Below are 144,179 nucleotides of genomic sequence, written 5' to 3' on the forward strand. Positions count from 1 at the left end.
AAATGTGCTATATAAATAAATATTGTTGTTATCAGATAATGGGAATTGGATGATTGTGAAAATGAGGCAGATGTAAAGCATGCTTCCTCTGTCTGCTCGGATTATAACAGATAACACAGAGGCAAGGTAGCATAGGTAAAACAGAATCAAAGCCATGTGGGAATTGGCCAGACATAAGACAGCTGCTTACTCACTGGTGAGCAACACTACAGTAACAGTCATCTCACACTTAAGCGAGATGGCTACTTTGACAAAACAGATATTGCTTTGCTGGACAACCAGTTTACAATACAGTAGAGTAAAGAGTTAGTAGGATTCTGCATAAAAACCTTCTTTAATAGTCAGTGAATATTTACATGACAGCTATGTTTTGTTTCTCATTCTAACATAATTCTCAAAAAAGGTGACTATGCTCTTTTCTGCCAAGAATCCTTATTGGTTTTTATTGATAGTCTGAACATGTGGCTCTGACCATGGTAAGTCCCTCTAATGTTTCATACCATTCTTGGCTACTGCCTAGGAACTTGAAATCTGTCACTTTATATATATATATACTGTATATATATATATATATATATATATATATATATATATATATATATATATATATATATATATATGTATACTAGCAAAACTGCTTTAAAATTTTTATTAAGAAGAAAAGAAAACCTTTTTAAACTGAGGGAAAATATACCAATAACTATCTGTTAAGGATCTCTTTGTATACAACGTTGTCAGTTCAGCAGTCCGGTTGTAATATGACCAAGCTGTGCACTGAGATTACTTTTGAGAATGCATCGTATAGTTTTGTCCAGGAGGAAAGCAATGTTGCCTCAAATCAATGGCAACCTTTTGTAGGGTCTGTCAATGAGACTTATTAATTGTCATTGCGAAGCAGAGCCTTACTGGAAATTTGAGGCATTTGAATTGAAATGGGAGATCAGAGGGTATAATGGGGATGCGTGGAATACATTCAGAGTGTGGCGCTCTGCTGTTTTTTTGTGTAGCTGCCTTCACACAGCTTCTCCGCTGCTTTATAAACGAACGCCATATAAGGCCATCGTTTCTCCTTGCTTCGCGGTTCTGTACTGTTTTATTGCTCGTTTATTACGATTCTTATAGTTATTGTGTAGCTATTCGAGACTTACTTACTTTACTGTTCAGGTACCCATTTCCTTTATTTAATCCGCGGCTTGTACGTTATTTTTTGTTCGTTTATTACGATTATAGATATTTATTGATTCCCTTCTTTAGCTGACTGCCTGCTCATATAAGACGCTTCGCTGTTTTTGTGAAACAGCCTTTACACAGCTTCTCCGCTGTTTTATAAACGAACGACATATAAAGCCATCATCTTGTCAATTGTGTAATGCATTTTTTGAACAGGTTTAATGCATGGAAGTGATCACTCGTACTGCGTTCAGTCAGTTCACTTGAGCTGCTCTCGTGTGTGATGTTGCAATGTCCATGGCTTTATTTAATGTTAGCTAAGACCTGGCACTTAAAAGTTCCTGGCTGCACTCCGGTTGTAATATGACGAAGCTGCGCGAGGTCACTCTTGAGAATGCAACGTATAGTTGTCCAGGAGAAAAGCAATCTTGCCTGAAATCAATTACATCCTTTTGTAGGTTCTGTCCCTTAGATTTATTACTTGTCATCGCGCAGCAGAACCTTACTGGAAATTGGAGGCATCTGAATTGAAATGGGAGATCAGCGGGTATAAAGGGGATGCGAGGAATACATTGAGTGTGGAGAAACTCTAGAGACAGCGTGTGTATTAACTTGTGTATTTTTCTGTGAGTGTTTGGTGGCAGCGTGACGAAGTTGCTTCTGCAAGACCACGCTAGCTGTAGAGCTCAACTTGGAGCATATTCTTTTCCTACCTTGTCAATTGTGTAATGCGTTTTTTGAGCAAGTTTGATGCATGGAAGTGATCACTCGTACTGCGTTCAGTCAGTTCACGTGAGCTGCTCTCTTGTGTGATGTGGCGATGTCCACGGCTTTATTTAATGTTAGCTAAGACCGGGCACTTAAAAGTTTCTCACTACAGCAATTTTAACTCCATTACAAAGTGATTCAAAGTCTCGTTTATACCTCGTATCTTCTCATTAAACTTGTATCTCGCGAATAAAGTATTTGGCGTTTTTCTTCAGCGCTCTTTGGGAGCTCTTCCTTCTTTTCTATGTACTGCGGTCACAGTCAGTTCACATGATTATGTGGGAGGCGTGATGATGTCACATGCAGCTCCACCCCCCACGGCCATCGAGCTAACGTCCATTACAGTATATGGAGAAAAATAGGTTCCAGTTATGACCATTACGCGTAGAATTTCGAAATGAAACCTGCCCAACTTTTGTAAGTAAGCTGTAAGGAATGAGCCTGCCAAATTTCAGCCTTCTACCTACACGGGAAGTGGGAGAATTAGTGATGAGTGAGTGAGTGAGTGAGTCAGTGAGAGCTTTGCCTTTCATTAGTATATATATATATATATATATATATATATATATATATATATATATATATATATATATATAGCAATACTGTACCTTTAAAGGAAAAATTAATTATTTTTGTTTTGGACGATGATAGATATATCACTTATTTATAGTTAGATTAACATGTCACATTTAACATGTGTGCACAGCGGACAGCTTAAGGGCTCTGATGATTGTAATTACTCGCTGCTCCAGGGCTTGGCACTGTGTTCTAATGCCTTTTCCCATCCTCCCTCTGCAGACTGGATGATTGACAGACATCTCCAACGTCACTTCCTGTGTCTGTCCTCCTGGATCATCCATCCATCCATCCATCCATCCATCCTCTTCCGCTTATCCGAGGTCGGGTCGCAGGGGCAGCAGCTTAAGCAGAGAGGCCCAGACTACCCTATCCCTGGCTACTTCTTCCAGCTCTTCCGGGAGAATCCCAAGGAGTTCCCAGGCTAGCCAGGAGACATAGTCCCTCCAACGTGTCCTGGGTCTTCCCCGGGGCCTCCTCCTGGTTGGACGTGCCTGGAACACCTCACCAGGGAGGCATCCAGGAGGCATCCTGATCAGATGCCCGAGCCACCTCATCTGACTCCTCTCGATGCGGAGGAGCAGCGGCTCTACTCTGAGCCCCTCCCAGATGACTGAGCTTCTCACCCTATCTTTAAGGGAAAGCCCAGACACCCTGCGGAGGAAACTCATTTCAGCTGCTTGTATTTGCGATCTCGTTGTTTCGGTCACTACCCATAACTCATGACCATAGGTGAGGGTAGGAACGTAGATCAACTGGTAAATTGAGAGCTTCGCCTTATGGCTCAGCTCCTTTTTCACCACGACAGACCGATGCAGAGCCCGCATCACTGCGGATGACGCACCGATCCGACTGTCGGTCTCACGCTCCATTCTTTCCTCACTTGTGAACAAATATATATATATAACTCCTGGATCAGCTATTTTGAAATCAGTTCACTGTGGAACTCCTGTATGAAAAGATATTTTTTGCAACTACTGTTTGTTTTCTTTGCATTCCAATTATACAGGGTCACTGGGTGGTGCCCCAACACTTTATCATGGTCTGTCTAATTTCTTACACACTGTTTAAGCACATAGAAGCAAGACAAAATTGACATGGAAAAAGACAAAATTGACAAGACTGGGAGTCTGAACAAAAACAAGGCAGCTGCACCAATCTGGAAAGTCAATATTCAAATGTTCCAACACATACAAAATAAATAAATGAAAGAAACTAAGTAAATATTATAAGTGAGGAAAAGATACATAATTTTTTAAAGCAGGAACAGCAAAATTGCATTAGGAAATAGCAAAAATACACTATTTTATATATATATATATATATATATATATATATATATATATATATATATATATATATATATATATATATATATATATATATATGAATAATAAATAACAAAAATATATTTATACGTGTGATTTCTCATTATAAAAAAGAGAAAGTATATACAATGCAAACCAAACATCACATAAGTCTGGAAGTTGAGCAAAACTAAACAGCAGGGTGTTAGATATTGATATACAGCAGGGCTCCTCAATCACGGTCCTGGAGGGCCACAGTGGCTACAGGTTTTTGCTCCAACCCAATTGCTTAATAAGCAGCACTTCTTGCTCAAGTAACACTTCTGCTTCACTTTAGTTGTCTCACTCATTAAGATTTTGGACCCTTATTGCTTATTTTAGTCTTAAACAGCTGCATTCTTGATTTTTAATTGCTCCTAATTAGCAATAACATGAAAATGACAAAAAAGACCAGCATTTCTCCATTTAGCTTGTTACCATTTACGCCTGTGTGTATTTATCATGCACTATTGGTTTAATTAAATACTTGGATGGAAAATGAAGAGACAAAGTGAAGGACTGAGAATTACTCATCCATTTTAGCCTTCAAATCATTGGGATGATATGCTTAGAAAGGGGAAGAAAATCAAGGATATGAGAATTACCTGACATCGAGTTAAAGCACTAACAAGCCATAAAATTTAATTATTGGCAAGAATTGCTTTCTAATTAAGCAACCGGGTTAGAACAAAAACCTGCAGCCATTGCGGCCCTCCACCACTGTGATTGAGGACCCCTGATATACAGCATATTCAAGTGTACCAAGTGAAATCAATGGCAAAAATTGTATTGCAAACAACTTTACAGGCACCATTTATGTTGAAACATGATGAGAGGACTGCTGGCTTGAAAAATCTGTGTACATAGTATTTATCTACTTAGAAGTATTCCAGCCGTATTGATGGTTTTTTTTTTTTACAGATTGTACTGAAACAAACCAGATAATCACTTTTGTCAGGGTTGTGTTATTGGCCGTTGTGAGATTAATGCTTTTATTAGTATATGGAGGAATCATTTGCTGAATAATAACACTTACTGAAGGGTAATATTTAATGGCCAAGTCAAGTTAATTTCAATGTCAAATGTTACACCTCTCCCCTTTTTTAACATTTGGTCCAACTTCTTGGCTACTTGAGAATTTAAAATTAAAGTGAATGTTTCTCTAAAATAGCCTTTCCTGTGTTGCTGTCAAGGTGCAACACATAAGTGGTAAGACTGTTATTGATTACCCTGTGTACTAATCCAGAATTAGCCATTAAACTGAACTAACCATATCTGGAGACACCATGAAATTCTCTCCCTAACCAACTACATATGTTGTTTGCTTTCACTAAGTATGTCATATTTTAGTTGTTATAATAATGAAAATTAATTTGCCTTCAAAAACCCAACAGCAGACGCCAATTGCTGTTTGCCAATTGAAGTATGCTATTTTAACAGAACCCACTAACTATGAATGTCCATGATTATGCTTCAAAGCATTACAAGCTGAATGCCATGCATATTTGGCAATGTGGATATTTTAAACCACTAAATAAATAAATGTAATTTTGTAAAGAAAATATGGAGAAGCACATTTCATCGCATTTGTAGAATAACCACAATGGACTGGTGTAGTCATGTTCATCCCTTTCACATGGATGTACAGTGTCCATCCCTTTATTGTGACTATGTATGGGGCTGCATAAATTCATTATTACTTTATTAAGTTCATTATGAATCCTCTCCTATGCCTCGTGTGTCTTATTAACCTGAATCAAGCACTTTCAGACTCATTGCCTGATTTTATAGATACCTGACATTTAATTTTAATATACTCTAACTTAAAAAAATGGGTTAGAGGAAGATGACATTGGGCCAGATATTACTTGCACACTTGGACCACCAATTGATACTTGAAGCACTAGAGTAACTTCTAGCCTAGAGTTCCTGTAGCCAAAATAAGACCACGCTAACTGTTGAAGTATTTTTGAAACTTGGCTGAAACAAACACATGGAGCCCTGGTCACAGCTCACTTAGGCCTGAGGACCAAATTGACTCTAGCATCAGGAATAGAGTTTGGGGTGAAAGAGAGAGATACAGATCAAAAGAAAGCCTGACAAGACCGACTGACAACCAAATGGAGGATTAGAAGGGAGCATTTTTATGTTGTTCATGAGCATGTAATACCACTATGACAACTCGCAGCGCAGTGTGTGATTGAGAAATAAATAGATTAAAATGAGGCCAAAAAGAAAAAAATTCAAAAGTTGTGCTAAAGATCAAAAGGATCATAACATCTAACTTAGAACACAAAAGTTGAAATGCCTTTGCCAAAGTATAAAAACTCTTCCTAAAAAACAAAGAGGGCCCTAAAAAAAGAGAATCACAAGATCACTTTTTAAAAATGAATTTGCTTTAACCAGGATGGCTCCTCCAATATCATTACTATAATGGCTGCAGCCATAATAACAATATTAAATGGCAGAAAATGTTATGAAAATTTCAAAAATGTGAAAATAATACAAAACAACACTACGTTAATTACAAAGAAGAGTTGTCACATCTATAGGAATGTAAAAATGAAATGTTAAACAAATTTGCACAAGACATACAATTAAGTAATCATAACATAAGCTTATGAAAGTAATCCCTATTTTTTATTGAGTAAAATTAATAAATAAAAAAATAAGTAGAAAAAGAATAAGCAATTTTAGCTGCACAAAGAAAGGTGGTAATATACAAGTAAAAACACAGGCAAATATGACCATGTTTATTACACCACAACAATGTGCCTCCTTGATAGAAAAATGTTGTGATTATCTAGAGTTACTGAAATGCAAAAAGCAAATCAAAGAAATAAACAATTACACTAAAATAGTGGAAATTTGTTTATCTGGCTGAAAATACCAAAACTAAACCAGTGGGCAACACACCTCACCTTCTCTGTGAAGATTTACCTACCACTGTAAGTATGAAAAGAATGGCTCACAATATTTTTGGCTCTTGGTTTCTTTACAAATCTTGTCTACCCTCTTGATTCAGCAGTATTGTGTTTTATATTAATTGTGCTATTTTAATATCTTTGGCTTCCTTGGTATTGTTTCTGCATGTGGAAAGGCAAATTAAATAAAAAATATTGTTACATGCAGTAAACATTAAAGTGAGAAGCCAATAAAGGCAGAGCCTCCAGCCAGAAGTCTTAATGTTAGGCTTGGTCTCTCCTTAGTGAAATTATCCTGTAAAAGGTGCTTCAGACTTTGGATCAAACAACCTGATGGTTGTTAAAGTGGTTAAGAAAGCAGAAAGATATGAGAAAAACAGACAAAAAAGAACTAACTAACTAACTCCTTAGTACTAACTAAGGAAAGGTCATAAAGGACCAGCCTGCCTCATTGGATCCACAATTCCCTTTCTAGAAAATTTGCCCATATGGGATAAGACTTTTGATAGTTTGAGTATGTTTCTGCAACAAAATTCATTATTTATCTTAAAACATGTGGCAGAAGTTAGGCATAGACACAGCCATACTCAAAAACACAATGTCACCAACGAATGCTGAATGCTTCTACAAATGAGAGCAGCTAAATATTTATGCCTATCCTAAAAGTGTTTTCAAACAAATCTATGAAATGTACATACTTATTTATATATTAGGACAATACTATATTTAATTCACTTTGAACAAAAAGGAGTGTTTCAGTTGTAATGGCTGTAATCAATTCTAAAAAAATGTAAATTAGCCATTTGAGTATATTCACATTATTTCTGTGCTGAAAAGTAGGCACATTATGACTGTGTTCCTAAATTTGTACTTACTCATGGTTAAACATTGTGTGCCTGCCTACAATCCTACATTTAATTTCTTCTGTGTGAAAAAGACTAGTCATAAAGAAAAACTACCAATGGCTCCCATGGGCTTGGCTCTGTGTGAATTCATTTGCTTCCTGCAGGATATAATAATAATACCGGCAAATGGTGGCAGAAGAAATAAGTGTAATCAGAGAGATGAGTGAGTAGGGGCTCTAGAGACCAAGTAAAGAAAAGTGACATGTTTCTTCAGAGAGACTTAGGACACATCTTTTGGAAGGCAAAATTAAATTCTAAATTGTTCTTCAATGCCATTTTTATGAGGGAACAAAAATAATTTAATGGTGGTTGATTAAAAAATAGAAAATGTTATCTTTTCTTGTCTGTTAGTTGATGAAGAGGTAAACATGTTCACTCTGCCTATAATCATTGATTAATTCTTTAAATTAAAAAGCAATAATAAGAACAATGTAGATCCAAGTAAACAGCACAAATGTAATGTAAACTATATTACAGCATGAGCTGAGTAAGAGCTTGCACTTATATATGTGATCTGTGCAGTTTCACTCCTTAAGAAGAATGTATATACTAGAAGTTAAAAAACCTTAATTAGTTAAGTTTTTAAAATGCTGCTTAAATAGTGTTGCACTAATGAGACATACTCAGATAAAGGTTTGGGGCAGCTGCCCGTATAACCTGATATCCTGGCTGCAAAGTCGTTTTTTCAGAAAATAAATAGCACTGATGTGCATACAAACGAGTCCAAAACAAGACTGAGGATTTATGGAAGAGGGACAGGCTTTTAAAGGGGAAGACAGGAAGTGAGGTCATAATGATCAGGCCCATGTTCTTTAGCCATTGGTTTGAGACGTGACATCACAGGGGCCGGAGCCGGTAAGGTCTCCTTCCATTGGCTCGGTCCCGGAAGTGACGTCAAAAGAGCCAGATGGAATCTCCCGGGAATGGACTACAGGAAAGAGATAAAAAGAGTCTGTGCACTCTTCCAGCTCCCGGCATGCTTCAGAACTGCCGTCACTCAAGTCCTTTAGCTGCCTCCCATGCGCACGTGTGTGACTAGGCCCCACCCCTTAGCCCAGACCCGTCGGGTCGGGCGGCCCTAACCGAGAGGTAGTGAACCCAAGAAAGAGCATCAGCGTTGGCATGGAGAGCGCCTCAGTGATGAATGGGCGAAAACTTATACAGCTGTAGGTCAAGAAACCACCGGGTGACCCGCGGATTCAAATCCCTTGTGCAGGGCCATCCACTGTAGAGGTGCATGATCCGTGACAAGGGTGAATTCCCGGCCCAACAGGTAGTGCCTAAGCTGAGTAATTTCCCATTTAATCGCCAAAGCCTTCCTTTCCACCGGTGCATACCTGGTCTCCCGGTCCAACAGTTTCCAGCTCAGGAACATGATGGGGTGTTCCACACCATCGACACTTTGGCTCAGCACGGCCCCCAGGCCTGTGTCCGAAGCGTCTGTCTGGAAGATGAAAAGCAAAGAAAAGTTAGGTGCCATCAAAATAGGTGCGGACGTAAGGGCCTGTTTTAAGTCACCAAATGCAGTGCCTGTCTTCTCAGTCCATACCACAATGTTCGGGGCCCTCTTCTTTGTTAAATCAGTCAAGGGCGCCGATCTCTCCGAGAACCGGGGTACAAACCGGTGGTAGTACCCCTCTAACCCGAGAAAGGCTTGGACCTGCCGCTTGGTTCGCGGACGGGGCCATTTCAAAATGGCATCAACTTTGGAGCACTGTGGCTTTACGGTACCCGGACCCACCAGGTAGCCTAAATATTTGGCCTTGCTCAATCCAAACCAAGTGTCACCAAGTGTCCAATACTGCTCGGACATGCTCTAGGTGTTCCCTCCATTTGCTGGAATAGATGACTGTATGAGTTATGAAGCCAGAGCACTTTGTCCACCAGATGCTGGAAGGTTGCTGGAGCCCTGTGTAACCCAAATGGAAGGACACGATACTGCCAGTGTCAGCTAGGGGTACTAAACGTGTTTTTTTCCTTCGCGGAGTCAATTAAAGGAACCTGCCAGTACCCTTTTGTCATGTCCAGTGTGGTCAAATATTGAGCCTGTCCAAGCCTCTTGAGGAGGTCGTCCACTTGTGGCATTGGATAGGCATCAAATTGGGAGACTTGATTAAGCCGACGGAAGTCATTGCAAAACCTCCAACTCCCGTCAGGCTTACCGACGAGCACAATGGGACTGGACCAGGGACTATAACTTTCCTCAATCACACCTAGTTCCAGCATGAGCTTGATCTCGAGCTCCACTTCAGCCCTTTTTGCCTCGGGAAGATGATACGGGCGGTCTTGGACAATAACCCCGGGCTCTGTCACAATGTTGTGCTCAAACAGAGAGGTCCTTCCAGGGTTCTTACTGACTACCTCCCAAATGGCCCGGGTAACTGTTTCCAGCTCCTGAAGTTGTCTAGGACTTAAGTCCGTACCGAAGTTAAGGCTGTGTGTGTGAGTGAAGAGTGAGCAGGGCTGCCGGGAGGAGAGATCGGTATCCCTGTCCTTCCACGTTTTCAGCAGGTTCACATGATAAACCCGCTCCTTCGGCCGACGATTGGGTTGACTCACCAAATAGTCAACAAGTCCCTTCCTCTCCTTAACTTCATAGGGGCCTTGCCAATGGGCAAGCAACTTAGAGTGGGAGTTAGGCACTAGGACCATGACCCGATCTCCCTGGTGGAACTCCCGGAGACACGTGCCGCGGTTGTAGTAACGGACCTGTGTTGCTTGGGCCTCTTCCATGTAACTTTTAAGGAGGGGCCGAATCTTTCCAAATCTATTGTGTAATTGCGAGATATATTCTAATATGTTTGTAGAGAGAAGAGCCTCTTCTTCCAATTCTTCTTTTAGAATATCTAATTTTTCCCTGGGGTTGTCGCCCATACAGTAATTCAAAAGGGGAGAACCCTGTGGAGGCTTATGGGACTTCCTGATAGGCAAAAAGGACGAGGGGGAGGAGCTGATCCCAGTTCCTTCCATCCTCTCTGACCACCTTACGCAGCATTTGTTTGAGAGTCTGATTAAACTTCTCCACAAAACCGTCGGTTTGAGGATGATACACTGCGGTCTTTAAAAGCTTTATTTTCAGTAATCTGGCAGTCTTCTTGAACATCTACGAGGTGAAAGGTGTCCCCTGGTCCATCAAGACTTCCTTGTGGATACCCATGCGCGCAAAGACCCCTAGTAATTCCCATGCAATGGCTTTAGAAGTGGCTGAGCGCAACAGAACAGCTTCGGGGTATTTGGTAACATAATCCACAAGGACTAGGATGTAATTTGTGTCCTCGGGCTGAGGGCTCCAGAGGTTCGACTATATCAACCCCAATTCGATGGAACGGAATGTCAATCGGGGTAATAGGAAAAAGAGGAGCGCGGTCCTTTCTTGGAATTTGTCACAGTTGACACTGCGGGCAGGAAGCACAAAAGCGATGAACCTCCTCATTGATTCCCGGCCAGTAGAAATGGAGCTTGATCTGCTCCAGGGTTTTTTCGGTGCCCAAGTGGCCACCTAGGAGGTGCTAACTCACAGACCTGCTGCCGGAAGGTCCGCGGGATTAGCAGCAGCCTTCTCTCTTTCCCGTCATGCATTGCTACGCAATAGAGAAGGTCGTTGTCTAACACAAAGTAAGGACCCTGTGGCATCGACTGGTTTGTGAGCTGGCCGTTGACTAGGACCACTGCATTTTTTGCAAATTTCAGGGAGTCATCACTCCACTGCTCCCTTTTAAAAGAAGCCGGCGTCTCTCTAAATTGGAACCGTAAAAGGGAGAGAGGGTCTGGACTGACCTCAATGGGCGTGGTTTCCTCCCTCTCTGCCATGGTGCTGGTGGATGATGTGTCAGCACGCGACGACCCGGGAGTTACCACGTCACCCAGGTCGGACGCTTCTTCTCTCTCTGCCGACTGATTACACGGCATGGAGGCAACTTGAGATGGCTCATCTCCATCCATAACTAGGCCCCAGGAGTGGTATGTGTCTCACCGCTTTTGATATTAGGCCAGTCCCACCCCAGTATCACTGGGTATGGAGGATCAGAAAGGATTGCCACGGTTAATTTCTGAACTGATCCTCTGTAGCTGATGATACAAACGGCAGTTCTGTACCAGCGGGTTTCCCCATGGACACAGGTTATACTGGCCTTAAAGTTCAACCACTGTTGCGGTAGCACAAATCGGCGGGCAACAATAGAAATGTTGCTGCCGGTATCGAACAGAGCAGAAGTTTTAAACCCGTTAACGATCACCACGCCTGTGTGTGGGACCGCCAACGGGTTTGTCAGACCACCCCAACCCCTCTTCCCCCTCCACCTGCATTCCACCTCATACCCAAGTGGTTTGCACGCCCGCGGCCTCGGGGACGTCGGCACAAGCTCTGGGTTTACTGGGGGAGGGGGGGACTAGGTTTTGGGACGTACTCCGGTTGAGTTCGGCCAAGGGACGGTTCAGCTCCCCCAGATTGTGAGGTCATCCTTTGTCTTTCTACGAGCTCTATGAGCTCTGCCATGTTTCTGAATTGTCTACCCCAGACTGGCTGGGTGAAGCCCCGGGGTAGTATGACCAGAAGCAGATAGCAAGCCACCTGCTCTATTATTTGGAAGGGCTTGAGTTCCTGTGGCCGTAGCCATTGCCCTACCTTTGCTCATAGGGACCAAGCTTGTTGAGGGGTCGGCCGCTCTGGGTCGAACCTCCAGTTTTCAGGCTACTCACCTGCCAGTCTGGGGCACCCCTAGGTGGAAATCAGGGCTCTGGCTTCACAGGGAGGTGGGCACTCTCCTCCGAGAGAGCATAAACCCCTCTTTGCCTCCCCCTTCCGAAGCAGCCCAATTCTGTGAGCCTCTCCCAAACACTCCCTGGCCTGCCTAGGTTGCCTAGTGGAGCACGCTGGGAGTAGAGCCTGTACCGGGCCACTCCAAAACACGGGACACCATCCCCACCTGGAAACTCGGCCCCGGCACACTCCCACTTGGATGTGTTGCAGGTCCTGTCCCCTTCTCTTCCAGGTCTTCTCAATCCTGCCGGCTACGTCAATGTCACAATAATGAGACATGCTCAGATAAAGGTTTGGGGCAGCCACCCGTATAATCTGGTATCCTGGCTGCAAAGTCGTTTTTTATGAAAATAAACAGCACTGATGTTCATACAAATGACTCCAAAACAAGACTGAGGATTTAGGGAAGAGGGACAGGCTTTTAAAGGGGAAGACAGGAAGTGAGGTCATAATGATCAGGCCCATGTTCTTTAGCCATTAGTTTGAGCCCGGATGTTACATCACAGGGGCCGGAGCCGGTAAGTTCTCCTTCCATTGGCTCGGTCTCGGAAGTGACGTCAAGAGAGCCAGATGGAATATCCCGGGAATGGAATACAGGAAAGAGAGCTACCTCCCATGCCCACATGTGTGACAATAGTCATGTTGCAATTTATCAAAAACCTTACAGTATGAAACTGGAAGCATTCTGATTGATTTATGCAGTAGAGGAAACAATGAATGCATGAAAATAACCCTGCAAATATGCCAGATGATACATTTTATAACTTACTGAATAAAATAATTATATTTCATCTTCCCCCTTTTTACAACGTGGAAACAAATGGTTTTCTTTTCTTATATATTGAAGACAAACATTCCTGATCAGAATGGTGGTTCATATTGAAATAAAACATTCCTTCTAAGGACGGCCTTGGCGTGAGAAAAGCATTTTCTTTTTGAGTGTTGATTACTGTTAAGCAATATAATTTCAATGGTCTGCAATTTTATTTCACTCCCATTAAAAAGTTTAAGTGTTCTTTATAGATTTTAGGGTGCTGAATCCAAATCACACAACAGAATTGCTTTATCACATCTATTATTTAAATGAGGGAGGTTTAAAATGAAAATAAACCCACTATTTTAGAGAAAAAATGTAATAAATTGTAAAATTAATTATTTTGGCTTGAAAAAATTATATATTATGCACATAACTGTTTTAAATATTATTATTACTTACAAAAATCAGGAGTGTGCTGCCCTCGACTTTCTCATATACTGAGATAGAGGAAAAGGTCATCAGAACCACTTCTTGTTGGGTAATATTTCTCAAAAATCATATCTCTTTGTTTGTCATCATAATTAATTTATAATATGAATGTACAATCATTTATATCTATTTATAATCAATCTTTATATTAAAATGATATTTTTGCACTTAGGGAAGTTGAAAACAGTGATGGAATTTTTTCATGATTACATATGCATTACCTAGATTATGTTCAAAGTAAAAAGAGTTATAGTCATTTAAAAACATAAAAAAAGTGTTAGTATTATATAATATTTGTTGCAATAAATTGCTATATTTAAAACTGCATTTAGCTACATTTAATTATGATAATGATGGCAGAAATAAAAAAAAAAATCATAAAATGAAATGTATTACCAGGATCATGACGGGGATGTAGCAGTGTATTGTTCCCATTACATCTTTATATTTACATGACATGTTCAATGTTTACACATTATTGCTAAACTGATGATATATAAATTTAAAAAATTAATAAAAGTTATTCAAAAAATATGTGTTATAATGAATACAGTTTATAATATTGTGTACACATTTATATTTCCATGATACAAAAAGTTAAGATGGTTGTTTAAATAGAATACTACTTACAGTTGAGTAATTTTTCTCAAATTTTATATCTGTTTGCTTTTTATTATTACAAATATCTATACAAAATTTAATGAATCCATCTGTAAATATAACCATAGTTTACTTTAAAATTCATGAAAGTATTCAGTTAAAGTACCCAAAAGTTGATAGGATTTTAAAATGGTATTTTTGAGCTCAGCAAGGTGTAAAACATCAAGATTAATGAATATCTGGAGGTTGACTTTTTTCACAATTCCTATACTTTCTCTATACTATGTATATGAGAAAGTAAAAATTACATGGGGAACTTGACCATGTACCATTTTTTACATAATGTATTACATATGACTAGATTACTAAAAATCATTGAAAGTTGATTTCAAATTGCTACAATTCACAGCTCTGTGCTGGCATTAGAATCTAAAAACTGAGTTGAAGTGAAACTGAACTTAATTTATCAGCTGCTTTTCCTTGTGTACTTAAATGTTATCATGCCCTTGGAAGAACTTTTTGTTACGTCTTATTCTGAAAAGCCACTCTTTTTCTTACCTAGTCTCACTAGGTTTCAGGAGACATTTAATAAAATCTGGATATTCTCAGGGGAATGAATGGTTTTACATGCTGTCCACGCCTGACCTGATGTCTTTTTTGCTTTTCCAATCCAAAATGCTTCCTTGATGTTTAGTAAAGTTTCATGAATGCCACTCCATAGCACCACCTCTCCCAAGACTGTCCCTGCCTGTTTCCTCACAGATCCACAGATTAAAGTTGCTGCCCTGGCAGCACACTTGGCATCACACGCTGCAGACTCTCACTTGCATATTTCCCCCACACTGTGCCTGGACAATGTTTACAAGGACTGAGCATAAGACAAACTAATTGGGTCACTTTATTGTCAATTTTTAAAGGATTTGCCTATAGACTGTGCTGGGTGGGGGATTTTTTTTACTTCCTTTGCTTTGTGTGCTACTGTAAAATCTTGTGCACTGAAGCATAAAAAGTTGTCTGTGATTGCACACAGGCACACCTCAGAGACAAATTTACTGGGTAGATCATTTGACAACATCCAATTAAGATTTCACCATGGATCAAATATAAGTTTATATATACATTAATTATATCCCATTAATAATTAATAACCTTTACTCAGTATTTACAGAGTCAAGTAATACCTTGATTGTTATTGTATAACTTGTTTTTTCGTAATGCATCATGATTTTTGGTGCATGAAATATTTTTCCCTTCGTTGGTTTCTACAGAGAGGGTATTAATACACATTTATTTTGAAAAATTAAAAGCAGCTGTATGTTTACAATAAAGCACCCTTGGAAAGCCTACAGCATCTCTGCACCAAGCCTGCCATTAACTGTTGTTGAAAGATTTAAATTCTAGCCAACTGTCAAATAATGTCAGCTCTGTTTATGTGCTTTAGTAATGACTAATATGAACTGGTCATGCTTTTAGTAGACTCTAAGTATTTAGGGCATTCTGGTAAGCTTAACATTTAATGCACAACAGGACAGATCCTCCAGATTGGAGGATGCAGCATGGTTTCAGGGCTCTGTCTTTAGATTTAGCACAGTTTTCTCTTCCTAATGTGACACCAAGTAACAACATTTTCTTTTTTTCTTGTTCTTTCAGAGATAGCTGGTAACATATATTTAAAAACAGAAGTAGAATTGTGCCTCTGGCTTACTTCTACCAGGAACAGAGCTCCTGTAATAATGAATTGCAACCAGCCCAGTGAAAAAAAGCATACAGTGCATATTCTTGTATGTGATATAAGCATAAGTCGTACATATTAAACTGCAAGTACTTAGAACCCTCTGTAAGTGACTCCATAAATATTCATCTTTAAGTTTCGCCCTAACCCCCAAACCCCCAATAAAAAAATTGCTAATTAAAGAAGCTTAAAGTTACAACGGATATGTTTCTCTATGTATATATTTTGTAGAACGTATCCCAAATATTTTAACTAACAGGTCTGAGTTTTAATGACATTGAGGTTAAGGATTCTACCGTATTAAATTGTACTTCAAATAAAATTACATAATTTCAGCAATATCCTACACTGTTATGTACAGTGTAAAAGCTAAATCTGTGTCTTTAGCCTTCATCTGGCTGCACTGTTGATTTTTAAAGAAAAGTAATTATAATACAACTGAATAACAACACAAGTCACTAACTAATCCATTATTGTAAAAATTGTTTTAATTGTAAAAAGTTTTATTTTTGTTTGTCAAGAATTAAAATGATGAGTAAAATCCAAAGCTAGCTCTTTATAAGCCCTTCACTATGTAAAAATATTAAATAAAATGCTTAATTTCATTAAATATTGCTGGCTGATCACATTCGACTTTAACAAAGCAAACAATGTTAAGGTGTAAGTCACACTTTATAACTATGGATATGGTGGTAGATTATAGCTTATGTAATTCCTTATTAAAAGTATAGTTTACAAATAACCAAAAGGATCAAAGTGTTTGCGACAGGTGTGGAACAATTTATCAAAATAGTTCAATTTTAAGCAGATGCATAGTTGAAGTTTTAGGCCTTGAATTAAAGAGGAAGGTAAAACCACTCTATGTGAACATGAGACGGTCATTGACAGCGCAATATTAAATGGAATTACTTTCAATAGCCAATAGAACACATTAATTATGATTTCTCACAATGTTGTCATGGTTCCTTAGTACAGTGGTACCTTGAGATACGAGTGTCCCAACAAACAAGTTTTTTGAGATACAAGCCGTCACTAGGTCAATTTTTTGCCTTGAGTTACGAGCCAAAATTCAAAATCAAAGATCTTGCCGCCACACATTCTGAGGAACTGACAACAGAGGAGTTGACGGAACTACAGACGCAGCAACATACGGAGGTTCTGCAGGAGATCGGTATCGTGGAGGAGGTTATCTCTTAAAGTGAAAAAAAGGAAGTGTTTGCAATGTGGGAAAAAGTTTCGAGCTTCGAAAAGAAACACCCTGAAAAAGTTACAACTGATTGTGCAGTGGCGCTATTTAATGACACTCACCTCACACTTGACTTTATTGAAAAGAAAGACCCTGAAGTAGTTACAACTGATCGTGCAGCGGCGCTATTTAATGACACTTGCCCAACTCATTTCAGAAACATTCTAAAGGGGAGGACTAAACAAAGCTCCTTGGACAGGTTTCTATTGAAACGCCCTGCGAATGAAAGTGACGAAAGCGTGGCAAAAAAGAAAAAAACTAGTAATGTTTTTTTCTTTCACTTCACTTTCTTCTTCACAATACGCTCAATTGGCTTTGCCAATATCTGTTTATTTCTTTAGATTCTCTTTTATGTGTTAGGTTTTATTTTGTTTGTATACAATATTTGTTCATTATAAATGTTGAAAACATTTAACAAAAAATTGGGGTGGTTTTTTGGGGACTGGCACAAATTGATCTCATTTCAATTAATTTCAATGGGGAAAATTGTTTTGAGATACGAGCATTTTCACCTACGAGATCAGTCATGGAACGAATTAAACTTGTATCTCAAGGTATCACTGTAAGCCCAAGTCTCACCTTGTAAAGATTCAGATATGACAGAGATGGAGAAAGGAAAATCAATCAAAAATCCAGTAATCAATTACTTTCAACTTGTGCTGTATCCTGTTATATAAAATAGTCTTTCTTCATTTTTACACTTTTTTCAATCTACTATATACATACAAACTGCACAGTAATATAGAATTATTTATTACTAGTAACAGTGTAGGTTTATTCTGAATTCTCACCTGAGCACCGAGCTTTAAAGTTAAGGTAAACCTTCAATTAAAGTGGGATAATGATACAAGATTAGTTTGGCAAGAACTGCAGCGCTTATTGCTTTTCAAGCATGCATAGTGTAGGGTGAGGGAGAGTTTAAGAAGCACAGACATCCAGGTGAGGCTCAGTGTACAGCCGCTGACCCTCTGCATTGAGAGGAGACAATTGAGGTGGCTTGAGCATCTGATAAGGGTGCCTCCTGGATGCCTCCCTTTGTAGGTTTTATGGGCATGACCAGCTAGGAGGGGACCTCGGGAAAGACCCAAGGTTCACTAGGAGGGTTTTATCTCCTAGACGGCCTGGGAATACCTTGGGATCCCACAATATGAGTTGGAAAGTGTAGCTGGGGAAAGGGACATATGGGCCTCACTGCTAAGGTTTCAGATAAGCAGTTGAAAATAAACGAAAATGTGCATTGTCTTTTTATCCTGTTTTAAAACTATACTTTCTGTTACTTTTTGTAATTAAATTGCAATGTAGGATGGCAGTGATTTAAACTATTTTCTCCTGCATTCTTGATTCAAATCCAACATCATTGCTTATGTGTTGTGAGTTATGTGTTATGAGTTTTTCTAGTGTATTCCAGGTACTTTAGTTTTCAAACATCAAACTTGTTAGGTGTATAAGATTTTCAGAATTGGCTCTGAGTAAGTACAGGTATGTGTGTGTATGGGATCTACAATAGACTGATGCTATGTCCATAGCTAGTTCCAGCTTCATTCCCAGTTTTACCTGGATAGGCTCCAGTCTCAGACAAACCTGTGTTAGACTAAGTGGGTGTGAAAATGTCATGTTAAATTATAATGTATTAGACAAACTGAATTTCCTCTTCATTGATAATAAAGTTCAAGTTCACCTTGAACCTTAAAAGCCAATAATCAGCATTACTGTTTAACCAAGTTAAATTAGTAACTACAGTCCAACATGACTGTCTGTTCTTGTATTACCTATCTTGCAGAACTGTGCTGTAATTATTTTTGCTTCTGCTCTCTTTGTCATAAGATTCACCTCTAAATTATCACAATGCACTGTACCTATGAGCAGCTTTAGTCCTTCTCTCAGTTCCCATCCATTTCATAAGTTAAGGTGGTTTGTCACCTCTTACTGTATAAATCTCTCTCGCTCTATCTTTGTCCTTCAGATCCTCCTATTTACGAATAGCTCTGCATGCCAGCCAACCCATCCTCTTATTTGAAGGGTGAAAGGAAAGAGTTTCCTGAAGACACTAACCCACTTGTCTGTGTTGCACAGCTGCTGCCAGACATTACACTATATTGACACTGTTGTTGCCATTCCCATTTTCTGTTTGTTGTCAAATGGCCTTTTTGGCACTAGTAATGCAAATCTTTTGGCTTTGCCAGTGCATATATTTTCAGGTTAAAATTTACAAACCTAACCCAAGACTTGCCACATGTAGAAACTGTAAGTTCAAGAATGAAAGTAGACAATTTGTGGATTTTAGTGTACTTGTGGAAATTAAAATAAAACTACAAGTTAAACTAAAATGCCAACATTTTTCTATACATAGCAGGTATGAAAGACTGAAAAATTAACAAATGCACTTCTTATAAGTTTATATCTACAGTATATGGATTTTGTAGTTACATGGAGGCAAAGAATGGCACTAGTTTGATAAAAGAGGTAATACTGAAGGCTTTATGGTTAACACTAGAATTAACAGAGCCTACGAAAAAAGCCCACAACGCCTTGCTTAACTCACCTGATTTTGCATGGTCAGTGTGAGTATTTACCTAATATAACTTCCTCCCAATGAGTGTCAAAAAAACATAGCGTTCACCGAAATAAAGTGAGAAAACAAAATGTGCAAAAGCACAAGCAAAAATTATTTTATAGATGCAAAAACCTATATAAAAGATTTCAGGCCATGCAACCATTGTAAAGAAGAAAAGATTGATCCACCCACAGTCAGAGCACTAATTATTTTCCATGTATGGTATGCATTTCCATTTGTAATTTTTATTTTCAGTACACCAAAGGACTCCCAGATCAGCTGATCAAGATAAGCGCCTGGAATTTAAATTAATGAGGTGGTCCTTCAAAGAGACTTTGATTTTGCTACTGACCTCATTCTGCGTTATGTGTGTGTTTTACAATTCCTTAATGTGATTTGTTGAAATCAGAAATTAAATGTTTGATATTTTTATTTAATCTTATTGTATTTTATTTTAGTTTACAACCCTGGTAAAGTCCTTTACCACCTTCCATAGATATGTATTTTGTGCAGTTTTAGTTTTGATCAATAAATTTCCATTCCTCAATATATTCTACAAGGGCTAACTTAAATAACCAAAGTTTACCATTACACGTTTTACACTTATCCTTAACACTCCTCCCTTGTCACTGATGCATGAGGTGTTCAGAAAATGTGGAAATGATCTACAGTGTAGAATAATATATATCATACAAAGACAATAAAACGTATGGACAGTGTAAACTAATAAAAAATAAAGCAAGCCACAATTCATCATTCAGTCTAAACTAAAGAGTCTCTGAAAATAATGTGGTGCTGCTATAATATCTATCCATCTTATCATCCTCTCTTTGGTTGTCAATCTGCAATGAAAATTAAGTCTCAAGTAAATTGAAAAATAGTCAAGGCATCAGGGTGCATGATCTTTGGATAGAAATGCATGATATTCTGGGTTGTTTTTGCTAAGACACCAAATCAGTAATAACTTCCACCCAAGGACAGCTTGCTGAGTGTTACAGACTGGTGGTGTGCTCTCCTTTTTAAAAAGAGGGGACAAGAGGATGTGTTTCAGTTACTGAAAGATCACCCTCCTTAGCCTTCTTGGGAAAGCCTATGCCAGAGGACTGAAACAGAGACGTCATTAGTGAAATTCATATCAAGACAGTCAATCTGTCTTTACACAGAGCAGTGTGATGAGAGTTGGCCAATCTTGTCTGGACGTGTATTGTGGAAATGAAGACTAAGACTGCAATAAGGGTGTTACCCACTCTCCTTTCCTGCTGCTGATTTTAATGAACTAGACATAAAGGCATAGCCCAAGCTTAGAGAATATCCAGTTTAAGGACATAAGGGTTTTGTATGTTCTGTTTAAAAATAATACTAGCTGCTTGATCTCATTTGTCTGATGAGCTCAGACAATGGAGTTGTTCACAACTGAGTGTAATGTGATCAGCATGGTAATAAACATCTCTAAATCTTAAATAATAGCAAACAACTTACTCACTGTATGTTAGAGGGCAGTGGCTGCGATGAGTACAATTTAAATACCTCATAGGCATATTAATGATAGAGGGTAGAGGTGATCGTAAAATTGACCAACAAATAAGTGCAGCGTAATTTTGTAAGTGTTGTCAATAAACTGAAGTAGCAAAGCATAAGCTAAGTGATTTTGATTTATTGGAAGCTCTTCATGCTCATCCTCACCTATGGTCACATGTGCTGTGCTACTGTATGTTCCAAAGAATGTTATAATGATTCCAGGTACTCAGAATGAGTTTTTGTGTGTGGCTCCTGGGCTCATCATCCACAAAAGGATAAGGTACTCAACAGTGTGCTGGGAGACAGTGGTTTGGATAAAGTAAGAACGCTCTTAGGTACACTGAGTACATGCCAGAAGGATTATATTTCTAGGTTGCCCTGGATTTACCTGGAAATTCCCCTTAAGCAAATGGAGACTACTGTAAGAGACAGGGTGGCCCAGTATGTCCAGCTCAGTTTGTTGCCACCTTAGCCAACACCAGGATAAAAAGTAGAAAATGAAGATGGATGAATGACCACATTTTTTTACATTTATTGTTACAGTATGTATATCTTAACTGAAGTAAGTAAAAAACTACTCCTCTAATAGCATATTCCAATATAACTTGAAACAAAAATTAACCCAGAAGCAATTTTCTTATCCAAGTTAGATTCAAAATTGGATGCTTAGTAATAGGATGCTGCAAATGCAGCAGCTTGTCAATACACCATTATCCTACTAAACTGTGTCATCTTAATAGAAAAATTGAAATATTTTGATATGGTGGATTTCTACATTTTTTTTCATAAAAAGTTGTAGGTTTATTATTTTTATATAAGAATCTTCTTCTGTTTTTTTATTTTCTGTCTGGTCACTTTTCACAACTCACTTTTTAGTCAACATGGATAATTATCTGACATGCTTTGGTGAGTGCCATATGACTGAAGCTTGATGGGCAAACTAAGTGGTATTTGAACTCGCATAAACTGTGTCTGATTCAAGATGTATAGTTTCCATGGTAATAAGAACGTGACAATTGAAGGCTATAGATCAGGTAATATGGGGTGCAAAATCAGACTTTGTTGCAAAACATAAAAGGCCAAGTAAATTTATAGGCAGGGTTTTGATGATGAACAACATTTTCCCTTCAAAGAATCAGAAATCACATTTAGTTAAAACCAGAAGCATATACTGTAACATAACATTTCCTGAAAGAACTCAATACTGTATGGTGAAATAGATGTTGTAGGTTTTTAACTACAAGGAGAATGTGGAGGCTTTTTTCTGACACCTGTGCTAATCAGCAGTGCTGCCAAAAAGGGTGCATTTTATAAAATATTATTTTAGTTTAAAATAACATTTGTGCGGCCTGTGTTTTCAAGCTTTCTTATCACAAAATACTAGGATAACAAGTTTTCAATGTGCAGGATGTAATTTCTTACCAAAACCAGATTTGGAAGATTTGTGAGTTCTCAAAAATCCCACAATAACTGAAAAACAGAGCTAGAAACTCTCCTAGATATTGGCCTGCTGGCCTATCACTTGGTTGAAGTGGTGTTATGCAGTGTGTGATTCATGATGATATTGCAGTTTGCTTAGCAGAGTATATATATATATATATATATATATATATATATATATATATATATATATATATATATATATATATATATATATATATATATATATATATATATATATATATATATATATATATAATGATTGTGCAGGGGCGGAACACTGCTACCTCGCAGTTAGGAGACCTGGATTTGTTTCCCAGGTCCTCCCTGAGTGGAGTTTGCATGTTCTCCCTGTGTCTGCATGGGTTTTCTCCGGGTACTCTGATTTCCTCCCAGTCCAAAGACATGCAGGTTAGGTGCATTTTCAATCCAAAATTGAGTCCCTAGTGTGTGCTTGGTGTGTGTATGTGTGTGCACAAACTGCAGTGGGCTGGCGCCCTGCCTGGGGTTTGTTTCCTGCCTTGCGCCCTGTGTTGGCTGGGATTGGCTCCAGCAGACCCACGTGACCCTGTAGTTAGGATATAGCGGGTTATATATCGAGCACATCTGTCTCGACTAAAACTCTCCAAAATGTTTCCAGGGCATGATCCAACCTGCAAACGTTGCAACCAAGCCCATGTCACATGTTCTGGGCCTTCACCAAATTAACATTATTCTGGACAAAAATTTTTAATTACCTTTCAGACAGCCTTGGACTCACAATCCCTCCTAACTCATTAACAGCTATGTTTGGTGTTCTTCCAGATGGGTTTAAAGCGGAGAAGGACAAACAAATTGTGATTGCATTCACTACACTCTTGGCACGCAGACTCATTCTGATAAACTGGAAGAACCCAAACTCTCCTCTTTTAAGTCAGTGGGAAACTGATGTGCTATATTATTTGAAATTGGAAAAAAGCAAATACTCAGAGGATCCGTACAGACTTTTTTCAAAACCTGGCAGGATCTAATCAGTAATATTTTAAAATAAGTTCATAAAGTACAGAGAATTTATTAATTTAGGTATGTTTACAAGCCTTAAATTTTACACCGTTTGGCTTGCTCTCTCTCTCAGGGGTGGGGATCGATCTGTTCTTAACTCAATTTTTCTTTTTGTAAAAACTTGATTGCTTTGTATGGATTGTAATAAAATTAATAAAAATAATTTAAAAAAAAAAAAGGATATAGCGGGTTGGATAATGGATGGATGGATGGATAATTGTGCAGTATGTATACAGCATATACAGTAGGTCACAATCTAAGTATAAATGTTTTTGTATTGTATTTCGTCAGCTGTTATGAAGAGTGATGAAAGTATAAATTTCATTGAACTGTGTAAACATGACAATAAACTTGATTTGACATAACATTCTTAAACATGCATAATCTGTCTCAGGGTCATGGGGGACCAGAGCCTATTCTAGCAGCTTTGGGTACAAACTGGGAAACAGCTGTGAATAGGGCAGCAGTTCACCACAAGAAAAAAAATGAATTAGAAAAATAACATAACAAGCATATCTTTTAAGATGTGGGAAAAAAAGAACAATACTGGGTGGAAAACACACAGAGACAGATGAAAAATGTACTTATGAACAATGACTAGCTATCAAACTCAGGACACTGGATCAGTGAGAGGATGGCTTTACCCACTGTGCCAACTTGCTACTAAAAGCGTACATGTTTTTAGGACTTATTTTAAAAGGGCACTTTAAATCTTTTTGAAGACTTGTGAAATTAATTTTTTTAAAAAGATCACAATACTAATAGTGTTAAACATACCGGACTAATAAAGGTTATACATATGACTGAAATGTTTGTTACTGACACCTAAGTGCTTCATTATTTGAGCACTACTAGGCACAGTAGGGCTAATTAAGTCTGACAAAAAAACCCACTATACTGTGTACTTTTGGTACTTTAAATATTTCTGGTTTAGCATTTTAAAAAAAGGAACTATCATTTAAACTAACTTTTATAGTTGCCTGATTAGAAAATTTGATGTTTTTAAAAATGATGGTGAATACTACAAAATATTAAAATTGCATCACCAAAAAAAAAGCAAGCAATGGTTCATTAAGACAATTATAGCTTATAAGCCCCAAAGCAGAAGTGGAAAATTCAGGCTACATGTGTGCCCACATGAGAAAAGGTGTGCTTAGAACTAGAACTTGAAGTGGGCCAATAGGCTCGGTTGTTTGAAGCAGCGTACCAGCAGTGATCTAATGTAGGTATATCTCTGTGATCAAAACTCCAAGAGGAGCACACCCTCACCCTCGTACTCTTAACAAATCAAAATTAAACAGAGAATGCCAGCACTTATGTGTCTGCACTTCAGACACTACCTAGAACCCTGTAGCCAGCCTAGCACACCAGTGAAAGAAATGTTCACATATTCAAAAAAGAAAATATTTTACTATGTAAGAAAATGCTTATCTTAGAAATATGGAAAAACCTGTTCACAACAACAAAGTTTAGTTTATTATAAACATTTTAACAATATATTACATTTTTCAAGTGAGTTTTAATTTTTGTAAGACATCACCATCTGCTACAGTATGGGGTGCGGTGCCCTGCTTACCTTTAATGGAGTAATGCCAGTTAATTAGAAGCCAATTACCCCTACTAACTTTATTTCCTTGATTGTAACTGACTCACTTTTTAAAATTCTGAATTCTAAATTGTTTATTTTTTTCTTTACCAGCTCCTTCAGTTCCAATAGGTACTGAACTGTTCCAGTTAGTAGACATTTGGGTGATATGCTCAGAAAAAAAAATAACCAATGTTAGATATGTCTAATGTGTCAAAGTGAGAACACTACCAATCTGTATAATTTAATAATGTACAGTAATATGTATCATAAAGAGCCAGAATGGTCTTCTAATGTTACTTGTAGTGAAACTCAGTTTCTGGAGGGCCCTTCTGGCTTCAAGTTTTCAACTGTAAGTAATTCTTATAATTAGAAGCCAGTCCTTGCTATTAACGATACATGTTACTTTATCTAATTATATGGTTAATGTTACTCTCCCTCTGACAAACTGCTTAAAATATTACTTAAAATTAGAAAAAAATGTAATTCACATTACGAGGAGCTGTTCAAAACCTCCTTAGATTGTGGCAGGCACTTATTAATCTTTAATTAATTAAGTATGCTGAACCTCTGCTAACCTTTGAAATGGCTCAAATTTTTTAAACCTCACATTGAATCTCCTGAATTCTTGCTCTCTACATTGCTTCAGTAAGAGATGCGTAGTATCTGATTTAAACAAGATGTAGCATTGTATATCTTGTGCTTCATTAAAATGTGTAATGCAGTTTATACTATCAATAAAATATATTTATGAAAAATGGAAACCCCTCCATCAGAATACGTATTAAAGCATATGCAGCTTTAGGCTACAAAATTAAAATTTAAATAAATTGGAAGTTAACATTAAGTAAAAAATGCACTGAGAATATTAATATAGTAAATACAATTAACTGATTTTTCATTAGTTTAGGAATTCATAATAATAATAATAATAAAAAATCATAATATATTTTACAAGTAAACAATTTTGCATATCACCTCCTAAGTTGGATAAATATAAATGTAATTTGTTTCTGTTTCTTTTTGTAAAGGCATTGCTTTGGTCATGTGAAACCACTAAATCTTTCTCTTGACAAAGCCTCTATACAAAGTTGTATAATTCTGACCACAGGATGCAGTCCTAAAACCTCTTAAGTAAACTTAATTTTAGTTTATTTGATATTTAACTTTTAACATACAAACTGCTTCACTAAAGTGCTTTTCTGTCGGGGAACATGTTGAGTATCAAGTCGGAGAAGCAACACGCTTTGGTGTTGGGTTGTGAGTCCTTGAGAAAATAAAAATACATTATCTTTAAAAAACCCTGGTCAAGATAACACAATGAAAATGAAAAAGCAGTGGGGTGTTAACTAGCATCTTAGTGGTTTAATGTCTAATGCCTTTAATGACACTAAGCCAGACTCAGTATTGAAGATGAACATGAAAATACTCTGATCATACAAATATGAAAGTTGTGCTATCTCACTGTGCATCTGCAAAAGAAAAAAAATACAAATTTTACTTCTCATTAATATTAGTTAGAAAGCTTGTGAATTTTTGCAAATAGATGCTCCCTGGGTTACAATGCACACTAAGGACATCCTGACATTTCTATTAAAATATATCACATTGTTCAGCAAAGACATTTGTCAGTATGCAGAGAGTAAGTTTCTAATGCTTTTATTTCATGTACTTAGTACAGAGCTTTTTGTCATCCTTTTCTTATAAGTATAAAATGATATGGAAAGTCATCCTAAACCTTTTGGCAACATTTATTTAAGTTAACTTTAATTCAATTAGTTTGCTGTTAATTATATTCTAATTTGAGTCAGCTGAAATACACATTCATTTTCTTTAAATACCTACTTTCCACAGTTTCCTCTACATAATGAACTGCACCTGAAAGGCAGCTTTTTCGAGAGATCACCATTCAAAATCAGCTAGAGATACATGTGGGCTTTACCACAGGGTAGGATGCAAAAAAAGGAACTAAAATAACTGATTTTTGCTCTCCATAATGTGTGACTGCTTAACGTGGTGAAAGACCATTGAGTAGTGCAGCACTGGTTGCATGAAGACATTTTTATTTTTCCACTGCATCTGAATTTGTAATAATAAGAGAAATAAAAAATAAGAATTGACATTTTGTGACTCATGGAAACAAAATAACATTCTTCATTATCTGCAAAATTGGGAGAGTTGGTTGGTTAGAATTGAAAGAATTATTTATGTTGTTTTTCTTCAATTAAACCCATGCCTAGGCTGCGTGTCTTTAAAATTTAACTAAAGAAAGGTTATTTTGTACAGAATGCGATATTCCTTCCACTATTTCAAAATTCTTACATTACTTTAAGCGGTCTGTAAAATTTAAGCGCAACACATATTCTGCACGTAGTTGTCATGTTTAACTGTAATTGCCACCACTCTCAAAAGAAACCTTGTACTATTTTACATGTAAGTAACAGCTCACAGTGTGTTCAGCTAGGCCACCCAAAAAGCAGACTTCCTGCTGTATTTTTAATTACCTACTTACTGTACCATAAGTAGAGTGCAAAGTACACTATAAAACAACACTAATTATAAACAAATTACTATAATCTTCTACCATTTTATTATTCAGAAAAAATAAAAGTACTTTTATGACCCTTAACAAATATTGACAGTAGTATTTTTCTTTATTTGTCATCTGTTGACCTATACAAATCAAAAAAATATTTTTCAAAATGAAAACCTGTTAAAATCAATGTTCATTACATAGGAACTAATTATCTACTGTAGAGCATTATGCAGTCAGCACTGCTAAATTAAATTTTAAGTTAATAGGTAGTTAACCAGAGCAATTCTTATTTTGAAAAGCATTGAAATGCCAGAGGTAAAATAACTGTTTAATTTGCCACTCTTTAATTATGAGGCCTTTCCACTGTTACTTTAAAATAGTATTAATTATCTTCCCATAATATTACCATACTATACATTAATACATAAAGAAACTAAAAATACAGTATATTAATGTCTACAATAAATATGCAGCATTTTTCATTTGCAAAAAAGACTTCAGATCTGAATTATGAACAATTTTAAGTTGATATTTAAGGATAGATTCTTTGGCAGTAGATAGCATTCTTTCTCTAAAGTCTCCCCATGAAAACTAGTTACAGTATATGAAGATGAATTATATTATTTTGTTTGAAAACTATGGAAACATTATGGTGAAGTCAGTAATTGACACCTCTGGGATTATAAAAACCATTAATCCTCAGTAAATGACTTTATCTCTTTAAAAATGGATGACTACTTACAGAGCACTCCATGAAACAATGTGAAATTGTGATGTAACACAAAGCAACATTGGTGGGCATTGGCTGGGTGTAGACACATCCACTTTAGAAATTTAAAAACCTGAAAATAAAAGACTGAACATCTCTAAATGGTCACTAATTAGAAGAAATACAAGTACCTATTAACTTCTGCCACATTTGCTTTAAGTTAACGTAATATATTGCATGAACTAGATGCTTTATTATAAAATTCTTGTTTTGTTCTTCTTATTTACCCATAATACTGTGCATAAGCATGCATTTTTTATTTTTGTGATTTGAGATGATAATGTATATTTTAAAACTACAGAAATTAATCTCCGTGAAGTATATATGATTCATAAATTTAATATGTTTTACCTTAATAGAGGCTTCTATTTAGGCTTATTAAATGTTGTAATTATTACACAGCTGTTGTCTGTTGTGTATACAGTGTCATACTGAGACTTGAATTATTTTTGTTTTGTCTGCCTATTTGATGGACAGCATGGTGGTGTAGTATTTCTGTTGCTTCCACATACCACCTGGGTGTGATTTTCATCATTCATTGTTTTCATTATGTGAAATTTGCTTCTTTTCTGTGTATTTGTGTGAGTTATCTGTAGTAACTTCCCAGGTAAATCCCAAAGACACAGTGTTAAGATGACTGGCAATTGAAGGTGGATGGATGTCAGAGAAAGTGAGTGCATATGATGCAATAAACTAGCCTCTGATTTTTTTTTTCTTTTTTTATTTAAATTTGTTTCGGAAAAGTAGCACAGTGTACAATCAAGCAGAAACAACTTGCAGAACGTATATAACAAATAGCCATAAAATCAATCTCAAGAAAAAAAAAATCTGTGACAAACGCAAAAAAGGGAAAAACAGTAAAAACAAAAGCTTACAGAACAAGAACAATTTAAATAAGAATTTAACCAAGAAAAAGAGAGGAGAGCCAAGTGCAGGGAGATAAAAGAACACACACACACACATTCTTCCACACATCAACCGGTAGATCACAAAGATATTGCAGGTAGAGCGTGTTACATTCAAAAAAATTTTTTTTAAACATTAGTCTATCATATATCCTCCCTATGGCAGTTGCCACTTGATTGACATACAGGGCGGCCAGTCTGAGATCTCTTTTCTTCTAACACACTGGTCATCCCCCACGCACAATCAAACGTGCGAGGTACTGCAAAACTTTGGCTGTGATCTAGTTAGTCAATTTTTATTGACTAAAGAAGGGATTTTAAAAAAAATGTTTGGGGAGGGTATGGGCTGGATGTGGAATTGGAAGAGGATTTTTTTCTCACAATGTCAAAATCGGCGCGTTTGTCTGATCTGTCAATCTGTCATTGCTATTCCAAAGAAGGAAAATTTGGAAAGGCACTTTCGAACTGTTCATAAAAACTACGAAACTGACTTCCTTCTGAAAAGCAATCTGAGAAAGAGAAAAGGGAGGGAACTAAAATCACAGTTAATCGGGCAGCCGTCATTTTTCACTTAGCTGAATTTGGCTGAAAAAGCTCCATGACTGCATTATATGGCTCAATTTATTTATGCGAGTCAGCCTTTTCCCATATGAAGATTATTAAATCCAAATACTGTAGTAAACATAAATGTATTGAATTGTTATTGTGCCATAAAGGTTATTCAGTTCAGGTAAGACAACATACAGTGTATTTTATGTATAAAGTATACTCAGTATATATATATATATATATATATATATATATATATATATATATATATATATATATATATAGCATTTTTAATGTAGGGAGATCATTTCGACCTGATCATTTTAAAAGTAGCTTGCAAGCCGTGTGGGCACCCCTGATATATAATATAAAAGACAGTTTCATGTGTATACACATACACAATGGTCTGAACAATCTAAGAAAGTTGGTCTGTTCTCCTAAAAACATGCCCAAACCACCTCAAGTGGTTCTTCTCTATCTGGGGAAGCTTGAACTCTACTCCAAGGTGCTTCTACTGTACAAAGTATATTGCAGAGTTCCTCAGTCTGTGATCGGCACTGAGCCTAACAATCCTCGGCAAGAATCAATTATAATTGCAGTCTCACTCTTTCAGTCAGTATAAATAGCTCATGACCATACAGTAGGTAAAAGCATTGTTAGGTTATCTGCTAAATCAACAGGTTTGATTGCAGGCACAGCTCCCACTTCACCAGTGCCTCTGAAAAAATGGGCACATCATTTGGGTTTAAAGAGTTCCTCAAAGTGTTCTTTCTATCTCTTGGCAATACCTTCAGTTGAGATTGACATTTCCCTGACCTTGCTGAGAACAGCCTGGTTGATATCCAGTCAACCCTTCCTGAGTTGTCACATGGAAAGCTTGAACCTCTTTGAGGGTATCAGAAAGACTTCCTTCATGGTCTTACTACATTCCTCCAACACACAGGCCCTTGCTTTGGCCACTTACTCAACTACCATATTTTTAGCCTACCACTATCTCACAGTAAAATCTGGAGAACCTCCTATTAACAATTCAAAAAAATAATTTTTCTTCAACTTGACCATTTCCATCATCAATGGTGTTAACAAACAGGTCAAAAGTTTTACCACTGCTCATTCCAAGTGCCTCCAGCTGTGAGGTTTTCACCACAGTTAATTTCTTCCCTACATCCCTGATCCTGAGACACAAGAGTGTTTTTTTTGCCGATCAAAGTTAACCTCATTGTGAGGCATCTGCTACTTGTTCCTAGCACACCCTCACTTAGCCATTTGGTTCTGTCAGATCGGCCCAGCAGGTGCTCTATCTGTTTATTGACAAATAACCACCTCCATTTACCATAGTGTCCAAAACATATGGCCTCAAGTTAGATTACACAACTACAAGATCAATCACTGCTGTTTAGCATAAGGTACTCTGGTCCCAGGTACATTAACTACAAACCTTGTGCTCAAACATGGTTTTCACTCTGGACAATCTATTACTAGCAGATATTACATCATAACAATTGATTACTCAGATTCAAATATGATGCTGATACTGATGCCCCCAATCATACATCTCTAGATATTTCTGTCATTAACAATTGGAAGGGCACACACTCCTTTTAGAAACAGAGTCAGAAGAGAGTACTTTACGAGTACTTATTCCTATGCTTCTTAAAAGGCAGAATACTCTGAATAGTTGTTCAGTACATACATATAAAATCAGTCAGTCTTTTACTCTCTACAACTGAAAGTCACACTGAGGTGTCTAAGTTATCCATCAGAGCAAACTGACTGCACAGTCCGTAGCCAGGAACTTCTGAATATTCTTACACTTACGCTGTGCCTCAAACATGGATCACCTACTACGTAGAAGAAGATAACCATTGATCAAGAAATTTAGTTGCAGAGCCAGTGGTGGGCACTTTGGTGAATCTGACTATTTCAAATGGGTATTTTCCAACTTCCAGTATGATTTTTTTTTCCTTCACCATCTGCAAAATTACTGCTCACCTCCCGTGTGCCAGTTTTCAATGGCAAAGTCTAGTTTTCCTGGATTAATCCCACTCTTGCCTGTCACTTCACTGCCATGGCACACTATATTCACTCTTTGACTTTTGGGTGTTGAGTCCATATATCGCCTCAAAGCAGCTTTTTGGACTGAACTTGACTGGGCTATATGGGTCACCAGACCACCAGGTGCACCAGTTGTGGACGTAAGTCCTAGTTTCTGTATTCCATACAAGATCCTCTATAATCTATTCAGAACAATCATTTTATTTATGGATTGTTATGTTGCTGGCACCTCTCCTTAAACTAGATTGTGGTGGACTATTTATCTTCAACCAAGAAGGTGGTCTTCAATTAAAAAGGGTCATTGTGATACACAAGTTCCCCCACTACATCAAGGTCACAATTTTAGGAGGGGTGCAGCTGTATAGTTTGGGGCTATCTGTAGAACTAATTTAACATTATATTTAGTACTGGTAAATAAAACACATTAATTATCGGGTGGCCTTGGGTTCAAATTTTGGTCACTCCTGAGTTTGTATATTCTCTTTATAAGCCTGAGTAAGTTTTTCTCTGGATACCCTGATCTTACTCTTAGACTTCTAAAATGTGGTCTGCTCTACTAGTGTAAAGAAAGATTTTCAAATTCATGACACTATAGTTTCTTTAAAAGAAAACAATTTTTTAAATTGACACATATTACAGTAATCCCTCCTCGATCGCGGAGGTTGCGTTCCAGAACCCCCCGCGATAGATGAAAATCTGCGAAGTAGAAACCATGTGTTTGTATGGTTATTTGTTATATATTTTAAGCCCTTATAAACTCTCCCACACTGTTAACATTATTAGAGCCCTCTAGACATGAAATAACTCCCTTTAGTCAAAAGTTTAAACTGTGCTCCATGACAAGACAGGGATGACAGTTCTTTCTCACAATTAAAAGAATGCAAACATCCTCCTCTTCAAGAATGCGTGTCAGGAGCAGAGAATGTCAGAGAGAGAGCGCGAGAGAAAAGCAAACAATCAAAAAATCAATACGTGCTTTTAAGTATGCTGAAGCACCGCGATAAAGCGCCATTTTTTAGAGGAGCATCCGTATCCCCTAGGCAAACAGCCTCTGTGCAAACAGCCCCTCTGTTCACACCCCCTCCGTCAGGCAGAGAGAGTGAGAGAGACAGAGAAAAGCAAACAATCAAGCACCGCGGGAAGCACATCGTATATCATTGAGGAGTTTTATTTAATATGTAATACGTGCTCTGATTGGGTAGCTTCTCAACCATCTGCCAATAGTGTCCCTTGTATGAAATCAACTGGGCAAACCAACTGAGGAAGCATGTAGCATAAATTAAAAGACCCATTGTCTGCAGAAATCCGCGAACCAGCGAAAAATCCGTGATATATATTTAGATATGCTTACATTTAAAATCCGAGATGGAGTGAAGCCGCGAAAGTCGATGTGTGATATAGTGAGGGATCACTGTATACTATTTTGCCTTATCTTCTTTGTATCATTATATAGGAACTGTTCCATGTACTCACAAATAATCTTTTACAATGCTTATGTGAAGTAAGCTTAATTTGTGTTATGCTATACTGTATTAAAATAATTTCATAGTTTACCTTTTATACTAAAGGTATATGCTGTTGTAGATGGTAGTTACCAATTTCACTGTCATGGTTTGATTTCTTTTTAACTAGGTATGTGTAACCTTTCAAACATTAGTTTTTATCATCAAAATTTTTTAATTTAGTATAGTAAAATTACTAATGATAAAGCATTCTCACTGCGGAGGGCTGGCACCCCGCCTAGGGTTTGTTTCCTGCCTTGTGCCCTATGTTGGCTGGGATTGGCTCCAGCAGACCCCCGTGACCCTGTAAGTAGGGTATAGCGGGTTGGATACTGGATGGATGGATGGAAAGCATTCTCAATATTGGCTGGTAGTAAAACTGTAGGTTGTTGCCATGTCTCCTTATCATGCCTACAGATTGTATTGTTTACTTTTTTTGATGGAGGAATAAAGGGAAAATATTTTTGAGGATTTTGGATCAAAGTGGAAGGTTGCAGTTTACTCTGCATTTTGTTGGAAGTTGCCTGATGTGAGCTTCCCTCCTTGGAATCAATCTAGAGTCCAAGCACTATGTGAAGGTAATACTACAGCTAAAAAATCATAAAATATGATTTGCAAGCTTTAATAGAGTCAGCATTACAAACATTTATTTCTTCCAATAAACTGAATTAGATTTAATTTAGGTTTGCAATGTTTAGTTGGAAAAGAGCTTCAGTAACCTGTGATTTTTATAATTTTATTGAAATATCTAAATATCAGACTTAAATCCATTAATTTTGCACATCACATTCGGGCCCATGGCAGCATCTATCTCAAACAGTACTGTGGGTACCACCTTTGGATGAGGAGCCAGTCCATCACAAGACACACACACACTCTCTCATTTTGGGCAAATGTACAGTTTGCAGTCAATTTGCAGCTACAAAAAAATTTGAGAATTTTGAGGACAAAACACCAAAATGGGGAGAATTGGTGAACTCCACACGAGTAGTCGCTAGGCTAGGATTCAGTATCACTTCATTGTCCATGTTACACAAATCTGCTATAATATTCTTTATTAGGCAAATAAGTAAATATCAGATTGAAGTATGCAACATGACAACTAAATGGATTCCCTGGTAGCTGCTGACATTTTTCTTGGCAAAGCACTTTGGTGAAAACAGACACAAATGTCAGGTTCCACTTTCTAGTTTAAAATATTCTGTCTTATTTATGAAAAATGTAAATGGCATTAACTGACGTAATAGAAAAATGGATAGACATTAACAGGCTTAAAACAGTGAAACATAACCTTCCCTGTCTGAACCCATGCTGACTATTTGCTAATACAAATATTCTTGACATGTGTTACTCATGGCACTCTTTTTTCTTAAAATCATCATTAACACCTTTAACGTTGCAACATACTAAATGTATTGACTGATCGTAATTATACCAAATTTATTTATATAAAAATTTGAGGCATCTGAAGACACACACATGAGAAATGTGGCACTACCAGAAACACTAGAGTCCAGCAGTCCAGTGAAATCCCAGAAAATTACATCCATTTCAATAAACTCTGGATTAAAGAAAATGTGCTACTCCATATCCAAGGTTTTGTTTGAAAACAGTCGAGTCCATATATATCAGGTTTTCTCTGCTACACAGGCTGGAAAGAAAGCTGCATTTTACAACATTAAGCAACTTTTCACAAAGCTTACATCAAATATTGTATTATGTTTGCAGCCATTCTCAAAGTAGTTGTGGACAATCATAACCAAAAGCATAACTCTCCATTGCTGAAGTAAAGTTAAAAATAACTATATTTTATACTTTTTAAAACATGCTGTAAATAGGCCCTATTAAGATCTAGACCAATTGGATGTCTAAAATCAGTATTAGACAATAACTTCCAGTAAGGGAAATGCAAAGGAACAATGTCAGTAATGTGAGGGAGTCTAACTAAACTCCGTAAATATCTATTGTGATTAATATAAAAATGTTCTCCTTTTCCCATTTTTCATCCCTTGTGAAAAAGGAAGGAAAGAGAAAAAAGTAAAAATCTTAAAAATAAAAACATACACTAGCAAACCTATCCATAATAAAAGGAACATAAATTAATACTTTAGGAGTTTTAAGATGGTAATGCATATTTTAAAAATGTGACAAAAATATATTTCAAGAAATTCTGTAATTGTGAAATGATATTAAATATTTTAGGTACACACTTACCTAAATTGAAAAATTAATGAAAACATTAATATATTTTCATGGCATAATATATAATGCCTGGATACATATATATGAGTGATGGTGCTACATGATAGTATGTCTGACTACATCTGGTGAACTAATACCTCAAATTTTGAATGACTGTTACCTTCTTTTCAGGTTGTCTATTTTTTGAACATGTCCCGTTGAAGACAGTTTCACTGTCTTTCGTCTTAATTTTTTTCACAATGTCAGGAATAAGAATATAATTTGCTGTTATAATACTTCCCACAGCAGTAGGTTATTTGTTTTACTGGTACCGTACATCTTGTGCTGATGAAGGCTTTGATAAACATGTCCCTAAGCTTATAATGATAATAACCAATACTGTACAGCAGAGTTCAGTGAGTGAGTATGCTTTTTTTAGCCATATGGGCAATTTGCTGAATATTTTCTTGTAGTGTATGCTTTAAAGCGAAAAAAATACTGATTTGCACTAGTTATGAAATTATATGCTGAATATCATTAACAATTATTGATATCTTAGCATGCCTCTGAAGCTAATCATTGGCTTTTTTATTAATAAAAAAATCTAACTTGCATAATAAATGGAATCAATACATGAATCAATTACTTTCTGCCATTCTGCTGTAACTAATCAGTCATCTTCAGTGGAATGAAAGCACAGAGAGCTGATTGTGTGAGCTGTTCCTCTGTCTCCAAGTGTGAATGTTCCTGTCTCTTCTCCTTAACAGCCTTGCACTTGAACTGCATTGCCCTGAGGAAACAGTTCCATTACCACAGAGCTAATCTTGTTACAACCACCATCATGCAAAAATGCTTCGTTTCTTCCCAAATAAAAGGGCTCATAGATAAAGAAGAGTTAAAGTAATTTGTTGCTGAAAAGCAGCATTTTATATTTTTGCTTGAGGGTCTTATGGTGTCTTTCCAGTAACATCTACATTCTGGGTGGATGATATCACACAAAAAATAAGATACCCTCCCATGGGTTTACAGTCACTAAGCACAAATAAGTGATTAACATGAGGACTGGGTGTTGTGAGCATTTGCTTCTTTTTAGTTCATCTTTGAATACAAAAATAGCGGGCTATTTATATTTCCTCTCCTTTTATAGGTGCATTAAATAGTTCTCTCCCACACCACACTGACAAACATTCTTTTAGTCACCATATTTCTTACTAAAGCCGTCAATTTAATCTGATGTTCCCTTTCTCTAACCTCCATTTTATTAACAAAACTAAGAAATTGTTACTGTAAGTTTCACCAACTGCTTAATGAGGTGGTACTTAATATTTAACTTTTTTATTGTTTGCTTATTATCAATATCCACCAGACAGTTCCTGTATCTTTTTACTTATCATTATTAGTAGCAGAGGATTGTTTTTATTAATTTTAGCAAAACAATAAAAATACCATATTGCAATTCATGGTCCCAAATTTATTTAAAATCATATTCAAATATCCCCTGTCCAAAAAAGAGAGAAGATATGACAATAATCTAATAGAAATTAATGTGGTTAAGGGGCTTTTAGGAGCTTAGATTTTTAAATGATTGATACTGAAGATAACATTACTTATGGGTTCCCAATTAATGAACATTTTTAAATTATTCATTACAGCGAGTTTATTTTTCTCTAATTTTAAGATGTTATCACAATAGACAGGTTTAGATTCTTCCAGTTGAGCAGGAAAATATGTTAAACAAGTTATAGTATACAGTATATTGTATATAGTAAGTATAATAATATATCATTAGTGCCCCCTTAAGCTGTGGCAATACCCTCAGAAAGGGCCAATAGTGGGTAAAGATTTATAGTGCTTTTGCATAGTAAAAGTAGTCAAAAAGGGTGTAAGCTAACTAAAGCATGCAGGCTGGCACTTTAAAATTTCTCTAAGAAATGAGGTCTATTTCAGGGCACACTTTTTTGTGATTTTTTTAAAATTTATATTTAAACAATAAAAAAAAGTCAAAAATTGTCAAAATTATGTACTGCTGCTGCTAAAACCATTGTGTATCTAGAGGGAAATTTCCAGGGAACACTTTTGACAAACTAAGTTGACAGCGATGTATGCAATTAACAATTATAAACAGGGTTGGGGGTAACACTTTTAAAAGTAAGAAGTGTTATGTAGTCAGATTACTACTAAAAGTAACAAACAAGTAACCTACTGCAATACTTATTTTATTTAAGTTACTTAACAACTCATTACTACCGAAGATTTTTCCCAATGCAACAGCATTATTTCACAAAAGTATTGATTTATTCTGAAAATGAACATGTGTGTTCCAGCTGTCTGGTAACAGCTAGTGAGGAAGAGGTTAAGTATGTGTGTAGCATTCAAGTGACAAAAATTGAACAAAAACTAGATGTATACATTTTCTCCTAAATGTGCTGAGGGTTAGATTTAATCCACCTATTTTAAGGACACAGGGAGTCAGTGATTATCTCAACAGAACTAGGTGTAATGCAAGAAGCAAACATGGTGGATGGTACAGTCCTTTGAAAGACACAATTGCACAAACAAGCACTAAAGAGTGTGCTGTGTGCAATTCGGTAACGGAAACCTATTCATAAAGTAACAGTTTAACTTTAATCCAATTGTTTTGCTATAGATAGAAACACTGTGGTGTAGTTATTAGTTATAGGAGAATTAATATCAATATAATATGCCTAACTACATAGACTCAGTCCTATCTGATAGGTTGGGTGCAAACTCCACTTATCCTGTAGATCGTGTCTCCTCCTTCTAACCTTCCACTCATACTTTTTGTTCTCCAGTCTCTTTTCCTCCCTCCAGTCATGCTATCGCCAACACTACTCACCATACTTCAAATCACAATTGAATTTTGATCTGTATCACCTTGAAGGTTTTCCACTGGGACTACTCCCAGTGGATTATGAAACAGCTAATGGACCCCAGCTTTCTTTATAAGCCTGTCATTTTACTGGGTGTATTCCATCATAATGTGTCCAGGAGGCACAAATTGGAGTCCAGTTGTCTCAGCTACCAGTTAATAGTGTGTGGGAATCTTGGTATAGTCCTTGTCATTTCCCACTGCCTTGGATTTACATTGGCACCCCATTAGTATCTATCTCCTTGTCTTCATAAACTGCACTGGGCATAGCACTCCTTATTAATAGTAGCCTGTTGTCCGCCACTGCATTCGTTACGTAGAATTTTAATGGCTCAACATTTATCCTCCAGTAGTGTCATTCCAGTTTTGGGCCTCTTCAAGCCTATTTTTAATTTATATGCTCTGTCCTTTTCAATATTAAATTTAATACTTTCAAACAAGGTAGAAAAGTATAATTTGTTTATAGTAGCACTCCTATCCTAGAGTTTTGTGCCATCAGATTATTGCTATGCTTCCAGTAGTTTGCGGGTGATACCACTGAAGTTACAGATTATAAAAATAGTTGCTGCATAGGATCATTCCACATCTAACCATAACAGTGTGCATTAAGTGCTATCCCTTTCAAAGTTCAACACTATCTGTCTATCCAGGGCACAGAAGCAATCTGCTGTGCTTTTATTGGACATGTCTTTGATTTTGCAATTACTTTTTGTCTTCTACCACAATGCATATTAAAACTGATACTAAATTTAGCTGCCAAACTCAAATAACTTTCACCAAATATCCTTTCACTTAGCTCCACATGTAACTTAAATACACTTGTTCCAAGCATCCTGTATAGACTCCACTTAGAAATACCTAAGAAGTCTAATTTAGCATATTTGGAAGGGCTTATACATTGAGTTCAGTGATGCTCCCATTTATGTTTGTGTGACCAACTCTCTAAAGTTTTATACTTTTCAGTGTTCACAGAATTATTTATGCCTTAAAACCTACATTTGCCATCTTCAAAGAAGTTTTCTCTTAGAATATTATTATTACATAAAAATATATTGTGTAAGGTTATAGAGTGGTTATCTCTATAGGGAAGAGACCACCACTGAGGAGGAACAGTTTGTTTTTATGCCAGGGAGAGGAATGACTGACACAGTCTTTGCCTTGAGATAGCTCATAGAGAAGCATAAAAAAACCAGAAAGGATTGCATATGGTGTTTATTGATTTGAAGAAGGCTTATGATGTAATACCACATCAAGAGGTCTGTCAGTGCATGAGGGAGAAAGGAGTACCAGAGAATTATGTGAGGATTGTCCAGGATATGTATAAGGGAGTGAGAAATCTGTGTAAAAGCACTGTTGGATTAACAGACAAGATACCAGTTAGAGTAGGCCTTCACCAGGGATCTTCTTTAAGTCCTTAACTCTTTGATCTGGTTATGGATATGCTGAGTCATGAGATAAAATACCAATCCCCCTGGCTTATGCATTTTTCTGATGGCATTATGTTGTGTAGCACCAGAAAAGAGGAAATGGAGAGGAAGTTGGAAGAATAGAGAAGGGCTTTGAAAGACAGAGGGTTGAAGATAAATAGGAGAAGACAGAATATATTTGAGGTTTAATGATGATCAGGGTTCAGATGTTAGCCTACAGGCAGTGCTATTGAAAAGACTGGATAAATTTAAATATCTAAGGTAAGTGGTAGTCCAAGATAAAAAATTAGATGCTGAGATGGCCCATTGAGTAGAGTGTGGATGGAATAATTGCAAGAAGGTATCATGAGTTTCAAGAATTCAAAGAATTAAGGTGAAGGATAAAGGTAAGGTTTTTAAGATAGTGGGATGACTATCAATGATGTCTGGAGCTGAGAATGGGTAGTAAAGGGAGCACAGGAAAAGAAGTAAGATGTGGCAGAAATGATTACATTACAAAAAAGCAACAGAATATGAAATCACCATCAGAGGTGCAACAAAAGTGGGCAAGATATCTAAGAAAGTACAGGAAAGTAGGTTGAAGTGTTATGGATTTGTGATGAGGAGAGACAATGAACACCTAGGCAACAGAGTGATGGAAGTGGAAGTACAGGGGAAGAGAAAGTGTGGGAGGCCAAAACAGAGATGGATGGATGGAGTAAAAGAAGATTTGAAGGAAAAGGGTCTGATAGGGGAGGAGATGCAGGACCAAGCTGTATTGAGAAGATTAATCACACACATTACCCCACACTGAAGTGGAAAAGATGAAGAAAACACAAACATATATTGCTGTTTTTACCCAGTGTGTCAATCTTACATTTAATTAAAATTTCAAATTATACAGTACACCAGTCTTCATACTTTTTTGCAGTGGAACATTTATAGAATAAGTGATATGCTCAGGATGACAGTGATTCAGCCATATAATGTGATGATGGAACTTCCCAATTTGTAGCAACTAACAACTAATGTTATTCATTTCAGTAATGTTAAAATAAACAGTTACTTCATTATTTTATTCTTTTGATTTGCTTAGAGAGCATATTCTATTACTGATCACTATTAAAGTCTCACATATGGAGGAACTCGATGTATGTTTTATTGTGTTAGCAGTGTAGTTATATTGAAGTAACCAAACAAAACCATGAATCTGACTGCATGTGTGATCTGGTAGACACTTGTAATCCACTTTGCATTCTCTTTAATGTTGATGCCATTAATATTTTTAGCAGATAGCTCAGACCTTCAACTAATTTATTTTTCACTTATCTCCGAATTACTGATCTAAAATCTCTGAATCCATTTGCTGGTTATGTTTTCAAAGAAAATTTCTAATCCCTTTCTGGTTTTTAATGTTCTATAATGACTGATGAAACAGTTCATGATATCACACAACTTAAACTGATAGTTTGGTTGCCCTTTACAGAAATCTGCATATATTCTGTTTTCAGAGCTTATTATATGTTTATCCTGATTTAAAGGAGAGATTTGCATCAAGGACCAATTTTGTTGACACTTGTTTGGATAAATCTTTTCCAAGAACAGTTGTTCTTCATTTCATTGAAGAAGGACATTCTGACTGCAGCATTGTTACAGTATTAAGCAAGGTTAAATTGACTGCTTGATTTTGCATATAAAACAAAATTGACCAATAACGTGTTGTAAGTCACATGAACTGCGTTAGTACATGGAAAATACCCTATTACAATATTTTCTTTTCTTAATAACATGGCTATTGTGCAGATTATAGACATTTGCCTCCATCTGATTTTTTAATATTCATAATATTAATTTTAATTTGTACCTTTTTTTACAATATTCATTTAAATGTTATATTAATACAACATTTGGTGCAGTCATAGCACTGCTGCCTCACAACATAGAGAACAGGTGCTCCCTGCCTGTAGTTTGCATGTGTTCCCTGTGTCTGCGGATGTTTTTCTCAGGTGTTCCAGTTTCTGCCCATGGTACAAAAACATGCAGGTTAGGTGGATTGGCATTGTTCAATTGGTCTTATTGTGTTTGTCTGTGTGTCTGTCTGTCTGTTCACCCTGGCGCCATAGCTGTGGGATTGTTACTGTATTGTGCCTGATGCTTGCTGGGATAGATAGATAGATAGATAGATAGATAGATAGATAGATAGATAGATAGATAGATAGATAGATAGATAGATAAAACTTTATTATAGTAATTATTATCCTTATAGTAATAATTATTATTTTTTATATTTATTTCCTATGACCCTGCCAAGGATAAGCTAGTTAGGAACATGGATGGATGGATAGATTTCTACTAGCTTGAAGACCACTTTCAATGTCCAGAATATATAGTAAAAATCAAATTAAGTCTGTGTAAATTTAATGATCTGATAATATGTTAGACCACAACAAAATAAATGCCCAAAGTGTTTACAGTACTCGAGATTATTTTTAATTAACTTTGAGCTTTACAAAATTAGAAAATAAGGAACATGGGCAGATGTCAAAGGAGGATAAAACCTTTTTTCAGGAATAATGTATATAAGTTATTCCACAATGTAAAAAAATCAATATGGTAAATCAATTAAGTAACCACAGAATGAGTGTCTTTCACCATTTCTCCTGCTTATACGGGGTGGCTGAAGACACTATAGGAACAGAGCTTAGAAAAAAATAAAGATAAAATTCCTGAAACAAGTTAGAAGTGTAAGTTGGTGAATGACAATTCATAAATGTGTGAAACATTTATGCTTCATCAAAAGCAAAACTAATTCCATATGCCTTCCTCGACTCAGTACACTATTTTTTAATGTTTTATTATAGTCACCTGTTTTTCCAGTACTGCTTAATTCCAGTTGAGAGTTTGATGGAATCAGTTGAATTCCCTGGCTGCTAGAGACTGTCAACCCACAGAAACACATTTTAGCAATTTTAGCATTCCCAATTAAGTAGAGCGTAATTAGAAAATAAGTCTTCATTTTTAATGTGAACATTCCATTCATTTTAACTAGTGCCCATTGGCAAAATTTGCCAAAGCATTTTTTGCATTGTATATGCTATGTTCACCAGTGATCTTGTTCAAAAAATTATTTTCCTGGAAATTTGCCATGTGGCTGGCTTAGACTAACCATGATACTTTACGAGGCATTGAAAGGCTTTGCGAGGTAGTAGTAGCAGTGAGTGAGGAAGCTTAGGCAAAAAATAAAAAGTGTACTTTCCAGTTCAAGAGAGGTGAGCACCTACTATCAAACCAGTGGGGAGCAAGCCTCAGGGAATTCATGCATCCTGTCTGCCACTGTTTACTGTTCTGATATTTAATTCTATCATTTTTTTTTCAGGGAGGCACATTGGTGCAGTGATTAACACTGCTGGTATACAGATTAGGTCACATTTTTGACCACAATAATCGAGAAGGGTCTAACTGCAGGCTGCAATCCGTATGGCATGGCTCAGGTAATGCCTACAACATCAAGTCACGAAACACCCTTTGAGTCAGATAACCCTCCCACAGCCCTAATATCTTAAACACAGTGTAACATGGCCCTAATGTTAACCATAGTCTAATGCGGTGGGTGTTTTGTGACTGACGTTGAGGGTGTTTCGTGATGTTGGGGCATTGCATGACTGACCTCATAGGTACTGCGGTCTGCAATTACTCTCTGTTGCAATAATCAGTCCACCACAGTAGGCATCCCTAGCTGTTAGGGAGACTTAAAAGAACATTGCATCGTTAAAACACACTCAAAACTAATTCAGTTTCTCCTTCCTCCTTGACATTGAGCATTTTATTTAGTTCTGTGATTTCTCTGAACTCAACTTGAGGCAAATTCAGCAGGGTTTGCTCATCACTAATCCAAACCAAGCTTGTCAATCTCTATTTACCAGTGTTTAAAAAAAACCTTCAAGTTGAGATCTGAATGCCCCATAGTTCCTTTATTCACTACTTTCTTTGGTAACTTATTCAATGTATCTATTGTACTCGTGTGGAGAAATACCTTCTAGTTTTTGTGTGAAATTTACCCTCTGTCACATTCCATCTGTTTTCAAATATTCTTGTTAAATAACTCATTTTAAACCAACAGTTGATATTTACCATGTTGTCTCATTTCATATTTTAAACACTTCTACTATGTCTCATCTTTGATTGCTTAAACCAAAAGATTTAAGTGTTTTAGTCATTCTTCATAGCTCACATCCCAGAGCCCGAAAATCAATCTATTAATTCATCTCTGCACTTTCTTTAGCATTGACATGCTTTGTTTATAATAATTTGTAGAATAAAATTGTACACAATATTACAAATATTCTTTTGTTATTTCCTTATAAAATTTCTAGTTTATTCTTTTGTGCTTGAACCCATAATGACTCTACTAAGATGCCTTTACTTGCTCTATATGTTGCTCAGTATTGTCTTTAAATGGTTGACTTTACTGCATTACACAACTTAAAATACACAGATTACAGTAAACGCAACCTGTTGGTACAACAATTAGTGCTTCTGTATTCTTGTTTTGTAGTTCTGGGTCAGGCGGTATCTAAATGGAGGTTTCACATTATTCTGTATAACTGAGTGTGAGTGTAAGTAAGTGTGCCCTCTGAGTGGCTGGTGGTACATTGATAGTTGGTTTCTGTCTTGCGTGTAGTGCTACCTGGATTTAACTGTTACATATGATTGTGCTACAATAAAAAGAGAATAAAGTGCAGAGGTAAAGCATAAAAGTAGATTTTGGTGCTAGGAATAATACGTACTATGTGGCCTAATGCCTAATAATTTAGCTTGATGGACCTTTCTAGAAGACAGTTTTGTACATGCATTATATTAGGCTTTATAAAACAAAAGAAAAATCACAAGTACTGTACATGACAGCTTGAAATATTTCCAGTTTTTTGGCTATACACTATGCAACTGACTCAGAAGGTACACTGACTAAAAATTGTATACTTGTGTAATGCTCTCTTTTTAATAGCATTTAAGAAATATAAGAGCACTCGTAAGTCTTCTTTGAACCCAGAACCCAGACTTTGATGACTGGTGGGGGCAGGTCCCAATTGTGTGCCCCTCCAGTTACTTAAATTGCACCCCTCAGTGTACATACCACTGAATTTATTTAGCACACTTCCCTTAGCTTTCATAAATAGCACCCTTTGGGTAATGGAGCTCAAACAGTAATACTAGACTTTCAGCAACTTTGTACATACCTTGTTGTCTGGAGCGAGCCCGATCAGAGACATAATTGCTGCCCCTCTGGATACATAATGTGGACTTTATGGAGTGTGCACCCTTTAACTTTCATAAACACCACCACGATGGATTGATCAGCTCAGGCTGAAATCACCGTTGCAAATGTTTGGTACACCAACCCAATGCCACCCCAGGCAATGTTGTCCATGGCTAAATTCGCCACTGCTATTGGAATTTATTTTGTACTGCTTGTAGTAATAAAATGCATTGTGCTTTTCATTTTAGCAGTTGGCGCACTGCAGTTGAGAATCCTGTGCTAAATGCTTTATAATTGAGACAACAGACAACAAACTGTCACTATAACTTAATACAGGAAAATTTAAATAGAAAAATTGGAAATGGAAAACACCCTCTATTGTGAATGGGGAATATTTTACACTTTTTGAAACGTTGCCTTTTGCTGTAAACATTTTGAGCATCTTTTTGGAACCTTTTCATTTAAAAAAATATTCAAAGACTTAGTGCCTATCCTGACCTTTTGCTCCATTTCACCTTGTGATCAATGGGGACTTTCAGCCTCTAGAGAGCTTAAAGAATTTATCACTAGAATATTAAGAAAGAAAATGGGAAACATCTTGAGCTGCTAACAGTGAATCTGTTAGCAACAGCCCTTATGGAGAAATCATCTAATCAAGACTTGAAGAAAGAAATCAATAGTTTTCAAAGAATGAGAAGGGAAACGAGACTTCAATTGGCTTTTTTTTTTCTTTTTGCTGTGAAAAGATAATTTAGTTGATTTTTGAAAGCTTGCCACTCTTTTCATCAGGCCTCAAATGTTTCTATAAGGTTATTTATCTACTTCTTTTACTTTGCATTTTCAATTTCTATGAAATATAGTATACTGATCATTTGGAAAATGCTAACTTACTTATTTAAATAAAATCTTTTTAGTTATGTATGAAACATATAACAGAAAGAGTAATATTAATCGTTGGCCAAAATGTTGTTTTCTTTTTAGATGATTTGTCTAAATCACCTAATAATAGAGGGAAGTAAGATTTTAGCCTAAAAAGTGTCTGTTATATAAGAATTCACAGCAGGTTTGCATAGCCTTCTTTGTGCAAGAATAGAAAGTTTAATTTCTCTTTGATTCTCATAGCAGCATATTCCAGAAGGTCCATGGATTCACATGGATGCTCATCTCTACACAGCTTCTAGTTCTGGTGGTGTCTGCTTCTATTACATTGACCAGAACGTCAATCTCTTTCACTAACATATGGCAAAGTTTGGGGAATTCAGAAAGGCAATACCAGTGTCAACATGATGAAAAAAACAAAAAATTAACAAAAGGTTATGTATTTTTGGCCTTACCAATACTTCTTGATTAATTGCCCAACTGTACATTTTAAGAAGTGTTTACAGCCTCTCAGTCTTTCCATTCTTCTTCCACTTCACCAGGCAAGCTTTCCGTTCTGCTTCTCTCCAAATTCTAAACTTGTTTTGCAGAATGCAAGACAGACAAGGCAGAATATAACACATAAGAGGCTGGCTGTTTACTGGCTATTTATAGCTCTATAGTTCTAATTTATCTTGGCACAGATAAGCAGTTTTATGATACCAAGTCTTTAAGCATGATATCATATGTAGTGTTGAGTTGTTTGTTGTTATTCCTCTAGTTTAAGTGGTTTTTACTACATGATACTTTTTCCATGGAGTAATGTGATGCTGCCTTCCTTAGCTTGCTGTTAGGCCTTTGGCTGTGACCTCTTTAGCTTCATTGGGAAAAGCATTACCCTTTCTAGCAGAAGAGTGTACATACTGAAGTTGCTGTCTCTCAGTTGTCTCAGACTGAGTCTAGTCAGAGACCCAGAGCTTAGATTAGTTGGCCTTGTATATTACTAAAAGCCTAGCAGAATGGACCCACTTTGTCTTAGAGAGAGAATCTCATGTATAAAAATGTCCTATGTAATAAATGTTGTTGTTACTGTAGTTTCTCACAAGAGCAGACTACTTCTTTTCCTGTGGGTAACAATGCTGTTCTAATATGGCAGAAAAAAAGAGTCTTTTTTTTTTAAACAATTTATCTCAAATAGTAATGATGCAAAAAACAATATATGCTAAAAGTCTGTATGGTATTGTGGCACCAGTAACACAGCATGTCTGTGGTAAGAGACAATTGGAGGAGGAGGAGGAAATATAGGCAGATACCTCCACATCTTGCACAGGGTTATGGAGATTTCTCTAAGTAAAGTCTTTCTAAGAGACAAGCATAACTAAGGTATATGGATAATATTCCGTTATTTAATTATTTGAATAGAAAGCAGAAAATAATGGCTATCTCTTTAGGAGTTGAATATTACAGGAAAAGACTGAGTAATAGGATAATAAATAGTAATAGGCTTTTTCAATAGATTATTTACATTTTCAAAACAATTTCTGAATATATTATATACATCTTGGATTTTAGGTTTGGATTTGTAGAACGACTAAGATGCATTTCACAGTATTTCTAAAACGTGTTTTGTAATGATGAAGTTTTAAAAGTAAAGATGTCTACTTTCTATGTCTTCAGAAATCATCTGTAATGAATTTAACACTTCTTCTATCTATTATTTTATGACAATTAGATGTCACCTTTATCAAATTGTGGATAAGGCTTTTTGAATTAAACTTTTCATATACTGATTAAATTATTTACTTTACATGTAACTAATTTGAACTAATTAGAATATATTGTATAAGTTATACTGTGTGCACAAAGACTGTAAATCTTGTATTTAAGTTTTTAGTTTTCATGGATTATTTATAACGATCCATCCATCCATTTTCCAACCCGCTGAATCCAAACACAGGGTCACGGGAGTCCGCTGGAGCCAATCCCAGCCAACACAGGGCGCAAGGCAGGAACCAATCCTGGGCAGGGTGCAGTTATTTATAAAGAGTTATATATAATCTCTAGTGCAGAAGAAATGTTTTTACCACACATATCCAAACCCTGGATCCATCCTACAAAATTCCAAGCTGTAAACACTTCATGGAAATTACACAAGGAGACTTTTAAAAGTGTTGGTATCGGGATACTAGCCTTGGTATTACTTGGTATTGGACAAAGTCAGTAGTATCATCCATCCCTATAAAAAACTGCATGAATTGCCATAAAGTATTTACTAGTAATATTCTCTGTTACAGAAAAGTACCAATTATTTTGCCTGGGTCAGGGGTTTCAAAGGATCAACATACTTATTGTTTGTAGTTGGAGACCCCAAACTGTGATTGACTATAATTTCTGGATATTCACATTGCATTCCTCATTTAGGCATACCTATGTTCAATATATATTACCTACTATACCAACTTGTGTCTTTTATTGAATTCCATGTTTAATTAACTTAAGTTTTCGTACATCATAGGTAGATTTAAATACCCCATACCATGTTTTTGCTTTCTCTTAAGAATGTAGGAAAAATAAGCCCAAAAATTTGTTGAAAGAATTTTTTATTCCATTTTAAAAACTTGATTACATTTACTGAACCGGTGTAGGGGTAAAACACTTTTTATCCCCAAGACTTATCTTTCTACCTTTAGCTTGGTCACTGCAAATCACCCTTTTAAATACCATTTTTGTAAAAATTATTAACCTTTATTAAACAAACAATCCAGATGACACAATCTTCTGTGTGACAAAGGGCAAGATGATGAAAATATCATTGATTTTACATTAACACTCTAAGAACAGAGCAACAAGCAGTTAATTATTAATGAAAAAAGGAATTGCTTTTCAAAATTATAACATGCCAAGAATGGAAATGACATAGGAAATCAGACTTTGGATTTAACAGATTTCCATGAAAGACACGTTTTGTGTTTCAGTAAAAGCATGAAGCCTATCTAGATCTCCAAGACCAAGAATATAACACTGCTGACCTACACTGACAATATGAAGGTCTTACTATGTATGTAAAAGGTCAGGCATAAATAGGAGCAGGAATTCTATGAGCTCTTTCAAAGAGCCTGAATGAAACTAATAGATTCACAAAGAAAATCAAAGCCTAAAAACATAAGAAAAATTATAGTCTGATTGAATCACTTATCGTCCCAGCGTACGTTTAAAAAGCAATTCTGATACAATTCTGACACTTTTCATCTTTGATGAAATACTATGTGATTTTTCTATATTCTGCAAAAGTGAGGAACAAAGCAATTCTACATCACTACTTATCAGATTAAATCAATGACATTATCTTCACTCCCTAAATGAATATATCCCTTAATGCTCAATAACTGAAAATACAGTCAGCTTGAGGCAGAACAACTATTGAAATTTGCTGTTGAAATAGCTCTGAGTTACTTTAGTCTAAGCTTTCATAATTGGTTTTTGCTCTCAACCAAAGTTCACCTTTCTTTAATTAATATAGAATCATAATTAAATTATTATTAAATTAAATTGTCATTTAAAAATGAGTTATGCTTTTAACATACCAATCTTCGCTAATATTGAGAGGTGTTATGCAATCTAAATGCTGTATAAAGAAGAATGAAATTTGCTGGTGGTAGAAAAGTAAATGTCATACAATATTTCTCTTTTAGTTATAATTAGTTCGCATTTTAAGATAAATAATCTCTACTTATATGGGATTTTATACTCTTGATGATACTCTTGATGATAATTGTCAGCGTCTCGTCAGTAAAGATAATAAAGCCAAATTTCACCAACATTCTAATGAATGATGAGCCTGCTTGGTGGTGCTTTGCCAATCCAAAAACTGCAGATAATCTTTAATTTCAAACATTCTAATTATACTTTATTGACATTTAATAGGTATGTCAAACATTCCTCAATATCCAATATGCCACATGCCAGTAAAGAAGCGATGACATTGAGAGTGGTTTCTCCAACAGAACTTCTTTTCCTGTAGTGAAGATGAGAAAACTGAACACATTCTAAATTCCTTTCAGATTTCATCTTCTTTTATATCCCTTCAAGAAGGCATAATAGGGTGGAGCCGCCACTTGTCCTATCTTTGACTATCCCCTTGAGGTGTGGCTCTGCTGGTTTCATGGTATTTCTCTTTTTCTTTCTTTAGTTTGTCCTTTTCTGTAAACTTTTAGTTTCACCCTGTTAAATAGCAAAACAGGCTTTGAAAAATCTAGAAATTCTATTGCTGATTTTTGAAAGTTTCCATTTGTCTCCTCAAGTTCCTTTACAAAGAACTATTTTGAACACCAACCATGTATTTGTCATTATTTTGTATGATTTTGGGTCGTCAAAGGCTGCCGGTTGTATTTCCGTTGTTGGGTCTTCTTTCAGCATTGCTAGGGGGGTAGCCTCTGAAGTCAGAACCCATGCATAATTGACACGATTGGATAAAATAATGGCTATGGGTGCTAATCCTTATCAGATTTACGTATACCAAATCTCTGAAATATTTAATATTTATGTTTGTGCTTTTCTTTCGTATGTGTATTTTTGGTTTTTGGCCCTTTTGTTCTCTCAGCAATGATTATTGTTTGTCGTATTGTGCAGCGGTTTCATTTGACTTTTGTTTTATTTGTTTTGTTTTAATACGTGCATCTCCAAGTTTTTGCTGAAAATTTAATCTGCCAGTTCGCTGACAGAACAGCGTAAACATTAAATTGCAATGGGAAGAAAGTAGGAAAGCAACTATTTCAAATATTTTGACACATAAAACCACATTTTCTTAAATCCCTGCTTTAAAAATGAAGCTAATTATAAATACTGTAGATTAAATGATAAAATGCTATGGATGTCACCTGTAATAAAAATGTAAGAAAATGGCCTGCATCAGATTTAACTTTCAAAGTATGCACAATTCCATTTTTTTTCAGATTAGACACTTAAAATAGCATTTATCATCACATATGTTTAGTCTGTATTTCCTCTTAATGTTGGCATCACTCAACGGACACAGCATTTACACTTTTTGAATATAACCAGCAAAGTAATGAAAAGTTTTTGTTTTAAATTACATAATTGCCTTTTAAAGCATTCATTAACTTACTCCTAATATAATACAGACTGGAGGTACAAAAGGCAGGATGAGTCATAAATTATTTTACAGTATACAATCATTGTAGTCAAGCTGCATAAATGTAAATCTGTAAATGCAATTACAGAGAAGTTATATATTTTTATTATTTTTGTGCTGATTCAACTTTAATTTTAATTTTAAGTCCAATATCCAGAAATAATGTAAATGAAACACAATCAATCTGTTATATTAATTACTTCCATTTTCAGCTATTGAAATTGCCATTTACAATGCAGTCTGTAAATTACATAAATCTTTAACACATTCTTTTTACAATATTAAATGCCAGCAAAACTAGAAAAGTTCTCCAGTAGCTTTTGTTTACAAAAGAAGATGTTTCTGTATGTTTCTTTCATATTATTTGTTTAATTAAAAACTAAGTTGCAAAAGCAAGTTACAGTAAATTAAGTGATTTATTATAATTATTATTTTGTAATATTAGTTATGAAGGGGCATCAACAATATTCAGGACAGCTTTTTCATATTTACCTTGGTTATAACAAAAGTTTAAATCATGTCAAAATACATTTCTGACTTACTAATGTTTCCATTATTTAATTGTTTCCAATTTTTTCATTCTGTATTTTAGAGAAAATTATTTGCTGTTTTTAGAACTGCCAGTTCTAGCTCATTGACATCAATACACGACCTCCAGCAACAGACTGCAGACCTTCATTAGCAGGTAGAACATCCTCCCACTTGACACATCCAGACCCCACCACCTGCATTTGAGGAGTCATATGCTGTGCTCCACAAATGACCATGCCAAGAGCATGTGTGATATTTTAGTACTTTTCCTTTGCACTCTGGGGTTTGGGTAGCCATTATCCTCTGGCAGATGTTTCACGATTGCTATTACAATGAATAATATAGGCCACATAAAAAACTAAACGTCCATCCGGATATCTTACTAATAAGCTAGCCATCACATACAGCCTTATCAGCAACTACATTGCCTCAAAAAAAAATTAATCAACGGGCCAATGAGCTACAATGTTTATCAATCTCATCTTGTCATTACAGTTGACTAGTATGTTAATGGAATGAAACTGCTTATGGTTAACAAAAACATCTTCCTTCTCACTAGGTGCCTTTATTACAATATGAGTACATTCAATTGCTCCAATTACTTTAGGAAAACTGAACACTGCTACAAATTGCACACTATAAGGAAACTCAATATAGCACCTCATTAGTAGGCATGGTGTAGAGTTTATTCCAAGTATCTTCACAATCAAAATGTAAAGTAGTCCTTTTTTAGCTAAAAATTCAGAAGTGAAGATTTTACAAATGTTTATGAAATTGTTTGTAGCATAGAAATCCAAATTGAAGACTGGAGCAGAGAAAACATTACTTCATAGCTTGCACCAGCTTAGATCTGAAGTTAAACATTATTTTCATTTTTTTTCTCAAACATTACCAACTGTAACCACACAACAACAAATGAACACAAAATAATCTCACAATGCTGTCAGTAGTACACGAGTTTTTTTCTTGTAAGTTTCTAGTCAAACTTACCAGCTCTTATTTTTCCAGTCTAACTGGATATGCTGTAATCATTTGTTGTCTCACTCATCTTTCTGTATCCTTTGATACTTGGAGTTGTTTGTAATTGTATTATTCCAAACAGATTTACTGAAATATAATTTACCTTTGCTTGAATCAACACTACCTAACTTATACTTTTAGGCCCTGTCCACAGGGTCGTTCAAATCTTGGTTAAATTAATGAGCTCTGAGTGATCTAGGCGTTTAAGTTCTGTTTTGTAGTGGCACTTAATTATGATGTTACATTCTTGTTCTTTTGCGACTGTTAAATGCCAACCTGCAGCCTACATGTTGTGTATACCTGTGGGAGGCATTTATCAGGGAGTCCTGAGTTTTTAACCTGTGGGCTCTGTGGTTCATCCTTCATTGGATTCATGAAGTATGGATCATGTCTTTATTAGAACCTGAGCCTTGACCTCCTTGTGTTAAAAATCTTCCTGATACAGTGACGCAGTCAGAGAAAACAAATCCGCTACTACTGGGTTCACTCTTTAACTACACAGCATGTGAAGAAAGAAAGCTTTTGTGTGATCTACGAAGAAATATGTAGATTTCCACATAAGTTCTTCAGATATTGTCAGATGTCAATTTTGAGTTTTATTGCCTGCTACAACTGGTACAAAACCATATTACTCACTGGTCAACCAATATGGGAGTCAGTGTTTGCCCTACTTATCATATCATATTGAAAGCAATATATAAACAGTACTTGCGTATGCACACACCCGCCAGCATTACTAATCCATAGTACCTAACGTTACATCATTAGCACAAGCCTACAAACTGTTTTGAATTCTCCATTATTATCATTATTATTTTCTTGATAATGTGTGTAAATGTATGTTTGTGTGTGTATATTCCATATTTCTATTATTTTTGTCCTGAGGTTTTTAGCAACTGGGGAATCCTTTTCTTCCTTCCATTTCCAGTACCTATTGGGAAAGTCCAACATTCAGAAAATCGCTCATGAAAATTGTCATTTGCTATGGGAATGTCTCCAGCCTCTTGTCATACCAGAGGCAACAATACAGCTATGAACTGACACTGCTGAACGAATCTGCCAGATATCCCAGTTCATATTGTTTTGGAGCCCTGGATATCCGGTCCTCCAGAACGTTAAATAAGTGACATGTAAACTCAATAAAGAAATTTTATTTGTGCTCATCAGAATTTTGGCAGAAAGTGAGGCCAAGAAAAAGCTAAACGCAGCATTTTTTTGATGCCCCCTGAACATGCATCCAACTGAACACAAGTGATGAAAGCCCATGTGGATGGTCTGATTTACTGCAAATAGCTTGGCGTCTGATTTGCACTTTACCTGATACTACAGATGGCAGAAAAACACTCAGTTCAGATGTTTTTGTGGACAGAGCCTAAGGCAGTGATTTTCAACCTGGGGGTCTGTAGGGATATGTCAAGGGAACGCATCAAAATGGAAAAAATGAAAAATAAAACTATATGATTTTATTATTTAAAAACTTGTAAATAATAATGTATTTTTAAACACATTTTTCAAATGCTACTTGAAGGCTTCATAAAAGTACGTATGTAGATGTACACACGTTACACTGTAGCGTTAAAGCAGTTCAAAGCAAACTATAATAAACATAATTATAGACCGTTTTTAAAAAAGGAAACATTCTGAAGGAAACTTCTTGTAGTTCTGCATTAAATTAATCAAATGACTTATATTCTAAAGCAAGTTCAAAATCTATAAAGTATGAAGCTTCATACATAGAGTTTGGATTTGAGCTGGCTAAGAAAAAAATGGACATAATTACCCCAAATTCATCAGGAATTTCTGTCAAATGAATGTTTAAAGACATCTAAATTAAAAAGACATCTAGAACAAAAGCATCCAGCTGATGTTGGGAAATGCTGACTTTTTCCAAAGGAAAGCAGCACTGCTTGAGTTGAGAAACAAGCTAGCACTTTCACACAGCAATCAATGGTTTCAGATAGGTCACTGAAGGCATCTTTTTTGGCATTGTATCACATTGCCCGTGCAAAGAAAGCTAACACATTTGGAGAAGATCTGATATTACCAGTGAACAAAGACATAGTTCAGGAATTGCTTGATGAGGAAGCTGTCCATAAAATTGACATTGTAAAAGCATGCTCAAACTCAACCATGACTGATTTTGTTTCATTTTCTTAATAACGTATGTGTAAACCTACATTTCAACCCAGCAGAGGAAATAAATGAGAATGTACATGTTTGACATCTATAGTCAATTTGTTCTGTTTGTATTTGAATTTTAGTGCACATACACTTTACAGGGCAGCACAGTGGTGCAGTGGATAGCACTGCTGCCTTGCAGTTAGGAGACCCGGGTTTGCTTCCCGGGTGCTCCCTGCATGGAGTTTGCATGTTATCCCCGTGGGGGTACTCCGGTTTCCTCCTACAGTCCAAAGACATGCAGGTTAGGTGCATTAGCGATCCTAAATTGTCGTGTGGGTGTGTGCGCCCTGGGATTGGCTCCAGCAGACCTCCGTGACCCTGTAGTTAGGATATAGCAGGTTTGATAATGGATGGATGGATACATTTTACAAGCCCAGGTCCTCATCACTATACCTTAAATGTATGAAATATGGGGGCTGTATTGCCTCACTTTTACAGTGTGGAAAATGAAATGTTAAGTGTGGGTGGTTTTGTGCCATCCTTACTTTTTTTTCCAAAAGCCACTTTTTCCTTTAGCTGTGTCTCCTTCACTTTTCAAGTCCTTTTTACCACCATCTTTTCACTTTCAATAATAATAATAATACATGTAAATCATGCAATACATACAACAATTATTGACGGAAAATATTCTAGCTTTATATAAGAAGTTGATGCCTAAATGAAAAGATGACACATTCTGACTGAACATTCTCAAATTCATTGCTTATAAGCCCTGTGACCTTTGTTCTCTAATCTTCTGAAATAGCACAGTGCGTCATTTGTATGAGATTCTAAAAATGACTGAAGTACCACCTACAAGTAACAAACTAAGGAAAAGGCAATCATATATATGCAATAAAACTATAAAAAGCGGTAAGAATAAAAATTAAGCACAGAAACACAGCCATGCCAACAGATAAATGGTCATCCTGTCCAGGTTTTCTAAAAGTCTAATATTTCAAATGTTAATTAGTGACTACTAAAAATATTCTGTTTTGCAGAAAACTGCCCATCTTGTAAAAGAAACATCATACAAACTGTATCATGAGACTGTTTATTTGGCATCAACATATGGCAAAAGATTACAGTTTTATGCTGTAAGAAGAATTTATATACAAGTACAATATCCATCCATCCATCCATTACCGAACCCGCTATATCCTAACTACAGGGTCATGGGGGACTGCTGGAGCCAATCCCAGCCAAGGTGCCAGCCCACCACAGCCAAGTACAATATTCAGTTCACATTTTAGATGTCATCATAATAAGATAAAATAGCTGTAAACTGTACATTAATAATTGGCTAGCTATATAAACTTCTCACTATAAAGCATTTAAAGTCATTTTAAAAATAATGCCTGATTTGGCATTTGTATCAATGCTCAAATATAATCAGTAAAAATCTGAGATTTAATCATGCTTTTGATTATTTAAAGGATAAGTTTGGAATTTTTCAAGGCAAAGTTATTTTTTTTAGAAGGTATGTTCTGTATACATTTGTCACATGATAATTTGTTTCATTTTTAAAAATGTTTAGCCCATACTGGCATTTTACAATCGAATTCACAGGGCACAAGTACAACCAGAAAACAAAACTTACTGTATACCTCCATGTTTCAAGCAAAACGTATTACCAAGTGTTGATCCACGGGTTGAGACTGCACACATATTTCAAAACAGCATATTCATGTTGATTTAGAAAGATAAAAAGGCAAAAAGTAAAATCGCTGTTGTCGGATTTGACCATTTTAAAAGTTTCAGTTTACTGTACCGATCATCGTCTTTCACAGAAGATTTCATGGCTGGGGGCATGTAGTCATCTCGTGAAGTCATACTAAGCTCTATTATTGACACTGAATGTTGAAGCCCTATTGTTAATTGCTGTCTCTGTTCTGTGGACAACTAGGCAGTATTTACAGAAAAAGGCACACTTGTGATCTCTTATATGCTTTGACTATTTGCCCTTCAACCATGTCTGTCATTCCTGCCTCACAGTGTCAGGGTCTCCATTAGTTTTATATGTTCTCTCCATATATTTATGGATTGATTGTTTTTTGTACAAAGTACAATGAAACTGTTATGTGCTCTTTTCACTATGCTGCCCTTCAGTAAGAATCTCGCTCTGTGGGCTTTGTAAAGGAATATAATAGGCAAAAGTAAGCACTGTTCAGGAAAAAATAATGATTGAGCATAGATTTGTGTGTTATTAATGGCCATAGCAGAACATAGCTGTTGAAAAAACAAAATTGCAGAAGCACAATTAACGTTATAAGCAAAATATAGCTTGTTGCTGGAGAGGTTGTTGTGTTATATGTAAGAATACATAAGATATCTGACAAACGAGAGGAGACCATTCAGTCGATCAAGCCCATTTGTTTAGATAATAGCTAAGCTGTTCCAATATCTCATCCAGATTCTTCTTAAAGGTTGTCAAGGTTTCTGCCTCAATTCCATTGTTTTGTAGTTTGTTCCAGAGTCCCACAACTCTTTGCATGAAGAATTGCTTCCTGGCTTCAGTTTTAAACTCACTTCCACTTAATTTGCACATAAGTTCTCCAGTATATGACTCACCTTTAAGCTGAAAGAATTCTACTGAATCTACTTTATCAGTGCCTTTAAGGATTTTAAATACCTGTATTAGATCCCCATGCAGCCTCTTCTACTCGAGAATAAACATTTTTAATTATCTGTCTGTCAGTGTAGGACATGTTCTTATGTCCTAAGTCCTGGGGTGCACTTGGTTGCTCTCCTACGCACAGCTTCAAGTGCTGCTATGTCTTTCTTGTACCATAGTGGCCAGAACTGCACATAATACTCCAAATGAGGTCTCACTAGTGCATTATATAGTTTTAGCATAGTGTCTCTTGACTTAAATTCAGCAGTTTTTATCATATAACCTAACATTTTTTTTTAATTGGTTCTGTGAAGTGTCAACATAAGCCCTAAATCCTTTATAGAGGTTGCTTTCTGTATTACAGTGTCACCCATCTTGTAGTTATAATTGATTTTTGCCCATATGTACCACTTTGCGATTTTCTACACTAAACCACACTTTCCAAGTGTTTGCTCAGTTCTGAAGGTTGTCCAGGTGTTGTTGAATTCTTTTTGCTGCCTCCTCGCTGTCTACTATCCCTCCAATTTTTTGTCTTCTGCGAATTTCACAAGTTTACTAACTATACTAGAATCACTGTCATTAATATAAATCAGAAAAAGTAATGGTCCAAGGACCGACCCTTGAGGGACTCAACCAATGGCCTTGCTCCACATGGACCATTCTCCTCCTATTCATGCTCTTTGCTTCCTGCTAGTTAACCAACTAAAGATGCAGTTTTCTATGTTACCTTTGATGCCAACAGGTTCTAATTCAGAATTAATCTTTGGTGTGGTATATATCAAATGCTTTTTGAAAGTTTAGGTAAATTATGTCACATGCTTTATTTTTGTCAACTATTCCAACTATTTCAAAAAAACGAGAAAGATTGGTTTGGCAGAGCCTTCTTTTCATAAACCCATGCTGGCTTCTGTTTTGAGTATTATTTTCCTTTAATACAATTTAAATTTTTTTTTTGTAGTTTCCATGATTCTGCATGGCACAGAAGTAATACTAATTGGACTGTAATTTGTAGGATCCATTTTGTCTCCCTTCTTGAAGACTGAAGTCACATTTTCAACTTTCCAGTCCTCAGGTACTTCTCCTTTATGAATTGACTCCTGAAATATGCCTAATATGGGTTTATAGATGATGTCTTTCATTTTTTTCAATACATTTGGTAAGATCCCATCAGGTCCAGTCATTTTATTATTCTTCAATGTATTGAGTGCTTGAAGCATGTCTGACTCTTCTATTTTATAATCTTTTAACTCAAAGTTTGTTTTCACTTCTGCTTGAGGCATTCCACTTGTTTCTTCCAATTATAAATACTTGTGTTAAATATTTATTCATTTGCTCTTTCCTTCTCATTTTCAATGATTTCTTAATTTGTGTCCCTAAGGTTTCTTAAATTATATTTTACCATCTTTTTGCTGGGGTAGTACTAAAAAAATGCTTGCTGTTTGCTTTGGTTTCACTAGCAGTTTTTATTTCATTTTTCCTTTTGATGTTTCAAATAATTGTTTTGATCTCTTACTGTAGTTTCTGTTATTCCTGTATGTCAGAATTATCTTTTTTATTTACTTATACAGTGATCTTTTCAATTTTACTTTTTAAATAATTCTCCTATTTATCCATTTCAGATGATTTTTTAGTATTTTGTTTAATTGCTTTTTCATAACCACTCATGATGGAAGCTGTAAGTATACTCTCACTTCAACAAAAATAGTTCCAAGAATCTGTGACAAAATAATTACCATACAGTATATACCAGTGTATAAGTTGGATCTTGAAACCTCAAAAATTGATCATAAAATCAGACCCTGACATATACAACCATTCAAAAATGCGACAAAAATTCTTCTTCTTGCCTCCTCCAATCTTGCATCAGTTTCTCAGACACATTGAATTTTGGTGCAGCAGCGCAGTTACCAATTTCTTTCGCTACTTCAATGACTTTTAATTTAAAACCAGCTTCATATTTTCTTCTCATCGAACATTCCATCGTAGATAAGGGATGCTCTTACGATAAAAGTGTATGAGGGTGTGAGATGCAAAAAACACAAATCAGTGGAAATGTTGCTTCGGAATAGTTTAGGTATTACCTTGTGGTCACGTGGCACAATATATAGAAAAAAAAGGCAGTGTGATCAGTGTTACTCTCTCAGGTGGTCATTAGCATATCATAATCTCTTGGACCACTAGCGTGAATTTTCCACATTCAACTTATACAACCGACATCATAAAATACCAGATATTATATGGTAAAATCAAGTCCCGACTTATCCGCGAGTATATACGGTATGTCTAGTTTTCTGTCACAAGTATGCCTCATGAGCGCAAAAGGCATATTTTCTTAAATCAAAACTTTTATTGCTTCAAAGTGGATGTATTTGGTTAAGTTGTCAGGCTTTGGACTTTGGAACGCAATTTCTATTGGCAAATAAATCTTTTAACCACACATTAAAATCGGTATTCTCTTGTATTAATGTATCTTTACTAAAATTTTATTAAATTGTTTATATTTATTCAATAAATATTTTATGTTATTATCATAACTAATGATTTGTTGAATAATAATATTAAGCAAAAAACAAAATAAAAAAATTAAAACAAAATGAAAATTAACCTATTGCATTTTGCAGTTCCTTATCGCTTTTACTGGTTGTTCAGGATTGTGTCACTTTCAGGCCATTAATGTTTATACTTCATTCTCTGAAAAGATGTATGCAACACTGTACTTTGCCAGAGATTTTACCTGTCAAATTAACTGGCTTTTTCACTCCACTAGAATATTACTTTATGCTCTCAGGGTCCTTCTGGTTGAACCAAATACTAAGATATGCGTTGAATGACATCTGGTGTACTGTAAACAGAGCCACAGATACTGTACTAAGAATATTAGTTGTGATAACACTTGTTTTCTGCTTAACACACATCCTTTTCCTTTTATCAGCTTGAAGTGTGAAGTGCCTATCCCAAAAGTCTGATACTTGAAAAAGTGAAATTTTCTTAAAAAAGAAAATAAAAGGTCTTGCTAATTAGAATCTGACAAACCCATGTTAACAGTTTGAAAATGTGTGAGACATCTAATCCTTCAAGGCTCTGAGGATCACTTAGAAATGAAAATAAAAAGGCCAGACATCTCAACTAACATCTAACACAATCAGCATTTACTACTTCCATTGATTACAGTCAGCAAAGGAAAAACAAATGCTTGGATAAAATAATTTATGTGCAGCTTCCAATGATAACAAATTCAGCAAATGGAAGAAAAAGCATAACATGTATACAAGCAAGTCTTCCTTTGTTAACCAAATATACACTTGCTTACTGTAATCAAAAGTTTTTTTTCCCAGATATCAGGAAATTCAAAAATAATAAAGTGGATTTTTTGAATTTGCTGTTGCTTGTTGGAGATAAATGAACATCATTGCCATTTTCATTTGGAGTATAAAATAAAGAAGCAACTTGAGTATTTTCTTTAATCATATGCACAAATTGCCCCTTAAAACCACTTTTATGACCAAAGCTAAATTATTTTGCTTCTGTGACATAATTTAAGAGACCATAAGTCCATTGCTTCCACTGTGTCAATGATCAATATAATGTAGCTACTTGCATCCTAGGGAGGCATGATGGTGCAGTTCTTAGTGCTGTTGCCTTCCTGATCCAGCAATCTAGTTGTGGACTGTGTGGGCTTTGTGTGTTATTCTAAAGTTTGCATAGGTTTTTCTTCCACAATGCCAATGCCATACAGTACATAAGCTCTTATTCTGCCTCATATAAGTGAAAGTGCCCTGTCTAGGGTGGTTTTCCATTTTTTGGCCATTGTTGTTATGGTAGGCTCTAGTCCACAATGTTATGAATAAGATTAAACAGATGTTAAAATCAATGCATATATTAATTATATCTTTATAAGACTATTTGTCTTCATGGAGCTCTCTCCTTGTTAGCGCTCACCCAATTACAACTCACAGAGTGAAACAGATGCACATTAGTTTGTATTTATACTTATTTCAGAACTCAAAAACCTTGTGAATTAATGATGTGAAAGGCACTCTGAATTAGAAAGGTGTTCTGTGTAATATATTATTTGATGAAATGATTCTTATTTAAATAAACCTATTAGAGAAAGCATTAGTTATTTATATTAATACAGGGTTATAATGCCTTCACCTTATTTGTCATTTGAAATACATGAAATGCATTTACTAACAGTTAATATTTGACTCTGGAATTTCAGCCTCTACAACCACAACAGCAGTATCTGTCTCTAGCCCTGGAGTAATTCTAAACAGCAGCCTAAGCTTTGAAGATCCATCTCAGCTGCAAAATCTTCTTTTAATCAAAACATTTTCACATTCAAACCATACTTTTTTGCCTCAGGAGGCAAATAATTTGTCAGACATTCATTATTTTTAATTTTAGTTAATAAAAATAGTCTTTTCACATAAAGAAAGTGCTGCTGAATCTTGGCCTAGACAAAATGCCTTGAAATTGTAACTTTCCCACTTGGTTTGACCATGCTTGATTTTTATCCAATGTCAAATAATTTCAATTGCCATCTTTTACAGACTTTCAACACAGAAAAATTTTATACCCTAGGATAATGACTCATTCTCTGCCCTTTATCAATCTATAAGATGACCACAACTTTTCATACTGCTTCTTTCAATGGTCCAAAGCCTAAATGAGTAGTTTCCTTTAAACTTGCATTTAAGTTTATATCTCCTTATACATCAGTTTTAATAATTTAAATGGTAGCTGAAAACACATCTTTTTTCTTTTATTTGTAAATTGACTACACTTGTCATTTTATTTTTGAACTTAATCTTTATGTCCCAATTGTACTAATGCTGAACTGTACTTTGATATTTATCAACTATATTTTTCAGTTATTTTTCTGCACTTATGCTGGCAACTCATGTTCTCATGATGTATCATACATTTGAAATATCTTCCATTGTACTTCATTTGGTAGTTTGTGAACCACATTTTCAAGTCAAACCCATGAAAGATACTATGTAAAACAAGCAAGTTGAATTTAATTGTCACTCATAACTGCAATAGCTCATTGTCATCTCTTCCTATAGAACTGTTGAGCATACACCACTGGTGCAATACACAATGGCCTCAAGAAACACTGGAGGGACTGAAGGAGGGATCAGAATGAGTTGGAGGCTAGGGTTGAGGATATCTACAATAGTAAGAAAAAACATTTGAACCCTTTGGAAATAACCATATTTATCAATAAATTTGTCCAAAAAATATTATATTCTTCATCAAGTTAGAATAAAGAACAGACACAATCTATTTTATCTAATAACAAACAAATTAGAGCATTGTTCTTGTGTATATTGAAAACATTATTCAAACATTCACAGGTGTAGTCTGAAAAAAGTTTGTTAACCCCTTGGCTAATGACTTCAACAAAAGCTAGCTGGAGTTGGCAAACCTGCAGTCCAATCAATAAAAATGATACCAATAGAAAAAGACTCAAACATTTGGAGTTTTGTTTTCATAAGAAGCATCTGCTGCTGAAAATGACTTCTAACTAAAAAGAGGTCTAAGAAATTCTATTATCAATAAATGATGATATGCATAAGTTGCAAAGTAATTCCAAAGAGTTTAGATATTTATAAGTTCACAATTAGACAAACTGTATATAGAGAGAGATAATTTAGTACTGTGGTTAATCTCCCTAGAATTGGGATCCCAGCTAAACTGACTCAATAGGCACAATGCAGAATGTTCAGTAAGGTAAAAAAGAATCCTAGAGTAACAGCTTGAAGGAATCATTGGAATAGGTTAGCATTTCTGCTCATGAGTCTGGCATACGCAAAATATTCAACCAAAAAACTTTCCAAAAAAACATTTTTCTACGCATGAAGTGTGGCAAACACCACCTTGACGATTTTTAGTGCTATTGGGAAAATGTTATACTGTATGTACTAATGACAATAAGGTTTAACTGTTTGGGAAGAATGCATAAAAGCTGTAAAAAGGGCAATGCACACCAACATGAAACCATCATCCAAATGGTGAAATACAGTGAAGGGAACATCATGATTTGGGGCTTCTTTGCTGCTTCAGAGCCTAAACAGCTTGCCATCATCATGTGGAAAATTATTCCCAAGCTTATCAAGATATCTAACAAGCTAATGTCAGGGTAGCTGTCTGCTTTCTGAAGCTCAATAGAAATTGGGGGAGACGCAGCAGGACAATGACCCTAAATTGAAGTAAATCTACTACAGAACTGCTACAAAAAAAGAAAATGTGCCTTTTGGAGTTGGTCAGTCACAGCCCAGAAGTTATCCCAATGAAGATGTTGTGGAATGAGAATGGAAGAGAACCATTCACACCAGATATCATAAGAATGTGACTGAACTGAAGCAACTCTAAGGAAGAATTGTCTAAAATTACTCTTGAATGTTGTGCAAGTCTGATCGACAGCTAGTAGAGATTACTGCAGCCAAAACTGGTTCAGCCAATTATTAAATCCAAGAACCCTCTTACTTTTTCCACAACACATTATGAATGTTTTCTTGGTGTGCTCAATAAAGACATGAACCATTTTAATTTTTATGTGTGTTATTAGCTAAGGACATTGTGTTTATCTATACAGTGATATCTCCTCGATCGCGGGGGCTGTGTTCCAGAACCCCCCGCGAAAGGTGAAAATCCACGAAGTAAAAACCATATGTTTATATTATTTTTATATTGTCACGCTTGGGTCACAGGTTTGCACAGAAACACAGGTGGTGGTAGAGACAGGGACTTTAAAACACTGCAAACAAACATTGGTCTCTTTTTAAAAAGTTTAAACTGTGCTCCATGACAAGACAGAGATGACAGTTCTGTCTCACAATTAAAAGAATGCAAACATATCTTCCTTTTCAAAGGAGTGCGTGTCAGGAGCAGAGAATGTCTGAGAGAGAGACAAAGAGAGAAAAGCAAACAATCAAAAATCAATAGGTGCTGTTCGGGCTTTTAAGTATGCGAAGCACCGTGTGACAAAGCAGCCACAAGGAAGGGAGCAATGTGATGGTAGTTATTCAGCATTTTTTAGAGGAACGTCTGTATCCTATAGGCCAGTGTACGAACAGCCCCTCTGCTCACAGCTCCTCCGGAGCAGAGAATGTCAGAGAGAGAGAGAGAGAGAGAGAAAAGCAAACAATCAAAAATCAATAGGTGCTGTTTGGGCTTTTAAGTATGGGAAGCATATCGTATATCATTGAGGAATTTTATTTAATACGTAACACGTGCTCTGATTGAGTAGCTTCCATCCGCCAATAGCGTCCCTTGTATGAAATCAACTGGGCAAACCAACTGAGGAAGCATGTACCATAAATTAAAAGACCCATTGTCCGCAGAAATCCACGAACCAGTGAAAAATCTGTGATATATATTTTGATATGCTTACATATAAAATCTGTGATGGAGTGAAGCTGCAAAAGTCGAAGAGCGATATATCGAGGGATCACTGTACCTTCAACTTAGAAGATCAATCACATTTTATGACCAAATAATGCAGAAAATTTGAAAATTCCAAAGAATTCATATAGTTTTTCTAGCCACCAAAAGTCTCACCTAATTTAGTTTTATTCTTATCCAAAATTAGTGAAAGTCTTAAATTTTTCCTGTTACAATTGTTTTCCTGTCAAATCTATTTTTTCCTCACTGGGCAGAGTCTGAGAACCTCAAGTAGCTTTAATAAAACTAGAAATTACTATCCGTTTCTGTTGGGCCATACAAATTTGATTGTAAACCTCTTATTCTTTCTTATTTCAAATTCAACACCTGTACTACACTGGTATGCTACAATTTATGGAGTGTTGTGTGTAGAATTTTGAGGAAAAAAATGAATTTAATCCATTTTGGAATAAGGCTGTGACATAACAAAATGTGGAAAAAGTGATGCGCTGTGAATACTTTCCGGATGCACTGTATGTAGTAACAACTACCATATTTTTACTGGAGTAATAACTAATATATTTTTGCTAGTTCACACAAACTTAAACTAAACCAGGCTTTCATAAAGGCATTTGCAATTTACCATCAGTCTCCAATTGCTCCACCTGCTATTCAAAATTGCATGCCCCAACATCCAGTGCAGAAATACTGCCATTTTGCCAGTGCTGCTTACCTTGTGTTCAGTCCCGCTTCTGTTTTGTTCTGCAAACTTTATTGATTCTGTTGCAACAAATATGAATAAAGTAGTTACAACAATATTTCAATAACTGTTTGTCTTTTTGAACCACCCATTGGCTTTCTAGAACCATTTAATTACAGCATTAGCTTGTACAGTCCAAAAGGCTATCCCAAAAGCACTAAGTGAAAAATGAGTATGTTGGCACCATTGTTCTTTCATACAGTGTGACACAAGTGGAAATTAAACTTTCCTTAACAAGCATTCACATTAACATGGTGTGTGAACATTGCCCCGGACACAGACAGGCAGAAACACTCATGTCAGCCAGCACACGTTTATTCTCCATTATTTTTTCACAGTTCAGTACACACAAGCCCCAATGCCCCTCAGTCCAGGCCAACACAATGCCTTCTTTCTCTTTGCTTCTTCAGGCCGCCTCCTGCCACCTCCAGAGAACTTGTCCACTCTTCAACCCGACTCTTCTTCTATTCTGAAGTAGGGTGGCCCCCTTTAAATAAGCACCCGGATGTGCGACAGGTGTGTTCCCGGCAATCCCCCACCGACATGCCCCAGTGTGGCGGAAGTGTCGGTTATCTCCCTGGAAGCATTCCTGGTGTCCCTGTTCCTCTTCTACCCAGCACTTCCTAGTGTGGCGGAAGTGCTGAAGTCCAGGGTCTTCCAGGTATTGGGGTCCCCTTGGCGGTAACGCCAGGTCCCTACAGGGTCGAGCTTCCCAGCTCTTTACCTGCGGCCCCCAGGGCAGTCACCCCCTCGAGGTCTGGAGGAAGCACAAGCCCTCCTCCAGTCTTCTCGGGTGTCCCAGCTGGGTACCACCTCCATCTGGGTACCACATTTCCCCACCACCAGCGAAGACACGTCGGTCAGAGCGACATGTCCCTTGAGGGCAAATCCTCCCCGAAATGGGTCCTACTATGTATCCAGGGTCCAAGCCGGCACCCTGGAATGTACCATTTTGGCACCCCCTCTGAGGTTTTTGCGCCCTTTTGGAGCGAGACGCTCGCGCCTCTGTAGCTCTTGCTAGTGGTGGGGGCGCACCATCGCCAGCGAAGAATCCTCCAGTGAAGCGTTGCGTCCCGTCCCGTGAGGGCAGCTTCCCAACGAAGCAGGTCCTTCTGCTCATCCAGGGTCCAGTCCTGCAACAAACAGAAACAAGGGGGCAGAGCCGCTGCCTGGACACCCTTTCCTGGCGTCCCTCTGTGCCACGTACTGGCTGCGCCCCCCCTTCCTACCGGCACCCCAGCACTTGCCTGTTTGGCACCCCCTCCGTGGGTTCCGTGCCTGTCTGATTGGCTCCGATGGATTTGCTCTCACTGTCGTCTCTCCCACCAACTCCGGGACTTTTCTCTGCCACCGCAGAGGACGACCTTTCTTATCGGAGAAATCAGCATTCTCCCCTCGATTCCCCCCTTTATTCTGGGATGATATAACTGTTTGAGTCTGCCTATGGAAAAGGTACAGACCCTGTCCAGTTTGCGTCCCTATAGAGCGATGGGAGACAGTTGCAGGCTTGGGGCATAGGGCGCTAGGACCCAAGGCACTCATCAGCCCGCGTCCTGCCAACCCTCTCGCTGTCACTCCCCTCCCCTCGCACACAGCACTCACCGTCGCGTGCAGTGTCGGAGAACCCCCTACTTGATACTGGTCATTTAGTTCATGGCCAAGTTCAGTGGGCTCTCCTTTATGCTTAATGGAGTCGGCTCCACTCACTGTCTCCGCGGTACCAGTCCAACTAAAGACTCCGGCGTCGTGCCGTTCTGATGTCGCTAATGCGACCGCCTTCCCCTTCAGCTTCTGCAACTCAGCATGGATGGCACCCAGCACCTGCATCATAGACAAGCACAGAAAGTCAGTCGACGATTGACCTACCTGGTTGTCAGTCATTTTCGCCGACTGCTTCCTGTGAGGCTCCTCCAGCCCAATCGGGTCTTTCCCTGTCACGAGACGGACATTCCTTGGTCCCACCTCTATATATTAATTGGCGGGCACACAAGACACACCGTCCAATCCCGTGCCTGTCTCGGGGGGAACGTCCGGTCCGCGGCCATCTTGACTCTCATCCTCCCAGTGCGGCGACATGCTGGCTCTTCGGGTTGCAGCGTCTCCTTACCGGCGTTCACAAATCGCCTCGGTTCGGCGTGCAGTTGCCTTCCATATGGACCCGGGCAACCCCTGCCTGTAAAACATAAAACAAGCTCAGCCCTCCTGGGCTGGCTGTCGGCATGCAGAGACCGCAGTTCCTGGATCCTATCTGATTTAGGCACCATACCGTCCCGGATGCCTTTAGCGGCAGCACACTCACAGGAGGCCGCCTCACTCGTCCAACGCCCGTCAGGGTTTTCCCGCATCTGGTCGGTCACCGACCGCGTTCTGGTGGCGGTCTGGGGGTTTTTTCCCTTTCTCGGGGCCGTGAGCACTCCACACCCTCGGAACGTGTGTGGGGGTGCCTGCTGATCCGGGCCGTCCACAAAATATTTATTTGGAGGTCCCCGTCTTGGAACAGACAGATTGCCCAACATTGGGCGCCATTGTGAACATTGCCCCGGACACAGACAAGCAGACACACTCATGTCACCCAGCACACGTTTAGTAAGTAAAGTAATGAAGTAATGAAAAAGAAAAGGAAACATTTTGAAAATAAAGTAACATGATTGTCAATGTAATTGTTTTGTCACTGTTGTGAGTGTTGCTGTCATATATATATATATATATATATATATATATATATACACACACATATAAACATATATATATACATATCCATACATATATACATGTACACATATACAGTATATATATATATACACACACATATATACATACATACATATATATATATATATATATATATATACAGTAATCCCTCCTTCTGGAACGCAACCCCCGCGATAGATGAAAATCCGCGAAGTAGAAACCATATGTTTGTGTAGTTATTTTTATATATTTTAAGCCCTTATAAACTCTCCCACACTATTAATATTATTAGAGCCCTCTAGACATGAAATAACACCCTTTAGTCAAAAGTTTAAACTGTGCTCCATGACAAGACAGAGATGTCAGTTCTTTCTCACAATTAAAAGAATGCAAATAGATCTTCTTCTCTTCAGGAGCAGAGAATTTCAGAGAGAGAGAGAGTGAGAGAGCGCTCGCAAAGAAAAGCAAACAATCAAAAAATCAATACGTGTGCTTTTAAGTTTGCCGCTGCATTTTTTAGAGGAGCGTCGTATCTTCTAATCAAACAGCCTCTGTGCAAACAGCCCCTCTGCTCACATCTCCTCCGTCAAGCGCAGAGAACGTCAGAGAGAGAGAGAGAGAGAGCGAGATTAAAGCAAACCATCAAAAAATCAATAAGTGTGCTTTTGGAAGCACCGCGATAAAGCGGCATTTCTTAGAGGTGCGTCCGTATCCACTAGGCAAACAGCTTCTGTGCAAACAGCACCTCTGCTCACAGCCCCTCCGTCAGGCGCAGAGAATGTCAGAGAGGGTGAGATAGAGGCAGAGACAAGCAAACAATCAAGCTCCGCGCGGGATGCATATCTTATAGCATTGAGGAGTTCTAGTTAATATACATGCTCTGATTGGGTAGCATCTAAGCCATCCGCCAATAGCGTCCCTTGTATGAAAATCAACAGGGCAAACAAACTCAGGAAGCGTGTAGCATAAATTAAAATCCACGAACCAGCGAAAAATCCGTGATATATATTTAGATGTGCTTACATTTAAAATCCGCGATAGAGTGAAGCCGCGAAAGTTGAAGCGCGATATAGCGAGGGATTACTGTATACACATACATCCACATATATATATATATATATACATATATATACATATCTACATATACACATATACATATACATACACACATACATACATACACACACATATATACACACAAATACATATTCATATACATACACACACATATATAAACATATATATATACACATATACATATGTATATGTATATATACATATCTTTGGGGTGTGGGCAACTATTGCTGGGGATGCCAGAATCCATCAAGGAAGAAAAATGAAAACATTATTTGTACAAAATCTTAATTTATTTATCCATTCCTAAATAATTAAATGAGCAGGCTATTTTGTATCAGTGCAATACGCTGCTTGTTAAAACGGATGACTCCCGCTCTTACATGCAAGTCTGCGTGGATATTATGAACTATCATATCTGTTCAAGTTCTATTTAAATTTTAAATAGAAGTAATTTTTATTTAGTCGACAGAAATGTCTTTGGTAGGAATGTAAGTTAAATGTAGGCATCATTGCATAAATTTTTCTTCACCATAGAAATATAAAGATTAAATTCGCCTTACAACAACAACAACAACATTTATTTATATAGCACATTTTCATACAAACAGTAGCTCAAAGTGCTTTACATAATAAAGAATAGAAAAATAAAAGACACAATAAGAAAAACAAAATAAATCAACATTAATTAACATCGAATAAGAGTAAGGTCCAATGGCCAGGGGAGACAGAAAAAACAAAAAAAAACTCCAGACGGCTGGAGAAAAAAATAAAATCTGCAGGGATTCCAGACCATGAGACCGCCCAGTCCCCTCTGGGCATTCTACCTAACATAAATGAAACAGTCCTCTTTGGATTTAGGGTTCTCACGGAAGGGCTTGATGATGATGATGGTCACGTAGACTTCTGCCTTTTAATCCGTCCATCATTGTTGGAGCATCATGAAGCTTTGAGTAGGTGGAGGTGGCGCAGGCCACCACCACAAAGAAACCGGAAAAAGAAACAGAAAAGAGAGTAGGGGTCAGTACGGATTTTAGAGCCTCCATGAGTAATTATTATGAGGAAATTGAACATACAGAGTATCAGGATTAAGTTAAAGTGAAGTTATAAAAAGGCCATGTTAAAGTAATGTGTTTTCAGCAGTGTTTTAAAGTGCTCCACTGTAATAGCCTGGCGAATTCCTATTGGCAGGCTATTCCAGATTTTAGGTGCATGGCAGCAGAAGGCCGCCTCACCACTTCTTTTAAGCTTTGTTCTTGGAATTCTAAGGAGACCTTCATTTGAGGATCTAAGGTTATGATTTGGAATTTAAGGTGTCAGACATTGCGATATATAAAATGGGGTGAGATTATTTAAGGCTTTATAAACCATAAGCAGAATTTTAAAGTCAATCCTGAATGACACAGGTAACCAGTGTAGTGACATCAAAACTGGAGTAATGTGTTCAGATTTTCTTTTCCTAGTTAGGATTCTAGCAGCTGCATTCTGCACTCGTTGCAAACGATTTATGTCTTTCTTGGGTAGTCCTGAGAGGAGTGCGTTACAGTAATCTAGTCGACTGAAAACAAATGCGTGAACTAATTTCTCAGCATCTTTCAGTGTTATAAGAGGTCTAACTTTACTTATGTTTCTTAAGTGAAAAAATGCTGTCCTAGTGATCTGATTAATATGCGATTTAAAATTCAGATTACAGTCAACAATTACCCCTAAGCTTTTTACCTCCGTCTTGACTTTTAATCCTAATGTATCCAGTTTATTTCTAATAGCCTCATTATATCCATTATTGCTAATCACTAAGATTTCAGTTTTCTCTTTATTTAACTTGAGAAAGTTACTATTCATCCATTCTGAGATACAAGTCAGACATTGTGTTAGTGAATCAAGAGAATCGGGGCCAGCAGGTGTTATTGATAAGTACAGCTGTGTGTCATCAGCATAGCTGTGGTAGCACACGTTGTGCCCCGAGATAATCTGACCTAACAGAAGCATGTAGATTGAGAATAACAGCGGACCCAGGATAGAGCCTTGTGGAACACCATATCGGATATCATGTGTCTTCGAGTTCTAATTACCACAACTAACAAAATATTTTCTCCCTGTCAGGTAGGATTCAAACCAATTTAAGACACTGCCAGAGAGGCCCATCCATTGACTAAGGCAATTTCTAAGAATATTATGATCAATGGTGTCAAATGCAGCACTCAGATCTAAGAGGATGAGAACAGATAAATGGCCTCTGTCTGCGTTCACTCGCAAATCATTTACTACTTTAACGAGTGCAGTTTCTGTGCTGTGATTTGTTCTAAAACCTGACTGAAATTTATCAAGAATAGCATGTTCATTTAGATGGTCATTTAACTGCATAATGGCTGCCTTCTCCAGAACTTTACTTAAGAAAGGCAGGTTAGAGATGGGTCTAAAATTTTCAAGAGCCGAGGGTCAAGATTATGTTTCTTAAGAAGGGGTTTAACTACAGCAGTCTTAAGACAGTCTGGGAAGACCCCCGTATCTAATGACGAATTTACTATGTCCAGAACATTATCAATTAGCACGCCTGATACTTCTTGGAAAAACCTTGTTGGTATTGGGTCAAGGACGCTGGTGGAGGATTTTAATTGAGATATTTTTTGTAAATCAGGTAAATCTATCCTAGTGAAAGAGTTTAATTTGTTTATAACAGGATGCTGGGGTTTAGGAGGATTCTTAGTGTTGGAGGGATATATTATGTTATTTCTAATATCATTAATTTTTTGATTGAAAAAATACAGTGATAGCCTCACGTTTTACTGGAAGTACTTAGGAGGCATTCCTTTGAGTTACCTGGGTTTAGTAGGTGATCAATTGTAGAAAATAAGACTCTGGGATTACTAGCATTGTTATTTATAATCTTGGAGAAATAGCAGCGCCTCTCAAGACGGACAGTGTTATTGTATTCTGTTATTTTAACTTTTAATATTTCATAGTGGATAGTAAGTTTAGTCTTCCTCCATTTACGCTCAGCTCTGCGGCATTCCAACCAATGATATTTATGTCGACTAAATAGAACTTGAAAAGATATATTTTTTCGAATGTGATTGCGCAATTCAGATCGAGTTGACGCGCACTACATCGAGCCCGCGTGCTATTGTGGTTTCGCCTGCGTGCCTCAATAAGTCACCGTCCCCTCACTCTTACTTTTTTACCGTTCATCTAATGATTACACTGAGTATGGCTTTACCAAAACAATCATTGATGGCGAATAAAGTATCCATTATTCATAAAGCTTCAATTGGTGATCTGTCTTTCTGCGTTAACCGCATATTTTTTCATACATCTCAAACCAAGGGGATGCGAGGGTAAAATGAATCGGGAAGTGCTGATATATATGTATGTGTGTGTATATATATGTATGTATATATATATGGGAATAGTTTTACTGTGAAATAATGCAAAGAGTACGCAACACGTGTTTCACCCTAATTTTGGGGTCATCAGGCATACATACTCAGTGCACGCCCTCTTGGGAATCGAACCTCGGACGTTGGCACTAGAGGCGAAGCCTCTTCCATTGCGCCACGGCATGTGGTTTGTCTATTTGAGAGTATGTAGATCGGGGTATATATATATACAGTATATATTACTCACGCTTCGTAGCGGAGAAGTAGTGTGTTAAAGAAGTTATGAAAAAGAAAAGGGAACATTTTAAAAATAACGTAACATGATTGTCAATATACAGTAATTGTTTTGTGAGTGTTATGAGTGTTGCTGTCATCAAGGATTTGATTATCATTATTTCTTTCAATCAGGTTTGTATTTGTAGGATGTGTTGTGTTCAAGTTACATTCCGTGTTTGTCAATCATTGTAAAGATAACAGGTTTCATTCATGGATTCGTTTCTTACTGCATCAATAAACAGCTCGTCTTCCTCTTTATCTGAGACGTGACACACTGCATGCACGGGTTTTTTTTACACTGTCTTCCTTTAGCGGGACATTGACTTTTGTGCATTGTGCTTTGTTTCCGCAGTAGTTGCACTTATGAATATGCTTGTATGTTTGCTTGTATGTTTGTATGCTTCATATTTTTTTGCTTTTTTTTTTGTCTAAATTCCATTACTTAAGACAAACACTATTTCACTTGTCCCCTTTTTCATTTTGCTGCCTTCTCAATTGTGTAATTTGGTTTTTGTTCAGCACTCTTTGGAACTGTTGCTTATTGTCTGTGCACTGCATCAGTTCACGTGAGCCGCTCAGTGTACATGCATCGAAGGTTCCCAGCTGTGCTAGTGCCATCTCCTGCGATGTCCACGGCTGTATTTAACGATAGCTAAGACCCGGCACTTAAAAGTTTCTCTCGCAGTTTCGCTGATTTTGTGCCAAACACCACTCTGACCATCTCATCTTCGTCTGCATAAGCACAGTCCTTCACCCTTGAATATTTAGCGGCAGTGTTTCTATTGGATTGCCGCTGACAGACGGCCTTATATGGGCAGGCACTAAATTACGTGGGAGCCGTAACTCCGCCTACCTCGGCCATCGAGCAGACGTCTATTATAGTATATGGACGAAAAAATAGGTTCCAGTTATGACCATTACGCCTAGAATTTCTAAATGAAACCTGCCCAACTTTTGTAAGTAAGCTGTATGGAATGAGCCTGCAAAATTTCAGCCTTCTACCTACACGGGAAGTTGGAGAATTAGTGGTGAGTGAGTGAGTGAGTGAGTGAGTGAGGGCTTTGCCTTTTATTAGTATAGATTATTTTTTCACAGTTCAGTACTCACAAGCCCCAATACCCCTCAGTTCAGGCCAACACAATGCCTTCTCTCTCTTTGCTTCTTCAGGCCGCCTCCTGCCTCCTCCAGAGACCTTGTCCACTCTTCCACCCGACTCTTCTTCTCTTCTGAAGGAAGGCTGCCCCTTTAAATAAGCACCCGGATGTGCTCCAGGTGTGTTCCCGGCAATCTCCCACCACACGCCCCAGTGTGCCGGAAGTGCCTGCTGTCTCCCCGGAAGCATTCCGGGTGTCCCTTTTCCTCTTCCAACCAGCACTTCCTGTTGTGGCGGAAGTGCTGAGGTCCAGGGTCTTCCAGGTATTGGGGTCCCCCTGGTAACCCCGGGTCCCTACAGGGTCGAGCTTCCCAGCTCTTTACCCGCGGCCCCCAGGGTGGTCGACCCCTCGAGGTCTGGAGGAGGCACAAGCCCTTCTCCGTTCTTCTCGGGCACCCCGGCTGGGTACCACCTCCATCTGGGTACCACAGGTGTTATAGACAGTGTGAAATAATCAGCCTCAACACATGAAAAAGTTTGGGGCAGCCACCAATACATTGTCCCATGCTACAAAATGGGTAATTATATCAGAGCACAATGTGCAGTTTTTGAGATCTTGATTGAAATGAACTGGTGTTCAAAAACATGGCGGCTTTAAAGGCCAAGACCGGAAGTAACATGGTAGAACAGGAAGTGACGTTCTTCTGGGCGCCAGAACTGGAAGTAATGTCTTCAAGGTTGAATCAGGCAGTTTTTCCCGTGTTTGGTCTGCAGAAACAACAGAAGAGAGTGTAGTGCACCCCACCACCCCCTGGCCTGGCATGGAATTACCATTCAGCTTCCTCCTACTCGCACGTGTGTGACAACAGCAACCAATAACTTTTGTTTAGTACGTACAGTGCATCCGGAAAGTATTCACAGCGCATCACTTTTTCCACATTTTGTTGTTACAGCCTTATTCCAAAATGGATTAAATTCATTTTTTTCCTCAGAATTCTACACACAACTCCCCATAATGACAACGTGAAAAAAGTTTACTTGAGGTTTTTGCAAATTTATTAAAAATACAAAAACTGAGAAATCACATGTACATAAGTATTCACAGCCTTTGCTCAATACTTTGCTGATGCACCTTTGGCAACAATTACAGCCACAGGTCTTTTTGAATATGATGCTACAAGCTTGGCACAACTATCCTTGGCCAGTTTCGCCCATTCCTCTTTGCAGCACCTCTCAAGCTCCATCAGGTTGGATGGGAAGCGTTGGTGCACAGCCATTTTAAGATCTCTTCAGAGATGTTCAATTGGATTCAAGTCTGGGCTCTGGCTGGGCCTCTCAAGGACATTCACAGGGTTGTCCTGAAGCCACTCCGTTGATATCTTGGCTGTGTGCTTAGGGTTGTTGTCCTGCTGAAAGATGAACCGTTGCCCCAGTCTGAGGTCAAGAGCGCTCTGGAGCAGGTTTTCATCCAGGATGTCTCTGTACATTGCTGCAGTCATCTTTCCCTTTATCCTGACTAGTCTCCCTGTTCCTGCCACTGAAAAACATCCCCACAGCATGCTGCTGCCACCACCATGTTTCACTGTAGGGATTGTATTGGCCTGGTGATGAGCGGTGCCTGGTTTCCTCCAAACATGACGCCTGGCATTCACACCAAAGAGTTCAATCTTTGTGTCATCAGACCGGAGAATTTTGTTTTTCATGGTCTGAGAGTCCTTCAGGTGCCTTTTGGCAAACTCCAGGCGGGCTGCCATGTGCCTTTTACTAAGGAGTGGGCTCCGTCTGGCCACTCTACCATACAGGCCTGATTGGTGGATTGCTGCAGAGATGGTTGTCCTTCTGGAAGGTTCTGCTCTCTCCACAGATGACCTCTGGAGTTGTGACAGAGTGACCATCGGGTTCGTGGTCTACTCCGTGACTAAGGCCCTTCTTCCCCAATCACTCAGTTTAGATGGCCGGCCAGCTCTAGGAAGAGTCCTGGTGGTTTCGAACGTCTTCCACTTACGGATGATGGAGGCCAGTGTACTCATTGGGACCTTCAAAGCAGCAGAAATCTTTCTGTAACCTTCCCCAGATTTGTGCCTCGAGACAATCCTGTCTTGGAGATCTACAGACAATTCCTTTGACTTCATGCTTGGCTTGTGCTCTGACATGAACTGTCAACTGTGAGACCTTATATAGACAGGTGTGTGCCTTTCCAAATCATGTCCAATCAACTGAATTTACCACAGGTGTACTCCAATTAAGCTGCAGAAATATCTTAAGGATGATCAGGGGAAACAGGATGCACCTGAGCTCAATTTTGAGCTTCATGGCAAAGGCTGTGAATACTTATGTACATGTGCTTTCTCAATTTTTTTATTTTTAATAATTTAATAAATTTGCAAAAATCTCAAGTAAACATTTTTCACATTGTCATTATGGGGTGTTATGTGTAGAATTCTGAGGAAAAAATAAATTTAATCCATTTTGGAATAAGGCTGTAGCATAACAAAATGTGGAAAAAGTGATGCGTTGTGAATACACTGTATGTGTGTCTTTCTTGAAATGAAAAGGAAAAACCAAGTAATTCACATGGTCTCTTAAGAGACAACAATCCTGCATAGGAATTGAATGCACCACCACTAACCCGTGTCTGCTGTGTCATCAAATCGCAGCTATGCAAGAAACAGAACAAAAGGTGATGCTTTGAACCACCTAGGTACACTGCATTGCCCATTATCACTTTAAGGACAATAGAGGTTCTAAAAAAGAAAAAAAAAGAATGTCAATATGTTTCTAAAACAACCACTTGCAATATATGTTAGCTGTTTATATACATTATTTAATATTAACATTACTATCAATTTTTTACCATAACAACAAATGATGTCTTTATTGCTGCTTAGTAAATATTAGTAAAGGATAAAACATTATACTATATGGTAATATTTTACGAAGTACAGAATGTAAACATTATAATATCAGATTAAGCATGTTTAGCCATTACCAACTGTACTGAAAGTCACCAGGTCTGATGCATAAAATAGTTAAGAAGAGGATGGAATTCAGTTGTTCATATTTGTAGAGTATTTAGATACACAGTTTACAGTGTATTTTATGGGTTTATCTTGTAATGTACACTTGAATGTCTTCAAAGGCAGAAATGAATTACATGCGTTATTATTAGTGTTATTTTCTGCAAAAAAAAACAACTTTGAATTGTCTCTATGTGTGTATGTAAGACTGAAAATACACAACACGTCCACATGCTATAATAACAGTTTAACACTAGAATTACCAGAGTCTACGAAAAAACTCGTAGATCCGTCCCACCTTAAATCATTCTCACCTCTCCGCCAGCCTACTTTGTTCTGTAAATGTGCCGATAAAAACAAACTGCAAGCAGCCGGCTATTCCATCCCCCCACTGACTTAGAACGTGCACGAATTTCTCCCAGCTCGTGTCTCGATTATCTGGGAGTGAAGTGGAGTTTTAGAGTGGAAATAATAGATTGTTATTTGGAACACACGCATTTCATGTGTGTTCCGTTTCTACAGTAATCTGTGTAAACACAATGTTAAAACAGAAAATTTTTCATATTTTAGTAATACATGTTACCATATGTAGGCATAAACTATAAAATGTGTGAAGTCTGAAGGCCAAAGATCAAATAAACACTTTCATAAAAGGTTCACGAGTTTTAAAGTAGCTTCTGTGGCGTACTGGTAAGATTTCGTCACTTAGAACGCAGCAGACTTGATGTACCTCAAGAAATCCGAGTAAAATGTATTTATTTTTAACCTTCGCCGTTCTGCCTGCCTGAACTCCCTGTCTATCAATATAATAATAACAGTAATGTTATAATTATATAGGAGCTTCCCTGTCTGCCTATCATATAGTGCCTTTCCTAGATCTATATATCTATCCCCTTAGCTGTTTTTTATATATCTATTACACAGTGCCTTCCCTGTTTATTTATATGTCTAGTGCCTTCTCTGCCTGTCTGTCTGTCTGATTACATATAGCGCTGAACTTACTGCTCTGTACTATTCTGTCCTCTGCATGTCCTGGAGTACAAAAGAAACACCACCATACAGCAGCATGTGCGAACTGGCAAGATCGGAGAAAAAAAAACACGGTCACTGATTACAAACCGCAAGATGAATGAAAGAGACAATATAAATGTAAAAACATCATCACACTAAGGCAATTTTATTTGAAATCAGGTTTGAATATGCGCCCGATCTGACGCTGTTCGTTTTCAAATAATATTGCATGTACTGTGCGTTAAAAATGCTGCACTGAATAAGCTGACGCCTTCTGTAACAGCGTCAGCATGTATTAAAACCCGATCTGACACTGTTCGTTTTCAAATAATATTGCATGTACTGTACTTTTTTAGAATAAAAACATACATTTGTGTTTTTGGTCTCGTCCGATGCGAGAGATGGACATCTGAAGTGGAGCTCCGCTAGCAGTGGTGCTATTTTTTCATATTATTTGCTTATTATTCTGAGATATCCTGTATTTATTCAACCCGAGAGGGACCGCTACAGTATATGTAAACACATATAAACATGGCCAACAAGAAGGGGGGTCCGAAAGAATCGAAGACTAAAGCTACATCCAAGCTGCGATCAGCAAGCCCTAGTTCGAGATACGGCCTCTCAGAGACAGACCTGGATCAGATGGGCGAAAAGTACAGACTCCTCGACCACGGTCCGCTACATCGTCGCCGGCTGAGAGCGAAAAGGGGAGCGAAGGTGCGATCGTGAGTGCAGATGTGGATAGCTCGCCGATTGGAGAGGATTACCTGAAACTGGAAAAGGCCGAGGTCCGCGGCTTCAGTTACGCAATTACGCGGGACTGGAGCAGCGGGACACCGGCTTCAGCAGAGTCTGCTGCTTCATCTACGGCACAAGAAGGCACATTTGAGCTATCTGAACTGAAAGTGTTGCTCGCTGAGCTCACGCAAGATATAAAGAAAAGCGAGAAGGCTAATGAGAAAGCAACGGCAAAGGCACTTGAGAGACTGAAACAGGAATTAAAACAGGAAATCCAACAGGCAAATGAAAGGCTGCCAAGAAGTACAACTTGAACTTCGACAGGTGCTGGGTAAAATTGAAGAGCGCATTGAGAAAAACTCGTTAAACTGAGCACGCTTGCTGATCAATTGGAGCATCTTAGTGAGACATTCACGAATCGGATCGAAATAGCCGAACATCTAGCTGCCAGTGCCGAGGAAAGAGCAGTAAATGTCAGTTCAGAATGTAAAAAACTCGGAGAAAAACTTGGAGACAGACTGGCTGCTTTAGAAGATGGGAATAGAAGGTATAATGTCAGAATTGAAGGCCTGCCGGAGAATCGAGAAAGTTTAAACCCTGTGAAATTCACAACTGAACTTTTTTCTAAAATAATCGGGGGTTAATTTTAAAGCAGAATCTGAGATAGCAGCGGCTTATCGCAGACGCGGATCAAACACCGCCAGACCCGACCAAGATCTTTTATAGTTCGTTTTGAACGATTATCATTTAAGTTAGAGGTGATGGAACTCCTCAGGAAAAAAAAGGAAGATATTATATATGAAAATTGCCACATTCGCCTCTTCCTGACTTCTCTCCAGCAACAGCTATCAAACGCCGCCTTCTATAATATTAAACAGCGGCTACGGCAAGCCAATGTCAAATACGGCCTCCTGTATCCGCAAAACTGAAAGTGGAATGGCAGGGTCATTTCTATGTTTTCGCTAGCAAGGAGGAGGCAGAAAATGAATTAAGAAAGCTGATCCCGGGACTATTCTGATACATAATTGTGAGTCATGGCGGTAAATGATAAAGCTAGGATTAATAATCTACTGTCTGATCTATTTGTTTTTAAAATACGGGTTTTTTATCAGCATATATTCTCATATTCTTATACTAGCAGAAGGAAAAATTTTAAAAATAACGTAACATGATTGTTAATGTAATTGTTTTGTCATTGATATGAGTGTTGTTCTCATATCTATCTATCTATATATATATATATATATATATATATATATATATATATATACTGTATATATATACTCGCTTGGCAGCGGAGAAGTAGTGTGTTAAAGAAGTTATGAAAAAGAAAAGGAAACATTTTAAAAATAATGTAACATGATTGTCAAAGTAATTGTTTTGTGTATTTGGCGGCAGCGCCACAAAGTTATTTTCGTCTAGCTGCATCAGAAAATGTACCACGACGTCTGACATGCCTCCTTTTTACTGTTTTCTCACAGCTTGGATTGCTGCTGTCATATATATATATATATACACACACACACAAACACACACACATACACACACACACACATACACATACATACATATATATATATATATACACACATATATATACACATACATATCTTCATATCTACATATCTATATACATATCTACATATACACATATATATATATACATACCTATCTACATCATATATACACACACACAAATTATATATATGTGTGTATGTATGTATGTATGTATGTATGTACGACGTATGTATGTATGTGTGTGTGTGTGTGTATATATATATATATATACACATACATACATATATATACAAATACATATACTTGTGTGTATAGCTTTTATATATGTGTGTGTATAGCTTTGGTCACTGAGTGCAAGTGAGAAATAATAAAATATAGTCTATAAGTTATTAAACAGTAAAACATTAACGTTTTAAGAAGTACAGGTACATTGAGCACTACTGGAGTGGTTGGGTAAACTACATTTTAAAGACTGTGTAACACAACAGGTAAGTAACTAACAGCAGCTAAAATGTATATGGATCATCTCTCGGTAGTAGAACCCTTTTGGAAGGCGCTACACGACGGCTGTGGTATAGAAATTACATTTTCTATGTGAACGTTCAAATTTGTGCCTCTGGTAATGTGCCTTACCGGCATTTAAAGAAAATTAGTTTTGTGTCCTCTGCAGTTTTAAGCGAGAAAGGCTTTGGTTTGGGATCAAAGGAAAAAAGGTGTAAATAAAGGAAAGTTGCCTTTTTCTTTTATATAGTATAGAGAGATGTGTTTGCTGACGTTATGATCGGCTTTTGGGGACAGTCATGTGGGTCTTGTGTAGACTGGTGAGACGCCCCTGCCATTAATCGGCTGTGATGGCACGTGCAAAAGAAAGTGTGAATTGCCTTAATATTATTTTGCCGTGGTGTAGAAAAGGGGTCCCGTGTTTGTACTTGTCTGGGCTATAGCGCAGGGGGAGGATGAAAAAATTAAAAGTGCTCACTTTGACTTAAGGCAGAAGCGCAGTCAGCGCCTCAAAGGCCGGCACAGCTATGCACGCTGGCTGCTCGACTTTTGCTGGGCAGGAGACCACAGTTTTTGCAGACTCGTTCATGATATCAAAAGTCTCAGCGATCTTTGGAGGTCATTCATATATATATATATATCAAAATACCCGCGCCTCGCAGCGGAGAAGTAGTGTGTTAAAGAAGTAATGAAAAAGAAAAGGAAACATTTTAATAATAACGCACCATGATTGACATTGTCATGAGTGTTGCTGTCATATATATGCCTGCCTAAATAAGTCACCCTCGCTTTGCTCTTACTTTTTTACCGTTCATTTAATCATGGCTAGTGGCGGAAAAATTATAAAATGGAAGGAGGATGGCTTTACCAAAACAATTATTGATGGCGAATCGATTATTTATAAAGCTTGAATTGGTGATCTGTTTTTCTGTGTTAACCTCATATTTTTTCATACTTCTTCTCAAACTAAGGTGGTGCGAGGGTAAAATGAATTGGGATGCGCTGATCAATGTAATCTGCTTGTAATGCAAAGTGTGATTAAATGCATTATTTTTTAACGCGTTATGGAGCACATGCATCGAAGCTTCTCAGCTGTGCTTGTGCTAAGAAAAGGAAAGTTTTTAAAAATAACGTAACACGATTGTCAATGTGACCTTTTGTAAGTAGTGCCTGGAGGATTCAGTGTGTAGAAACTCTATAGAGACAGCGTGTGTATTAACTTGTGGATTTTTCTGTGAGTATTTGGTGGCAGTCTGACAAAGTTGCTTCGGAAGACGGCGTTAGCCGCGGAGCTCAGCTCAGAGCGAAATTAGATGAATGGGAGGGGATATGATGACGTGACTCCCCCACCCGCCTTATCCGTCAATCCCCCACAAACACAGTCTCTCGGAATTTGCATTAGCACACCCCTTCACCTACAATTTTAACTTAGTTACAAAGTGATCAAAACTCTCATTTATATCTTGCGTCCTCTCATTAAACTTGTATCCCGCATTACCTGTGGGCATGTGAAACGCCAGCGGTAGCCTGTCTATGAACTTAATTTAAAGTTTAGGTTTACACCTTGCTTTCTTTTCGAGGTAGCATCACTCATGAATATGGTAGTATATGTCACTCGCTCGCTTCTTATTGTTTCGCTGCCTTCTCAATTATATAATGCATGTTTTCTTAAGCGCTTTTTGGAGGTCTTCCTGGTTTTCTACGCACTGCGTTGACAGTCAGTTCACGTGATTACGTGGGAGGTGTGATGATGTCACACTAAACTCCCCACGTCATTCCAGCTCAACTCCATTACAGATAATGGAGAAAAATACCTTCCAGTTATGACCATTAGGCGTAGAATTTCGAAATGAAACCTGTCCAACTTTTGTAAGTAAGCTGTAAGGAATGAGCCTGCCAACTTTCAGCCTTCTACCTACACGGGAAGTTGGAGAATTAGTGATGAGTGAGTGAGGGCTTTGCCTTTTATTAGTATAGATTATTATTACTTACTTATTACTTATCATTACTTAGTATTACTAGGGCACTAAATGTTTATGTTTTATTGTGCTTAATTACGTTTTCCTCCTCTTTTTTCTTTTCTAATTATTTCATGTGTACCCTAAATGAGACTGTTCAATATCATACCCTTGGTTTGCTGTTATTGCTATTACTGCATTAAGACTTATTATGCTTGTTTTGGACACATCTTTAACACCATCACCTGGGTTTATTATCTGGGGATATCATCTTAATGCACTAAAATTGATGAAGATTATTATATATATATATATATATATATATATATATATATATATATATATATATATATATATATATATATATATTAAGTGCAAAATTCTTTTCTTTTTTTTTTCTTTTTCCTCTTTTAAAGACTATATTGGTAACAGATATCTCTATCTTTTAACCTTAAAGCGCCACTGCATGGGGGCTTGATGTGCTTTGGACGTGCTCTGTCTCTGGGTATGTCAGAGGACTGGGACTGCATGAAGTGGGTTTTAGCCTCACCTGGGGAGGCAAAAGGGAGGGTGGGGGTTAAGGGGAAGAGAAAGAGAGCAGGCTTGATCTATATCTAATCTATCATCTCAATCTTTATAATTATAACTATCAACGTAATAATAAGCTGCATGGCAACAACTCTTGGGGGAATAGGAAATTAAGACCTAAACTATTTCACTTCCAGTTAAGACTATAATATGACACCAAAAACTCAGAATCAGTGTCTCCATGATGGGACAGTTAACTTCGTAAGCTGGAATGTTAAAGGCCTGAATCACGAATTAAAGAGAAAGAAAGTACTTTCTCACCTAACAGGTCTAAATGCTAAAATAGTATTTTTACAGGGAAACCCACTTACTAAGTAAGGATCAGTTCCGCTGCAAAAGACTGGACTGGCCAAATGTTCCATTCTAGTTTTACAAAGAAAACTAGAGGGGTGGGAATTCTCATACATAGAACAGTACCATTTGTAGCATCAGATGTAGTATTGGATCCTGAAGGGAGATATGTGATGGTCATGGGAGACTTATCTAACTGTAAAATGATTTTGATAAATGTTTATGCACCTAATGTTGATGATAAGGAATTTATACAAAATTTATTTGCATCCATTCCCAATCTGAACACTCATAAACTTATAATGGCTGGGGACTTTAATTGTGTTCTAAATCCACTTTTAGATAAGACTTCCTCCACAGGGGAACGCAACTAACACCGCAAAGATAATTACAAAGTTTATAACTGATCACAACTTATCAGATCCCTGGAGGTGTTTAAACCCAAATTCAAGAACATATTCTTTCTACTCACCAGTACATCATTGCTACTCAAGGATTGATTACTTCTTTATAGATAATAACTTCTTGCCTAAGATTAAATCTTGTAAATACGATGCTATTGTTATTTCAGACCATGCTCCGATGATCTTGGAGCTGAAATTACTAAGCCCCATACACTCACCCGCAGATGGCGTCTCAATCCGCTTCTATTAGCTGACGAGAATTGTACTGAATTTATATCCAAACAAATTGAATTCTTTCTAGAGACAAATACATCCCCTGAGATCTCTGCAGGAATACTCTGGGAAACTCTTAAGGCCTTCTTAAGAGGACAGATTATCTCATATCTTTCCCACAGAAATAAATCCGCGAAGAAAGTAGCAGAGATAAAAAGCGAAATTACTAAAATAGATGAAGAACATGCCAGACTACCAAGCGAGACTCTACATAAGAGGAGGCAGGCTCTACATTCAGAATTAAACCTCTTGACAACTAAAGAAACCGAACAACTAATTTACAAATCCAGACATCATTATTATGAACATGGAGAGAAAGCTAATAAGCTTTTAGCGCAACAAATTCACAAGCAAGATGTACGCAACGCAATCTCGTAATTACTAACACTAACGGAGATAAAATCATCGAACACAAAAATATAATGTACACTTTTAGAGACTACTATAAATCCCTATATACTACTGAGTTTAAAGAAGACAATATACAATCTAATGCATTTCTGGATAAATTACAGATACCACAAATTGACGCTATTAGTGTGGAGGAGCTCGATAAACCTCTGTCATTATCAGAATTACTGGATGCTATAAAGTCACTCCAAGGTGGAAAAGCAGCAGGCCCTGATGGCTACCCTGCAGAGTTTTACAAGAAATTCTCCGCTCAGCTAGCTCCCCTCCTATTAGCAACATTTACAGAAGCCAGAGATAACCAATCTCTTCCACAAACCTTTCGCCAAGCACTAATCACTGTCTTTCCAAAACAAAATAAGGACTTATTACAATGTGCATCATACAGACCAATTTCACTTCTGAATAACGACGTTAAAATACTCTCTAAAATCATAGCTAGAAGGATGGAGAAAGTGCTCCCTCAGTAATATCACAAGACCAAACTGGATTTATTAGGGGCCGACACTTATCTTCAAATCTTGACGCCTGTTTAATGTAATATACTCACCAACTAAATCAAACACCCCAGAAATATTATTATCATTGGATGCAGAAAAGCATTCGACATGATTGAATGGAAATACCTTTTACTATTTTGGAGAAGTTTGGGTTTGGCCCAACATTTGTGCATGGATTAAATTACTGTATACTAACCCAGAAGCTTCAGTTTGCATCAATAACATTTGCTCAGACTACTTTAAACTAGAACGTGGCACAAGACAAGGATGCCCTTTGTCACCACTGCTGTTTGCAATTGCCATTGAACCACTGGCAATACATTGTCGAAATACTGATCAGATAAAGGGGATTAGCAGAGAAGGACTGGAACAGAAAATCTCATTATATGCAGATGACATGGTACTGTATATATCGGACCCAGAAAATTCTGTGCCTGCAGTCTTAGCAGCACTCACAGAATTTCAAAAGCTCTCTGGTCTCAGAATTAATCTGAATAAAAGTGTACTCTTTCCGTGAATTCGCAAGCATATAATATTAGATTAGACACCCTTCCTTTTATCATTGCAGAACAGTTTAAATACCTCGGGGTAAACATCACAAGTAAACATAAAGCTCTTTATCAACAAAATTTCGTCTCTGCATGGAAAAAATTAAACAAGACTTGCATAGATGGTCAACCCTTCATCTCACACTAGCTGGAAGAATTAACACTGTTAAGATGAATATTCTTCCTAAGCTCCTTTTTATTTCAAAACATACCAATATACATTAATAAATCGTTCTTTAAGCAATTAGATTCAACAATAACCTCATTTATTTGGAATTCTAAACATCCACGCATCAAAAGAGCGACCCTACAAAGACAAAAGGCAGAAGGCGGCATGGCTCTACCTAACTTCCAGTTTTATTACTGGGCGGCAAATATACAGTCGATAAGAACCTGGACACAAATAGAAGAACATACACAGGCATGGACCGCAATAGAAGTAAAATCCTGCAGTACTTCTTTGTATTCCTTGCTTTGTGCTCCAATAAACACACGCTATCGGCAATACACTAATAACCCAATTGTGCTCCACTCACTTAGAATCTGGAACCAATGTAGAAAGCATTTTAAGACGGAGAAGCTTCTTTCTGTGGCACCCTGCAAAAGAACCACCTCTTTCAACCCTCACAAACATATGCAGTTTTAATATCTGGAAAAATTTGGAATTAACTTGCTTAGAGATCTTTATATAGACAACGTCTTTGCATCCTATGAACAATTACATTCCAAATTTAACATTCCAGCTACAAATTTCTTTCACTATCTTCAAATCAGGAACTTTGTTAAACAGAACCTTCCAGATTTTCCTCATCTTGCACCCTCATCCACGCTGGAAAAATTATTGCTCAATTTCAAGGAGTTAGACTCCATCTCTACAATATATAAAATCCTTTTACAATCCCTTCCTTTCAAAGATCCAAGAGGACACTGGGAAAATGACCTCTCAATTAATATATCAGAAAAGGAGTGGAAAGTAGCAATGCAGAGAATTCACTCAAGCTCCATATGCGCAAAGCATACAATTATACAACTCAAAATTATATATCGAGCACATCTGTCTCACTAAAACTCTCCAAAATGTTTCCAGGGCATGATCCAACCTGCGAACGTTGCAACCAAGCCCCAGCCTCACTAGGTCACATGTTCTGGGCCTGCTCCAAATTAACATTATTCTGGACAAAATTTTTAATTACCTCTCAGACAGTCTTGGACTCACAATCCCTCCTAACCCATTAACAGCTGTGTTTGGGGTTCTTCCAGAGGGTCTTAAAGTGGAGAAAGACAAACAAATTGTGATTGCATTCACTACACTGTTGGCACGCAGACTTATTCTGATAAACTGGAAGAACCCAAACTCTCCTCTTTTAAGTCAGTGGGAAACTGATGTGTTATATTATTTAAAATTGGAAAAAATCAAATACTCAGTTAGAGGATCTGTGCAGACTTTTTTCAAAACATGGCAGGATCTAATCAGTAATATTTTGAAATGATTTTATAAAGCACAGAGAATTTGTTGATTTAGGTATTTTTAAAAGCCTTAAATTTTACACCGTTTGGCTTGCTCTCTCTCTCAAGGGTGGGGATCGATCTGTTCTTAGCATAATTCTTTTTTTTTGTAAAACTTGATTGCTATGTATTGATTGTAATAAAATTAATAAATAAAAAAAAAAACATACATTTGATTTCAGTCAGTCTGTAAGAGCCAGTGTAAATGCATGATAATTGTAAAGGTTAGCTTTTTTTTTTAATTCATTTCCATTCTCTCAGTCGCGTTCAAGATCCCCCCTCCCCATCTGACACTGCTGTTTTCACATAAAGACGCGCTATAGCTCAAATGTGATTTATCTGTTGACGCACTATAGCTCGAATGTTATTTATATAGGGAAGGAAGTACAGTGTCAGGTGCTCATTCAGTGTAATAGAAACCATAGCACAGAGAGATGTGTACACTGCAACACGTACACATGTCATAAATGTAGGAAGGGTATGTGAGAATTGTTAAAATTTTAAATGTGATGATTTTATATAGCACGGATTGGAAATCAGCAGTTCTTAGCACTGCACCACGCAAGCTATCGTATCAACCGCCTACTGTAACTTGCTTTATTTTTTCTTCACTTGTAGTCTAGAATAAAAGTGCACTTGTTTTGTTATACTTGTACACCAATATATGTTCCTGTGTTTGAGCGACACGGGTATGCTCAAAAAATAGACATGTAATGCCACGAAAAGTGCACGCAGACACTTCAGTTCGCAAGCATTGGTACGAGAATGCGGTCACAAGTACGCTGCAGAGCTACAGCGCATCTTTATGTGAAAACAGCAGTGTCAGAGGGAGGGGGAGGGGTGTAGGGAAAGATCCTGAACATGACTGAGAGAATGAAAAGTGAATAAAAAAAAAAAATAACCTTTACAAGTATCATAAATTACACTGCCTGTTACACACTAAAACCAAATGTATATTTTTATTCTAAAATAGTAAGAATAAGAGCAGTTTACTTCTCAAAACTGAGTCGTGGAGAATCAAACTCATGACCTTTTGATTATCAGTCAGCAGCTGATACCATTACGCTACCATGACAGTTGTAGTAAGAATGTGTCAATATGGCATGCTAAGGCGGCTTTTTTCTGCAGTTATATTTTTGAATTAAAGCATACTTGTTATGTTATATTTGTACCTTTTGTGAAAGTGTTTCTTTAATATTTGGACTTCAGGCTTCATATATTATATAGTTTATGCCTACATTTTGTCATTTACTACTACAATATGAAAAACATTTCTGTTTTAAAAATGTGTTTACACGGATTACTGTAGAAACGGAACACACGTGAAATGCGTGTATTCCAAATAATGATCTATTATTTCCACTCTAAAACTCCACTTTACTCCCAGATAATCAATCAAGGCATGAGCTGGGAGAAGTTTGTGCATTTTCTAAGTCGGTGGGGGGGATGGAATAGCCAGCCGCTTGCAGTTTGTTTTTATCAGCACATTTAGAGAACAAAGGAGGCTGGCGTAGAGGTGAGAACGGTTTTAAGAAGCGATTTAAGGTGGGACGGATCTACGAGTTTTTTCGTAGACTCTTGTAATTCTAGTGTTAAACTGTTATAGCATGTGGACGTGTTGTGTATTTTCAGTCTTACATACACACACAGAGACAATTCAAAGTTGTATTTTTTTGCAGAAAATAACACTAATAATAACGCATTTAATTCATTTCTGCCTTTGAAGACATTCAAGTGTACATTACAAGTTAAACCCATAAAATACACTGTAAACTGTGTATCTAAATACTCTACAAATATGAACAACTGAATTCCTTCCTCTTCTTAACTATTTTATGCATCAGACCTGGTGACTTACAGTACAGTTGGTAATGGCTAAACATGCTTAATCTGATATTATAATGTTTACATTCTGTACTTTGTAAAATATTACCATATAGTATAATGTTTTATCCTTTACTAATATTTACTAAGCAGCAATAAAGACATCATTTGTTGTTATGGTAAAAAATTGATAGTAATGTTAATATTAAATAATGTATATAAACAGCTAACATATATTGCAAGTGGTTGTTTTAGAAACATATTGACATTCTTTTTTTTCTTTTTTAGAACCTCTATTGTCCTTAAAGTGATAATGGGCAATGCAGTGTACCTAGGTGGTTCAAAGCATCACCTTTTGTTCTGTTTCTTGCATAGCTGTGATTTGATGACATAGCAGACACAGGTTAGTGGTGGTGCATTCAATTCCTATGCAGGATTGTTATCTCTTAAGAGTCCATGTGAATTACTTGGTTTTTCCTTTTCATTTCAAGAAAGACACACATACAGTGCATCCGGGAAGTATTCACAGCGCATCACTTTTTCCACATTTTGTTATGCTACATTTTTCTATTCATTTTGTAAAGCACTTTGAGCTACATTTTTTTTGTATGAATATGTGCTATATAAATAAATGTTGATTGATACAGCCTTATTCCAAAATGGATTAAATTTATTTTTTCCTCAGAATTCTACACATAACACCTCATAATGACAATGTGAAAAATGTTTACTTGAGATTTTTGCAAATTTATTAAAAATAAAAAAATGAGAAAGCACATGTACATAAGTATTCACAGCCTTTGCCAAGAAGCTCAAAATTGAGCTTAGGTGCATCCTGTTTCCCCTGACCATCCTTAAGATATTTCTGCAGCTTAATTGGAGTCCACCTGTGGTAAATTCAGTTGATTGGACATGATTTGGAAAAGCACACATCTGTCTATATAAGGTCTCACAGTTGACAGTTCATGTCAGAGCACAAACCAAGCATGAAGTCAAAGGAATTGTCTGTAGATCTCCAAGACAGGATTGTCTCAAGGCACAAATCTGGGGAAGGTTACAGAAAAATTTCTGCTGCTTTGAAGGTCCCAATGAGCACACTAGCCTCCATCATCCGTAAGTGGAAGACGTTCAAAGCCACCAGGACTCTTCCTAGAGCTGGCCGGCCATCTAAATTGAGTGATTGGGGAAGAAGGGCCTTAGTCACGGAGTAGACCACGAACCCGATGGTCACTCTGTCAGAGCTCCAGAGGTCATCTGTGGAGAGAGCAGAACCTTCCAGAAGGACAATCATCTCTGCAGCAATCCACCAATCAGGCCTGTATGGTAGAGTGGCCAGACGGAGCCCACTCCTTAGTAAAAGGCACATGGCAGCCCGCCTGGAGTTTGCCAAAAGGCACCTGAAGGACTCTCAGACCATGAAAAACAAAATTCTCCGGTCTGATGAGACAAAGATTGAACTCTTTGGTGTGAATGCCAGGTGTCACGTTTGGAGGAAACCAGGCACCGCTCATCACCAGGCCAATACCATCCCTACAGTGCACACTGCATAATAACCAGCATTCCACACTCACTTTGAATGGCTTTATCTGTATACTAAAAATGCATGGATTAAAAATGTGACTCAAGACCAAAGCACAATAATATATTTAATCAAACTTCAAACTAAATGTAAACCAGAAAAACTGGCAATCTTTTTCAGAATTCCTTATTTTCTGTTGTGTTGTTTTTATGACCTTTGACCAGTACTAAGTCACAATTTGCAACATTCATAACTATATAATTTATCACTCTTCTAATAAACAAGGAATATTTAGTACTTCATGAAAAACATCACTTAAAGGTTTATTCAACCAGTGCTAATTAAGGAATTAATATCAACAGAGTTGAGATGCCAATTTGTGCATCAGGGAACAAAACGTAGCCGAAAGATTAGCCTGTTAGTCCACCAAGACACAAATTAACATCATGCATATTGAATAGATGGTTTATGCAGTCAAAGTAATTAAGTTAAAGTGAATTTTATTTTTCCTTATGGTACATAAAGTACAATTAAAAACATGCATATTGGCAGACACAGTTGTATAAGGAGGAGAAATTTAGCTTAAAGGTTTTGACTTCTAACGGATAGTCAATTAAAGTTATGCATACTGACAGGATATTTAAAAAAAAAAAAACATATCATAAAACTGTAATTCAGCATTAATCTTTGCAAATTAATTTCCTCATAAAGGAAAAGCTTGATTCAAAGTGAAAAGCCCCTGGCTGTAAATATCTTGTTAATAATAAGAAATAAACATTAAATTTAGAATGCATATATATCTAATCTAGTTCAAAGTTTGCCCTACTGCTTTAGTCAAATCGATTAAAATTTTAAAAAGAAAAATTCAAGGTGGTAATTAATTAAGAATCCTGTTTGTGTTACAGCACTAAATGGAGTCTAGTGTCACATAGTAAGTAAGAAGCACACAACTACTTTACAAAATAACATGCTGCTTATTTCACCAGTCAAAGGAAAGAAGTTGGAGACTGAGGTGGATATGGTCATAACACGTATGTATATGTATAAGTATTTTGAATGTTTATATTCTAATGATGTTACAAAAGTTCTATTACTCAGATAATTTTTGTATTCCACAAATACTATGTGTAAAATTATTTCTGAGCCTTGTCTGAGGACACACTAGGACCATGTGATGGTCAACTGTATTTAAGTGTACTTTGCCCAAATGATATCAGTCCATCCAGTAACGGACAAATACTAAGTCGGTGTCATAAATCCGCTGTACAGCATCTAGTGCAAATCAATGTATAATGTAAACTATTAAGAATTTCACTACAGCTGTATAATTTTTAGAGCACACAATATTAAAATAATATACTGGTTCTTTCACATCATCGTTGTGAAAATGCAGAACATTTCTTTATTTGTACAGAGTTATGCACAAATATCTCAGTCCAAGGAGTGAACAATCAATTAAACAATTCACCTGCTTTTATACTTTTTTTCTGATTACATCACCTCATCTAATATTTCACAGTATCTGACTCTTAATGTGCAGAACTTTATTACCCACTCCAATCAACTAATGCCAGCAGTAATTTCTGACTCATGTCGATTCTTCCATTGTTCTGAACACTGCTTCATTAATAGGGGTGTTTTGAGGACTGTCATATTGATCTTACCACTGCTTCACAGGAGGGGTGCATGTATTTTCCCATCAGTTTATCCCCGCTCACTGGAGGGGTGCTAATTACTCATTTACCTCATTCTAACCTTGGAAAATTACATTGTTAGTTTCTCTAAGACAAGGCAGAGACCTTTAACTCTTTAATCTTTAAGTTACATTTTGTTAACCCTTGAGTTACATTCAGTCCTTTTCGTTATAGTTTAATAATTCATCCAGTTGTGGTGTCATATATATATATATACTTCTAATAAATTGTAAAATTGTATGATATGATAACTAAACATTCCATAGCATCATTCAATTGTAGAACAAGTGGAAATTCACACTGGGATAACTTGTAGTCAATGGTAAACCTAACCTGTATGTCTAAGGAAACTGGTGTACCAAGAAAAATTGTTATATATATACTATATATATATATATATATATATATATATATATATATATATATATATATATATATACTGTATATGATCGTATTCACTTTATACTGTAAATAGGGATTAGATAAGGAATTTTTATACGCCTTCACATACTGTATCTTTCCTTGACAGTATATTTGCTTAAATAAATGTCTCTGATAATTAAAATAATTTACTCCAAAAAGGTTGTGTCCTGTTGTTTTTACCAGGTGTGGCCAAATTTGTCAAGCGACAATTGTGCCTATAAGTACCACTTTCCGCCCTGTATGAGCGCAGAAAAGATTGTGTAAACAAGTACTTTCTCCTTTCTCATCTAATGAACTAAATTAATTTTTAACTCTTGGACAACTTGTCCTGTACTCAGAAATACATGTACCAGTTTCTATGACTATCATATATATTTCATAGAGACGGTGCCAAAAAACATTGCACTGCATGAATTTATGAAATACAGCATTTTTGAATCACAAATTGACTACAGCCTGTGTGAAATTGGAAGGATGACAAAATAAAAGTTTCCTTGACTTCATCTTGGATATGCATTGTTGTTATAGTATGGATAATCTTTAGCTACATTTTTCTTTTATTTATTATTATATTGCAACTGCAACTTTACTGACAGCAGGCAACAAATGGGGATAATGGCTACACTGCACATAAACCAAACAACTAGTATTGTTATAGGTTTCCCATATGTAAACTATTGTTTTTCAGAGTTGAAAGGTTGTTTAAAATGTGACTGTATGCCAGACCACTGTATGTTTCCAGTGACTGCTTTTTCAAGTGTTTCATGTCTTGTAAAACACATTTTCTCAGTATGTTATTTCCTAAAATTTTACTAGCATTTTTTATTTCAGTACAGAATTGTGGTGCAGTAGTTAGCACTGCTGCCTTACAGCTATACAATCTGTATTCAAATCCTCCTCCAAGGACTATCTAGTGTGACATTTGCTCATTCACGCCATGTCTCTGTGTGTTTGGTCAACTGGCCAATAGTGACACTCCATATGTGGTTGGTGCCAACCTTGTGCACGATGATTAGAACAGACAGTGGCCACAGCTATCTTAAACTAGATTAGGCAAATTCTATAACAAATTGATATATTATTCTAAAGCAGATATGTTATAAAGGGATACTCAGTAATACTTCGAACCCATAAATTAGAAACCTTATCATAAATAAAACCTTTTTGTGGATGACACACTTCTTGTTTGTCACTGTTGCCTGACTTTGATTCTCAACCTGGTCAGTGATTATCATCAATGTTTCTCACAATTAAACTGAAACAGATATTATTGTTTGTAAATTATGTTTTGGAGGCAAATACCTATAACACAAGACACATATCTACTACAGAATTCATTTAAATAACAATCTTAATAAAATAGAAAATGTACAAATACAAATATTAAGTGATACTTGGTTATTTACCCATATCAAAATGCATTTTCATAAATTTCTGAATTTCCAGACAAAGGCCCATTCAAGTAATTACAAGCCCAATGTAGGCTCATCCCTAATTTGGATGATGATTACAAGGTATTTTTGGACATATTGTGTTTGTTGCTATATTTGAAAACGTCTTTTAAATGTTTAAACATTAATGGATTTCAATCCATTCATCCTTTTTTTTTTGGCTTGTTAAATTGAATACGAGTTTGTTGCAAGTATAGCCTATCCCAGACACGTCAGGCTCAAAGAAGGCAGTGACCCTGGATGAGATGCCATTTAAGTGTACTTGAAGATCTAAAATACATTTAAGAGCTGCCAAATATGTTTCAATATTTTACAAAAATATCCTTTAGCGTATCTTCAAAAAACTTGCTATTACATTTTTTGTAGATGTTCTATCAGTTTCAATACAGATATGAAGTTATTTTAAGATACCTTGAAATACATTTGAGATTTTGTGAAATAGACTTGAAGGTTGTTTCCAGATGTTTTGAAGTGTGATTCAAAGGTAGAATTATTCTTAAAGAGTAGTGTAGTTCATTTAATTATCCAAAAATGAATGTAACTTTCAATATAAAATTTACATTTTCTATGCATAATTCTGCCAACTTGTTGTTTGGTAGAAATATTTATTTTATACAGATTGCATTTTAATTCCAAAGGTGAAGCTTACTTTATTGATTTTTTGCCAACAATACTTTAATAATAAGACGAATTCTGAAAAATTTTCCTGTAACTCAGTCCTGGAACAAGTCACTTCAAACAAGACATAAATATATACAAATATTTAAGTTCTTTTAACTAAAATTATTGCAGACTTTCTCTAGCTGCAAAATATCTATGGTTGGAATTTGGCACAAAATATAAATGTTAGGTAGGTTGTTAGTTCAATTTGTAATGTTTCTTACTTCCTTTTTTCCGCAATATAATTACACTATAGGCAGCCTGTAATTCCATTGCATGTCCTTTTGAAAAAATTGTAAACTTGATGACAGTTGGAAACATTTGACTTTATTTTCAGTAAATTATAATAGAAATAAACCACAACTAAAATTCATAAGACAGAGTTACAGGTCAGCTGCCATAGATATTGCCATACAGCATCTACCACTTGTTTTGATTCTAAAGTTTTGGATGGTACTGATTATACTTTGTACATATTTTATGTTTTCATTTTTTATTTTTGCGGCTTTTCTGTTGATACAAAATTGTAGTCCACTTTGATATGACCAGTTGTATATGTTCTGTATGCTTCCTGATGGTTATATGACACAGAGGACACATGACAGGTTGTGTCATCATTCCCCACCTATATAAGATGGCAGTGCCTTATCAACAGCATCCAAGCTTTTCAATTTGTAACTAAAAACCTTTATGATTAGCTAGTTTACAAGTCTTTTTTGGAAATTATTTTAACATATTGTTTTCTGATTTAAAGTAATACCAGATAAGTACTATTTCGTACTTTGTGTATTCATGCGTGCTGCACGGTAAGACCAAGAGAAAATCTGTGAACATGGTCAATAGTTTTAGGGTTGCAAGCTTTGCTGTAGATCCTCCTGTGTTACTTAACGTATGTTAAAATAAAGTTCACTTAACTTACCTGTGTCCATTATTAACCTGGCTATAGATGGTGGTTACATCAGTCTGGTGCACTTGTTGGAATTAAAAAAAAAAGAGTTAATTAAGATAATAATGAGTTAATAATAAAGAGTCTAATGTTCCTGTACCTCTTACATTTTCAATCCTAATTTTTTTTTTTTTTTTGCCTGAAAATAAGACTGTTCATATATGTAGTTTCTGGACGCTCTTTGCAGTGCATTATCTCACTTAGTTTTGCCGTCCCCTCCCTGTAGTCATTTCTACTTTAGGAATATCCTCTGTATTTAATCTTCTAAAATGTTCTTCCAGTATTTAAAAAAGTTATTTTCCATTTATTTCACGCCAATAGGAAGTTGTTTTTTCCACAGATTACACTTTAAAATTGCTCCAGAAATATTTCAGAGGAAAATATCTGAGCTGTTTAAGAACATCTGTGGTGTGGAAGTGTACTGTAAATGTATGATATATCTTTAGCAAGACATAAAAAGAACATGAGGTGAGACTCCAAAAAGCATGGAAAACCGTGGAAAATCTTGTCTTAAATCCAACTTCTGAGGCAGTCATAGTTGAAGTATCTAGGACGCTGCATTAATGAAAATGCCATCCACCCAGAACCAGCGAAAATGAAAACTGTTATTGAGTATGAGTCGTCATCAGACATTCATAGTCTATGAAGAATTCTGGGCATGGTCGCATTTGTCATGAAGCCATAGCACCACACGTGAAAACAGCATAAAAAATTTGCACGTAAACCAATAGATTATACACATAAATATATGATTTATGGCCTGTTTAGCCCCTCATATATATATATACAACCTCTCAATCATACCTGATCAAGACAGAACAAAGGCGCCTTCATCAAAATAGATTATACCTTCACCCACTTCCACAATCAGACTCTGAATATGCTCATTAGGCAGAAGTGGAAAGAATAGAAACCGATTCTGAGTAAAACTTCTTGAGAAATGCTACTAATAATGGCTTCAGATACAGAGTTATTAAGTTACCAGAAAAGTTTAAGGACTTTGCAGTTAATTCACAGCTTACTACTTGAGACAATAGTCCCCTGTAAATGCCACTGCTGTATATTTTCTAAGCTGTTCAAATTGTGCAGGCTTGTGCCTTCCATATAAATCCTTGATACATATTTATCCCATGTGATGGTAATATGTAAGAATTGTCATACCTTGATGAGATTGCTCACAACCCTGTACATTCAACTAAATTTAGAGATCTGCAGTCTGATCAATTTTTACAATAAGAAGAGGTAATTAATGCTTTCGATGGTGTGTCATTCATGGACACAAGTCAAGCTATGCAGTCATGGATTGAAGTCTGCCTCTTTTAAATGCAGTATCATGTCTGTTTTGCTCTTAAGTGATAAGGCAAGGATTTTGTACTTCTATGATATTTAAATTTGCCCACACTAAGTTTACAAGAATCAACAATTTTTTCTTTTCTTTTCTTTCTTTGAACCATCTGGGAAAGTTTAAATCAAAAGTGGGCATCATAAATTTGTATGCTTGTCATGTTGAATTATGGTTTTCTTCTGTGAAAGCTGACCAGTCGAGGAATGAGACATTGTATTTAGCAGGATCCAGTCAGGGAAGGGCTATGTAATAAGCATGAACCAATCAGAGCACAATTAGAACCTGCATTTTAAAACTCTCAATTTTCACCTATCCACACTGCAACACTGAGCTGGCATTTTCAGATATATAAAGCTCTGGAGAGCGTTTTCAAAAGTTTGTTTTCTGGGGTTTAAAACACTACAGTAGAGTGATTGTCCGTGTTTTTAAATGTCAGCCTTGCAGTGTGGAAGTAGCCTTTAGTAACATATTTTATGTATGGTATTTATACATAAGCTTTTGGATCATTCTGTCTTTTAAAGATTATGAAAAACATAGCTTCATGCATTGATGTGAAAATGTTTGACTGGCACTATATATATTGTATATGTTTATACCTGTATACATAGCGAGAGAGAATTTGAATACATAATGACTAGCTGTAAAATTCACCATCTGGGTAAGGGCCACATTTTTTTAATTAGCCATAATCATAGTGCTCACTTTCAAAATCTTAAAAGGAAAAAACAAATTCAGGAGCATATTTTCACATTTAACGAAGCAATGCTGTTTTCTTTCAAAGTAGTTTCCTTGGGTTTCTTATTTGTAATGTAATGTAATTTATATTATAATTCAGCCATTTAATTTAGAATACAATACAAAAGACCAAGCCAATGGTCATCCCATTTCAGTTTAATAAGTGCTTATTCCCTCAAGACAGCATTCAGATTGCTTGTTTTAGTTCAAGTGTTACTTAGGTGTGAGCAGACATAAAAGTGTAATCTTATATACAGTAACAGCGAGTTACAAATGCAATATCACATTCTATGGTTATGGTACCAGTTAGCTATTCCAAATACTAGATCTGATTCTAAGGCAGGAAATCACAATTTTATACAAATGCAAATATTGTTCAGTTAATGTTACTTTCCTTAAGGCTGTCATTTGGGAGAAAGAGAATTGCACTGCTTAATCAAAGCTTCATATAGAAAGACCGTGTGTTTCCTAAGTGTTGCCTTTATGTACAACTTAGTACTCTCTTGGTTACATAAGACTGTCTACTTGTTTCAATTAAAGTAAGAGCTAATTCTCTTTGCTATATAAAGACTAGATAAATTACAGTGACTTATTATTTACTGTACTGCTATTGTCCTCGTATTACATTATCCATCTCTGCAATAAAAGTATGCTTGTTATGCCTGAGTTTAATGTGAAGTTTAGGTTCTATAATTCCGAATATAATGCTAAAATCATAAAATTAGTGTTACACATTTACCATCCTTAAAAAAAAAGATCTTAACTATGTATGGACTTTTGTGCTATGGAATTCAGCATGAAATATTCTTTTTATATCAGTATAATTGTGTAGTGTTCAGCATTAATGCCTCATGGCTTCAAAAGACTGGGGTTGAATTGTGGACTAGACATTCCCAGTTTAATGTTTTTACTTTCTATCTGTGTTTATGTATTGTGACGTCTCCGTCGAATAAAACACACTCAGGAGAAACTTGTCCAGGGGCAGTTTTCCAAATCCCGACTGGCTTTTTATTGAACTTGCCACGATATACAGTAAATGTTGCCCTACCGCCACCTGTTGTCTGGGTCATGGGGACACCTCCAAAATAACAAAAATAATTTGCCTTCATTCTATCTACATCTTGCCTGGTCTTTAACCGTTCGCTCCCTTCTCAACCTGATGCTGTCTTGCTCTTGCTCTAGCAACAACTACCACTTCTGACTACCCCTTCCCCTTTTCTCCATGCAACGTTAATTAACCCTGGTCTTTGTCACTCAGCTTTCTCTCTGGAGAGGTGCCCCAAGCCCTTATAAAAAGTGTTCCCCCAAGACTCCATCCCAACACTGCTTCCACTCCCTACAACCTATGCAGTGGCAAGACACGTCACAGTATGTTTTCCTCTGATATCCCAAAGACTTGGTGTGAGTGTACTATAGAGTGTGTTGTTTTTCAAAACAGGGTTGCCTTCTACTGTGTGCATAATTATAACAAAATGTCTTAAAGTGCATGTGATGATGTGGTGATGGTGACCATTGGCATCATCTATGTGTCAGTTTAACAAAATAGTCTCTGTACTTCTCTTTAGTAAAAGAAATAAATCTAACAGAAAAGTTAAAGCACTTTTCTAAAGTTTAAAGTGGGCTTTGACTTTCTGAAAATGAGAATTTTTTTTCCAGTTTTTATTTTTGTAGATAGATAGATAGATACTACCTTGGCTGGGGGGGCTGGGGGTGGGGGGCTCATTATACAGCCTGATAGCCAAGGGCACAAACAACCTCACATACGTAGTGCTCATTGGAGCAACACAGTTGTCTCACTCTGCTACTAAATGTGCTCCTCTGTTTAGCCAAAACCTTATACAAGGGGTGAGGGTTTTGTCCAGGATAGTCAGCAGATTCCTAAGGGACTTAAGTTCTACCACTTCCTCCAGTGGGTCCAACCTGGTTCCCAAGATGGACCTAGACTTGTCTGTTTATTTAGTCTGTTGGCATCACCTGCACTGATACCATTTCCCCAGCACACTACTGCATAGAATAATACATTGGTGGCCTGTGTATACCAAACTACCTTAACTTCCTCAGGAAATAGAGTTGACACAGACCCATCTCTATGTTGGTACTCCACTCATGCCTGCCATTCAGAAACACCTTGAGATATTTTTAAGTCCTCACTACCTGCACATCTTTACCAACAATGAGAGCCAGGGACAGAGTGGTCTTGACCATCCTGAAGTCTACAATTATCTCCTTAGTCTTACTTATATTGAGGTGCAGTTGGTTCATTTCTCACCATTCAACAAAGTCCTTCAGTAGTGTTCTGTATTCATTCTCCCACCCACCAATGATACACCAAAACTATTACTGTGCCATTGAAAAATTTCTGCAGATTGTATGATTCGGTATTTTAACTAAAGTCTGAGGTGTACAGGGTAAACAGAACCATTCACCATGGAATGTCGGTGCTACTCATGATCATGTTGGATACACAGTTCTTAAGCCACACAAACTTAGACTATGTGTGGAAATCCTAAATGAACTGGAAATTCCAGTACAAGCATACAGAATGTTTGGATTTTTAGACTTTTGTTTTTTATGTAGCTTTGCCTGAATACTTCATTTGGCTCTGCCCTTCGCATGGTTCTAGACTATGATTTATTGATAACATGTTTTCTCTGATTTTCAACCTAAACTTGTTTAATATTTTGAAGTGTAATCATATTTTTTCTGTCCCTGTGTTGGACTAATGCCCTAGTAGGACTGTTTGCCACCTTGTGCTCAGTGCTGCTGAAATAGACTTCAGCCTCCCATAACCCTGAACAGGATTAAACAGGTTTGAGGATTGATGTTGTATTATGTAGGTATATTTTTTTTATCTCTACTCCTAATACCAAGATGCAGGAGCCCATAAAGCAAGTATCCAGGACTTCTGCTGCTGTCTGCAGAATGTAAATAATGTTTTGCAAGTTCAGCCTGTAGCAGCTGCTGCTCCACCTGTCATTGTGGTAAGGAAACCTAAAATAGCATAAATGGGGCCTGCAGGGAACTGCTCATGTAGTACAGTCTTGTTTTAGAACACCTTTTCTACAAATCATGTAAAAATGCATGTATTTTCTCTTTTTAACAGGTAAGCCTTTGTAAGGGATCATTGCTGTTCTTCACAGTGGAATGACAATGCCTTAAAAGAATTCAGATTTTTCTTTGAGGATTCAGAGGTCAAGGGAAAGGATGTGGGGTAGCTTTTGATTAAAACTGGAAGCCCATTCCTTTGGATAGTATTTTTGCATAATACAGATCCCCATAAGCAGAAATGGACTGATGCCAAGCACTATTGTCTTCAGGAGGATCTGTCAGAATAGCTAAAATTCGGAAAAACCAAGGAGTATTTGATGCAACTGGCCATAGAAAATTGGACTCAACTAGCTAGAGTGTAACAGAGAAAGAATGACTGCACAACTATTCATGCAGACTTGCCTAGGCTAGGAATATCTCTGTTAGGGGCAGATTTGTACCACAGGAGATTGGCAGAAGATCTTTTTTATTGTAGTAGTGTCAGCTTAAGGAAAACCTCTCTCAAATTATGAAGAAACCGGTCCAACTAGTGAGCCTTACTCCCCATACAGAGTTCTGTTACTAGGCTTGTTAACATAATTGTAGAGAAGAAGAAACTGAGGCTCTTATAGATTCTGGAGGGATGGAAAAGCAAATCATAGCAACTTTGTAATGGGTTCAGCCCTGGGGTGCTGTACAGAAAATAGATCTAGACTACAAGGCAAATGTCTCATCTCATCTTCTCACACTGTTTCTCTTTGTGAGGGTAACAGTGGCAGCAGGGTAAGCAGGTCAGCCCAGAATTCTCTGACCCATATACAAATTCCAGCTGTTCCTGGGGAATTCCCAAGAATTTCCAAGCCAGCCGAAAGGTATGATGTCTCTAGTGTGTCCTTGGTCTCCTGGAGGGTCCCTAGCCAGTGAGCTCTAGTGAGGTGGTGGGAGTGTTGGTGGGGGGAGGGGGGATTGCTTATGAGGCATTCTTATGACATGCCCAAACCACCTTAGCTGGATTCACTCAATCCATAGAACCATCAATGCTATTCTAAGGCTCTCCTGAATTGCTGAGCTTCACACTCTAACAAGTAGAGTCAGCACAAGAGTCTTGCAAAGAAACCTCATTCATTGCCCTCAAGACCTCGTTTTTTTCAGTCATTACGCACAGCTTATTTTGAAATATTAAATTTGACTTCTTAAGAGTTGAAATAAAACTTTTGATTCCACTATATAAATGCATCTAAAGTTTTTGGAGGTGAGTTTTGGGTCCATCACTTTCCCAATTCGAACTAATTGTACTCTTGTATGTTCTTTTTGAGTAAGCTTCTGTCTGAAAAATCTGATGTTGGGAATCCTAACAGTTAGGTTGGAGCTGAGAAATAAATACATACATGAGTCCAGCTTGACATACAGTAGGTGGCTGCATGGAAGGGCACGGCCTGGGGGTTAGGACAGGGAAAATTGTTCTATGGTTTCATTTTTAACTTATATACTGTAACTATTGTTAAAATCTGTCGGCAAGGTTTACTCTCTCTTATCAGCAGACATTATGTCTTGTTTACTGTTAAAGGTTAAATAATGAATTCGATATCACTGGATTTAACATGTACTGTAAGTTAAGTGACCTTCACCCATACTTGCTGTAACAATAGCTGTGCGAGGAACTGCCCCTATTCAGAATATATACAGTATTTATATTTATTGCTGGTGTGTTCTGCTCTCCACATGTGAGATATTAGACTGGTGGTCTTCTCATGTCTATTCCTTCACAAAACATGAACAAAGACAGGATTGTGGTGCTTAGTGGTCCTTATTCTTTTGTCAATTATATTTATTACTTCTTATCATTCAGGAAGTAAAAACTAAATGTCTGATATACAGAAGATGCCATTGTGTCTGGTGGGTTACATTCCTGGTCTCAAGGGGGGTGTAAAAGAATATATATATTTTTTTCTGTATCCTTAGCTGTCGAAAAACTCTCATGTAGATGACAACATAATGACTGCAAAGCTTAGGAAATAGCAATTGCCTTCTTTGTGATATTTAGTACCTGGGGCTATCCATAATTATTTGTTTCAATTGGACCATGATTCTAAAACAGTCAGGCATCATGACATAAATGACATAAAGCAATTTAGATTATCATATTTTTGGTATCCATCTATACATCAAAATGTTCTTAACTATGTTCATGTCCATACTCATTAACATAGATATATTAAAATATATTACATATGTTTTACTTCATCCATCCATTTTCTAACCCGCTGAATCCGAATAGGGTCCCGGGGTCCGCTGGAGCCAATCCCAGCCAACACAGGGCACAAGGCAGGAACCAATCCCAGGCAGGGTGCCAACCCACCGCAGGACACACACAAACACACCAAGCACACACTAGGGCCAATGTAGAATCGCCAATCCACCTAACCTGCACGTCTTTGGATTGTGGTAGGAAACCGGAGCGCCCGGAGGAAACCCACACAGACACGGGGAGAACATGGAAACTCCACGCAGGGAGGACCCGGGAAGTGAACCCGGGACTCCTAACTGCGAGGCAGCAGCGCTACCACTGCGCCACCGTGCCGCCTGTTTTACTTCATGGGTATCCTATTTCAATAATTAAGTAATGAAGTAATCTTCAGAAGAACCCTCAGTTTATTCCAAAAGCTGAAGTTCTTCTGCATATTATAAGTGTAACAATCAGCCTATCCTTAGGGAAACTCTCCCAGTTGAATGGACAAATGCAAATAAACAGCTAGGATCTAGAGTTGTTCTTGTTTTTTTCTATACATCTGATTTTAAGTGAGAGTGCTTTAAATATTTCACAGCTCCCACCATATCGTCATTTGAGTATTTTTTTTGGGTAAAACCACACATTAGTATGCCCGAATTTAATTAAAGTCCATGCTTCTTCAAAACATTTCAATTATTTATATTCCCATAAGCATCCATGAAAATAGGTTGGTCAGAGGATAAAGCTTTCCATTAGAGTCTGTATATTGGTTGAAAGTTAAGTAGCACCCAGATGTAGGTTCTGTCAATTTTAGGATGTCTCTACTGAGCTCTTTCACAGGTTTAGTCTTTACTCAGTTTATTGGGACTTAAGCATGTAGTGTCTTGCATTACTGATCTCAGATGCTAAGCTCCATCCCTGTTTATAGTTAACAGTGTTCCCAAATTTGTGGTTCCAAAAATTCTTAAATCTTGAATGATTTAGAGCCTTGTGCCTTCAAAGACCATGGATAAGAGAAACTTAAGTCCCAGCTAGAAAATTGCATAAACCTGCATTAACAGACTTGTTTTAATGGCATCATTTACTGATGGAAGCATTAGCGGACTGTCTTTTTTATTGGTGTCACAGCATCTATTTTATGTATTAATAATAATTATAATAATAATAATTCTTTACATTTATATAGTATGTTTCTCACTACTCAAAGTGTTTCACATAGTGAGTGGGGTACCACAACGCTAGGTGGCACTGTTGCCCCTTTACACCCAACAGACAGACACTCAGGACACCACCTAAAAGCACCAGAAAGATCTTTAATTTCTTTTCTTCTTTAAATAGTACTCCCCAAGCACCACAGCCACAATAAACAGGAAGGAAAATAAACACAATATTTTTCTCTCTCCTCCACACCTCCCAGCAAGCATTGTCTACTACCTCCGGCCAGGCTGAGCTGCTGGCCATCATTTACACTCTTCAACCACAACTAAAGTATAGCATCTACCAGGATGATTTATCAGCAGCCATTTGTATGCCAGTGCACTCACCACACATTAGCTCTTAGGTGGTGAAGTGATGAGAGAGACAGGGAATGATTAGTGGACCAGAATGACAATTTAGCCTGGGGATTACAATACACACTGCTCTTTACAAAGGATACCCAGTGATCCTTTATGACCACAAAGAGTCTGGACTTTGGTGTTATGTCTCAACCGAAGTACGGGGCCATTTTTAAAGCACAGTGTCCCTGTCACCACACTTGCGGAATTGGAATCCACATCCACAGGGTAAGCTCCCCTTGCTGGCTTCACCAACACCTCTTCCAGCAGCAACCCAACCTTTTCGGAGATGGTTCTCTTGGTTTACTCTCCTTCCTTGTGATGTTTAAGCTGGGAACACAGAAAGGCCAGAGAAAGAGACAAGGAGCTCTGGATGCCTGATAACATATTTTTCTCTCTTCTTGGTATGGTCTAGAAGCTAGTGATAGTTAGTCATACCCAGTAAGGGCACTGTAGGTTAGAAACACGACGTTTGCATAGTCGGTACCTCAGGAGAAAAGACTGGTTAGTCACCTTCTGTTCACGTGATTCCACTGGAGTTGATACCAAGGAGACTGGAGGAGCCCAAGTTAGTTCATTCCAGGTGCTATGAAAGAAGGAACTCCAATGTGTGATGAGTATGCATTTTGCATTGTAAGGGCCTATAAGGCATGGTTACAAAAGGGACCTGTCTGGAGAGGAAAGCCTCTCCATGGTTAAAATGAAAGGTCAGAGGTGATGTACTCAGCACAAGAACTGAGCTAGGTCATATATATGAACTTGTTAGAAAGGAACCTTTCAAACTAATAAAGTATGGTGTTTTAAAAGAATTATTGATTATTTTTCTTTAATACTTATGAACTGTCTCACTGTTCAATATTAGCAGGGCTGTTCACCATCCACCTGCTACAGTATATTTATATGGCAACTATGCTGGGGTAAATACCATGTGAAGAGAAAATGTCGGTGTTTAATATTGAATAGGGAAAGCTACTAGTTCTGATAAAAGGTTAACAAGAAGTAATACAACATCTGTATGATATTTCTACTTATTTACAAATGAAGTGTGTTTTGCTGTTACCTTTTGCTTTCTCAGATTAGGACCTTGGATAGAGTAAGAGTTCTCAGAAAAGGAGTGCAGAGAGATTTCTTTACCTTGGGATTGGTGTTGTTTGGTCTATTTTATCTCCTGTGGCGACATTTGTTGTCTTCTACATTGTTGTTCATGTTTATGTTGGTATCGGACAGTAGATTGTTGCTAAAGCTGATAGAAGGGGTGATATTAGCCACTTCCTGGCTATCTTTATGGTTAGTCTCATTAGTCTGTGGCATGTACAGGCTACTCAAATGATCATTTTGGTATGTAAGTACGTATTTATTTATTTATTTGCTAGCTATGTAAGGCCATGCTGTAAAAAGCCTGGGGTCCTAGAAACTATTGAAATCATCAGAAAAAAACTGAAATATAGAGATGTCAGGTAATTGAAAGGAACTACTCTGTGCATCTCTGTCCTAGGTTTCGTTGTGCTGACTTGTTCGCCTCGCTTGTGTATTAGTGGCTGGAGGAACAGTATAAGGGATAGCGTTTTGCCGACGTGCTCGTCTCACTTGCATAAGAGTTTCTCTCTTTTCTCTGCAGTTTTACTTTGGCAACAAAGTCGCTTTCTTCTTCCTACTCGTTAACTTGGGGCAGCCTTGCCGGCTCTCTGGGCTTCATACTGTAGTAGCCTTGCACTTCCGGGCCCAAAAAACAGACATACACACTTCCACGCATAGACGTTTAGTTTTCTGTTTTCTCTGAGGTGGAGCCCTTACCCCGACTCCACCTCTCACTTCCAGGCAGAACAGACACACACACTTCCATGCATAGACATTTATACAGTATATAAGATTAGGTTCAGCAAAACAACTACTTTTACTTTTCTCCCTCATTGCCCCACTTGGCCTATTTGTCTTTTTCTCTTTTGCAGCATGGAAACACATCAAATATAATCTCATAAAAGTGAACTATTAGACGCCTGTTCTTATCGTGTCCTACCCACTCATATATTTTTATTTAGGTTTGATTGGATGGGTTTGTAATTCTGGATGATTGAACTGGGGTAAGAATGGGTGATTGATAGTGGGTTGCTGTGAGTGCCTGTTGGTGAAAACATGGACTTTTTCTGGTATTAGGCATTTTATTCCCTTTCATATGCTAAGGTCCCTTTGTGAACAGGACCCCACGGTGTACATCTATGTTATTATGGGACAGTCAGCCATGACATTTTTCATGACATTACAGACCCAGACTTCTGTGTGGAAGAGCAGAAGCAATCAATTTGCTTGCCAAAGAGGTTTTGCAGTTTTTATATTTTGCTATCTAGTGACCAAAAAGAAGAAAGCTGTTTTTTTTTATATTTGTAAGTTTTGCCAGTCAGCTGGATAGTGATATTTAGAAAATATTTTGTGGCATACAGTATACATGAGACAACTGAAACATACTTTAAAAATAGGTTGCTGCTTTTTGTGTGTTACTCTGAATTCGAATGAGAAACTAGATCATCTCCTGGAATTATTCCAGAATATATGTTTTATCACTTTTCAGATGGTTTATTTTTTGGTGTTGTAATAAATTACAAGGTGCCCATTTTGGTATCAACCCACACCAAAGTGTAATTTTTGATCCGGCAATTTATAGTTATTACCTGAGTATACTGAATTTTATTGAATGTCAGTTTCTGATATGAATTGTATAATCGCAAGATAATGCAATGCTGCGGGCAAATACTTTGCATTACTTTTCCCTGCTTATAAAATCAAACTTTGTCAAATGAGATAATATTTAAATTAGCTATGATCCTGTATTAAGCTACCTTTTTGAAAGAGGAGTTATATTTTTTTATAACCTCATTTTTAAAACTTGCAATTTAAAATTATAATAGCTTCATTTTAGTGATAGTTTTGTTGATCATATCATAAAAATGATAGTGAACTGCATTATTTCAAAAAATTTCATTGCACCTATTGACATGAAATAACCATGAAAGGAAATTGAATGTACTGTGCTCTTTCCCTAGAGCAGAAATGATGAACAGCTGTTCAGCTTGTCACCATTTGGAGCCATGAAATCACCACCTTTTTGCAGTTATTTTTCTCTCATGCATTTATTTTCTTTTGGCAAGTCTCATTTACAGACTCAAAAACAAATGACAAGTCAATTCTAAACTTATTTGTAGAACTGTGGGTACTCTATAGCTTGGTTAATATTAAATCACAAGAGGCTGTCTTAATTCTTGCATATATTGCTCTCATTGTAAACATAGCTTGAAATAAGAGCAGAAAAGTATTGCTTGCATCATATTGCATATAATATTTCTCAGTCTTGCATATAATTTACCTTTCACTTCTGTGATTAGGTAGAACAGATTTACACTTCTCTTTTTATTGAAATACAAAAATGTTTGTATTTTAATAATTTGTAAGGCACTAGTCTGGTTTGTAGTGACTTCTTCAGAATAATGGGAATAAATATAAATAGTTGTATTGATGTTGTTGCACTTCCCCAAGACAACAGTGTTAATGGATTGATCAGTTATGTGTATTTTATATATAAATAATAAATATTACTATATATATATATATATAAATACTGTATATATATGTGGCATAAGACTAGTAATTATGCCTCTTTGAAAGTTACTGTAATCTCTTCCTTAAATTATGCTAACTATAATTACAGGCATTTGTTATGTAACAATATTATTTTGCTAATTAACAAGTGCAATTGTGTTCATTTTACACAAGTATTTAAATTTTACCCATTACCTGTAAATGTTTTGTCAATGTTGCCTTATGAAAATGTAATCATTTTCTTAACGTGGTCCATTCATTAAAAGGTTACAGAGAGTCATAGCATACCTTGGCAATATCAGGCTGTATCAGAGACCAGTCTATTTCAGAGCTCAATACCAAACACAACTGCATTCACTTATAACGGGTTCACTTGCACATTCCAGTTAGTCTAAATGAAACTGAGATGAAGGATAAAGTGAAGCACTCATAGAAACCCCACGTGGACAGAGAAAGAGCATGAACAGTGACTAGGTCAGGAATTAAACACTGGTCACAGGAGCCAAAAGTGCCACGCAACCATGACACACTTTTGATGAAAGTAAATATCCATACATTTATTGTCTGTATCCACATTGTTCACTTAAGGCTTAAGGGTGTTGGGACTCACAATCTTTCCCAGCAGTGTAAGGCATAAGGCAGAAAGTATTTCTGGAACAATTGCCAGTCCACTGCATGGCACAATTATACACTGGACCATTTGAAAATGGCGATTAATCTGACTTATTTGCATTTAAGTTGTAGGTGGAAAAACAGAGCTTCCAAAAAAACAACAAAAAAAAACATGCAGAAAGGGAGAAAATGTCTAATCTTCACTTAGACAATGACAGAGGTGGATGTGCAATGCAATAACATATCGCAAAGAAAAAAATTCGGACATGAGTGTCAGTAGGCATTGCGGCCTAGGAACCAAGTTACTGTCACGCACGAACACTTCGGGAGCAGCTTAATGACCCATTTGGCACTGCGACAAGTCCTGCCAGGGGACAACGACAGCGTACTAACCTCTCTTTCTTTGTTTCTTCAGAAAGACTGAGACACTGCCGCCGTAAGACCGCCCGGATGACTGAAAGAGCTACACCACTTCCGGGTTCCTTTCTTCCCTCTGCTTTCCCATCGATAACGTCAGACTCCCATCCACCACCACGATTTTCCCAGCATCCCACGTTCTAATTTCCAGTCCTTCTCTATAAACTGTCTGTCTTCCTACCCTTCAATGTCTTTTTGAGTTTTATGAAAACTACTGACCATTTTTGTTTACAGTATATGGGGCTAAAACCCCAAACCTTTATGAGTGCGTTTCTTATTTATTACAGTGGCGTAGTCGGCAGGATTGATACGCGAAAATATGTCTGAAGGATAAAACCTGAACACGGTCCTTAATACCCTGGCAAACGAGCTCCAAGCCGTTGAGCTGGAACAGGCGGCTAGTATGGCGGAGCTCGCCAACATCAAGAGGCGACTAGCAGCTGCAGAAACAATAAGGCCGGAGCCCACGAGGCCTCCTCCACCTCCAATCATCCCTATTACAGAGGCAGACGACACAGAGTCATACCTCTCCATATCTGAGAGGACGGCCACAAGGAACCAATGGCCACGGGCAGGCATCCATCTTGGCTCCGTACCTAAAGGGGCCTGTGCAGCGGGCCTATCATGACCTCCCCGAGGAGGAAGCCGCCCAATACAACCTCCTGAAGGCTGAGATCTATAAGTGCTACGGCGTAACCTTCGGCCAGCAGGCGAGGGTATGGCGGCACAGGAAATTCGACCCCGAACTCCAAGCTAGGTCCCAAGCTTTTGGATATTGGAGCAAGCTTGGATGCTGGCTATGGCCAGATAAACACCAGGCTTGCCAGGTGGTTGAGCAAGAGGCTTGTGAGGGGTTGATCCATGCAATGCCAGATTAACTCGCCCAGCAGGTCCAGAGGCACCCGTTCAAGGACATGAACGCCCTTCTGGAGGTCCTGGAGCAACAACTGGCAGTCACCCAACTCGGGGGGTCTGAGAGGCTGACTCGCGGGACCCGACAGGGATGTGTCGCCACCCCTGAACCCACAGGCCACGTCGTGGAGGCTCAGATGTCCACACTGCCGCGCTGTTTCAAGTGTGGCAAACCAGAACACCTACTTCCAACCTGTCCCCTCAATGCAGAACCCTTGGTCTGCAGCGGGGCCAAAGGAGAGAGGTATTGTGCTCTGTTGAACCCCCTAGCGGTCACAAATACGGGAGTGGTGTTGTTAAATGGGCACTCAGTGGTGGCGTTATTTGATTCCGGGAATAACATTACCATTGTTGTTCGCCGTTATGTCCTACCGTGACAATGGGTCACTCAACGAACGAACGTAAAATGTGTACACGGGAAGACCAGATCGTATCAGTCCACGAAGTGTTACATAACCTGAGAAGGGACTCCTAAACAGCTGTTGGTGCTGCAGCCCCCCTTTTCAGTGATTTTGGGACACGACTGGTCGGAAAGTGAATGTAGTAGAGCTATCACCACTCCTATTCCTAGGTTGGGTCTGACTATGGAGAGTCAAGCCTTCCCCGCTGCTCCCACGCCGTGCTCCTTAGCAACTAATGATGACGTGGGCGACCTGGGGGAGCTCTCTTTGGCATCGGACCTCGACCTGGAAGTGCAACTTTCAGTACCTGTCTACGCCGGCATCATTTAAAAGAGAGCAGTAGAACGATGATTCCCTGAAGCTTGCCCGGAATGCTATCGTGTCCGCAGATGACATATTGTCAATAGATTCCACATCACGCGGACCCTATTTTGTTTTGGATAACGAGCTGGTATATTGAGTTACGGAGTGCGAAGGTGAGGTGCGGAAGTTGCTGTTAGTTCTGCGGACCTACCAGCAGGAGGTTTGCAAACTAGTTCATTCCCACCTCTTAGGCGCCCATCTCGGGGCCAAGGTCTGGTGTTTCTGTCAGTCCTGCCCAGTCTGTCAGCTGCGGCAGATACCCCGGAAGGACCACGCTCCTCTGATCACGATTCCCCATATAGATTTTCCCTTTGAGAGAATTGGTGTCGCTCTAGTTGGACCCCTAGAACCTTTGGTGCGTGGTCATAAGTACATTGTAGTCATGGTTGACTATGCAACTCGATACCCGGAGGCGGTCCACCTACGAGCTGCTAATATGAAGAATATTGCACAGGAACTAGTAGGGCTTTTTTCCCCGAGTGGGCATACCCAAAGAAGTCCTCACGGACCAGGGTACGCCCTTTACATCAGATATGTTCAGGGAAGTTGCCAAGTTGCTCCGGATTAAGCATCTTAGGACATCCGTCTATCATCCACAGACGGATGGCCTCGTAGAAAGATTCAACCAGACACTTAAACAGATGCTCCGTAAGATAGTCAGCGTGGACAGTAGGCCCTGGGACCAACTTTTACCCCAGGTGCTTTTCGCCTACAGTGAGGTGCCTCAAGCCTACATGAGGTTTTCCCCATTTGAGCTTCTATATGGACACCAACCCCGGGGCATATTGGATGAACTAAAAGAAGGCTGGGAAGGGGAGGCACTTCCCTCCACCAACCTCTTAGAATATATTGCACAGTTAGGCGATAGACTGGATAAAATTCAACCTCTGCTTAAAGAACACATGTCCAGGACTCAAGCAGTGCAGGTCCGGAATTACAACCGGAACTCCTCCTTACGTGAATTCCAGCTGGAGATCGCGTAATGGTGCTTGTGCCCACTTCCCACTCCAAATTGTTGGCCCATTGGCAAGGGCCGTGTGAGGTTAAAGAGAGAAGAGGGCTTGTCGACTATTTGGTGAGTCAACCAAACTGTCGGCCGAGCAAGAGGATCTACCATATTAATTTATTGAAGCCATGGAAGAACAGGGACGAATGCCCTTCTGCTGGGCACGCTGTCTGCTTTTTCTCAGAAAAAAACACGCTTAACCTCGGAACTAATTTGTTGTACCACCAGCAGCAGGAGCTTGAAAGAGCGATCCAGTCCGTCCCGGAAGTCGTCAGTGAAGCACCGGGCTGGACCTCTCTGACTCAGCACGACATAGTGACAGACCCGGGAGTGGTTGTCAGGGAACGGCCCTATCGCCTGAGGTGGAGCTAGAGGTTTAACAAATGTTGGACATGGGCATCATTGAGGAGAGCCATAGCCCCTGGTCCACTCCTATCGTCCTCCTATCCAAGCCAGATGGGTCATGGAGATTATGTAATGACTTTAGATGTCTTAACCAGGTCTCCAAGTTGACACCTATCCCATGCCCTGAGTGGATGAGCTCCTCGAGAGACTGGGGACAGCCCGTTACTAGTAGCCTGTTACTTGACTACCCTTGACATGACAAAGGGGTATTTGCAAACTCCCTTAACGGCATCTGCAAAAGAGAAAACTGTGTTTAGCAACCCTAGCAGACACTGGCAGTACAAGGTACTCCCATTTGGGCTGCATGGGGCACCAGCAACTGGTAGACAGAGTGCTAAGGCGCCATCAGTCCTATTGTGCCGCCTACCTTGATGACGTGATCATCTTTTCCGGCACCTGGGAGAAACATGTAGTGCAGGTCTATGCAGTCCTCCTGATGCTAGCGAAAGCTGTGCTGCGTATCAACCCTCGGAAGTGTTACTTTGGGAAGAACAAAGCCAAATATTTGGGCTAATAATTTGTAGGAGGTCTAGTGAAGCCACAGTGTTCTAAAATTAAAGACATCCTGGAATGGCCTCATCCAATGGTCAAGAAACAGATGCAAGCCTTCTTAGGATTAGCGAGCTACTACCGCCAGTTTTGACTTGAAAATGGCCCTCACAACGGCACCTGTATTAAGGGCTCCTAACTTTTCACTTTCTTTTATCCTCCAGACCGATGCTTCGGACACAGGTCTTGGTGCCGTGCTGAGCCAGAGCATCGACGGTGTCAAACACCCCGTGATATACCTGAGCCAGAAACTGTTGGACCGGGAGACGAGGTATGCCGCGGTGGAACGGGAAGCCTTGGTCATCAAGTGGGCCGTAATGCACCTGTGGTACTACCCGCTGGGCCAGGAGTTCACCCTTGTGATGGATCATGCAGCCCTCCAGTGGATGGCCCTTCACAGGGACTTGAATCCTCGGGTTACCAGGTGGTTTTTGAACTTGCAGCCGTATAAGTTCACTGTCGTTTATCACCGAGGTAACCTGCAAGCCAACGCGGATGCGCTCTCTCGGGTTCACAACCCCTCGGTTCGGGCCACCCAACCAGTCGGGTCTGGGCTCATCTCACGTACAAGCGCTTGGGGAGCATCTTAAAGACCCGATTGGCACCGCGAAAAATCCTGCCAGGGGACAACGGCAGCATACTAACTTCTCTTTCTTTGTTTCTTCAGAAAGACTGAGACACCGCCACTGTTAGGCCGCCCAGACGACTAAAACAGCTACACCACTTCCGGGTTCCTTTCTTCCCTCTGCTTCTCCATCGATGACGTCAGACTCCCATCCACCACCACGATTTTCCCAGCATCCTACGTTCTAATTTCCAGTCCTTCTCTATAAACTGTCCGTCTTCCTACCCTTCAATGACTTTTGAGTTTTATGAAAACTACTGACCATTTTTGTTTACAGTATATGGGGCTAAAACCCCAAACCTTTATGAGTGTGTTTCTTATTTATTACATTACCCAAACTACTCTATAACATTTCAGTAATTTTTTACTGCTCTAATGCTGATCTTTCTGATCATAAAATAGGTCATTATATCAATTGATGAGAAAAATTCATAATTGTACAATTACAGTATTTGAGGGTTCCTCTAGAGTACCACTTCCTCTAGCACGATTTGGCTCAAAGTCTAATCAGCACATTGCCATCTTATAACAAGGTAAAGTTTCGAGTGGGATTTTTCCAACCAACTGTTTTAGCTCTAGACCGTCCTCAAGAAACTGTGACACATACACACACAAAGACACACACAAATCATATTATGATTTTAGAAATGCTAGTTCTCCACTTGGTAAGGGAATGAAAGATAAAAGTTAGCATCAAGATTATTTTCTGGCTCATTTTTATCTTTTGTCGTAATTTGTCTTGTGTATCTTTAGATTTTTTTCTTTTGCATAAACTCCTTGTTTTGTTAGGTGAACTCCAAGTTCTGCTTTGGATTTTAATGCACTTGTTTCCTGATAGAGATTCTGACGATTCCAAGTTCAGTGAAACATTGTTTTCTTGCTTGATGTAATGTGAAATAAATACCAGAGAAAAACAGCAGGACAAATAAGTAATATGTATTGGCCTTCACATGCCCCACCTACTTTACATAAACTGATCAAATAAATTAAGGAAACACTTTGAAAACACAGCAGATCTCAATGAGAAGCAAAAATAATGCTGGATTTTTTAAACTGATATGGACTGGATAATGTGTTAGGAATCAAAGGATGCCACATCGTTTGATAGAAATGAAAATTATAAATGTACAAAGGGCAGAATTCAAAGACACCCCGAAAATCAAAGTGAAAAAATGATGCGGCAGGCTAGTCCATTTTGTCGAAATTTCATTGCAACTGAAAATTGTACTCAGTAGTCTGGGGCATCAGATGGACCGAAACATAATGTCCCAGGGGTGTTCTATTAGATTTAGGTCAGGCGAGCGTGAGGGCCAGTCAGTGGTATCAATTTCTTTAGCCTCCAGGAACTGCTTGCATACTCTCGCCACATGAGTTTCAGCCATTGTCGCACACCAGGAGGAACCCAGGACCCACTGCACCAGCATAGGGTTTGACAATGGGTCCAAGGATTTCATCCCGATACCTGTGTGTCACAGGTCTGTGTGTCACTCCATGGATATGCCTCCCCAGACCATCACTGACCCACCACCTAACCGGTCATGCTAAATGATGTTACAGGCAGCATAATTTTCTCCACAGCTTCTCCAGACCCTTTCACATCTGTCACATTTGCTCAGAGTGAACCTGCTGTCATCTGTGAAAAGCACAGGGCGCCAGTGATGGACCTGCCAATTCTGGTATTCTATGGCAAATGCCAATCGAGCTCCACAGTGCCAGGCAGTGAACACAAGGCCCACTAGAGGAAGTCAGGCCCTCAGGCCACTTTCATGAAGTCTGTTTCTGATTGTTTGGTCAGAAACATTCACACCAGTAGCCTAATGAATGTTATATTTGTCGGGCTTTGGCAGTGCTCGTCCTGTTCCTCCTTGCCGAAAGGAGCAGATACTGGTCCTGCTGATGGGTTAAGGACCTTCTACAGCCCTGTCCAGCTTTCCTAGAGTAACTGCCTGTCTCCTGGAATCTCCTCCATGCCCATGAGACTGTGCTGGGAGACACAGCAAACCTTCTGGCAATGACACGTATTGATGTGCCATCCTGGAGAAGTTGGACTACCTGTGCAACCTCTGTAGGGTCCAGGTATCACCTCATGCTACCAGTAGTGACACTGACCGTAGCCAAATGCAAAACTAGTGAAAAACAGTCAGAAAAGATGAGGAGGGAAAAATATCAGTGGCCTCCACCTGTTAAACTATTCCTGTTTTGTGGGTCGTCTCATTGTTGCCCCTCTAGTGCACCTGTTGTTAATTTTGTTAACACCAAACCAGCTGAAACTGATTAACAACCCTCTCTGCTACTTAACTGACCAGATCAATATCCCAGAAATTTTACTGACTTGATGCTATACTCTGATTAAAAAGTGTTCATTTAACTTTGTACAATACTTCTTAAAGATAGTTTTACATCCAATTAGTTCCATTAGCTCATAAAACTCCAGAAACTGCTGACTATCAACATTTCATAAACCAGGTCGTTTCTACAGATCAGTACTCTCTAAAATATTTATTCAAGTTACCAACCTGTACATTATCCTCCAAATCAAACACTTCAGAAATAAGCAAATATTTTTTGGCAAATTGAGTAAACATGCATCAGCCTTTTAAAAACAGGCATATTTATAACTTTAACACACACTTTTTACAAACACATTTCAACACACAAGACATAGTAATAGAGACACTGCTGTTACTCCTATAGTGAAAGAAATGGCTCAGCCATTCTCATGTAAACTTATTTTTTTCTATCCGTCTTACTGTATGCAGCCCACATCTACTTTTTTAGAACTCATTTTGGCATATCTAAGCAGCAACACCAGATGCTCATACTGATGATACCTTTTACAGCATGTTAAGAAATAGTGATCCTGCTCAAAATCAAGGTCACAGACAATGAAACATGCCCTTAAGCAATCCTTTCAGTTATCTAGCATATTTGCCATCATTATGTATGATCAAGGCTCACAAAATGTACAAAATACATTATGACAAAATCATGTTGTTCTTTTTCTTCTCTGCAACCACAGTGACATGCTTAATCTGGTTTAAAAACATACATAGAAGACCCAAAGGAAACCTTTCGAAATGTATATTGCATTTCTCAAAATTACAATTCACTTTAACTTCTTTTTTAACCTTTCATCTCAGGGATTTGTTTGCTAAAGTAGTCAACAACAGTGACACATACATCAAGCTTTGACCCTTGTGAACATTTTTAAAAGAGGAGAACCACCTTCAAGAGCAGTATCCTGAGATAGAAGAATAGATTAATTTATTTGGATGAATAATTTGACCTTTTATCCATTATCAGGGCATCAGATTGTCGAAGGACACATATACTCTGGCCTTAAAATATGAATACATAAGAAGAGAGTTACTGTTGTAGACTATGAAACCACTCAGGCTTATTTGCAATCTTGTTAGGCTGTCGACAGGTATACAATGCAAGTATTGTAATAGAAATAAACTTCACTTTGAATACATAATGTTGTTTGTGAAAATCAGTTCAGTCTGACTGTGAAGAAGAAGTGCCCCAGCAGGAGCACCATCTATTGTCTGTTACAGTCCAAAAACTGTGTAGTGTTTTCTGACAGCTAGTCCTTTCTGCCTTTGCTGAGTGCATGCATGTGTGTAAATAGCAGCAGTTTTCTGTCTGCTGTAAAAGAATCCCTAATAAATATACATCTATTGGATTATTTAATTTTTACAGGTTTAACTTTTATTTAATAGTTGGTTAACTAACAATGCTTTATTTAATATGGAGCATTCTGTATAAAACACTATTTTTATTTATATAGCATAAATAAATGAAAGACACAAAGATAGCAAGCTAAAAATGTATCAAAAACAAAAAGGTATACAAAAGTCAAACTGTTAGAAGACAGAATGCGTAGTTTGTATGTATGAGAAAATTTGTATAAACATACAAACGTTATCAACTCCGATCAAAACAAGTTAATCAAAACACATAGAAGTAAATACTAACAGCCCTAGATACCCCATTAAGTAAAATATAAGGGTATGGGGCACCACATAATTTTTTTCTCCTAGCTGTCATGCCAATACAGCTTTCATTGCCACACATGACTTTCGTTGAAATATTTTGTACTTGTCCTTATCTGCCAAGTTCAACTTTAATCTGCATTTCTAAAAAATGTTTTCTTGGGCATGATGAGCGACTTAAGGTTACATGTTTGGTCTGAAGGAGTCACCAGATATCATTTATTTTGTCTCATGACAATTTTCTACAATTGATCGTCTGTTAAACCCAGGTAACACAAAGTAATGCCCCCCGAATACTTCCAGTGAAACCTGTGAGAACATTGCTGTATTTTTCAATCAAAAAATGTATGATATTAGAGATAACATAGTATATCTCCCCAACACTGCAGAACCTCCAAAGCCCCGTTACTCCATTATAAACAAATTAAATGCTTTCACCAGGATAGATTTACCTGAATTACATAGTATAATCTCTCAAGTGAAACCCTCCACCTGCGTCCTTGACCCATTACCAACAAGGTTTTTCAAAGAAATATCAGGCGTGCTAATTGACAATATTCTGGACATAGTTAATTCGTCATTAGATACGGGGGTCTTTCCAGACTGTCTTAAGACTGCTGTAGTTAAACCCCTGCTCAATAAAAATAATCTTGACCCCTCTGCCTTTGAAAATTTTAGACCCATCTCTAACCTGCCCTTCTTAAGTAAAATTCTAGAGAAAGCAGTCATTTTGCAATTAAATGACCACCTCAATAAACAAGTTATGCTTGATAAATTTCAGTCAGGCTTCAGAACAAATCACAGCACAGAAACTGCACTTGTTAAAGTAGTAAATGACTTGCGGGTAAATGCAGACAGAGGCCGTTTATCTGTTCTCATCCTCTTAGATCTGAGTGCTGCATTTGACACCATTGATCATAATATTCTTAGAAATCGCCTTAGTCAATGGGTGGGCCTCTCTGGCAGGGTCTTAAATTGGTTTGAATCCTACCCGGCAGGTAGAAAATTCTTTGTGAGTTGTGGTAATCAAATCTCAAAGACACATGATATCCGATATGGTGTTCCACAAGGCTCTATCCTGGGTCCGCTGCTTTTCTCAATCTATATGCTTCCGTTAGGTCAGATTATCTCAGGTTACAACGTGAGTTACCACAGCTATGTTGATGACACACAGCAGTACTTATCAATAGCACCTGATGACTCTGACTCTTTCGATACACTAACACAATGTCTTACTGGTATTTCTGAATGGATAAATAGTAATTTTCTCAAACTAAATAAAGAGAAAACTGAAATTTTAGTAATTGGCAATAATGGATTCAATGAGTTTATCAGAAATGAACTTGATGCATTAGGATTAAAAGTTAATACGGAAGTAAAAAACTTAGGGGTAACTGTTGACTGTAATCTGAATTTTAAATCGCATATTCATCAGACCACTAGGACAGCATTTTTTCACTTAAGAAACATAGCAAAAGTTAGACCTCTTATATTATTGAAAGATGCTGAGAAATTAATTCACGCTTTTGTTTTCAGTAGACTAGATTACTGTAACGCACTCCTCTCAGGACTACCCAAAAAAGACATAAATCAATTGCAACGAGTGCAGAATGCAGCTGCTAGAATCCTAACTAGGAAAAGAAAATCCGAACACATTTCTCCAGTTTTGATGTCACTACACTGGTTGCCTGTGTCATTCAGGATTGACTTTAAAATACTGCTTATGGTTTATAAAGCCTTAAATAATCTCGCTCCATCTTATATATCGGAATGCCTGACACGTTATATTCCAAATCGTAACCTTAGATCTTCAAATGAGTGTCTCCTTATAATTCCAAAACCAAACCTAAAGGAAGTGGTGAGGCGGCCTTCTGCTGTTATGCACCTAAAATCTGGAATAGCCTGCCGATAGGAATTCGCCAGGCAAATACAGCAGAGCACTTTAAAAAACTGCTGAAAACACATTACTTTAACATGGGCTTTTTATAACTTCACTTTAACTTAATACTGATACTCTGTATGTTCAATTCATCATAATAACTATTCACAGTGGCTCCAAAATCCGTTCTGACCCCTACTCTCTCTTCTGTTTCTTTTTCCAGTTTCTTTGTGGTGGCGGCCTGTGCCACCACCACCTACTCAAAGCATCAGGATGCACCAACATTGATGGACTGAAAGCCAGAAGTCTACGTGACCATCATCATCAGGTCCTTGTTTGATTTATGTTAAGTAGATTGCCCAGAGGGGACTGGGCGGTCTCTTGGTCTGGAACCCCTACAGATTTTATTTTTTTCTCCAGCTTTTGGAGTTTTTTTTGTTTTTTCTGTCCACCCTGGCCATCGGACCTTACTTATTCTATGTTAATTAATGTTGACTTATGTTTATTTTTTATTGTGTCTTCTATTTTTCTATTCATTTTGTAAAGCACTTTGAGCTACATTTTTTGTATGAAAATGTGCTATATAAATAAATGTTGATTGATTGATTGATGTGTTTTGCTTTCATCGAGTGTAAACAGAGCAGGCTGGTTCTGGCTAGCATTTAACTTGTCAGAAGATTTGTGCAATGGACCTTAAGCTCTTTGTTTTATTACTTCTTTCTGGATTTTCACATGAATGAGGTACGTTTTGATCTCCTATTTCACCCACAGAATTTATTGAATCTTTATTTTATTATTACTTTACCTGATTTTTCACATAAATGAGTTACGTTTTAATCTCTCATTTCACTTACACCATCTATTGAGTCATAACGTCTTGTCTTGTCAGTTAAGCAATGGAAGGGCTGAAGGGGGTGCCATTGATGGGCTGTCCTTAGGGCGTCAATTGACCATAATCCAGTCTTACATATCCCAAGATAAAAACCAATATGGGCAACAGAAACAAAAGCTTGAGAATAACATGTGGAGTTCATAGCCAGATACTAGATTATAGCCAACACATTTTAAGGGAAGCCCTCTTCATTAGGCTGACAAACAGGTATCATATACATGGAAATACACAATCTCGCCATAAATATCAGGCTGTGATTCTCAAACTCATTGATGGGGACCCCATGTGGCTGTAGGTTTTCCTTCCATCTAACTTCTGTTTTTAATTGGACTCTGGGCTTTATTAAGCCAGCTGTTATTTCCCTGTTACTGTGTTTTGAGGTCACTGTAGTAATTACAGAACTAAATTTGTTAAATTTTTATTAGACTGTATCTTTCATGGGAAATATTTAGTGTTTTTTTTAACTTGGTTTAGAAAGGGCAGTATTAGAAAGTAGCATTTCTATAACAAAAATACAGTTTTTTTGTTTAGTTAAGAGTTTTTACTATAGTTTGCCTATATTACCAAAAAGTAATACTGTATAACATTCTCAGACCCACTTAATCCAATTCATGGTTCTAGGAGCCATAGTACATCTTGGCAGCATCCATAGATGCTTGTTTCTGGGAATATGGAAGGAAAAACCCAGAGATAAACCAACCCACGTACGACAAGTAAATGCAAACATCACATGGACAATGACAGGTAGAGGATTTAAAGCCAGGGTACTGGATCTGAAAGCAGCACCAGCAAGCACCACTCTATCATCCATCCATTCATTATCCTATATCCTTATTATATATCCTATCTACATGGTCACAGGGGTCTGCTGGAGCCAATCCCAGCCAACACAGGGCGCAAGGCAGGAAATAAATCCTGGGCAGGGCGCCAGCCCACTGCAGCCGCTCTATAATGGAACTTTTATAAATATTCAATTAGTATTTCAAATATTTCATAATGAGAATGAATTTGGCCTTAGCATCTGTTAATCCTAAATTTTAATTACTAAAAACAGGAAATCCAGATACTTACACAACCTATTACACTTCATATTTTGAATACTATATAGTTTAGATCATGTTCCATCTATCTTCATTAAAATAGAAAGGAGAAATTACTGTCAACTAACTTAAAAAAAATTATTGATTAACAGATACAAACCATATTTTTTATTTACCTAATCATGAAATCAAAATTAATTCAGTACAGACAGATCTAGGACATATTGATGGAATTTATGCTCACTTAAGAGCATCTAAAAATCATCAGAAGGTCCTGATATCTATTGGTAAAGTAGAAAAAGTAACCTTGTTTATGTTGTTTTCACCTGGGCAAGAACAGATAACTAACATGGAAATGATCATTCTAAATGACTGCGTAGAGTTTGCTGCACATCTTTATGATTATACCATGCCTTTTCATTTTTATATAATTGGAAAGCTTAATTTAATTATTTATAAATGTATGTGCAGAATATACAGTAATTCTGCCTACACTATTATGGTATGTCTGTAAATTTAAATCATGTCACCTCTTAATCTCAATTAGTTTAACCTAAAAATGTTGAACTTCTTATAGCTCATAAATCAGCCTAGTGCTGTCTGTCATTTTTTGTGGCCCATACACCAAAACTACACTCCATCTGAGGCTTCACCCGTGTGTTATAAAGCTTAAGCGTAACCTCCCTTAACTTGTAATGTTTTGTAACATTTTTATATTAAGCAGAATACTACTTCTATCCATACATGTGCACATGATTTTATTCTCTAAATGTTGTAATTTATGATTTTTTTTTTTGGTCTGTGCAGAATTCATATTTGTCATTTTTTATATTTTTATGCATTTTTACATTGTGATTAACTGTATCCTTATTTTAATTTTTACACAACCCCGTTTTATCATTTCTTCTGACACAACAGCCTCTATTTTGAGTGGTGTGGTGGTCACGTTGTTGTTAGTTATGGTGTCTGTTGCTAGCATGCACACTCATGTTTATGGCTATTTTGGGTGAATGCCTTGTGATTATTTGAAACTTAAATATGTTCATGGTAACTAATCTTTGTGTTTTGAGTTTAATTAGAAAATTTGATTAAAGTCTTGATGCTTTATTTATAAAATGAAATAATATTCTGACTCTGACCTTTTGCTCATTTAAAATACCATTCCTTTGTTTACCCCTTTTGTTTTTATTTCAATTTTCTGGTTTTTTGCATCTTTTTCGAGCTGCCAGCTCATTACACTCAATCTGATTTTTCATTCGATTAGCCTCTTCTGGCCGATCAACCTTGCTTTAGAAATTAGTGTTTTATAGGAAAGATACACAAATTCTTTACACACTAATTCATGTTTAGAGTTCAATTAACCTAATGTACATGTCTTTGGATGTGAGAGAAAACATATTGTGGTGGATGGCCAGGACCCATGCCTGGCCGGGACGCCTAGGATGACCAGGAGAGGGATTATACCTCCCCTGGGCCACAAAAGGGCGGCCACCCTGGTCTGTATGGGGACCACAGTAATGAAGCATGGAAGCTCAACCCCATTGGGGCCCGTGGACACCATAGTGGGGCGCCCGGAGGATTGTGGAGCCCTGGGTGTCAGCATTTCCACTACAACAGGAAGTGCCACCGGAAGTTCATCGGAGAGCACCTGGAGAATGTCTGAGTGATTATAAAAGAGGCCGTCTCTCCCAAGTGAGAGAGCCAAGTTGGGAGGAAGAAGGCAACGTTCGGGAGGAGAGGTGGAAAGGTGGCAGGAGAAGTCAGGAAGGGAGTGAAAAGGACAGGAAGAAAGGTGTTTGGTGCAGGGGCACTGTGTTGTGTGCTGGAATTTAATTGTAATTAAAAGTTTGTGTTTTTGGAACATTGTGTCCGTGTCTGTCTGTGCCGAGGCTGAACTACCACAATACATACAGAAAGAATGTATTAACCCTATAAGAACAATAAACATGAATAAAGCCAAAGATTCTGGAGCGATGTTCTTCCATGTAGATCTATGTTTTTCTGTTCATGTCTATCTTTCTATGTTTTTGTCTCCAGAATCTATGTCTGTTTCATCACAATCATTCACTTCTATTAACACAATTTTAACTACAGTTTCTTTCATACTATAATTTCTGGCGCATATCAATTTATACTTTTGTATGTGTTAATGAAAAATGATTAGCTTTGTGCATCAGCAAAACATAATTACTAATATGCACATTACCAAATAATATTTAGGACTGTGATCGGTGACATGTGCCTTAATGTTACATGCTATGTAATGTGCAATGTGCGCATAAACACATGCTACACTTGGAAACTAACAACATCTGTCAACAAGGACGTAAAAGAAGAACATAAATGATATTGTGAGAAACTGTAAAATTATAAACAAGAAAATCATTTTAAAGTAGTTGACTTGAGTGAGGATGAGTCATGGTAAATGTTTTACACAAAAGTTTGAATTTGCCATGTACTGCTTATCAGATATGTGATGTAGTTTTTTGATCCTTCAATTTATATAGCAGAGGTGTATTGCTGTTGCATTTGATTAGAGATTTCTGTGTACACCTTATTAAACGTGGCATGTTTTTCTATGTTTTTTTTCATTTACGCAGTGTAGCTTGTTCAAAAAGTTCAGGTTGGTAACACTGATGATTGTCCTAATTTGCTGCACCACTGTGCCATCCAGCAGCATCTTCATTGCTGTGTTTTTACTAATATTACATGAGCCTCTTTTCAGTATGTTAAGTATTATTATTAAGTATTATTCAAATATAACATATTAACATAAATATAACAAATATATTTGCCAAGCTTGTATTCCTACTATGAAATATCAAGAGAATGCAGAAATGCCTGCTTTCAGTTTTAATGTGTATTTAAATATGGCTTCATTTTTCTTTCTTTTTTTGACTTTTTTTAATTTTTGGGGAGAAATATTTAAAAAACTTCTGAAATAATACATTCAGACACTTAACACAATCCTCAACAAGCTTGGAATAAATGGTATTCTGCTGTTACTATGGAGTCAAAGAAAGTACTAAAGTTAATGAAATGTAGTAAATGGCTTTAAAAAGGCTAGAAGGTTCACCTTCATGCTCAGTTCACGCAGCAAATTTATGTGAAAAATATGAGGAAAAGAAACAAAAGACTATTTCGGTATTTTAGCATGTAATGCAGCATGAAAATTTTACCTTTGGGTCGGTAACTTCAAAAGCAGCCAGATGAAGTGTAGACTGAGAACCATATTGTCTTTAACATGACAGGAATTTTTACTTTAAGTTTTGTCTTTTTTTTTTTTTTACTGATGCACAGTACAAACCTATAATTACTTTTGTCAACTATAGTAGTTTCTTTAATTTTTAATTACTACTAGAACCAAGTAATTTTCAGTTTGCCTTGTCACACAGAACAAATTAATAAAATGTATTGCAGGTAGTGAATAGTGGCAGTCAAAAGGCTAAAATGGGTATTTGTACAGGAATGCTCCTGATCACAGTTTGACGCCTTGCCACTGAAATAACAAAATGTTGAATGTTATTGCACTCCTTTAATTTGTTCAAACAACTTTTCTAACTGGCACCACACATTCACCACCGCTTAATATATTCAAATGTAACTTTCGATAAAGTAAAATGTGACACCTTGAATTTAAGCAACATCCTTATAAGTTTACTTAAAAGTTACATTACATTTTAAAAAGACAGCATAGTGAAAGCAACAGCTATTTGTTTCCTGTTTTTAATTTATCAGATCTTGGGGAAAAAAACAATGGTAAAGACAACTAAGTCATGATAGTGTTGATTCTGAATTTCAATAAAAAGATGTATGGAATGGATTAATTGAGAATTCTTATGATAATGTTTTTTATTCCTTAGGTTTTTAATGTCGATCAAATTAAAGTATTACTGACAAAGCACATCTGGGATACAGCACAAAGGAGCTTAAAGCATATTCATGCATTCATGCAAAACGTTGGAGAAGTGCAGTTGGAATATTTGATGGTTTGTTTCTTTGTGCTGAATGTTAAAATAAAAAAAAAAAATCATAGATACCTTGTTCTTGGATTATTTTATCTCAGATAAGCTGACTATCAAAGCAGAAAATAAGTTAACACATTTATTAGAAAAGTAATGAATTATAGATTGTAACTTTATCTGTCTTTTTGAGATAGGGGATGAAAGAGGCTTCTAAAGATGGTAGAGTTAACAGAAGTCCATTGCAAGGCATTTTCAACAAAAATAAATTGGTTGGAGCTTAAAGTATTTCATATACAGGTTTACAGTCACATAATGTTATAAAGTAAGTTAGCTTGAAATAATTTAACCCAGAAAACAAAAGTCCCATAACAGTTCATGTTGAATAATATTGTGTGAGCTTTAAGAATTTAATGATCTGTTTGCAACAAAAGATTAGTCTTTATTAACTGTTATTTACCATCTTCACCTTTTTTGTTTTGCAGTATCCTGTTCCGTTTCTTGGTGGTCTACTGCCTTGTGAAGCTAAAGCTTCTGTCTCTAGAATGAGGCATCAGAGTGACAGCAGACCATTAAATTCATTGTTTACTCACACATGGAAACTTCTACTTATCTAGTTGAAGTTTTCAACAAGGATTTGTGAAATTGTAAAAACGTTTGGGAATGATTGTGAGGAATATTAGTGGATTTTAGCATTTGCTCATGGAAATGTGTAATGTCTACAACTGGTAGAACACCTATTTGACCTAAGTCATCAAAACTGCCTTTTACTACATTCAAAAGATTAGAATGATTTTTGTGATCAAATTTTATAGAGTCAAAGAAATAATACTTGTAAATAACATTGAAGGAATAACAGCTAAACAGAGACCTTACCAAGTGGGAGTTTAAAAAACATCAAGTATAATGTTACATCATTAGAAATTACCAGAGTGCTCTAGCCTTACCAGCCAGAGAGATCTTTTAAAATGATGTGACTAACTGAAGAATTTGTTTCTTTCAACATTTGGAAAAGCAGATTAAATAGTTATTTCTAAAAAGATGGAAAACGGCTTCAGTGCAAGATATCGGTGCCTGGAGATTTTACCATATCCATAAAATCAAAATTCTCACTGAGATAGAGGAAAGATGTTTGCTAATGTAGTTTTTTTCTCAATGAGTTTCTTCCAAAAAAGATAAATATTTTAATTGTGTCTTGCTAGTTCTATCTGTGTGTGTATATGTGTAAAATTGTGAACAGAAGCTATACTGTATGCTAATTATTTTAGAAATTTTTCACAGTATACACATTGAAATAAAATAGCTAATCAGATGGTATGGATATCACTGATTTCTCAGCAAAACTTTGCTTTTTGCTTTTATGATGCCATTTATACCTTTGGTTTTCAACAGGTGCATTACATATAATGTATTCGGTATGTCCAAGACAAAATTCAGGCATATTCTTATAATTTAACAATACTCAACATTATTTCTACTGCAGTGGTAGGTTAAAGAGCATGATATAGAGTAAAGCAGTTTAATTTCACATAACAATTGTTATTTTGATTTTGAAATCATATGGAACTACTCAATAAAACTTAACACATAGAAAATTACATTTTATAATGATAATCAAGCAATATTTATCTCACTTTTTTCACAGAATAATGATGTATTTGCCTGTTATGATACAGGGTAGTTTTTTTTGTTTTGTTTACCAATATTTTTTTTTAACAATTTTTATTCTTTTGACAATTAAACTTCATTTCCTTGACTTGTAATATTGTGTTTAATTTATTGATGGCTTGTATTAAATGCTTATTCATTTCATCACATTATGCACAAATGTTCTTATCTTTTGCTATACATTTTTGCTAATGATACCCATACATTTTGAGCTAAGATCTTCAAACTGTTGTTTTAGTTTTCCTAAGCATTAGGCTATAAGAAATTTAATTGCAAAATGAGATGTTCATCATGATCATCTTAATCTGCTTTTCTAGTCCATTGTTATCTGTGCGCATAACACTCACCTGAATTATTCATAATCTTATAAGTTTCATCCTGCTACAAGCATATTCATATTGGTTTAAAAATACAAAAATATTTTATTATCAATCCCAATCTTGAGTTTCATATTATTCAACCCATGTGCATGCCTTGTAAGAACTAATACTTTGGTGCTTTCATGATACATTGTTACTATTGAGCAAGGTTATCAACTGAACTGTATATAAATAATTATATTATGCTTATCAACCAAAATGAAAATCAAGAAGTAAGAATAAGTAGATTGTATTTTTAAAATTGTGTGCTTATTCTTCTATTATAATTGTAATTTATGAGAAGCATTTTTTGAAAGATCACGCTTTAAGTATTGAGTGGACTCTATTGTCATTAGTGTGCCTGTTCATTATTGTTCTTTACCTTCTATATAACATCGCAAAAGCATTTGCAACATGACTCATTTGGAAAAAAAAAACTCAACTAATCTATTCTTTTCAAAACTGAAATTGAAACTGATGCCAACTGAAACAGACCAGGAACCAGCATCACATTTTTGATTGTTTTTTTGTAACATGATCACATCATAAACTTGTATGTTTCACTAGTCTTTAGCAAAAAAGAATCAAATATTTTGAGTTAAGTAACTTAACGATAAATTCAGAGAAGTCTAAACACATAAAGGAAAATTCTCATATGACGAAATATGATGAAATGCATGAGCATCCTCCACAAAAAACAAATACATGTCCTGAAAATGTTGATGTGGAGGGAAATGATAGTGGGGTGTAGCAGATGGCTGGACTCTTGAAGAATAATACAACAGGTGGAGGTTAAGAGGCTACTTTCAAGTTCAGTAAATGAAGGGTTTTCTCTGACATGAGCTTGACCCTGGTAAAAAGTTCATGTTCTGCAAAAAGGTGTCATGCAAATGGGATCATACATTTGCAAAATGCAGTATTTGTGGGCATGTGTTCACTGCCTAAAAAATATCAATAATAAGGCACAGCTATGCTCCTCAGCATTTCATCTATAGAGACTTGTTTGTGACCAAAACCACTCAAGCCCACCCAAGCATGCTGAATTCTGCAGTAACCTGACAGATACAGAGCAATAATGAAGAAACGCACAGGAAGTTGAAAATAAAGTCCAGTGTAGCATACTGCATTGTGACCAAAGAGCTACCTTTTGAAAAATTACGAGCATTGTTTTGTTTGACAAAGAAAAACAATGTAGATATTAAATTAACATTTGATAACAGGTTCTGTACCAAGATCATGGGGCAGATTCCCTAGTGTGGAATGTTAGAATTCCAAACTATGTTAAACCACCAGTTAACGTTGAATGCCTCGTAGGGGCCAAGATTTCTGACATAGAGGCTGCATTGGAGCGTTTCGCCGATGATGAAATATCTACCTTATTGCTGCATGTCGGCACTAATGATATTTATTTGCAGCAATATGAGGTATTAAAGAGGAACTTCATCTCTCTATGCACCAAAGCTAAAAGAAAATGTCAGAATTTAGTTATATCTGGTCCCTTACCAAGATTATATAGAGGGATGTGATTTATAGCAGATTGCATTCCCTTCACTGCTGGCTAGAAACCTGGTGTGCAAATAAAAGCATAGTGTTTGTGAACAAATGGGTTGATTTTTGGGAAAGGCCTGGATTTTTCAAAAGAGATGGTCTTCATCCTAACTGGATCTTATGTATTATCCCAAAATATGGCAGCAAAACTGCCTGGTTGACTAATCAGAGCACCATCCAGGCCGCAGTCATGTGATCTTAAATCACAGGCTGTTGTTTATCCCACCTGTTATTTTCCTGAAGCTGTTACCCATAATCCCTGTTGTGGGGCATCCAGTAAATTTAGTCTTGAAACAAACCATAAATTAATTGATAACCAAAAATAAGGTGTATAATTAGACCAAGGGATAAAACCAGACCTCCACCAGGGGCATCTGTAATAGAAATTTAATTCAAATTAAAACAAAAATATATCAGCAGTTCAGAAAGAACCATGCAGTTTTAAATGCTGTTTATTGAACATTGCTCTCTTGGCACTAAAGCTGTTTTGGTAAATGATATATATTAAGTACAAAATCTGATCTGTGTCTTCTTACTGAAACCTGGCTTAGTAAATGTGACACTGTTCCCTAGCTGAGGCGTCACCAGATGGATACTTGTTCCTTCATAAGTCTAGAGATTCTGGTCGAGGAGGAGGCCTTGGAATAATTCATTGTAACAAAATGCAAATCACTCCTAAAAATTTAGGCAACTTTACATCCTTTGAGGCATTCATTTTAAATATTAAAACAGATTCCAACACAATTATAGTGCTAGTCTACAGACCACCAGGGCCATATTCATTGTTCATGACTGAATTTAGCAACCTTCTGTCTGATTTGGCTATAAATTATGATCACGTAGTTCTGATGGGGATTTTAATGTACACATTGATGTGGAAACTGACACTTTTAGCAAATGTTTTACTTATTTGTTAAATTCAGTAGGATTTTGTCAGATTGTCAAAGGTCCAACTCATAATCATAACCACACATTAGATTTAATTATAACTTACAAAGTTGAAATTCAAAATTTAAATATTACTCCATTAAATGTAGTTATTTCCATCACTTCTTAATTACATTTGATTTAGTTCTGCCCATGCCAACGCACTCACAGATTAAAACAAAGACAGTGCACATCTAGATTTTAATTCTTCTTCCAAATTTATAGATACTTTGAGTAAGTCGAGTGTAATTGTGGAAAACCATTTAGATCAGTTAACATCAAATGTAAACGTGGAAAACAATTTAGATCAGCTAACATCACATTATAATGTGACCTTGAGAGATGCTCAGGACACAGTGGCTCCCCTAAAACAAAAGTGATCAAAGCACATAGAAACTCTCCCTGGTTTAATGAAAACACTCGAGCTCTTAAATTAGAGTGTCGAAAACTGGAGCGCAGATGGAGAACAACAAAGCTACATGTCTTTCAAATTGCATGGACAGAGAGTGTTAATAAATATAAAAAGCCCTCTATAAAGCTCGCTCAGAATACTATTCTACATTAATAGATAGCAATAATAAAAATCCTAGGGTACTTTTAGAACAGTGGCTAAATTAACAAATGGGAATTCAGATCAACAGTGCAAAATACCAACAGATATTAGCAGTACAGACTTTATGAACTTCTTCAATGAGAAAATTAAAAATATAAGATCCCAGATCTCAGCATCACAGTACAAACCAAATACTAGCTTAGCAGACCCTGTCTCACATTGCATTCAGCACTTTAGTAATTTTAATCCTGTAACTGAGCAGGAAGTCTTAACTTTAATTTCTAAAATGAAGCCCACTACTTGTTCCCTAGATCCAGTGCCAACAAAACTAGTAAAAACTGCAATGGATGTTTTTCTAAACATTATCAATAGTTCATTACTGCATGGCACAGTACCTGATGTACTAAAAGTGTCAGTCATTAAACCTTTACTTAAAAAGTCAGACCTAGACCCACACATACTAAATAATTATAGGCCTATTTCAAATTTACCATTTCTCTCTAAAATACTAGAAAAGTAGTCGCCAGTCAGCTTCAGTCACACCTTACGCATTACAATTTATTTGAGAAATTCCAGTCTGGCTTTCGCACTGGTCATAGTACAGAAACGGCACTAACACGGGTTGTAAATGACATTCTGATATCCTCTGATGAAGGAAACTCCACTGTAATTATGTTGTTGGACTTAAGTGCAGCATTTGACACCATTGACCATTCTATTTTACTGCACAGGCTAGAAAATGATGTTGGGCTTACAGGCCCGTGCTCGCTTGGTTTAGTTCTTATTTATCAAATCGATTCCAATATGTACAGAAATGTGCTGACAGTACTCCATCATTATACACAGAAGTTCAATATGGTGTCCCGAGGGCTCAGTACTGGGACCTTTACTGTTTTCACTTTACATGCTTCCACTGGGATCTCTCATTAGGAAACATAATGTTAATTTTCACTTGTATGCAGATGACACCCAGTTATACCTTTCATTTAAATCAAATGAAGTTTCTCCGATGTTGTCTTTAATTAGTTGTGTTAGTGAATTAAAGGAATGGATGAATGAGAACTACTTGTCTTTAAATACAGATAAAACAGAGATGTTAATTGTTGGAGGGAATGACGCTGATCACAGCAATATTTTGTCATCATTTAACTCAGTTGGAATCCCAATTAATTTTACTGAATCAGCCCGCAATCTAGGAGTTATCTTTGACTCTAGCATGTCATTTAAAGCGCATATTACAAAGTGTCCAAACATGTTTTTCCATCTTAAAAATGTTAGGAAATTAAGGCGCTTTCTAAATAAACAGGATTGTGAGAAATTAATTCATGCATTTATCTCTAGTAGGATTGACTACTGCAATGCGGTGTTCACTGGCTGTTCAAACTGTTCTCTATACAGCCTCCAGTTAATCCAAAATGCTGCTGCAAGAATTATTACAAGAACAAGAAAATATGAACACATAACTCCAGTTCTTAAATTCTTACACTGGCTCCCAGTTAAATTTAGGGCAGATTTCAAAATCCTCCTTTTAACATATAAAGCATTAAATGGCCAAGGTCCGCTTACTTGTCTGAACTTATCATGACTTACAAACCTGAGCACATTAAGATCTCAAGATGCCTCTGCTTAGGATTCCAAGGATTAATAAAATAACAGTGGGAGGTCGAGCTTTTAGTTACAGGGCCCCTAAACTGTGGAATGGTCTTCCTGCTTCCATAAGAGATGCCCCTTCGGTCTCAGCCTTTAAATCCCGGCTGAAGACTCACTACTTCAGTTTAGCATATCCTGACTAGAGCTGCTGATTAACTGTACATACTGCATCTCTGTTGTTAGTCATTAGCACTAAAACATAAGTAACATGATAATTATATTTGAATACTAACCCTCACCTATTCTGTTTCTTTTCTCGGTACTCAAATGTGGCATTGGTGCCACGCCCACCTGCCAAGTTGTTTGCCTGCCTATGGTAAAGTCATCCCTGATGGAGGATCACAGGAATCATGGGAAAGAGGGTCCTTTCATCGGAAGCTGTTTCAGCCGTGGAATGGCCAAATGGGAGGCAGCTAGATGGATGAGGTCTCCAGGACTCTAAAAAATCCAAATCATATTATGTGATATCATCTACTGTTAAACCGTACTTCTAAAATTTTATTTTATGCTGTATTAAGGATTTGTTCTGTTCTGTGTATATGTATTGTATTGACCCCATTCTTTTTGACACCCACTGCATGCCCAACCTACCTGGAAAGGGGTCTCTTTTTGAACTGCCTTTCCAATGGTTTCTTCCATTTTATCCCTAGAAGGGTTTTTATGGGAGTTTTTCCTTGTCTTCTTAGAGAGTTTAAGCTGGGGGGTGTCAAGAGGCAGGGTCTGTTAAAGACCATTACAGCCCTTCTTGTGTGATTTTGGGCTATACAAAAAAAGAAATTGTATTGTATAGCAAACACAATTAAAAGTGACCTGCCTTCCATACAGAGATATCAATGTGGAGTGAAAAAGTATTTATGTCCACCTATATAGACTGATGGGAAAGCCCACAGATAGATCAAAATGTGGGATAAATCAAATACATGGATGCTTATTTTGAGTAACTGATGACAGTTTTTTTTTATTTAAAAAAGCAAGCCCTATGCTCAAAGAACTCATTTAATACATTCCAAGTTTATGAGAATAAAAAAAGTGTTTGTGAATGGTTTAACTTGTGTTCTCTGTTAATACATTGCCTATTTATTAATGGTTGTATGAGAAAAATGTTTATACACAATCTTACAACATATGAGAATGTAAACTGTCTTTCTATTAAAGCGATTACACAGAAAAATACTGCGAGAGGAGATAGACCTCTCATTTGTACTGTATAATTTCTTTGTCATTGCATTTAATTTTGTATCTCTGTATTGTTTCATTTATCACATGCAGTTTTACTGATGGGGATTCTACTTTGGTCTTAAAAGGTGCCTCATTATTGTCTAAAATAAGGGTAAATCTTAGTAAGGGTTCTGCAGATGAAGAGAAGTCACCAAATCCTTTTATAGAAGATCAATAACAATCCTATTTGATCAAACAAGCTTTTCCTTTGATATACCACCACTTGACAAGTTGTTCATTGGCAGAAATTGTATTTTCTCACAGTGAGTCTTAACTTGTTTCTCATGTTGTGTTTTTTGTTTTAGTAAACCAGATGCACAGGAGGAACATGGCAAATGTCTCAATAATGCACAGATAAGTGACAACATAATTAAAAAGACAGGGTCACTAAATCAGCTCAAAGATTGTTAATACACATTGATTCTACAGCCTTGGTATGTGGTTTGCATCTCTGGCATGATCTTTAAACCTCTTCCTGGCCAGCTGTATTTGGAGAACAAAAGTATCATTATCCAGGAAGATTCCATTGTCCTTAGTATAGAAATGGTCCACCTTACACCACAAAATTGCCACTTGATCATTTCAGTATGGAAAGCAAGTAAGAAATTTGCAGACATATTGGGGTTTGCAATACACATGTACTTGTGGAGCACGCTGTGGTGGGCTGGCACCCTGCCCAGGGTTTGTTTCCTGCCTTGTGCCCTGTGTTGGCTGGGATTGGCTCCAGCAGACCCCCTTGACCCTGTAGTTAGGATATAGCGGGTTGGATAATGGATGAATTGATGGATATTTGTAGCTGCTTACATTCATATGAGTGAGAGCTGTTTGTCTATTCTTCCTTACATGAAAATTAGGGTCATGAAGTGTGTACCTTTGCCCACAGTTTACCCTACCTGATGCTGTCTCCATCTTGCCAATATTACTGTACTTTACTGTAAATTTTGTTCCACATGAAATACAAACATGTTGAGTGGTTTTATAATTGAAGCTTCTTTTAATTGTGATTCAAAAAACAGTCCCATTTCCAAGTCACTAAGGACTTTAATTTCTGGCTTATTAGTGAATGTACTGAACAACTGGGTATGTCTATCTTTTTATATGTTACAGTAAGTGTGATTATATTAATTGCTTAAATATCTGGTTGACAACTATACAGAAGCACATGCTTTTAATACAATTTGTACGCCTCACTATTGAAAATATAACTTTTATTTTTCAGCTTCCTTAATGTCTCTCAATCATTCTACTCTAAAATGTTATACACAAGTAGACAACACTGTACAAAAAAACTAGGTTGAGGTTGGCAGCTGTGTTTTTTTTTGCCAGAAAATGGAATCCTTTAATGTGTTTTTATATGTTTATTTTTAATCTCTTTGGTTGTAAACCTGTCTTGATAGGGTTCATCAATCACCCCAGCCATCCCAAGTTTTTCTTGAGGTTTTGAATTGTTAGCTTGTGCCTATTCTTTTAGTCCTTCTTCAATGTACTTGTTGATTTAAATAACCCTGTTGACTCCACTGATTGTAAAGTTTCTGCTGATTTTACACTCTTGTGAGTTTTTTTTTCCTGAAACCGAATGTGTATTTTCCTCTCACTAAAAATGTATATACTGGTATATTCAGTTAGCATAGTCCCATAAACGTTATGTTGTCTATTGTTTGCTTAATGTTATACAAATCATTTTTTTTATTATGTTGGTAAATTATATTTGAAACCTCACAGCTTTCATTCTCATTTATATTTACTATATGTACAGTAGTTATTTTCAGTTAAGCAGTGATAAAATAAATTACTAGAACATCTTTGAAGCTATTCAAAGGTAACTCTGCATTAACAAACCAAACTGCACATATTGGTTAGGCTACTGCCAAAGGCCCATTTTCATGCCCTTCCATCATCTCTAAGGCAGATCTGGGGAAGCCTTTGCTAACACTGCATGAAATACCTCAATTTTCAGCTAAACAAATTCAAAAACCGATAACCATCGATAACTTCATTACTGAGGTATTGAACAGAATTCACTCAAATGTGATGTAGAGTTTGTCATGAGTTTAAGCTTTCAGCCTCAGAAGCAAGGATGAAACCAATCCTGGGTTTTAGTCCATAACAGAGCCCACTTGCACATTCATTCACCAGTTTGAATGGATTTATGAATCCATGAAGCAGCACTGTGCTGCAATAGTTTCACCAATAAAGAGGTGTATATAAATGTATTTATGTATATATATATATATATATATATATATATATATATATATATATATATATTGTGATGGAAGCCCAGGTGTCAAACACACAAGCACAGTCCTGGGTTCAAAAAAAGGTTGGTTTATTAACCAGATCACCTTAAATATGTCACAATAAGCACAAAACACAGGTTTTCAATCCTTACAATAATTCTCTCACCACCGCATTGCTGTACTCCAGTTGTGTTGCCTCTCTACCTCCCAGCTCCGATTCCCTGGATAAATGAGTGTGGTCCCTTTTATTATAGTATTTCCGGTGCCAGGGTGATTGCCTGATCAATGTACCTCCGGGTCACACGGAAGTCCATCACAGTAGAGAGCTTATCTCCCTGCAGCGCTCTCTTGCGGTACCCCATGACCACAATAGGGCTGCCCTGCCGAAATACATTTCCCAGCATGCCCTGCTGACTTCCCACTGGGCACCGATAACTAGGGCTGCTGCCATCTAGCGTGCTGGGGGAATACAAATCCCCCAGCAATATCTTTTCTTCTTTTTAATGGGCTGTTCATCCACCCTTTCTGATCTTTTCCTCTGAGTCTGCTCCCTCTTCTGGCCAGGATGGCCATCCAGCCCATGAGGCATCTATTATATATATATACAATATTTTTTTTTTTCATTTGTCTGAATCGCAATCTGATCATATGGATTTGTTATTATTATTTCTACCAGGTAACGCATCTGGTTGGTCTGCCAGTCAGCAAATATCCACTATGTCTTCTCAGTTTCAAGAAGCAGATCATTGATATGTTATACAGTATCTGCCAAATAATACAAAGAATGCATGACACGTTTCTCCCTAATTGGGGCTCTTCAGCTGTATGCACCATTGCTTCCCCTTGCAGGGATCGAATGTCTGACGCTGTGCCACAGTGATAAAATAATTATTCAGCACATTTCAGTTGATCAGAAAAGATATTTTATTGATGAAAATGATGTTTAATGTCCTGGCCGTGTTACTCACAAAGCAGTGTTTTCAAAGGCATCCTTCAGAGCCTCTTCAGCCTCAGTTGTTCATACCTGCATGGTCCTGGTGGTGGCTGGCAACCTCTGGACAACAAATGTATATGAAGATATGACATGTACCAAATTATGGTCTGATATATAGTAGTTTTCAAAGAAGATTAGTTTCTACAGTGATATCATTTAGAACTTTTGTGCAAGCTAGATAAATTACCGTATGTAAAATTTGAACACAACAGAATTACAGCTGTATTGATACATGCATTTAAAAGGATGAGAGAGGTTTTTCTGTTTGTTTTCATACAGATTCATAAAAATATCTACAATACACATTGCCTTTCAACTCTAGCAAAGTAATGTGTCCTTATTCACACATCAGTTGAATATTCTTTTTCAAATTGGAGAAAAAGGGTGATATGAAAACAGCTAGGGAAGCCATCTGCACAGAAAATAAAAGCTCATAAGGGCCTTTATTAATAGTGCATTGATACGTAAATGGAATATAAAAAATGAACCCTGAAAATACCATACTAACCCAGTATAACAAGTTCAACTGTTTTCATTTACTCAAGGAAGCAAGGATGAGCAATCCATGAATGTTTTACCAGATGCCAATAAAAAAGAAGATATGATTGCATGTTTAATACCCGATTGGTGTTGCACTGCTGGTGACATTTAGTTTGCTATCTTAACCAACATTCCCTGTGGCTTGCAGCTATTACTATGGTAGTTTTTCTTGCAGAAATTTTATTAAATGTGATGTAATGGTTGAAAAAAGATGGAAGGTTTCTTTATTAATACAATAATAGAATTATGAGTGGCTGAGTCAGGAACATTTTTTTTTCTTTTTCCACTAAGTGTTGTTATCATGACATATTTCACAAAAATAGCATGGCATTTTTAAGCCTTTCTTACATATTTCAAGGAAGAGATACTTTCATCAGTGACAGCAGAATAAACGTTATCATAATTAAATTTTTATCATAACCTTAGGAATACCAAGGTTAATAATTGTATTTGTGTTGGTTTATTTGTATTATTTCCAAAGCATAAAGATTGCAGTGGTATAAAACAAAAGTTAATGTGACTCTAGAGACTCTAAATCCAAAAGGTACAGTACATATGGAAACTTTACAACAAGAAAATATTGGGCCAATTGAGAAAATAAACCACTTGAAAAAATGTAACTTATAACGTATTCTAATTCTGTCACGTGTACAAGACAAAGTGTTTGTCTTAAAATGTTTATTCTTTTAAAGACATTTTATGCAAGAATTTAAAATTTCAAGACAGTTATTTTCTCTCTATTATAAAAAAAATCCTGGAGAGAAACAGTAGGGCGACGAGACATGATGTTCACGTTAAGATCACGGAAAACACTTAAAGACCTGCGAGACTAGAGAGATTGGCCCCGGAGCGTCTTGCGGGGACCTTAAACATGAGACTTTTTGCCAAGAGATTGACCCAGAATCGTCTTGCGATGACGTAGAACATGAGATTCTTGCAAGGCACTCCATACTTGCAACCAAATAAGAGCACGGGCAGCAACACACTCAGTCGTGTTTTGGCTTTGAGCACACACAGATCCAGGGCTCTCAGCGCATATAAGTGTATAAGGACAATACGTTATAAATGAAACGTAGACTACGAAGCGAAGAAGAAAGCAGCGGGGAGAAAATAGACTCAAAAGAAAAAGAATAATCTAGGTGCAAATTCAGAAAATAAGGAAAGTAATTATCAGCCCAGAACAAGTGGAATTGAAAAAAAAGCACGTCCAATCCGGATGTTGGCGCTATACACATGCAGAGCAGGTTAGAGATTATGAAAGCAGTGGAATTCGAAAGGCACAAAAAAAAAAAAATGGCACGATATACATGTGGAGAAAGTTAAAGAATATGAAAGTAGGAAAATTAGAAAGTATAAAAAAAGAAAGTAAAGATCACAGTAGCGCAAACAAACGGAAATTATTACTTGAAAAAGGGAAAGTAATCACCACGGACCAGGTGTCATTGAAACAAAAGCAGGATAAAGCGAGGTCAGAAATAAAAGACAGAGTAGAAAACAAGGTAAAACGTCATAAAGAGGTTAAAAATCAAGGGGGCCAAACATATGGAGAGCAGGTTAGAGATAATGAAAACTGGAATTCAAAAGGCTCAGAAAAAACGTAGGTGCGAAACACATGCAGAGCAAGATACAGAATATGAAAGCAGAAAAAAAACGACAGAGTCAAAACAAAGAAAGCAAACATTGCATTAGCGCAAAGAAAGAGAAATTATTACTCGGAGAAATAACGGAAAGGTGAATAGAGATTAAATATATGGACATAGGTGATATGTTAGAAGTATGTAAATATTGTAAGGCTTTGAAGTTTAAGTCAAGAGAATTTCAAAAACGGAATTTACCTCACATGCATTTATTGGTTACTCTGCAAAAAAATTATTAACTGCTGAAGATTTAGATCGTTTTGTCTGTGCTGAAATTCCAAACAGAGAAACCTATCCTGAATTATGGTACAAAGTCATTAAAGACATGTCTCACTGACCTCGTTAAAAAGATTCAGCACGTTGTGACTCGAAAGATTCCAAATATTGTTTTTACAGAAGTTCTGAAATAAAAGTGAAACTAATGAAATAGCAACAATTTAAAAAAAAAACTTAAGTGTGTATCCAGAAAAACAAAAACGGGGGTTGACGAGCGAAGTGAGCAGGGGAACGAAGCCCCCAGGTCTTATAAAAAATAAGTGTGTTAAAAAAGGAGAAAATAACTAAGCACAATCTTTTCCAGTCATTAGGAAATGTATAAAGATAAAAATATTAAGGCGATTCACAGATATTGTACCATTTACAAAGTTAAAATGCTTCTGACTCATTAAATTAAGTGTTCATAATGACATCTAATTAACTAACAGCAAGACAGAAAATGTACTATTCCATTTTGTTATTTGTGAATAAAGTAAAATTAACCATTTATCTTTTAATGATAATACGTTGCCAAACCATCAATATTAATTTCTAATGCTCATGCAACTTTGAACATTTATTATTTATTAGAAACATATGATAGTTACCTAGCAACCAGTATTCCACTTCAAAGATTTACAATCTGTTCTTTATTCTTTGCTCAAGATTATGTTACCAACAGAATTACAGAAACCCCACAACTAATTTCATTGGTGCTTTTTCTGACCTGAAAAAGTCATCGGATGTGCTTTTATTAAGCTATAGCCCACAATTACATACTTAGCAGGTACAGAAGTCAGATCTAGATTAGGATGTTCTCTTTGTAGTTTATATGTTATTTCTGTGCTGTGTTTTGCAATTTATTTCACTTGACTCTCCAGAAGCACAAGAAAAAATATCCCACATAAAAGCCTTATAGGGAAAGCAACCGAGAGAGACACCCCCTTGCAAGTAGGTTAGGCATGAAATAGGAGTCAAAAAATTGGGAAAATACAATACACAAAACAGAACACAAGTAATCCTCTTCAAAGTGCTAGATGGCAATTTATCATTGCCACTTCAGAAATATAATACAATAGAAACTACAAGACAAAATGCAGGAATAAATTATGCCACCTTCTAAATACAGAACTAACACATATGAGGACATAGATTTGTTCAAATACATCAAAAACAAAGCAGAAACTAATCAACAGAAATGAAAAACAATAACATCTGTTCAACTGCCACATTGTATTAAAGGAGTCAGACACAGCCAAAGTCCTGGACACCTCAGCCCATCTAACTGCCTCCCCTACTGGTCATTTTACAGCTAAGTCAGTGCTGGATAGGCCAATCTGATTGAAGGACGCATCTACCCCACTATTCCAGTCCTCCTTTACCTGAGATGACTTTTCCATAGGCAGGTAAACAACTTGGCAATAAAGCAGTGGCACCAAGTGCCACATAAAGACAATAAAAAGAGAAACAGAATAGGGGAGGGTTAGTAACAGTTTATAAATATCATATTACTTATATTTTGGTGCTAATGACTAACATCAGAGATGCAGTATGCACAGGTAGTCAGCAGCCCTACTTATGGTATGCTTAACTGAAGTAGTGAGCCTTTAGCCGAGATGTAAAAGCTGAGACTGAAAAGGCACCTCTTATAGTAGCAGACATACCATTCCACACCTTCTGGACCCTTTAGCTAAAAGTTTGACTTTTCACTGTTAATTTTATTAAGTCTTGGAATTATAAGCAGACTGGCACCTTAAAAATGCAATGTGCGCTCTGGTTTGTATGCAATGATAAGTAATGATAAAGCCATTTAAGGCTTTAAAAGTTTAAAGGGGAATTTTAAAATCAGCCCTAAACTTAACTGCCCTATTAAATCCTTATATACTTTTAAGCATAAAAATCCTTTGTTTTATGACTTTTCCAGGTCACTACATACTCTGATTTCCTTCTGTGTCCCAAAAAATAACTATATTAGGTTAACTAGCAATTGTAAATTACCCAAGAGTGAGACTGGAGGTGTACTCTGTGATGTACTTGTCTCCATCCAGATTTGGCTCCTTGTGCTACTGGGATCAAACCCAGCTAAATGTACCCCTGTAATGGAAATGGCAAGTTCAAAAAATGGATTTATGTATGAAATTACTGTCACACTCTGGCTCTTGTACCACACTTATAACTTGTCGTTGCTGCAGTTCTATTATTATTTTATGTTTAGAATGGAGTGCATTTCTTTCAGGCAACTCTTTAAGATTTTAATATTTTTGCTGCTTTATATGAACTTCTCCTTATTTATTGTGTTCAAGTAGAATTTAACTTTGAATTCCTTTTTTTTGGCCATCACATATTACATATATTGGCAAACACTTCAGATGCAGACAGTCCTAAGAGCATGATTAATTCTGGGCTTCTTCCTCACCCCTCATTTAGCTGATATTTTAACATTGACAAAGAGTTTTCTATCTTTCACTCCCTATATCCTTCTTTTGCATGAAAACACCTTACCAGCAAGAAAAGAATATGTCTGGGAGTCGAATGGTCGTCAGCATCTTACTACTTCTGCTTTGGACTGAATGAAGATATAAAGCATCCAGATTGTATAAATCTGTGTATGATCTTATATATGCAGTTATTGATTTTAATGTCGATAAATATAATTTAGAAGTACAAGCATAAAAGTAAGTGCCTTAGTCTGATCATAGAATCTTGTCCTGCCATAGTTCCTTAAGGGAACACTTCACCCAAAAATAGATTTTTTTAATATTACTTACCCCATGTGGTTTGTAGCAGCAGCCAAGAAAATTTTTAGTCTTAATTTTTCTGAAAAAAAAAAAACAGTCCATGGAACAAAGAAAAAAATTCTTAAATAACCCGTGTCACCTAAATCACGTCTGATATCCATTTGTATGGACAAAATGTGTGCATTTTTTGCAAAATATTAATACTTCCTGAAAACTCCACATTGAATGTAAATGGAAAATAATTCATTTTCCGTAGTGCTGTATACTGTAGTTGAAAGGAGGATCTGCCTGTGCCTCATGCACTGGTCAAGAATCCTGTCTTCAATTCAAATACACAGGTAAATAACAATAGGTATGTTTCTTCCTATCTTCCATTAAGAAAGGAACCTAAGACATTAGTTGGTGCCTTCTCTGTTAGGTGAACTGATAGCACAATAAAACACATTGTTCAACAAATAGTGGAAATTTGAAATACTTTATGAAGAAATTTAGCAGGGTTTCTATTTGCAACAACAGAAACATATTGTATATTAAAGAATTGTTAAAATAATATAAACTCTGTAGTTCAGTTTCTGAACTAAGAGGGATATGAATACTGAGGGGCATAAAAAGGAATGCTGATTACCACTTGTGCAGATTCATGCTTATTATCATGTGTACATAATCTATAATAATAAAAGGCAAAGCCCTCACTGACTGACTGACTCACTAACTGACTCACTGACTCATCACTAATTCTCCAACTTCCCATGTAGGTAGAAAGCTGAAATTTGACAGGCTTATTCCTTACAGCTTACTTACAAAAGTTAAGCAGGTTTCATTTCGAAATTCTACACGTAACGGTCATAATGGTCGATAACAGTCGACAACGTCCGCCATGTTGAACTTTCTTATTTATGGCCCCATCTTCACGAAATTTGGTAGGTGGCTTCCCTGCGCTAACCGAAACCGATATACTTACTTATTTCGATGGTATGACGCCACTGTCAGCCGCCATATTGAACTTTCCAATGTCACCAATTTTCAAACTTCCCGTGTAGGTAGAAGGCTGACCCCATCTTCACGAAATTTGGTAGGTGGCTTCCCTGCGCTAACCGAAACCAATGTACATACTTACTTTGGTGGTATTACGCCACTGTCAGCCGCCATATTAAATTTTCCAACATCACTAATTCTCCAATTTCCCGTATAGGTAGAAGGCTGAAATTTGGCAGGCTCATTCCTTACAGCTTACTTACAAAAGTTAAGCAGGTTTCATTTCAAAATTCTACGCATAATGGTCATAACGGTCAACAACGTCCGCCATGTTGAACTTTCTTATTTATGGCCCCATCTTCTCGAAATTTGGTAGGCGGCTTCCCTGCACTAACCGAAACCAATGTACATACTTATTTCGGTGGTATGATGCCACTGTCGGCCGCCATATTGAACTTTTCAACAGTCTTTGTTACTTATGGGCCCATCTTCAAGAAATTTGGTACACGGGTTCCCAACGCTAACTGAATCCTACTTACGTACATATATACGTCCATAGCCTGCAGCTTGGGCACCGTGTGAGGCAGCGTTGGGTCCCCCATCCCAACGCCTCCCACGTTGTTGGCTGCCTACCTATATAAGGTCGTCCATCGCTCCAGTCTCTACATTCCCTTCCTTGCTTCGCCACGGGATTCACGTCTCCCTACTGATAACTATAGCCTTTTTGTTTAATCCACGGCTTCTCCGCTGTTTTATTGTTTGTTTATTACAATTATAGTTATTGTATAGGTATTTTACACTTACTTTACATTGTTCAGGTACCCATTTTCTTTATTATTCCAACCCCCATTACCATGTCTATCGAGATGATCACTATCGATCAAAGAACTATCACTTACCGAGTGGTTTCCATGCCCGGAGATACCACCTACCTTTTCCATTCTCTTTGTTACATATTGCACGACCATATCAGGCTCACTCTTGATATCCGGAGGAACATTGTGTCTTATGTATTGAATGACTGGGACAGGTTCAAGGTGTGGACTGATGACGGAACAGGAGATAATTATACTACACAGGAGCACTATAAGAGTGAAAT

This window comes from Polypterus senegalus, chromosome 13, assembly GCF_016835505.1.
Source record: "Polypterus senegalus isolate Bchr_013 chromosome 13, ASM1683550v1, whole genome shotgun sequence".
Lineage (NCBI taxonomy): Eukaryota > Metazoa > Chordata > Cladistia > Polypteriformes > Polypteridae > Polypterus > Polypterus senegalus.